General features: G+C 40.9%; 1 protein-coding gene and 3 long non-coding RNA genes across 4 annotated transcripts; 2 read left to right on the forward strand and 2 right to left on the reverse strand.

The window, feature by feature from the left end:
- The first annotated feature begins 6,968 nt into the window (after positions 1 to 6,968).
- On the forward strand, positions 6,969 to 19,915 carry LOC310900436. Its single transcript, XR_014585128.1, has 2 exons — positions 6,969 to 16,190; positions 16,504 to 19,915. It is a non-coding gene; the product is annotated as an uncharacterized lncRNA (long non-coding RNA).
- Positions 19,916 to 20,994: 1,079 nt separating this feature from the next.
- On the reverse strand, positions 20,995 to 42,949 carry LOC310900434. The gene is made up of 5 exons (XR_014585126.1): positions 42,846 to 42,949; positions 25,870 to 25,904; positions 23,638 to 25,781; positions 22,357 to 22,553; positions 20,995 to 21,609 (listed from the first exon to the last, which is right to left on the reverse strand). It is a non-coding gene; the product is annotated as an uncharacterized lncRNA (long non-coding RNA).
- On the forward strand, positions 32,219 to 53,299 carry LOC310900437. Its single transcript, XR_014585129.1, has 2 exons — positions 32,219 to 33,460; positions 43,554 to 53,299. It is a non-coding gene; the product is annotated as an uncharacterized lncRNA (long non-coding RNA).
- On the reverse strand, positions 50,058 to 84,706 carry EHF (ETS homologous factor). Its single transcript, XM_083838443.1, has 9 exons — positions 84,553 to 84,706; positions 65,672 to 65,771; positions 62,756 to 63,001; positions 62,371 to 62,430; positions 60,031 to 60,099; positions 59,872 to 59,940; positions 56,786 to 56,845; positions 54,479 to 54,674; positions 50,058 to 53,643 (listed from the first exon to the last, which is right to left on the reverse strand). Exons 2-9 carry the CDS (start codon positions 65,766 to 65,768, stop codon positions 53,544 to 53,546), a joined length of 897 nt encoding a protein of 298 aa, XP_083694569.1. The 5' UTR covers positions 65,769 to 65,771; positions 84,553 to 84,706; the 3' UTR covers positions 50,058 to 53,543.
- Positions 84,707 to 103,968: the final 19,262 nt, after the last annotated feature.

A 103,968-nucleotide genomic window follows, 5' to 3' on the forward strand; every position in this document is an offset into this window, starting at 1 on the left:
TCTTCAAACTTTCCCACATCTGCTAGATTTTGCTAGAGCTCAATCAGGAAAAAAAAAAAAGGCAAAAAAACTAGTGACTGGCTAGCGTGCAATACTAAGAATGGACTGAATGTGTTTGACTAGATGAAATTTAATGGAAAAAAATCACAGAAATGAAATCGCCCGAATAGCATTTGCAAACACCCACTCTCTGTACTTACGTTTGTGTATTGTTTTGTTTTGTTTTAGTCTAAGATACTGCGCTATTGTACTAGCAAGATTCTTCCATCTACAACAGATAAAATTACAGAGTTTAATCTCCAGAAACTAGCTCAACAAGAAATTATTTAAATAGTCGAGCATAAATTCTCGCTCCTAAATGAGCCTCAGATTAGCTCCAATTTCTCTAATGGTAATTTCTGATAATTACAAACAGAATACACTGGATATAGAAGAAAGAATGGGTCTTATATTTAAAGCAAAGAGCTGGAAGTCTAGATTCTGTGGCTGATTCAAGTGTTACCTTAAGGTCATGCCTTGAACAGTTCACTTTGATGGGAGTTTCAAAAGAGCTTGAATGAATCAGATACTACCCGAAATCCCACTGGAGATTTAGGTGTGAAATTTCATCAGGCTCCCCTGGAACTCCCAGGATTTCACTGTCTGTATTTAAGATCAGGGGATAAAAAAGAAAAGGGGGTGGGGGGCACCTCAAGTTCTGGTTGCTAACTTATCACTCGTGTATTCCACATAGATGGCAAATAACTAGCAGGTATTATTTAAAAAAAAAAAAAAAAAAAAAAAAGGAAGCCTTCTTGCACTAGAAACAATTACTTTAAGGAAAAGATAAAAGATTACCTCAGATAACTTCATATCACAAAGATTTACAAAATCAAGGTCAGAACCAAGCTTTCCTGCTTACTCAGATGTGTACATTAATGCTATCATAAGTAACATAAATCAATTTTTGTGATTTTAATTCCACCCCTCCCAAAGGATATTAGCCATCTGTCTTTCCAGATTAGACATCAGCTTCTCACCCTTAAATTCCTGTTCTCCAGAGAAAGCAGGTTACCCCCCCCAGTCCCTGCTTCGGTACAGTTTCTGAAAACAACACTGCTGTGCTACGCTTAAGCACATGTATATGCATGAACGATGATGGCAAACTACCTGGGCTCAGCTGGTTGCTGTGCATTTAATGATTGCATTTCTTTTGTCTTTATGCTTTGTCTCATTTCCGTGTCTTATTCAGTTTTAATCCTGCTTTTCTGTTAGATTTTTCCCCCTCACCTGTTTTTCCGTACTCTCTTTGAATGTAAACTCCATACCATTTGCATTCTGGTTGAACTTTCAAACCCAGGAACATTTTTGTGTTAGGCAGCGAACAACTCAGCTCTTCCCTGATTCATCTGCTACATCCCTGACATATCCGAGCATGTCCTGTTATTTGCATGTTTGCAAAATGTTGGTACTGAAGGGGTTAAAGTGCCTTTTGTACCTCAGACACACTAGGATTTTGCAAGCAAATGTCTGTTGGTTGCGAGAGCATATGAGCAAGTATGAGACTAATTTCCTGTTAAGGAGTCGCTACATTAAAAGGATATTTGCATAATCATAGACTAAGATAATGTAGGGAAAACCCCAGAGATCATTCTGATGCCAGGATTAAGCCAAGCCCAACATGTAATTTATTTGAATGCATGAAAGCTGCTTCTTATCGTTCGCTTCTATCTCAAGTCCCCAAGCACTTTAGTTGGCAGCAGCAGGCTCTCACTCCTCCTGGCTAATTCATTATCCTCAACAACTTTTAAAAGGGTTATTTTAAGTTTAACTTAACAGTCCCTGCAACTTAATTCATACAATAAGAAATTATTCTTTTTATGACTGGTGTCACGTTCAAAATCAAGCTACCACATCTCCTTCGGTCATCACTTTATGTAATGCCCTGGCCTTCAGGTTATGATAACTTCTGAAATATCGCATGCACCACAAAAATAAAGGTCTCAGAATACATCTACAAAAAACATAGCCAAAAACAATGAGATTTCATAACGCAGGTATTTTTTTTCAACTTGTATATAAATAAAGGAGTGTCCACGTAGGAGTTTAACAGAAGGCCCTCAAGAGAAATCAGCAATTAAAAAACAAGGCACTTAAATGTTTCTGAACAGATTAATACTTAGTGCTGGTTGTCTCTGACTCACATTTTGAATACAGTTCCACGCTTTAATTTTTTATTTGAAGAATCCCAAGTAAGGAATTTGTCACGCTTGCCAGCTGATACTTCCTTCATGTAATCAGGCTTAGAGGCTTGTGGCTGGGGTGCTGTAGAAAGGCCTGAAAGATTTTATTTATTTTTTAACCGAAGTCAGATGGGGAAGTTATCTGAATCCTAAAGTCCAGATGCCAGAAAAAAAGTTGGGGGGGGGGGGGGGGGAGTGGTGTGGAAGAAAAGAAAGGCTACTGTCATGTTTGTCTCCTATGGTTAAAATTAAAGGGGATACAAAGAAATGTGCAGGAGCAGGAAGAGGGCAGCTGCTCTCTCTGAAAAGCATCAGAGGGAGGAGAAATACTTCCACAGAATTTCGGTGGCAGCCTAGTGTATCAAGCCTCGAGCCACAGCATAAGAGGGGAATAATCTTTCAAACAAAGTGAGGGGAAGACAAACATTATGATAACAAATGATTTAGTTAATTGTAATAAAGGCAAGAAGAGAAGATAATTAAGACCTTAAACACCTAACTAAGAAAGCATCTAGTAGCAATGGCAGCAACATTAGCAGACAAGCACCATTAAACAGGAGGATCACCGCTGTCTATTGCAACTGAAGCAGTAATGCAATGCTTTCTTTGTAGTAGGAGGTAGTACCTTGTTTTACTACGCTTTTAACTATGATTAAAATAGCCGGATCCCTGTAGCCTGGATGTAGTCCATTATTATTAACGAAAGAGTCATACCTTGCACGTTAAGATGTATTTGAAGTTTCTTGTGCTCAGTAAGGAGGACTGCTATATATTAAAGAAAACCTGGACATTTCAAGTTGTTAATAAACACATTTTCCTCACAGATTTTGGAAGTGCTAAAACCAAAACTATCACGTACTGAAGATAATAAACTAAGCCTAATTAGACCAGACCAAAACAATAGTCAATCAAGTAATCATAACAGATAACTGTGTGATACCTGAAACTCACATTGCACAAAATGAGTTTCCAAATAAAAAGAAATGACAATGCATTACAACCTGTTCCCATAGGGAGACAACGGATAGAAAAGAGTCATTTCATCTGTATTTAAGTTTGATGTTTCTCCGTAACATACGGTTTGTGTTTAACTCTAACTTGACAAAGTTTCCCAGGCTGCGACACACAGATCAAAATTGGGGCATTATGTCATTCAACACAGCATTACGCAAGTCTTGAGTTTTCCTTACTCATGTTTTTGTGTGCGTAGAAATCTATGCAAAAATCTATACGTAGAAATTTATCAGAACACTTAATCTCAGGGGAGGGGGGCAGGGGTGTTAAGAGGGGGGGGAAGTCCCCAAACTACCTTGCTTGCTTACTTTATTATTAGCGATAGGCCATTCCCAGTTTCACTTCCAGAAATCCTCCAGAGCTCTGTAAATCTCTGTTCTTATCTGCGTTACCTATCTTTACAATTCTGTTTTTTTCTTCGTGTAATACTCAGAACTGATCCTAACACCACAGGGAATAGTTTTGCAAAGATTTCTCGAAGGAAGAGGTGTCCATGAATGAGAACTGTGTTAGGATGAAAGAAGGAATTCAAAATATTCACGTGCAGTAACGGGATTTCACCAAGAGCATGAGGAATGAGCACAAGATTCCTGAACAGAGCAATACGCAGAAGATGAACAGGAAGGAGAAAACTAAAACAGGGGATTGGTGTTAGTATTCTAGGAATTGAAGGTAATAAGCCAGGGACTGTAACAAAATCATAGTATCATTCAGATTGGAAAAGACCTCTACAATCATCTAGTCCAACTTTAATCTAGCACGCGTTGAAGTAATCTTACACATGAAAAAAAAAAGGAAAAAACATGTTAGAGAAAATTGGCCATAAAGCACTCAGGAGAAGTTTCATGAAGCTGACAGATCTAAACAGCTAAATAGCCAGACTTAGCCTTGCACCATGGATGTCAGCTAGGTCAAAAGAAGATTTCCCATTACAGGATTAAGTTTATCACACAATGAGCTGTAAGACACAAATGCATATTTTATGTGTTTGGAAGCCAATAGAGAGATCAAGACCTTTATGGTTCATGCCACAAACATTAGCTTTGCTACACTTGTAATTACCCTCTCATTTAAAAAAAAAAAATCAAGATGTTTTTCCCTTTGCACATTTTGTTAAAACCCTTAAGTTACTATTTTGAATTACAGTTGACTGAAATAGATTTATTTTTCTTCCTTATAAATGTCACATGGAGATTTTTTTTTTTTTTTTTAAAGAGAATTTTTCATCCTCCCAGAAGTATCAGTCTAGTGGAAATGACAGAGCTCAGATTCTGAAAACATGAGAAGAAACTTATTTTCACAGAAATAACAAAAGAAAGGCAGCTGAAGTATAGCAGGGGTTTTTGAAATGTTGTTAGCCCGGAGAGGTTAGAGTCAGGATAACTTCACGAGTCGTATTTTCACACTTTGTCAGCTGTGCACTGAAATTTTGAATTCCAAATTTAAAGTACTTTTCAAAACTACTAATCTCTATGGAGGAAACTCACACTGTCTTCTATACTTTTAATATAGAGTACGATGACTAAAATGCCATAAGGCTAAGATTATGCCAGAAATAGTTTCCCAGGGACAGTGTATAATGAAAGTAGCTGATTTTTTTTTTTTTTTTTTATAAAACTTTTGCATTTACTTTACAAAATATGAAAACTTTAACATTGCTGTTAGGGGCTGAGCAAGAGAAAGTCATTTTGGAGCGTCCCTCAGAATCTGTAGATGTCCTTGTGACTTAGCTTCCATAACTTCAACAGTCTCTTGGGGGTATCTAAAATATCCGCTTTGGTCATTTCAATTTCAGGAGAGTACAACAGCCATATAAAAAAAAAAATCACACTATCTTCCCGAAACTGCGATTTCCATGCTTAAATTCTTAGAGGATAACGATGCAATTTCCCTCTGTTGGGTAAAGTCATTTCCTGCCCAGAGAAGTAGTATCAGGTCTTTGACTCATCTCTGATAAACTTAAGCTCTGTGTAGGCTTTACTTCCTTATACATCTTTCAAGCACATATACCCCCTCCAATATAATAATAGGTAGTTTTTTGATGCTTGTAATGGACTTCCTTGTAAAGACTTCTACATTCAAAGGTATAATAAGATTAAAGTTTTTTTTTTAAAATACAAGCTCTGTGTGTGAAGTAGAATAAACAGGTAATAGCAAACAAGAATAAGAGCAGGTCTTTAATCTTGATCCATGTCTGAGTGTTAGGTGACAAAACACAGCAGAGAATGGCCTCTTAGTTGAGAAATCTCAGCCTAGAATCCATTTCTGAAGATAGAATGCTAAGCCTTGCCTTTGAAAACTAACCATCTCTGGCTACATTTTATTTCTGAGCATAAGGAAGGAGCCCCAGTTCTTTCATATCGTACCCAGACAGTAAACAGTCTCACTGAGGACAATGAAACCCAGCAGCTTTTTGGAATGAAGAGGTCCAGCTAAGTTTCTCCCATCTCCATGAAGAGAGCTAGAATTTGAGTTATTCTAAATTTGTAAGGAGTATTCTCATTTCTTCCTATTGAAGGTGCTCTGAACTACTAACTGGCTCAGCAAGAGACAGCAACAGGCACTGGTTAATTCTCAGGCAGCTGAGAGATTACTTATGTGAAGAAGGGGAATCTTCGATTCTAATCTGCACTCCTCAGCAGAAGAAAGAATAGAAGTGAAGTATAAGATATTTTGAATTCATGTTATTTATGTAAAAGTGAGATATAAAATGTTACTTTTCTATGTCACTACCTTGTGAGAAATTTTATTCAGAGCCTGATCCAGGTGTGCTCATACCCTACAAAGATACATCAAGACTCTGATTTCTGTAAGGGATCAGATTGGATGTAGGTGCTTGGTTGCCCACAGCTTTATATTAAACATTATTCTAGGAGAACTTTATTAGATAACAATGGGAAAAAAAATATTACCTTGGGATTAAATGGTTCTAATAGAAATACTTAAGATGCTTGAAAATAGCCCCTAGAGGTTTGGATAAGCACTTTAGAACAAATCTAAGGAAATGAGTAATTATAGCTTCCAGGCTTCCCTTTTCCAAAAAAAAAAAGCCTTTTTTGCTTTCCGTGATTCTTACAGTCTTCTTTTGGTCCTGAAATAGATGACAGATGCTTTTACCAATCATTCGCCTTGGCAAATTTTTCATTTTTCAAATTAGTAACCTTTAATAAACACACCCCTGTAATTTGCATTGATAATCCTTTTCCCTAGAAGAGTGGGTGTTGCTGCAGGAACATGTCCAAAGGTTGCTCTCCAACCACTTACTATTGAAAAAAGCACCACGCCAGTAGCTATTATGACTCAATAATAGATTGAAATCTCTTGTTATGCTTTAATATGGGATAACAACTCCCTTAGAATTTCCATTAATAACGAAGCACCTCAACGAAATACAGACAGAACAACAGCTACTGCGAACTTCTAGTAGGTAATATTTCGGCAAGATCTCTATTACGTTAGCACTCAAGACGCTGCATCGCAGACTTCCAGACACAGTATCCTGGTATTCACCCAGGAAAAATGATAACAGGCGCAATTCAAATGCTGACATGCGTAGAAATGACTAAGTGTGATCTTGAGACAATAGAGCAACACAGATATGTTGTGACTGTGAATAGGGTAGTGTTACTGCCTTAAACTCTACATTATTCTGAGTAGAAAGGGGTTAAGCTGAACCAGGGAAAAAAAAAAAAGCAAAAAGCTCATATGAGAGTATCATGTCGGAGCAAGGGAGTCAGTTGTATCCATGCAATAGTGCCACAGTAACAGGTGGAGCCTCTGGTCCAAAGAAGTGACTTAGCATTGATGAGTTTTTATCTTGGAATAGGATTATCCACTTCAGGATGAGAATAACAATCTCTTATCCATGCCCTACTTTATTTTGATGTTGATCCTGATATAGATGAGGTGTCACATCCACCTTCTAGATGACAGAGACTTAAGCCAGGACCTAGTTCTTTCTGTCCACATTTGAACATGGATGCTAAAATCTGCTGGGAGAAGAATTTGATTTTATTGATTCAAAACTAGTTGGAAAAAAAAAAAGAAAGGGACCAAAACCAGTTCTTGCTTTAGTTTTAAGAAGGCTAGAGTTTATTTTTCACTTTTCTCAACTCATTCCTATGTTAAAACCTTAGAGTCTAATTTTTAGATGCATTATTAATTTCCACTACTATTAACACAAGCTGATTCTACCCTGCTCAAAGAAATATAAGTTTAAGTTTGGAGATTTAGAGGTTGTAATAAGTCAAAGTGACAGGACAGTGGTCCTTTTGCTTTGTGAATGAGACAGATCTAAGCTTATGTTTCACCATGTAATTCAAATAACCTTCCCTCATCCAAATAATTTACCACAGAGAAGGAGAACAAAAACAAAGATTATTTGATCTTCATTTATACATGTCAATCAAGTACCTCTTTTCTTCCTTCTCCTCCCCCAGTTGTGCATCTTTCCCCATTGCCCTGCAGCAGAACGTGGGTGGAATTCAATGAAGGCACTTATTCTATTCCCCACCACCACTTATTTTTGAAGAAACTATGATAACCGTTGTCAGTAATGTTTATGGAGGTAGTAGGAGTAACCTTTTCTTGCCATGTTAGCTTGGGATTTTATGTGCAAGCATTTTTCCAAAGTGTCGTTTTGTTTGCACACCAGTCAATTACATGATTACTGGAAAATAGCAAGCACTGAAAGTGTTATCTCAAGTTAAACAAGCAAGTTACTGCCACTGCTGATAGAGTCCATGGAGTAGTTACCAGCAAATAATTTTCTTTTATTTTTCTACAGTAACTATGCAATTAACTTGTATGCCCAGTGTTATTTCAAGATGGGTGTACTGTTCAACTTACCTGAGTTATGCAATACAGGTATTCTGAAGTTGATGAAACATCCTGTAACCCGAGATCATTGCCACCTATTTGGGTGGAAAGATATCCATTCTGCAAAGTGGCCAATGGGTAGCAACCCTAGGGAATAAACTGTTCTCTCTGGAACAGTACAAAAGAAAAGAGAAAGAGAGCACACAGAGAGATAATGTGTGAAAGAAAAAAAAAAGGAAAAAAGATGACCAACAGCCTTACATCAGTGGGACTCGTGAGAAATGGTCTTAAGCCTGGAAGCATCTAGCTTGCTTATGTGAATTAGGTCAAGACACCGACTGGTCAGAGCCCTGTTTTCCTTATCTGTGGAAGGAGGATAAAATTCCTTTCTGCCGTGCTCTGTAGATTGTGACTAACATAGTAGGACCTCATGTTCAATCGAGGCAGCTTAAGTACAGTTAATAAATAAATATAATACTAGAGAAAAGGAGGAAAACTATACAGGAGAGAATGAAAGGAAAAGAATGAAAAAGGAAGAGGCAAACCTATTGAAGACAACAAACATGACAAAGACTCAAAGATATTAAGAGGACACAAAGGTATCCATAGAAAATAAAACATTAAAAAGAAATATGGGACAAAAAACTTCGAACAAAAGTATCAAAAGGGCAGAAAAACAGCTGAGATTAGAAAAACATTTACTTTCTAAATATGGCTGATAACAGAAAAAACAGTGGCTGTGTCATAAAACAATGAGTGCCCTGTGGCAGGCCAGCACTGTACTATCCATTTCTCCATGCTGGAAGAACAAGTTTCTTCCCTCTCTAACTGCTTGCATTGCTCTTGTGGTACTGTCAAATGTCCTGGGCCCTCTGGAGTTGATGAGAGCTCTACAGGGCAGAGCCCCAAAGAACAGAGTAGGTGTCTGTGAGCCCAAAATACTTGCACAGAAGTGCTACTAATAAAGAAAGTTGCCTTGAGGGCTAGTAAGTTTAGCACTAATTAAAGTGGCTGATTAGCAGCTTTGAAAAATGTGGTTCCCCTTTTCTACAGGACAGGAACACAGAAGACTTTGACGGTTAGTTTCTGTATATGTTGTGCAGCTAGCAGGTCATTCCTCATCCCCTGGGGTGAAGGTAATTCCTTTTCTTCCTTCTCCCTCTCTATGAAAACTACCAAACTTTCCAGTGTAATGGAGTTTAGGTTTTTGTTGGTCTTCTCTCTTTCACCTGTATTGGCCCAGATTCTGTGAGTAGACATCAGCCAGCAGCAATTGAAGTGAGTGGCTTGAATTGGGAGCTTCATGCTATTCTAAAAAAAAAAAAAAAGGCAAAAAAAAAAGCCAGAATAAGCACAGGGAGATAGTACCAGACGGTTAGTCAACAGTTCTTGAGGTAGGGAATGGCAGGGATTTCTAGCTCAAAATCTGAGCGCTAGAGAAGAGAAGGAAGAGAAGAGCGAGCTCAGGGAGAGAGGGCAGCAGCTGGGAGGAGTAGCCTGCTGGAAAGAAGTGCTGGAAGAAATCTGGCTGGGAATTAGCTACAATTTTGACACTGAGTTCTCTCAGTCTCAACTGGATAATGCAGTGTTTAATAGGAATTTGGTGGCGATACTAGCAAGTCAGGTCCAGAAATTTTTGATTTTTTTCCCTCCAATAAAGAGAACAATTTTGCAGAAGAATAAACAAAGCCCTTGAGAATTAGCTATCGCTCCAACTTTCTCAGAATACTGCATTGTTTTGTAAAAAATAAAATAAATCAAAGCTTTCCAAAGTGACTTCTAGTTTTATTTGCCCGCGTCTCATTCTACAAGTCCAGTGCCTCTTAATTCACACAAATTCCTTGGTGCAGCAACTATACACATGAAGCACGTACAAAAGCAACATGTATGGGGTGGCTAAAAAACAGTGATCCAGTGAAATACTGACTGTAACAGCTTTCTTGAAGGCACAAAGCCAGCTTCAGTAAGCCAAGTAAAAAAAGGTTGAGAACAGATAATTTTGTTTCAGGAGGATGGCTCAGCATCCTGGAAGCAAAGAGTGGCCCCTGACTTTATTTTAAAAGGTCCTACAAGAAGATAGAGCAGTCAGACCAACTACTTCAGAAGTACTCATCTATGGAGTGGGGAAGGATGAGGATCTAGAGGGGGGTCTGGAAGGTTTTCTTAAGTCACTGCAGCTCTGTGCCAACACATTTATATCTTCCTCCTTCATATCAGACTTACAGTGAAGTTCCCTCCCCCTTCAGGGAAGAAAAGTGACTGTCAAACATTAATGAACTGTCCTCAATTTGTGCAAACAACCAGTAGAAAGTCATATGAAGTGGGACATACATGTACAGCATGCACAGGTTTTTCATACAGAGCAAATACATAAACAAATTATTCCTTACTTGACCTAGGGAAACACCACGCCTACTCCGCACACAATTATATCTTTTATGTTCTGCATGAAAGAATATACTGCAAATGAATCTTAGTACAAAGTTTAAATAAAGAATTACCAAGTAATAATTAAACCAGCCTGTCATTTATTATGATTAGACACTAAGGTAAGGTCTGTTTCTTTTAATGCTTCCCGAAGAATGTACTCATTTTAGAACAGGTATGACCAGTCACACAGAGGTCTCAAAAGACACAGTGTTCTCCTCCTAGCTTAGTGATGCACAGTGTATTCATTTTTATTGCTGGTTTTGACCCAGTTATTGATATCACAGCCAAGATGACATGCTAAGAGCATTGTCACATTGAGATTATGACCCAGAACTTTCTCCTGTGACCTCTCCTATCAGGTTTAACTAATGATCTCTTCACTTCTGTTATGACACTCTGTCACTGCAGGACAAAATAGGTTACTGTGGTTCAAACATGAACTCCAGGTTACATATTCCTAAGCTACATATTAATGGGAAGCTTTTTGGCACGGATGGCCATCCACAGGTTAATAACAAACAAGAAATCAGACCTAAATCTGGGAAAGTGAATCTGCTGATATACCAAGAAGCATCTTACAATGGAAATATTTTTTGTTCTTTCTAGTCTGGATGGTGTTTTGGGAGCAAGTGGTGTAGGCTTACACATGCACAGTTCCGCAAATCTATTGGCACTGCTCTGTATTAGATTGGGATTCATCTAGTGATGAAGTTGTGCTGCAGCAGCCCAGTGGCTTGTCCACTGCTTAGTTTTTCTAGTGTGCCGAAAATCACCTACTCCTGAAGTCTTAATTTCAGATTTTTGGGTTACAGATGATGCCAATCCTACAAAGTTATTATTTACTATTTATACTACAGTTGCACCTAGAAACCCCAAATGAAAGGATCTAATTTAATTTGGTGTTTTGCAAACAATAATACGAGTTCCTGCATCTGAGATCTAACAGTGGTCTTATCGGTGAGGATAAAAGCTGTGGATGGAACAGATAAACCAGAGGTAGGAGTGGATTGGAAAGACTGAATAACTGTAAAACAAACAGACTTCACTACAGCTCACTACTTGCCTAACGATGGGAGTGGTTCACAGCATCACAGAAGAAAAAGGTTTGAGGAGGGATTTAGAGAGGGATAAGGCATCAGCTTTATGGCTTTTGGCAAGGACTGGTTTCCGCTGCTAGGTACTGCGGCAGAGAAAAGATTTAAGACTTCTGTGTCTCACTGAAAGAAGCACAGCTGCTTAAGAAGTTTCACTAGGTGACCACCCCTCACTTTAATACATTAATTGCTATAACATATGGTGAAAGATAGTTTTGCTAATTGACTTGAGCCCATTTAACATCTGTGAACTGGAAAACAGTTTCAAATTTTCATCTCCTGTGAGTACATATAATTATATCCTCTCTTTGTTGTTTATCCTGAAGTTGATCATGCTCCAGTATGGTTACGCTCTCTGGACTTCAGCTGTATGTTGAAATGAAAATTGCACAATAGCCATCATCACAGAGACTTAAAGGGAAAATTGTGAGATTTGTTATAATCTCATATGGCTTTACAGGATATTTTAAACCAGCAAATACAAAAATAAAAGTGAAATAAAGTATGACAGCATTTCACACACACAAAAAAAAAAATCTAATCTGTTCCATCGTGGGTTCCACAAGATTGTTACTTTCCCTCTTAATTTTATACTTTTGGGAGAGACAAATGACATCTGTATTAACAACAGTTATTTGGAAGCAGATAATACTGCATTAATTGTATTGAGTTTTATTTATGTTGGGCTGAAATAAACACCTAGGTTTAAATCTCCTAAGAATAAAATTAAGCCCTCCTGAAGCTGACAGGTATGCCATTGTCAGCTGCAAGTTCTCCCCCCACACCACCCTACTCCCAGGGACCACTGGCTGTCTAGGGTCCCTGAATGCTATTTCGGGCTTGAGTGCTCATCCCTTAGCCCTGCAGCCCTGGCAGGAGCCTCCCTTTCCCATCAGTCAGGCACTTTCACTCACCTAGTCGCCTTTAACTGTGTGTTTGAATCAAGACCAGATTTGTTGCTCAGGTTGCCTTTCCTGATGTAGCATACTAAGTGATAAAGCGTGCTGCAAGTCGAGCTTTCCGGTAGCTGAACCAAAAAGTTCATAGGCACTCCCCCACCCCTTTATTTGTATCTAACCTCTTTCTTTTACACTTTGCCATGCACCTCCTAATGCTTAGCTTCTGATGCCAATGTGCAACATATTTTTCAATTGATTAATGACTAATCTATACAGTATGCACCCATGCTAGCTCCAGTCATTGTCCGCACCGTGTTCATGTCATAAGTATTTGAAGGTTATATTTGGCCATTTCCTTGCTTCATGTCCTTATTAAAAGGCACAAATGCAGACCTTTGATGGACTATAAATAGCCTGCCAATTCACCTCCTCCCTAGCAGCTCAGTCGCCCTCTCAAGCACCCCATTATTTTGGTTGCACAGTTCCAATAATTAAGTCTCATATTTTTTCTAGGCCTCAATTACATTGCTTTCACTGACACCTATAAAAGCTTATTTCAGGAAACAGGAAAATTAACCACAATCTTTATTTATTTACATCCACATAAAATAAAACCTAGCTAGAGTTGTTAAAGCACCTGGCACAGGTTTAGAAACATAATTACAATATTACAGAATCAGTCAAAACACCAGCTGCTCTTTCTTTCCTGTATCTCTTCCATCAGCTACATATCATTCACTAGTTACTGAAAAGATTCAGTAAAGATTAAAACTCATCCCAAACCCTATCTATTACGCAATCGTATCTTTACCTTGCTGTTATAGCTAAGCATCTCTTGTACAATCTTTGGAAAGAAGCTATGGGGAATAAGTAAACAAATAACTTCTAAAAAGAATTATTAATGTAGTCTTCTATCATGAAGCCCAGATTACTGCACCCATGGCACAGTTCGGCCATTTCTATTGCTCAGAAACTACTTTCATGTAATTTTAAGAAGTGCATTGAACAAAAGCCTACCCCTCCCACTGAGCTGAAAAACAAAGCAATTAATCATCCAAATAAGATCTAAAATAATTCCTACCATATAAAATTTTCTGATAGGTAGCAAAGAATATTTTTAAAGGTCAATAGAGATGGGGAATGTAGAATTAAATACTGATTAATCAGGATAAGATTGGTAGTTGATACAAGAACAGGTTAACCACCTAGTGCTGTAAATAATTACTGGTCTTACATTTAAGATCCTTGAGTATAGCAAGAGAAGCATATCTTCAAATTATTAGGCATATATATGTGTGTGTGTGTGTGTACATGGCTGAAAAAGGATATAACCATGTCCTTGCAGGCAGCCTGTCAGGCACTGGCTGCTGCCCACGTGGTAGTTGTGGGAATATTTCAGTGGGTAGTCTTGCAGTTTCACCAAGGACACCTTCAGGCCAGCCAGGATATTCCTGTTGATCCAATCTGGATTTGCATCAGATTGCATTCTGGCTGTTATAAATTCAGAAATTTGGAAGGGCCACAACAAGATTTTTGTTGTCAGTTAAATAGACCAGGAGTTTTCCATGAGCATGTAATCTGTATGTTCACTTTGGATGCTCTGCAGAAGGTGTGAGCCTGGAGGACAGCTTCCATATTAACTTTACCAGTAGAGCAGGACTGAAAATAGGAATTGTGTTTTTCAGATATAAGTTTTGTCATGACACACAAACGCAACCCAGAAACTTTAATAAGCAGGTGCTACTGTAAACTTAAATTAGATGTTAAATATAATGATTGCGATATTTAAAAGACAGGCTTTATGAAATGTTGGGTTCATCCAATTATACATACCCTTATTTCTTTTATTAGTAATATATTCTGCACTGAGATTAGTTAGTACTTATCTGCAATGTACTTTGCAAACTGGCTAATCATTCCCTGCATCAGATAAGAGGCTGCAACATTTTGACCCCATTTGATAGTGGAAAAACACATGCAAACATTTCTTGGTCATGCTGGTAAACCTACGATGCCTTGATACAATAATGGATTGGAGCGTAAGAAAGGTTCTCCAGGCCCACACCTGGTCTGTATGCTCCCAGTCCTGTCAAAGGACTGAAAGCTTTGATTAATCACTTGACTGACTGCTTGACTTCCCCTCTAAACACAAAGTTCAGCTACATCTCCACAAAAAGACCCTCCTCCACATTTTTTTTTTTTAAACCAGCTTAAAACCGATAAACATCTGACAACAAGCAGTTCATCACATAGCATGAGAAGCTTTGGTATATCAAAGGGCAAGAGATCATAGAAGAAGCATTTGTCTAAAATGTAGCCAGATTTTCCAAAGAGCTCAAGGATAATTTTTTTCAAATGCTCGGCATCCACCTCTATAGGCAAATTTTCAGAAGCGCTCAAAGCCATGCATGCTAAAAGTCTCTAAGAATGTTGCTTGTTGTTTTGGTTCTTAAACAGAAGCCAAGCTTTTTGAAAAGCCTGTCCCCTTTGAAATATTTCTGCTAAAGGATATTACAGTATACCTCAGTTATTATTTTGGGTTCCACATGTATCTGTACATCTCCACAAAATAACCATAGTGTAAAACCAACTTTTTGTTAAATGAAAAGCAAATTCAGTCACTTTGGAACATAAGTCTTTCATTTGGTTATTTGTTGAAATGGCTTCATAGGCAGCCTTTCTATGAAATACTTCATCCTTGTTATTTGGAAGCATTATATCATAAGGACTTGTCAAGTCATTTTTCCATTACATCTATCTATAAAGTAGGCACTATCTTTTCTTACTTTTTCATACAAATATTTTTCACTAACCTAATGCCTATTCTCCTCCTCATAAATACTGTGACTTTCACAAAACAGAATTACACCTGACATTATGTTCTAATGTATTGTTCTGTAGGGTTTTTGTTTGCAGTACTACAACTACATTTTACTAAATCCTTACTTCTGAATAAAACACTGGAGAACGGCCCCAGAAAATGGTGCTAGTGTAGTTATCAATAAGAAAATTCAAGAAACCATCTGGAAGAAAAACAGAGTGCAATTTAATAACAGGGTCAAGTGGAAGATCTTACACTTGTACAGACATGATCAACTGTATAAAAGTAGAATGAGGAATGACTGCCCAGAAAACAGTTTTGGATACACTGAGGGATATATCTGAGCATAAGCTGCACTTGAGTAAACAACATCATGCGGCCACAACAAAGAGAAAGAGGCTGGCATCACCCTTGGATGTGTAAAGCAGAGCACAGCCTGACAAATGCATGAAGTATTTGTTTTCAGCATCAGCAAGGTTTTACCTGGAATGCTAAGCACAGGACCAGGAACCCCACTTTACAAGTATGATATCCAGAAGCAACAGAGATCAAGAAAAAAGGGCAGGGGTCTTTAAAAGACTGAAGGAGCTAGAACTTTTTAGCCTAACAAAAAGGAGCCTGTTTGCTACACTTGCTGTTGCAAGAAGGCAAGGTATTATCTCTATCGGTGACACCTGCAGCTGGGATGACTGCAATCCCAAGGTAACAACCAAACCTGCCAGAACTGTGAGATGTATTGATCTGTCACAGGGAGGGGCACCAGTACGTGCCTGAAATATCCAGTGCCAACTGAGATGAGCAAGAAAGTCTGTGCTAGTGAACTGGAGAAACCTTGGTGCCCATTCAGCAATAGGAGAATAGAAAAAACAGAGGAGCACCGAGGAGGAATGAGGTATGGGGGCACAACAACCAAGTTACCTGCATCTGAAAGTCAGTCTCCTACAGAGGTGTCACTGATATTATCCAATTCATGTATCATGACCAGAAAGAAGAGACACCATGTCCTGTAGAAGATCCTGCTTTTCATATGGATAACACAGACTGCACAATGTGACTCCTAATGGTCACAATGTTAGATATTTCATCAAATAAACTTTTCAATATTTGGTGAGATGCCTTTCATAATATGATTGAATTCTAAAGTGTTTTAACATGAGCATATTTTAAACATCTTCTTAAAATGTCACTCAAAAATGTTCTTTCAGGTTCATCATTTAATACTACAGAAACAAAATAACTCTGGACAGGAAAGCAAAACCCAGAGAGGGGAGAGAACTTGACGATGTTCTTCTGACCAACGCTGGAAAAACCTGTGCTGCCTTTCGAAGCTCACGAGACATCCTGCTGAGACTTCGTGCTGCCCCCTTTTGCTACTGCTGTGTCTGCTTAAAAACATACTTCAGGTGTAAAATGCATCCCAGCAGACTACCAAGTCTAAGATCAGGACCTGACTGGATATAAAGGGGGAAAAAAAAACGTGGAAATGTAGTAGTGGACTAGGTCACCAAGAAAAGCTGTGGAACATGTGTCCTTGAGGGTGCTGAAGGGACAGGACCAAGACGTGAGCAATGTGGTCTGCATTCAGGGTTTATGCGGCTCTGCAATGGAGGTCAGGTCAGAGAGCTCCTCAGGTCCCTTCCCACCTCTGTGACTGTGCCGATCCTGGGAATTCACCCTTCAAGGCAGCTAGCCTCGCAGGTGACTTCTCCTCTAACCAGAAGAGGAATGCATTACCCAGAGAACACTTCATGAGCCAGTGGGTACCAGGAGCATGCGTTTCGTGGAGCATACATCACCAGGGGCATGCGTTTCGTGGGCACGCACATGTCTGCAGGTCAGTGTGTCCATGCAGGGACATACGCCTGCGCACAGGGCAACAGCTGGATGCTATGTTCAAGCTTGGAGGCTCTCCAAGGCCCAAATACCCATCGTTTAGATGGACTTCGATGGAAGATTAAAAGAAATACTTGTGTGTTGCTTGGCTCAGAACACCCAGGAAGGAGAGGAACTATTCAGAATCGCCCGCGGGAGTTTACAACTGGGAGCAATGGGGTAAAGTCAGGTAAAGAAAAACAGTTTGAACATCAGTAAAATTTCCTAACTGTGAATGTTATTAGACTGGAATAATCTCCCCTTAGGGAAGCAATAAAGACGACATCATTTGCATCTTTGCAAACTAGACCAGACAAAGCACTGGGAAATATACTGTGGGGAATAATCCTGTAAAAAGATTGCACTAATTTTTCCCATCTATTCTTTCTTCATAGGATTGCTTCATACACACAGCGTGCCATACTCCTTTTCCTGTTACTTTATTCCCTTTCCTGTGGGCTGAATAATAATAATAAAAACTGGGGCAAATAACACCTTTCTAACTGAAACATAACATTAAGACAATTTGCCTTTTCACTTAAAAAAAGATGTATTTTTCCCTTAAAACCTAACCAGTGGTAGATACAAGATCATATTCTCTAGGATAATGACACACTTCAGTACAATACGCAATTAGGTTTGCCTTAAATTAATTATTGTTTGACATGCTGCTCATACAAATACTCTGTGTAACAGGAGGAAGTGAGCCTGACCTTAATTATTGCCTGTAAATAATCCCCGAGTTGTAACTAAGTAGTGCCTTTTAAAATGTAATTATTATAATACCAGAGTTACAGAGCTCATTGATTTATAATTGCTTAATTGTTTATACCCATTAAACCACAGCTGTGATAGGTTCATCATGCATACTTGCACTTCTCTGAAAACTGATGAAGTATGGCCAGGAACTTGGACCAACGTTATCTCCCACAGCTCAACAGCTAAATAATCATTCCAGTCCAGTCAAGGTCAGAAGCGTTCATCAGATGGCTGATAAGCTGTGGGAAATGAGCTGGTCATTTCAGTACAGATCCTTCAGAACAGCGAGGTGGGAGGGAGTGGGGACACAGATTTAGGTACCTCTGGGACCCTAAGCTCCCACCAGCTTTCTAATTCAGAGCAGAACTTCCGCCTCCCTGTAAGTCTCAGTTTACACCTTTAGGCTCATAACATATACTAGTACACTGTTGGAAATACTAGTAGCTCTGCTAGTGATAAACATGATAGCCATGCAATTATGAAGTTTTCCTCTCCTTAAAATAAAGGGGTATGCAGTTGTTTGTGAACTTACATGCAAGGGAGAGACTCTGATTTTTGCCTGTCATGCCTTGCAGCTTCCCACATGTGAAGAGCCTTTCACGAAGAGAATTCAAGCCGCACACGGTCCTCATCTTCAAACTGTTCAATTCTTTCTCTGCCACCGTCTGGTAATCACCATCTAGACTACTGCATTATATTACTTTTACTACTCCATTGTGAGTGGGGAAAAAAAAAGAAAGCTAGCATTTAGGAGTAGTCAGCATGACACTTTCATCGAAACTGTAGTACATCCCACCTGTCCGAATGGAGAAGCCAATGTCTTCCTCTGAGAAACTGGAATCTTGCACTTTGTTGTAAAGATCCTAATTTATATTTCTCATAAAAAAGTGGTATTTAGAAATAATGTGTGGATTTTATACCATTAAAAATTTGGCTAAATATAAATATTTATATTTCTGCTATAATTTTCTTCAGTATGTCCAAAATAAAGTGGGAATGAAGATATTTGTGCAAGCTGCACACATAGTTTAAGGTTAAAGCAATTAACCCTTTAAGGATATGAAGACCCCATTCCAATCTCAGGTTTTCCTAGTGTGTTCAGCATGAAGAAAACAACATCACCGTTTGTCTCAATTTCTGCACTCCTAAAAAGGGAGTATTAGTCATGTAGGTTCACCAGTCAGGTTATATCTAAATTCCCCATGGTAAATGAGACTAAAGAAATGCAAACTATTCTAGTGTTGTACAATCCAGATAGAGCGATAATGCCCTGCTTGTTATTACCAGCATTCCACAGCAATTAGGGAATCGCAGCAGAATCCTAAATCTATGGGAAGAAAATCAGATTGCCTCGAAGTGTGGTCCTGTCCCGTCATGTGACTGAAAGTGTAGGATTAAAGGCATCTCTATCTCAGCACTTCTTGTGCACTATCTTTTTGGTTTATAATTGAAAGTGTTGGTTTTTGTTGTGCCCCCCACCCCAAACAGTCAGTTATGCAAATACAGTGCAGGTCCTGCCCTTCTGCGTACCCTCACCAGTCATCAAGGCTTTGCAGCCAAATTCTGCTCCCACTCCTACCTGCACAGACCTATTCCTACCAAATAGACAATGTGTGAAGGACGACTGCTTTAGACGTAGGAGCCATCCGTTCCTGATTCCCTTGGAAAGGCGGCGGTGGTGGTGGATTAGCTCCTCTTAGCTACTGTTAGTTTGTTGTTTTTTTTTTCCCCTCAGATATAGCATGAAAAAAATCATTCAATCACACAAACGTCATTTATCTCCCTTAGCTGCAACGCCTATTGAAGAAAATAACGTTTACGTTGCTGACAGTTTGTTATTTTCCTCATCTGTGAACAGCTGACATTTCTTATCTCACGCTTACAATATATAAACTCTGCAGCACAGGCACCATCAGATCATTCCGTATTTCTCCGTCATTACAGTCAGTGCAAGAACAGTAGGAAAGACGACAGCTTTTTTTTTTTTTTAAAAAAAATTCAGAAGTGTTTTGTACTGTTTCAGAGACTAGTTGGTACATGAGATATATCCTGACAATGTAAAGCATTATATAAATACCATGGACAGATGGATTCTTCCTAGCTCTCAAAATTTTGAGTATTATTTTATTACTGTGCCTTGGCTGAGTGCAGCAGCCAGCTAAAACAATCAAAGGAACTTTAACCAATAAGAGTAATTGCAGATCCAAATACAGTGTTAGAGGTTAACACTTTAAAACAAGGCAACACAAAGCTGCCTTGTGTAGGAAGCAGAAGAAAAGAGTAAGCAAGTCAAAATACTCATAATATAGAGAAGATAGGAAAAGATGCAGTTGTGAACTATCTGTAATTAAATACTAGCTATAACATAAAGAAATTTACTTCCCTGACTTTCAAAGAGCAAAAGGAAGGAACAAGTAAAATAAAAGCCTCTTATTAGAAGAAGTTGGCCTGATTCTGTGCTGGTAACTCATGGACAGAACTTCTGACAAGCCTGACAGCAAGAACAGCAGGGTTTAAAGGTTTGTTTGACAGGATCGGGGGAGTTTACAGTATTTTTGCTGGGCATTTTAGAACAACTCCTAACCGAGGTCTGTGGAGAGACAGTAAATTGGCTCTCAGTTGATCACTGAACTGCAGTGAACAGCATTTTTGGTTAAAATTTAACTGAGGCAGCATAGGGTAACCTTTAAGTAAATTGAAGAGCTGAGTTTGCTCTACCAAATGACATTCAGGAATAAAAAAATAAAAGGAAAACCAGGGATCTTTGAAGCCCTGTGACTGGAGTACACAAACTGAAACACTTTGAAGACATTTTCATAGATTACTACTTCACACTAAAAATAGGAAACCAGAGCAAACAAGCAAAACAATAAATACTAATCAATACCAAGTAAACTGGAAAAAAAAAAAAAAACAAACCACCAACCAACAGATGAAGCGCCCAGAAAGAAAATTTTCCAGCTCCATTGTAAAGTTTTGTACTGGGATAAGTTACATAAATAACACCTCCCCAACAATTCCAAATTTAAATTATTCATTCATTAAAGAATACCCCCTGACCTTCCTGGAAGCAAAAGGGACATGAGAGTGAGGCATTCCCCAATTCTGTTATCAAGCCCTGAGCCCACCCCACCTCAAGCACACACTTGGGTGTAGTGCACCTGTGCAACCTGTAATAAGTCTTTGTGGAAAAACCACAAACACACCAAAACAGCCCTCTGCAGATGGGGATGCACAACCTTAGGGAGCACTGCTCCCCAGGGGGGAGTCAGGCAGAGCGATTGCTGAGGGAAGGTCCAGGAGCACAGACAGAAGGGCACTAAGACAATTTGACACTCTTCTAAGCATCTCCTGAAGAGACCTACTCACCCTAATTCAGAGGCTTGCTTTCCCCTCCTCCAGTACTACATAAACTCAGTCCATTTATCAGAAACTGTATATAAAAATATCAGAAACTGTATATAAAAACCCGTGCACAAAAGTGTACTGAATGCATAAGACTAACTGATAATCAACAGTCTTACTGGTGACACTGAGCACCAAACAGACAGGGACATCTGCCTGTATTTCACTCCTCACTTCATCCTCCTGGAGGGGAGGTGCTGCAGGCAGGATTCCTTGTTCGTAGGGACTTCGTAGTGCAGGATCTGGCACATTTTGAACCCTCTTCTAATTGAGATCTGTAAGAAGTAAGGTACAGATTGGTGTTGCTCCTAATTAAGTACATCTGTTTCCACCCAGAGCATTTTTCTGTCAGCTCGAAGGAACACCCAGGACTGGCAAAAACAGACACCTCGAATTAGCACAGAGGTCATATGTGCTGACATGCATAATATAAGCAGATTGTCCCACTTTCCCACCCACTGAATTCTTGTTGCTAATCTAATTGATACCTTCTGATTATTTCAGATGGTCACTTGCAAGTTACAGCAAAGATAAAATGCTGGGGTATCTTGTGACACTTACCCAGTTTGTCTGCCCTACTTCCAACACAGTTTTCTCTGCTCTGTTTGTCTCTCCCTCCTTACCATTTACCCCAAGCAAACATGCTGCCTCCTCTTCCCATGTTTCGGGAGGAAGGTGCAGTATTGAAAAGTCCAGTTGAACCTGGAAGCTTTCTTTTCCCTACATCATTTCCTTTATTGCCTCTCTTCTCCTCACTGTCCCTTCCCACTTCTCCCATCCCCATGATTACCTGCTTCTCCCCTCTCCCGTGGGTTCTTTCACTCAGCCTCAGTCTCACCCACCGGCACAGCGCGGAGCTGAGGGCTGCAGCGAGGGCCAAGGTCCTGCTGCACTGGCTGCAGCCACAGAGCAGGAGGACAGCCCTTACCTAGTGACTCCGTGCACTAATTAAGCATTTGAGGACACCAGGAGTGAACCAAACAAGGAGGATAAGAATTCAGTATAAGGTAAAACGTGTATACCTGCTATTATCTTTATCCATTTTCATGCATTCTACAGAGAAGGAAGAGGCACTGAAGATGTAGGTGGAGGCTCCTTTGCATCGCACAGAGGGGGATGTTCTCCCCCCTCATTCTTCTACTCCTTCGCCTCCGGCTGAGGTCAAAAACCATGATGAAAATACCAGGGAAAGTAATAGAATTTTTGGACTTGAGGTAATCTGGAAATTATTATTTATCATTGTTTTTGACATGTTTTCAATAAGAATGGAACAAAAAAAAAAATTAAGAAATGGTCCTAGTCCCAAAGAGCTCCGTTCCCAAAAGAAGGGATACCGAACAAGACCCAAATGTAATCCAAGAACAACAGTTAATGGGCATGTGCACGTAGTAGGTCTCACAGCAGAGGCTTTCAGAAAGACTTAATCACAAAGTATCCCCAAATTACAAAGACTTCTCAAAAAGTTGAGCATTACCTACTAAGACAGTGCAAGGAATAAATCTAGTTACTATATTTTTTAACCTGAGTTATGGATACTCCCATAACAAGGGGACAGGCACGATATGACTAAGCATGTTTGCATGAAAATATAGAACTTCTATTTAAATAAGGAAAGATTTTTATTTTTTTTAATAAGAGGACTAGTATATGTATTTTCTTTTGTACAAACCATTCTCTAGCAGAACAGAATTCTTTAACAAAAAAGAGTCTAAGGTAAAACCAAAACTTTACCAAGCCCAATGTTTCAATAAGCTCTTGTTATGCAGGAACAATTTAATATGCTGCTGGCAATAAATACAGTAACTGTATTCAGTCAGAAAAAAAAAAAAAAAAAGGAAAGACCAAGGACTTGAATTCTTCATCACGGTAGGTCTTGCACAGATGAAAAGCATTCCCTCGGTAGCTGCACTGTCCTATTTCCTCTTTGTGAAGTCACTAGAGGGCATCATCACCTGCTCAATCCTGCCTGCAGACCAGGTCAGAGCACTCGTACCCTTCTCTCCAGAGGCTCACCAGGAACAGGATGGCTGCACCTACGCTGCCTGCAGGATTGCCCTCTGCACAGCTCTGAAAACCCAACTTTCCAGTTGTTCACAGAGCCATGGCACAGGGGCACCCACAGGGCACCACGAAAATGGCCTGCCTGAGATCTCAGCAGAGAGAAAACCTCATGAGCACTTGGCTCTCAGCACCCCTCAGCATGCAGCCAGGGGAGCCTGGAGGACTTGCTCCCCAGTTGGGGCTACCCAAGCCTTCTACCACATACACAGTAAAGCAACATTCACCATTTCACATCGCTGTACCTTCGCATCATGTGCCAGCACTCAAATCCTCACAGAGATGATCTGTCCCACCTGTAGTCCTGCAGCACCACCAGGACACCCACTCTGCATCCTTACCAGGCTGCTCAGGTTGCCACAAGAGCGCAGAGACATCTCCCAGGAATGTGTCTCCATCCCAGCACAGGGGGGACCCAAGGGGCCAGGTTCCTCAGCTTGGTTGTACATGCAGCCACAGTTGGCACCAAAGCTTGTGCCGGCAAAAGCTGCGAGCACAGAGCTCTTGGTGGCCCAAGCAGCCAACCTGCTTTCCCCCACCACACTAGCTCAGCCCCAGAGCTGGGGCGCTCAGCTGGCCTAAATCAGCTCAGCAATCAGCCCTGGTGGCTCCCTGGCCAGTCAGGGCACTCGCTGCCAGCAGGCCCCTCCACCCCCTGCCTCCTGCACTGTCATGTCCACCTGCAGCAATGATGCCTCTCTCCAGCCCACCCCAACGGGCACTTCCAGATGAAGAAATTTTAGCAGGGTCCAAGGCTTCTCGCAGTTCCTCTGCAGAAACCAAAAGCATTACACATGGAAAAGAAAGTCTAGCAGAAGTGGTTTTATTTACATAAAGGCATTCCCCAAGTAACGCTGCCTCCACAGCCTCCTGTAGTCCAGGCCTTCCCGTGTCCTCCTTCCCTCCCTGGACCCATGCTGCAATGGCGATGTGCTGGAGAAAACGGCACACCACCCCCATGTCATTTTTATTTTTGAGCCAGGAACTGGTGAGGCCAGGCTGCAAGCATCGTCAGAACCAGTGTTAGGACAGAGTAGGTTGCCACCAAGTGGGAATGGTCACACAGGAGACAGGAGGGCACGGCAATCCTCTCCTCACCACTCCCAGCCACATTTTATCCACTTTTCAGCTTTTCCTATTCCCTCCGCCTTACAGTAATCATTTTCAAGGAAAATCTAAGAGAAGGCTGCTGCTGGCTTTGTACAGCACAGACTTGGGCTGGAAAATGCCTTCTGGCCATGTGGCTGAGGGAGAGGCAGACTTGAGAGCAGCTACAAGCCACAGAGATTGTCTCTTCATCTGCTCCACAACCACCCCTGCACAGCAGCTCTATCTCGACTATCTCTTACAAATGGCACTGCTAAAACAAAGATGTCCATCATCTCCCTAATACTCTCACTTCTCCGTGAGGTTATCTGTAAAAGTGCTCACATAGCGACTTTTCCAAATTGCTCTGGCAACCTAAGGAAAGATGAAATGCTGAATAGACCATGAGAAGGTGATTAGCTTTGTTAGACCAAGGCCAGGAATCATCTCCCACAGGTTCATCAGAAATGTGTCTACTGTGCAACATTCGTGTAACGAGCCAGGTCCCATTTTTCACTAGTGTTCTTACAGTGAGCATGCCAGTGGAAAGATCTGAGTGTTGCAGGAACTACAAACACGGGGGAGAAGGTCCAGCCACTGTTTTCACACAGCTATTTTACACCTGTTCTTTCTTTGCCCTTCTCCCTTGCTTCTTGTGTTTCCTAAAACATGCCAGGTAGGTCATCTCCATGACGTGGTATTCACCACCTGTCCACTGGACTCCTAAACAGCACTGATATTTGGACAGCTTCGCTGGAGGTAAAATATGTACATTCAAGCTGAGGATCAGGGAGCTTTTGAACCCTTGAGTCTGATTACAGACACTACTACACACATACAAATTCACACCAGGGTGAAGCCCAGGTTCGTGCTGCCCCCCACATATCACCACCATGTCCCAGCCCACCAAAAAGAAACCTGGGAGTGGTATGGGCATGGTGGGGCAACAGGACCCATGTGCCCTCATCTGTGCCCAGGCACGGTACAGGGAGCACTTGCTCTTTGCCTAAATGTAGCATACGAGAGTCTCCACTAATGCCTCACCATCTACGTCTTCCAAATTAATTTCTTCACTGTGTGGGGAGCTCTTGAGAAAGGTCTTTGTGCATCAGAGGACTTGGAAGGAAGCACTCATTTTGTCAGGGAGTGACAGAGTTCAGAGAGATTGGGGACGAGTGACAGAATGGTTCATTGCATGCAAAATACACCTGTATATCACAAGGGTCTTTCCAGAGGAGCTTTGGATCATCTCCAAAGCCTGGAGCGCCATGAAAAACACTTGAAGTTCCAGTGTTGGAAACACCTGTAATACAAGGAACAGGTCTACAGGTCATAAAGAGTTTGGGGCATTTTGATTCTTACCTGGGATTTTCCCTTCAAAGGGTGGGTACCTGGAGCTGCTCTGCCCAGTTTGATTCTTGAGTGCCTGTGAAGGGAGTGCACATTTTGTTTTGGAGGGAATAAATAAGCAGTAGGTGTATATCACCCCTGCCCTGCACTATTAGCATTGGTGTACCCATTATAGTGTGCCAGATAGCAGCTTCATCAGCTTGTTAGGAAAAGAGTGTATGTTGGAAGAACCCCAGGAACTGGAAGAGGGGAACTGGAGGGCACTTTGATATTGATTGCTAAAAAGGTGGAAGGACAATGGTATAAAAGGTAGGTAAGTAGGTAGGGAGGGAAGAGGATGAAGGGGAAAACGTTGGAACTGGATCCCAATTAAAGAGGTAATATGTTCAGATCTAGGGCACAAATGACCTTGTTAGCTGCATCGTCTGCAGCCTGGAAAAGACGAAACATTTGCGTTCGAAAAATCAAAGAAGCAGACTCAAGTGGGATCATAAGTTTTGACTATTTTAGGTCCTGGAAACTCTAAGCATGGTTAGAAAATGAGGGAAACCTCTGAAAATTTGAAACTCCAAGCATGGTTAGAAAATGAGGGAAACCTCTGAAAATTTCACAGAACTTTCTATGATGAAAAATGTTGATGTTTTCACCTGACACCGAGAAAAATTCACGTTACAGCAAAAGCTTGACTTATCTTGTCTGTACTGAGTGATGACGGTCTCTCTGCACTGGAAAGAGTAGCTCTTATCTTTCTGTGTACATACAGCGGGAGGATACTTGGTGATTATTATTCACTAAAGCTCCCATACTAGGCAAAGCTGCAGTCTGAGTCACTTTAACAGAAACCCACCCATTCCCAGGCCTACAGCAATTACTCACAAGCCAGCATTTAGATATGCAAATAACAACATATTGTAATCAGCAGCTTGTCCAATAATATGCCCTTTGTTTCATCAAAAAGGCGTATCAGTTCTGTACAGTTGGCAGTGAACATGCAAAGAGGAATTTGAAAAAGCAAGAACATCCAGAACAGCAGCCCCTGCCAGTCCGATTGCAGGCACCACTGATGTCAGACGATGCATCAGAAGCTTAGGGTGCTAATGACTTGTTGATGCGTTTGACATTATGCAGCTATTCCTTAGCAGATATTTTCACGGTGGGTATTGTTTTTATAGATGTTGCCATTTTACTCATGAGCTGGAAGTTTCAAGGGAAATTTTTGAAAAGAGGATGAAAGCTTGAGGGGACAGGGACAATGGGAGAGAGAAAGCTTGTCCGAACTTTCACATACACCTTGTTCAAAACACAGAAACATGAAATATCTTGTCCTTAGTAATAAGCCTGTTACACTATCGGGAATATAGGGCATCTGACTTCATCTGCTCAGCCGCAGTCATTTGCTTATATTCATGTATACATATATACATATAATCAGCTGTAGTCCTTGAACAGAAGTTAAAACATGCAAAAAAAATGGAGAGAACTTGAGGTAATAGATCTAACTAAATTATCATCTTGAAATAATCCAGCTAGTTTATCTTCTTTGTTTTTTTGTCTGTCTTTCTTTTGGAGATTTGCAAGACAATTTTTAGAGCCTAATTAACTTTTTGCATGAAGATGCACTCCTTTCATTTTGGAGAATTAATCACATTTAATCTGCAGACACCTAGCCATTATAGCAAATTTGTCTGTCCACTATGACAGATAGATTATGAGAGAATAAATGGAAAGTGACATTCACATTAGCCAGAGTGTGTTTTTGGCAGCCATCAACTGGCTTTTCGAGTTACTATGACTTTAACACATCATCGCTTTTTCATTACAACAACCTGATTGAGTAGGTTAGGTCACCAAGTGGCTTCTCCAAGCATTTATTATGACAGTAATGTTGTTTATGTTATCAAAACCCTTCTGAGTGAATTATTTTCTTAAACATAGGGTATCCTGCTGTTAACTAGAGACTAGCTGTACAGAGGAGTTTGGGATTCAAAGCTCTTCGGGCGTGCAGGATTGCAGATCCAATTGCAAACAGGGGAGAAGAAGCTTCCTGATAATGAATTTTGGGCTGCATATCCACAGCAGCTTGTGCCAGTAGTGAAGGTGCTGGAAAAGATGGCTTTCTTACACGGGGCTTTGTATAAACCAAAATGTGTGTACCTATATGAGAAGGCAAAAATACCAATGCAGTGAACTATGTCTAAGAAAAAGCAGGAAAAAAAGAATGAGTTCATTCGTTCTAGATAAAATGATTAGAGTATGGAAAATATTTTCTTAACTATGCCAAAGAAAGAGAGATACAGTAGTTGTACTTTGCACTTCACCAGATGTGTGATCAGTACTTTCTAAAATACGTGCAAAAAGCAGGGCTGCTTAGGAGAGCATGAATTCTAGGGTGATTTATATCAGCTAAATAAAGGTAATTAAAGATATAAAGGACTGAAGCAGTAAAAACAGGACCGAGCTATTTAACCGAGTGTGACAGCTTTGCATGACTGATTATTCATGAACTACTCCTAGGTAGTTAAGAAACATAAAATGTGATTCATAACCTCTAGAAAGAAAACAAGCTACTTATTAAGAAACCTAATTTTATGATGCTCCTAAATCTAGTGTAAATATTTGAATTCCTTTCTAAAAACTTTCCGAAAAACATGATTAAATACATCCATTCACATAATGCACAGGTATCTACATACATCTATTTCACAACTGGTAATTAAAAAAATAGGCACTTCTGTATGCAGTATAAATGCATTATATGCATACTCCAAAAGCATTAAACAATTAGTTAACTTTTCTACCAGATTGTTACCATGCATTTTTATGGAGATCAGCACTATCATCTAAGGAATGCTAAATTAACAGGCCTTTAAAAAAGAGAAATGATCCACAAAATTTTCCTCTGATCAGACTGAAAGCTCCTCTTCGCAGGTAAGTAATTGAGTAGTACACTAAATGGTGACTGCAGAGTATATTAACAACTCTTCATTAACTCTTCACATGCAGTAAATTGCACCTCATTTACTCCATCGGTTAGCTACTGACTGCAGTGCAAGTGTATGCATGCAGGGGGTTAATGTGAGAGCCACTACAGCACAGGGAATTACTAGGTCATTGCCTAGCACCTAGGAAATCCCTAATTGCAACTCACCGTTCAGTAATGAACCAAATACATATAATTCTGCAAAACAATCTGCTAATGAAAAAAAAAGCACAAAGTAATTCTTGTTTATTCATGTAGGTATCACAGCGGGAAGAGAGATAAGTGCTCATTTCCATAAGAGTTTTTTTTTTTTTCTTTTCTTTGTAAAATCTTTCCCTTTATTAAATTTCCCCTGCCTGGACTGTTACTAAGTGTGAGTATTTCTCATTTTTTTGCATTGATGAGGTAAAATGCATTAACATATATAATTATAAAAAGTCATGTAATTATGAGCATGCTCTGTTATGAGCCAACTTTAAAGTAAACATAAAACAAACACCAAGGAATTACTAGCAAAGGTAATTACCATAAAATAATGTTGCTGGACTATTGAACGCTGTAATTGGATATTGCTACAATTGCCAGTGCATTTGTAGTTGAGCTACTCATGTATTATGTGTAAGTAATTTTCCTGGAATGTCTGTCTGAATCAGACACTGAATGTCACAGACCAGCATAAACGCAGGTATTCTAGTTTTTCTTTCAGGATTAATTCATAGCACAAGATCTGCAGGATCTGTTTTGGAATTCTTGCATCATAGTAAGTTTTTCTCTCATTCTATGTTACTTACGTTTTATTGAAGAAGAAAAAGATATTTTAATGTGTGTAAGCACAAAACAAAAACAACAAGCTTTAACCCCCTTCAGACTGACTTCTAAAATTATCCTTTTTTTTTTTTCAGTATTTCACAATTAAGTTATATTTCTGACATTGCTAGATTTGTTTAGTTTTGCTTGCAAATACAAAGCTGCCTGGAACAAATCAAAGCTTATATTTAAAAATCCTTTATGTAATATGAATATAGAAGCTACTTCTTAAAATGCAGTGTATCTTTGGATGGTCACTGCTGTGTTTGTCCGAGCTGTCATTTTGCTTTTCTTTGCCACTGATTAACAGCTGCAGTTAAAGGAAAAGGACAGATTTAGCAAGTAACCTGCAACAGGATGTTCAGCTTCCTCTCCTTTCACTGTTTTTTTTCTCTTACTACAGTCTATGGACAAATAGGTACTGAAGTCATAATAAAGGCATATGTTTACATTTTCCTCCTGGAATTCCATAGAATTTAACAGTTACCCTTTCTATAAAAACTTCAAAAATTTAGGAATCTCTCTATAGCAATACCATTCTTCTGAATTCAGTAGGATGGGTTACAACACACTACAAAAAAAAAAAAAAAAAAAAAGCCAAACCTAGATCCAGAAAAACATACGTAGTTATGCAAAAGGTATAATAATGATATGCTCATAGCATTTAGATATGGAAGATAGCCATGGAGGTTTTCTAAGCTACCTTTCTATTATTGAAGGTCTGAAATGGCTAGAGACTAATATAAGCAAATGCCAGAGCTGGTAACCCTGTGTGGTATCTGTTACTCGGACAACTGAACTTCCCATTTACTGAGCACCTGTTCTGAATTATTTTCTAAACCCGCTTTGTTTCAAGAAGCCTTTGTAATAGCAGAACAATTAGCCTCAGTGTTTTCATACTGCAACATTGTCAGCCCAAGAGAGGAAGATACACAATGCAAATGATGACCTGAGGACTCGAGAATTTAATAAGCAAAAACACCACATGCAAACTCTGGTGGGTAGAGATTCCTCTAATATGCATGAGTGTTGGTTTTAGACTGAGATGGAGTGATCTCGCTGAAATAAATCGTTGCGTAATGGCGGAGCATCCCTCCCTTACCCGTCGGACTCGGATGGCCCAGCTCTGGGCTGGCCTGTGCCGTGTCCGCCTGCCGCTCTGACCCTGCAGCTATGCTACGGACATGCAGAAACACCCTGGAAGAAAGCCAGCGCTCCAGGTTTTAGCCAGAGTCAAGGCACGCGGGCTGTATGACACAAGCATTTGTGCTGCATGATAAAAGGTGTCTGTGGCATCTAATAAACTCATTGTCTGGTTCATGCAGGTATTCATTGTTGTTGTTATGGCTAGTGGTAGTACCAACTGCCACTCTCAGTAGAGCCCAGGCTCTCTGAAAAATAAGTATGTAACAATTAAAAGGCAAACTCTGTCTGAAAGAGTTTACACAGGAAATATTATTTCGAATGTGATTTAGCTGCAGCTGAGGGGTCATGAACTGCTGCCACGTTCGAAGGCACGATAATACGAACCAAAAGCAAAGCAGCCATTCATGCGGGTTTATCAGCCTGTATGTACCTTGGGGAGTGTCAGGAGCTGATCCTCTGCCTTTCTGCTGCCCCCATCGCAGGGCAACAACCCCCAGCAGACAGGTGTGGCTGCCGGCTGTGCAGCTAATCTCTTGGATCAGCCCGGTGCGAATGGGTAGAGCCCATGAATCAGAGTCCAAAGGGTGGGTGTGCGAGCACGATCTCCCTGCTACCCAGAGAAGCGGAGGCGTCGCTCCTGCAAGCAGGACTATTTCACCCGCCTGGGCAGAGCACAGGGGCCTCCTTGGCCAGGAAATGTGAGGAGCAGCTTAAATTTGGCGCCGCCAGGGCGGGAAGGAGATTTGCACATTGCAGCAGCTTCAGCCCCAGCCGCACGCAGGCTGCTGTGGGGAGCGGCCGGTCCCAAAACGCATCCAGGAACCACCGGGGAGCACAGTAAAAAGCGTGCTGAGAAGTCTGTGGGAGCGTCATGGCACAACCAACCGAGTGAGGAGAGTTTCTTCACTCTGCTTCATTAAACTTTTCAGATATAGCCATTGAGGCCATCAAACATGCATTTAGTTGGCATCAGAGGTTCCCAGAGTGACTTGAGACCAAGAGTCTGCTCTGTGCAGAGCTGGCCACGTCCACCTGTGGCCATGACTCCCTTCACTGCAACCACAAATTACAGGAGGTTGGTCTGGTGAGAGGAACCTTTGTGCTGCTTTGGGATGCCCCAAATTCTTGAGACCTTGCTGAAAATATCCACTGAGAGAGAGACAGTCGTTTATAATTTTTTTTTGTCATTCTCTCCTCTAGCCCCAGTTAGATGTGTTGTCTGAAGGGCTTCTATCTGATTTTTGTTTGTTTGTTTGTTTTGTCGGTAGTGTCTTGCTTCAGCTTGAAATTCAAACTGGAAAAAAAATGCTTCTAGAAACAGATGAATGTGTAATTCTTAACTGAGTAAAGAAAGAGGGTCTTTTCCCCCATAAATAACTTGCCAAAATCCATTTTGCAGCAAAATTATCCTTCCTTCAATCCTGCCTTCCCTTCTTTCATCAAACTCACGCTGAAATAACACTCTTAATCCCCAAGAAGCATCAATATTTTTGCTGCAGAACATTGCACAACTTGTGGTATGGACTAATGCCATGCATTAGCCGTGAAGCAAGGTTTGACGTAGCTAGAGAACATCAAGTACAATACCACATTTTATCAAAACCAAACAGCAGAACAATGCACACAAGGCTCTCGCAAATACACCAGACCCATCAGATTTCCACTTGATAAAGTCAGTACAGAGAAGAAATATAGGGTACACTCTGTCTTCATTAACGCAGGAGTAGGCCCGGCAGCTCTACTCTTCCTCTACACTGTGCCCTTAAGCCAGCAGACCTCGGGACGAACCTTTTGGGCTGAAATAAACCACAATGAGTCGTGCTTTTTTCACATGTCCCAGAAGGGATCTGGCCAGCTTCTCCCCAGAGTGTTTCCCAGATGTGCGTTAACCTCAGCAGGCCTCCTCTGAGACCTGCAGCAGAGGCCAGGCCCCGTCCTCGGCCCTGCCCCTGGCTCTCAGGAAGCACCACAGGGACAGTTCCCTCAGGGACACAAGATATGACCAGAGGGGCCAGTGTGTCTGCCAGCGAGCCAGGCAGCACCGTGCAGACGTACGCACGCGAGCCCAACCACCCAGCACAGCACCGCTCAGAGCAGTGAGCCACCTAACGATGTCAGAGGCAAGCCCTGCTAATTAGGGGGCCGCAGCAACCCTAGCTGGCTGGTGTGACGCCACCTAGGATGAGTTTGCCAGCCATGCATCAGAGGGACGGGGCTGGTTTTGGGGCCAGGCTGTCTCTGAGGGGTTTGGGCTGTGCTGCCCGGGCCCTGTCAGCGCAGCTGGTGCTCTGGGGCAGGCCTGCAGGGAGGAGGGATGGAGAGAAACGGCCAAATATCGCAGGTTACATGATCGGCACCTTCAACAGAAAACAACCCAAGCTCAGCTGCTGTGCTAGGCAGGTCCTGGTTGGAAAAGCTAAGAAGAGAGCAAAGCTCCAAAGTGGAGATGAATGAGGAAGCACACACTGCTGCAACTCATGCTATGACTTGTTTACAGTAGAGCCAAGGTTTTGCTTAGTTCAGTAAGTATCCTAGTTTAGACACCAGTCCAAACCTCCTTTAATGAGACACTTGGAAATCTTGCAAAAAGAGCCTTCCCGTGCTCCTGACGTTGGGAAGTTTGCAAGTTACACTGCAGGAGAGATTTTCCCTACCTTGTTTTCTCTTTCAGTCGCAACCGAAGCCAGATAACACAAAAGGTGAGTGAAAATATTTTTAAAAGGAAGAGTTTCTAAACCTTTCTTGCATTTGTTGTGGGCAAAGACCCAGTCTCTCTGAACTGGTTTGTTCAAGGCATTAAAAAAAAATGATTTATATTCTCCAGGCTGTTTTAAAAGGCAGGTAATGGACATTCTGTTATTTCATAGAAGAATAAATGCACTAAGACCAGAGGTTGGTCTGATTTATGGTTGAGCTGTCAGGTATATGTTATGGCTTGAATTTACATTAAACCATTGTGACTTACAGTAAATTAAATAGAGACCATAAATGGAAAATGTTTAAAAGGCCATTACATAACTGAATAAATGGGCTGAACATGTTGTCTGCATGCCTCTCCCACACCCTGATTAGCGGAGGATGATGGCTTCATCTGAGATTGAATCTGAGCTGTTGCCGCTATACATATTGCCAGGCTACAGCAAATATTACAAATCACATGTAATTATTTTTAAAGAACAGTGAGGGAAAACAAATACAATCAGATATACTGGCTCCTTTTGCAACTTCACCATCTCCTCATTGAGTTTGCTCTAGCATCACACATGTAACGTAAAGAGACAGGAAAATGAGAAATATAAAGAAAATGATATATTTACATACAGAAAGTAGAGGGCTAAGGGGATGGATGAAGTTTTACCACCCAGGTGACTGGGTCAGCACCCACGCTTCAAGATAAGCACAGGCTAAGGCACCAACAGAGCAGCTGACGTTGTGCAGCTCGTTCAGAGGGAAACACACTTCATTGCACAGCAAGCTCACAGGATTGCAATATGAGGGGTCAGGAAGGCACGGCTGCCGGTTATGCCTCCTGCACAGAGCAGTGACCCTCCACTCTTAACAGCATGTGCAGTTGCAGCCTGTAAACGAAGGGAAACAAAGTCACCTCAGAAAAAAACTCCAGCTATTTTTGGCTGCCCCATTCAAATGTAACCATAGCTCTGCATTGCCAAACAAGCTCCAGGAAACAGGGACGTGCTTCTCTCACCTACAGTAATTCTGCAGCAAATGCCACGGTACTGAAAAGTCCCCAGCCTCCACTTGCTGGCCACTCGGGTTTTTGTTCAGATGTGTCCAAAAGGCCGGGGAGATACGTTTACTACTCCTGAGCAGCTCCCCAGTGTGCTGCACTCTCTCTGCCAAATCCTTCCTCCTGACACTTAAAAATAGCGATTTGGTGACATCTTCTTATTATTTCTTATTTCTCTCAAATGCTTGATGACCTGCATTTATTATAAAAATCTTCCACTGCTAGTCTTAAACAGCTCCTAAAATTCACTCATCTGCCAGGTTTTCTGTTTAGACTGTGTTCATCCATACAATGAACAGAAACAAAACAGATCAACAGAAATGAGCCATGGGAGTGCCCTATCCCTACCCAGCACTTTGACACTCCCCAAATCACCCAGGACAGCCTCTGTTCTCCCATGCAATCATGTTACTGGTAACGGGCAGCCCAAAAGCTCAGAAAACAGAAAAAAAAAAAATTGTTTCGGTCATTGGGCAGAGCAGGGGAAATCCATAGAAGTTCCCCTCCTAGGTTCAGCCAGGAGATCTGAGCTGCAAGGGAGGAAAAATACCACATGAGGAGGAGGTTGTCCAGCTCAGAGGAACTGCTGAGCATCATGGCCATCCCGGAGCATGTCCCTGCTTTGCCACAGACTCTGCACGGCCTGGCGCAAACCACGGTCTGGGCTGGCCAGCTCTGCTCTCTGTAATATACAAGCAATTGATGTTCTCCACTGCTCAAGACTTGATGGGTGGTCAATGCTAGGATGGTTGTGAGACGCTCACACCCCAAAATTAGGGCTCCTTTTGTGGGGTTTTGCTTTAAGTTCAACTATCAAAGCGTGCCGCCTGACATTTCTGTGCACCACTTCTTGTCAGCTACTGGGAAGGGTTTAACATTTCTGCATCACTTGTGATGACTGATTCGTCATGTGTTGCTACAATTTAGTTTTACGACAGCAAGGTAAATTGTTTATCAGTCCATAAGTCAATAAATATTAATTTAAAGCACTTCATATGAATGCAAATAACTGTTTGTGAAGATTTCTCCTATAATCAACTTGAAATGCTTCCTAATTATTTTTACTGACATCTTTATTTCAGCAACAATTCAACTGAAATCCATGTTGAAAAGTTACGTTACCCAACATCTTAGATATCAGGTGACTTTTCTGTGAGTGAAAGTGAAAACCCTAGTATGGAAAGGTTTCCAGTTTCTGTGCCACAGTAAATTTGCAAAACTCTCAAAACCCGGCTGAACAATTTGGTATGACAAGAACCAATCCTATTAGTTCATGGTTAACAAATTGCCCAAGCCCTCTTTCCAGAGATTCAAGATCAAAATGTGTTTTTCTTACAAATTGAAAAACTTGGGTGTGTTGGATAGCTGAGCTGTGAGTAATTGGGATACAGAGCCTTTCATCTGGAGCAGTCAACTCCGATTCACATCCCTTGTTGGGAGTGACTGCAGCTTCTTGCTGGATGGTGCCACTGCAACACCATCAACCCTGGTGCACAAAGGCGGTGCCTAACAGGACCGCCTTCCCCCAACCTCCTCCTCTGTCCTGCAGCGGACAAGAGGTGAGCCAGGAGCTGACTCCAAGAAGATGATGAAATATTTAAACATCTGCAGAAAAATCATATGCAAAATTTTTAGTAGTTTCTAGAAATAGAATATTTCTTGCTGAAATATGTCTGCTTCTGGGCTGGAGCGGTGCAAGATGTGGGCTATTCACAGGCTATACCTTTTTTCCTCGAATGTCAGCTAACAAGCAACAGATTCTTAAAGCTGTGAGGATCACAAGTACAAGCAGATAATTCAACCACCCTTCCTACTTTGCTGAAATCAATAGTCTATTTGTGAAGCGAAACAGCAGCACTATGAGAAATTATATTTCACTAGTGCTTTTCTTTCTTACATCTTTTTAATACTCTTCATTTATCTTGCAGTATGTCTGTATGACTTTTGGCAAGAACAGTCATATGCGAATGTGTTTTTTTTTTCCCTGCTCTGTTTCATTCATTAGTAATATCTAACTCTGAGGCTTGTACATTTAAATCCACATCCATAGCATAGCTTGTGGTCAAGATGCCAACTGTTCTTCCACATACATTTAATTTCCCTGGATGAAATGCTGATTCAAGTGGACTTAATAAAGAAGTAAATCATTTAAGCATGGAAATGAAGGTGTTGCATGTGAGAGATCTTTTCTAGTCATCTCATTACTGCATACTAATGGTTGAGTTTAATCTCTACATCTTTTGTTTGGTCTGATTAGGCATATCCCAGTTCCTATTAGGCATCAGGAAGACAGCAAGTTATCCTTAGAAGATAGCAGCATGAGGCTCAGTCCTTGCTTCCTGACACACCCAACTCCCACATCATTTCATGTGCCTGAGGACGACAGTACCAGGTGCCAAGTCATTCTAGATGGCCAGGAACCTTTTTTTTCTGTGATTTGGCAAGATCAATAAGGCATTTCCATCTGATTAACTCAGTTAACGCTCTTTTGCACTGAAATCCTCCAGACACCAAGATAGAGAGAAGTTTGTCCTGAGTAGTAGGACAAACTCATTAGTATGAAGTTAATTAGTTGCTAGCATTTTCTATAGGTACTACAAACTAATCTGGTCTGATAGCAGAGCCAGCATATGCCTTGCATAGGTTTTTGACTCCTCCTGGAGCACTGTGCAGAGTACCCATTGTGAGTTTGCCTGCTGACTCGCCCAACGCAGGAATCACATATCCTGTACGTCCCAAACACAAAGCTTTCATTGACTACAGATGATCCTCAGATGACTAGTCTTGGTAGGCTGCAGCCAGCCTTTTGTTACTACCTTCATAAATACCAAGCATTAGTCATCTTAGAAGACTGATGCTATTGTATTTTTTGTGTATCAGCTGTATTCTGGATGGACGTATCACTGTTTATTTTGTTGGTTTATTTAACAAAAAAACATTCTCCATCCTGGTCCTTCCCTCAGCTCTTTAACTACTCATCGAGAACTTAACTGCAAAATAACTTCAGAATTAAAGTGTCACAAAACAGATGGTATACACATTGAATGTGAAAGGGAAAAGTGGCACAAACGCTAACTTCCTTTATTTTAACACTGTTTCTTCCCCATACCCACTTTCTGATGGGACTCCTTCGTCTTCCACTGGTCAACAAGAATGGGATTGGCTAAAAATTTTAATTTTCCTTGAAAAAAAAGGCAACTGGGCAGGCTGGTTAACTGGATTGATGGGTTTTCCTGTCAAACCAGAAATGTCTATGTTACATCGCATTTTTCAGGCTTTGTTGTATCTTTTTTTTTTTTTTTCCACCATTCAGTTACCACAGTCCAAATTTTGCACAGTTTTGCAGGTTTCCATTAAAAAATATTTACAATAAAACTAAATAAATGAAACCTTATTTTTGTTAGCACTTTAAGAAGAAACAAAAGCACTTCACACAGAGTGACAGTACCTCCTCTAGACAATTTTGTGCTTCATGACAGGCTCTAGATGATTTTGTGCTTCATGACAGGCAAAGGGAAAAACAATCCCAGCACAGGACAGCCAACAGCATATGGCAAATGCATTCACATTCAGGATCTCTCTGTTTCTACTACTTTGAGGAAGTTGCTTCAGCTCAAGTCTACATGCAGGTAGATAAGCATTTCAAAAACACCGAAGAGATCTGGACTTTATTTTCTGTGTTTAAACAGTGTATAAAAAGAGGATAACCGTACTTCCGTTTCTGACACCAGTACTGTGAGGACAGGATAGCAAGGTGCTTTAGGATACTACACCAGTATGAGCTGTATGTTATAGGCACACAAGAAAATTTTCGCCTTATCTCTTTGTAGATAGAAAGGCAGTTATTTGCAGCACATGATCCTGTCAGAGTAGAAGGATAGACCAATCTAGGTTAACACTCCCTACAATCTAATGACATTAACAACCTCTCATTTCCTTTTAAAACTTGAACTTGCTGTATCACTTACCTGCAGGGAAACAGTAAACAATTACCTACCAGGCTAGATAGGTGAGGATCAGACAAAACTCAGGGTAGGTCAGTATGATCTGCTCCCCTCTCTGTCGTCTGCACCCAGTTTGAATTTTGCATATATTCTAATTTAAACTGAATGTCTATATGATACTCTTCTGTTCTCTGAACGTCTAAACATTTCTTACAGAATGTAGACTCAAGTGACCGAGTATAACAGTGAAATCCTAGCACAAGGTGGCTTTAGGAGTTGTCAGCGCATGCAGCTAGCGGTGGCCAAAAGGTTTTGAAAAATAAATATTTTTTCCATTGAGACATCAATCATTTCATCAAAGCCTGTATGACTCATGAAGACATACTGCAGAGTCATAGAAAGTTAAGCTGGCAGTGGTCTAAGATCATGTCAGTCCATCCCTCACCCAAAGAAAAGGTCGGCTGTGCTTACATAATTCCAGAGATCTTGATCTAACCTGTTCTTGTGTCTGCTGACGGGACTCCTATTTGTACCTTTATGAATCTCTTGCTTGCATCCAACCCGAGTTTCCTTTGCAATTGTTAGGTATATTTCTTGTTTTGTCGCACTGGAAATGGGGGAAGGTTTACCTCCTTCCTGGCAGCTTTTTACATATTCTAAGACAGGAACCATCTTTCTTCTTATTCTTGTCCTCTCCCTGTATGTTAACCCTGATTTTCTAATCTTTCCTCGTAAAGCATGTCTCCTGGATCTCTAGCGCTTCTTGCTACTCTACCAGGATCCTGATGTAGTAGTGTCTGAAGCTGGACACAATATTCTAGCTAAAACTAGATTCACTGCAGGTGAGCAGGCTGGAAGGGCACTGTTATTTCACAGATGTCAAGCCTACTTATGTGTTCTTGTACATATTTTTCGCAGCAGCATAGCACTGCCAACTAATGTTTAACTTGGGATCCACTGCAACATTATGTTCCTTTTTTTCTGTGGAGCAGACATCCAGTAAGCCATTTATCATCTCATATTTGAGCAACTGTGTATTGCTATTGTGCCACTGATCTTGTTTGTGTCTGTCAAAAACACCTTTTACTTATTTCAGATCACTTCTCTAATGCGTCATCATCATTTTGAATTTTCATGCTGTCTTTCAAAGGGCTTGCTGCATCTTCCAGCTGGCATGACCTACAAACTCAGTAAATTGACTCTTTTTTTTTTTTTCCATGAGCAAAGTCATTAATAAAAATATCGACTAGAACCTGGCCCATGACAGATCACAGTGGAGCCACATTAAATGCAACTCAGTTTGACAGTGAATCACTAATAACCACTCTTGCAGTACAATTTGGCAACCCGTTTGAACACAGTTTGGAGTAATTTCATCAAGACCATGTTTCCATACCTTAATGATGAAAATATCTTATGAAGCAGTAATAAGTCAGAAGCCTAGCACACTAAACCCAGCACATTCTCTCTCCTATTAAGGAAATGTTAACCTGTTGTGCTATCACAGAATAACATTGGTTGGGGCTGAGCTTGGAAATCCATTATGACTTTTGTAGGCATTTTTCAAATACATTATTAGTACCACTAGAAGCTGAAGCTATACTCCCTGACCTGTATTTGTCTTAGTCATCTTCTGCTCACCATCCCCTTTTAAAGTATTGTTTTTGCATTTAAAATTTCCAGTTTGCTAGATCGCTGCTTGGAACTTCTTTGCTAACAATTCAGAGTGCCTCAGCCACTTTACTAATGAGTTTTGAATGGATTTCAAAAACTCCAGTTGATCTGAACCATCTTTCTTTTACCTTTCCAGTCTAAAGTCTCACTTCTTTTTGCTAGTGTTAATTTCTGTGGCCATGCTGATCAGAAGTACAACCACATTTCCAGTGGGAGGGCTATAAAAGTTCAAAATGCTCTTTCTAGATGGATGGAACAGTGAAAAAAGGATAAAGAAAACAAATCTTTTCCAAACTGAAAAACAACATTATTTATAACCCAATGCATTCTGCAAAAACTTAAAAAAAATTTTAAACAGTAAAAACCTTTAAAGTTATAAATCATGGTTGTTTTTATTTACTTATACTGTCTTCTGAAAAATAATAGAAAATATTGTGATTCGTTTAAGAAGATTAGTATTTCTTCTCTGTTTCCCCTGGGACATACCTGAGGGGAAAACTTACTAGCAGCAATTTTCTTCTTTCACTACGTGTATTGAGATTTTAAACCTGTGTTATATGTCTGTATATATGTCTTTCACCTACTGAATATCTTGGCTATGATTTCTATGCGGTGAAGTAAAACTGACAGGCCCAAAATGGAATTAAAGGTTTACGAGCAAACAACTCCAGAGACCTCTGCCTGCAACCTGAGCTATCTCATCTGTGGATTATACAGGTCCTCTTTAGCAAGCTATTGCTTTCTCCAAGTTAGAGCAGAACAGTAAATAAAATAAAGCTATAAAATAAAACAAAAACATTGATCTACTATATTTTCAGAGCATTGCAGAAATAATCTTTTCAAACACACCACACTCCAGAAATAGTAATTTAGTGAGACTAGGTGTTGCAGCTAAATCCTTCGCATATCTCACATCTCACACATATTTACGTGTCACAAGTCAGCTTTCTGCATGCAATGCTCCAGCTGCAATCACTTGAGGCATTGAGAAAGATTTATGTCTGGAATACAGCACTGGTAAACAGGAGAGTGTCTGTCTGAAATAGCTGAGACCATTCACTGCAGGATCTCTCCAAGTGATCAAAATCAGTTCAGCACATTTTATGCCCCCATGCACATAAAAAGTCTCATAATAAATAACCACATAGCACTCCACATAGGTATGAACATACTACCCTCTTTATCAGAAGCCTGACCTATTTAGGAAAAACACATCTACAAATACACTGAAGGAAAAAACTATGAAGACTCCAGCTCCAGCATCTTAAGACAGCAGCTGAAGAAAAAAACACATTACTGACGGTACTGATGAGAAAAGGAGAGGACACATGATGGAGTGATTAACAAGTTTGGACTCCCATCGTTAAGATAATTGTCTTTTTCTGGGAAACCACTTGGGTATGATCACATGGGTACATTTTCATATACAGGTAATGATCCAGGTTGTATTATGATTTATGCTTAACTGCACTTGGTAGAGACAAAACAACCTATTCAACAACACTTTAAAAAGTACAACTTACATTTGCTCAGTGCTGTCCCTTTCCATCGCAAGGCACCTGCACTGCACCTGCCTGTTTCTCACCATAGCACGGCAGGCACAGAAGGACGAATGTTGTTTACTGCATTACCTCAGCCTCCTAAAGGAGCACTTTTTTTCTGTTAACTGTCAGCCACAGATCTTTTACAACCCTGAGCTCTTTATGCGAGGCTAGATTGAAAGGATACTTGCAGCCATTTTCCTTAAAAAATCCCTCAGAATTGCCCATTAAGGGTCATATTTTCTTTCCTGATTTTCCCTGGAAGTTAAGTAATGCCTTTTACTCCTCTCAGAGGGGTTCCCATTTCCCCTTTCCATTGCTGGAGAAGCACTGCTGTAGCTCCTCTCGGCAAGGAATGTGTAGAAGAGAGACCTGACCTGGGCATCATACCTCAACCCAAACACCTTGGAGCTCCTCAGCATCAGGTGGGAGATGCTCTCTTCTGCCTCACTCTTTTGGGCAGGCATGTAAACCCAGGGGATAATCTAGCCCAAAGAAATTAATTATCGGTAACCAAGTCATTGCAGTGTTGTGGTGATCCGCTCTGCTTGTGGTTTCTTTGTGTGTTGTGTTTTGTTTTGTTTTCTCTTCCCCAACCAATCCCTTTGAATAGGCTGGGGAATGAAGGTGTGGGAACTGACTGAGGAACAGAGCTGTGTGGGTTGATCACACAGTATTATTATTTTTTAAAGTAGCATATCAGGTGAAGAGCCAAATCATAAAATTTTAAGATGGAAAAAAAACATAATAGGTCCCACCTATTCTATCCCTCTGCCAGTACCAGATTGTTATCTGCAGTTTATTTTCCAGCTTGACTTTTCATGGGATAGGTGATTGCTCACTGCCTCTGAAAATCAGGCCCTACTGGTGTTCAGAGATGGGGCCTCAACCACTTCCCTTAGGAGACATGAGGTAATTGTTCTCAGATATTAGTATGCAAATGCTGCATCCAGAGTTCAAAAGGCCTAGACGCATCACGCTGCAGTTTCAGTCATTACAGTTATAATGGTTGCTAATTCTGATCGCACACTGCGAGTGAGTACGGTGCAGCCCTGCAGCCTGAGCACCTCCAGCCCCACAGCCAGCGCTCAGCAGGGACTCGCTGCACGGCCAGGCAGTTACTCCCAAAATCCACCTTTCCAGTTCCTCCTTTTCTTAAGGACATTCCCCCACTTACCACCCATCTCTTCATCCTGTGGTATACAACCCCGCTCCATACTGTGTCTCAGAAGCTCTGGTCCCCTTTGGTCCCCGCTCCCCGCATGGCGCAGGCCGTGCCTGCCCTTCCCCACAGCGAGGAGGGCCCTGTGACTCATGCGGCCTCCTGAGGTAACGCTGGCTGGTGGGAGGTTTCTTTCCCAAACTAACACCCTGCGTTCGCAACTCCTCAACAAACTAGTCCTCGCAGCTTAGCCGAGGAGGTTTGCAATCATCCTGGATCCCCCTGGTTTGTGTCAGGCAGTAGGGCAGTTCCCCAGGTTTGCACCCCGATCTTGTCACACCTGCACTTTGCCAGGCACCGAAAAGCACTCTTAGAGCCGTAGAAACGCTATGGTGGAAGCACAGTACATCACTTCATTACCATGAAGAATTTAGGGGAAGGTGTCAGTATGTTTATCAAAGCATAATACACCTGCTAGGTGCCCCTGCATGGCTCAGACACGTGTCCTCTGTCCTCGCCACAAAGCAGGCAATCGCTTCAGGTCTCACAACTGGCTCACGCCGATCTAACCTGAAGCAGCTCTTGAAGGGACAGGAGGTCACCTCCCTCTCCTGCTCCTCTAATCACAGATTCCAACTTTCTCTCTTAAGTTGGAGCTAACAAACCTGCAGCCTCAGGGTGCAGGGATCCAAAAAAAAAATATCTTATCCTTCTCTATTTCAGACTAATTTTTGGATCCATCAGCAAGTGGGGCCAGCCCAGTGCAGCAGCAGCAGGCACAGAACAGCAAAGCAAGGGAGTCAAAGCCACCCTTTCAGCAGCAGTCACAGGTCAGTTTATACAGACTATGAGTAAATTAACCTGCAATCAAGCTCAAGGTATTTCACATGGAAGCTAGCCTGGGACATATGCTTCTGATAAGGCCCCACTTCCAGCTTTGTCTTTCTCCAAGCTGAGGGAAGGCCTGCTCTCCCCTTTCTAGGGCAGGGGGATCTGCTTAAAGCTTCACCTTTGCCTTCAGATCCCTGTAACTTATAACCTTGATGTCCGACTGAAATATCAGCTTGTAATATTTCTCCCACAGTGTTGTTGGTTGTTACAGTGTGGCTTTTTCTTGACACGTAAAGAGGCTTTAAAAATGCTGATGGCCCTTGGGCGTAGCTGCATGGAGTTATTATCTTGTGAAACCATTTATTAAAGGTGACAGCAAAGCTTAATAGCTGGCTTTGTTCTTAACTTGACTATAAACAAATGGGTTATCCGTATGTAGTGAATTAAATTCTTTCTGCACACCAGAAGAAAGGGGTTTAAGCTTCAGCACAAAACTTTTTGTTGTATGTGTATTGATAAATTACATCTGATGGAAACATAGATAAAAGCAGATCTCATTACCACTGCTCAAGGAGACCAAGCTTCATGGCAACAGAACATGATTGGGATGAGATGGTGCCTGCTTGGATCCCAGGACACCCACAGTGGGTCTTTGTATTCTGCCCCCTTAAATTTGATAGCACCAGGTTGTTCCTCGCCTGTGTGAGTGCACAGTCCAGCGTGAGTTACTTTCCTTCAGTGAAGCCATGAGCTCAAGTTTCAGGGAGCCAAAGGGTGTTTCTTAGCCTCAAAATTTGTTGCAGTCTTCCAGTCCTTCGAATTTTCAGCACTGTCAACCCCGATCTCAGTTTTTATAGCAAAATTAAAGGACAGCTCCATCTGCCATGCTGCCAGTCTTCCACAGCTGCTGATGGTGGCAGACGTGACAGGGTCTGACGTGACAGGGTGGCTTGCCCCCTTGGCTTGGCCAGCCTGAGCAGAGCTCTTTGCAGGGCCTTTTGCAGGGCCATCGGGAAGCCCCAAGATGGGAAAGGGGCTGGGAATATGCAAATATGCCTTTTATTATCCCCTTCTCCTCAAATCTACAGGAAGAGCAAAGAGTATCCATTAACTGTGCATGGTTGCGTGACAGCTGCTGAGCATGCCATGTGTCCCCATGCAGAGTGGCCTTCTCCACCAGATGCCTCCTGGCATGCCAGTGATTTCAGCCTGAACATACCAAAACGTTTCACTGGTGCTCTGTAAAATACTGAAAAATATTGGTTTGGCATGAATAACTGGTGAATCATCAGCATTTGTAATTGTTTAGGGCTATGGAAGTAGTCTTAGCTTATTTGTATTCTGGTTTCACATGAGAACATTGATATGAAACAGCAGTAATTGAATCTGATAAGCACCAGTGAGCCTTTCCCGAGGAGAGGAGCTACGATTTAGAGAGAGATACAAGAGTACAGATAGAACTCTAGAAGAATGCATGGAGACTTGCATGTTGCCTCACATCGCTACTCATAGATTTTATAAGCTCCCAAAATGAGTGATCATCAGCTAAGGCAAAGCTAATTACCTCAAACATTATGATTGTATCTGCCGTAAGAAGGATAAAATTCAAGGCGTTTCCCCTCCCCCCCTTTTTAATTAATTGTCTGTCTATTTAAGCTTTCTTTGAAAATATAGGGCTCTTAGAGAGCATAAGAGTGCAGTCTGCAAGTCTCCAGCGACAAATGCTGCTTCTCCTCCTGTCAGTGTTCAGATACTGGGTTGGTGGGGTGTCTGTATCGAGGAGAAGTACCACAGTCCACAGGAGATAGGACAGCAACAGACCTCTTGTGTTGTCCTCCCAGCTGTGCTGACTCAGAGTAAGAGAGCCCCTGGAAGGAGATTTGGTTTTCACATTTGAATTTCCACGACTTGGCAAATTCAGAGCTTATAACTGTGTGAGCTGAAGCCAAAGGGCTAGTTTATTCTTACCCTATGAAAGCCATCTCAGAAGATTGGCGGCCTGACAGCTTCCAGGGAAAGAGCAGTTCTCGTGAGTACGGCTGGTGATTTTGTAACCGCCCCACCTGGGAAAAAAGGCTGGGAGAAGGGAGCAGAGGTAGGAGCTGACAAACAGTGAGAGAAACTGGCAAGGCTTGAAGGAGAGGGTTCAGTCTACTCCCCCAGAGCTCTTCATGCTCTCCACGAAGGGCTGTGTCTCAGCATCCTCAAGGCACCATCACCTCCGGATGTTCTGCAGTACAATTCATCTCCTGACCTTTCTGCAGTACTCACCGTCATGGCATTCAGGGTGCTTACATCTGCCCAGCACATTGGAGAAATGCCGGATCCGCAGCCCAGGAGGTGAGGGTGCAGAGCAGCACCATGCCCCTCTGCCCAGTGAATCCTACGGTCTCCAGAGGCTGCGACCTGGATAAATGCGGCACTTCTCACCTGTATGGAGCTTTCTTCCAGCCTGCCTTAGAGAGCTGTGAAGCACAATAGTCTCCTTGCCACACAATGCTGAAGGTCACGTTATTGTCCAAGGTTTTCAAGATGCAGAAGGGAACTTTGAAAAGCGGCATGTGATGTGTTGTGGTCGGGCCCGAGCGCCCTCAGTTCCACAAATGAGGCTTGTAGAGGCTCTTTGGGCTTTAACGCTCTCTTCACCACTCCAAAGACAGGCAGAAAGAGGGAGACTCCTCTGCAAAATGCACAAGATGTGTCACTGATACTGAAATCACTGCTTGAAAAGGCATTCACTCCTCTCTGAATTGCCCACAGCCTGAAATGAGGAAAGCCTAGCGCGTATCATTCACTTATGCAGAAACCTGGGATCAGTCAAGAAGCATCTGTCAATGGAAATAGTGACTTTCATAATGAATGATAGTTGCAATAAATAGTCCACCTGTTAATCTCATTTTGCTATCAATTAATTTAAACAATAAATCACTTAAACTAATTCACTGGAAGAAGAAACTATCTCAACATCTAGAGAGGCATAAAACTGCAGACTCAGATACAAACAAAAAAACAAGTACAAGACATACATAAAATCTGTAATACCAGATGACAAATATTTATGAAGCCTTCCTAATTCCCTGGAGCCAAGTAGTGTTGCCTATGCAGAAACCTTGTTTGTAAAGGCAAAGGGCAAAAGCATATTTTGCGTTGCTCTTCAGCAGGCCTGGCAGGCCAAATTTAGGAAGAGAAACTGCATTTCTGGCCCATCCTGTCTCCCCAACCCTAGGCAAGATGTGAGAGGAAAAAAGAATTGCAATGCTGAAATTTTGGAGGTTTGCATTCAGATTTTCTCACTTTTAATTTAGAATTCAAGGGAACACTTGGAACATCAAATACTCTGCATCAAATAGGTATTAAGCAGCATGCGCTGGGGATGACAGTGAAAAGAGATGGCCTGTGGTAAAAAGGATGGTAATCAAGGTAGCAGCAATGATCCATCAGGATGTAAAATTTGTGGGACGGATCCTTAATTAGTTTAATTAGAATGAAAATATATACTTGTTTATGTCAGATCTGCTGTGAAATTATGAACTATAATACTTTAAACAAAATACAGTCGTGACTGCCAGCATACTGACTTTTACCCGGAAAGTTTCATTAATCAGGTTCTCCTAGAAAAACCTCAGACCAGAACAAACTTTCCGGTGAGGGACAGCTGAATGCAGAGCTACTGGTGCAGATGCAGCATGCAATTTTCATGCAGTCTTGAGTTCTGTGATTAAAGCTTCTCACAACTCTGATGTATTTTTATCTTTGGATCTTCCAAAAACGGGTGAATCATTGGAGAAGTGCAAATGTTTCACTAGCTTTCACCGAAACTGTAACAATTTCTTCATCTACTTCATAGCATATAGAAAATACGAAATAATTTTTAAAGGATGACTCCATTCATTAAATCAGATTCAATTCTGAGGTAATGACTATTATGTAAAAGACAGAAACAAAATGTTAAAAGGAAAGGTATTACTTAACCTTTTCTTAAAAATGAAAAATAGAATTACCAAAAAAAAAAATCTCTCCTGATTTGTGTTGTTTGTTTTCCTGGCATGTTGGAAATCTGTTTTTCAGTAACAAACTTTGCCAATCATAGCTTTTGAACATTAAAAATGCTCTTGCATGATATATCTTGTTGTTAGGTTATTCCTGTGGAAAAAAATACAGGGGTACATCAAAATGAAAACACCTGAGAATGTTCAAAATTTCTCACAGAAATAATCAGCTCTTTTCAAATAAATTTATCTTTCAAGATAACAGTCTCAAGAAAAAAAATATTGCCCAGTATAGTAACTGATAGGGGCAGATTCATCAGAGCTTCCCTGGAAAAAATAAAGGTTTTTAAACTTAAGAATAATCTTATTTTTCCTTTTAAATTTATTGACATTTCATATTTACACTAAAATTTATCCCGAATCTCACACAAAGTACCCTTTTCCCAGGAACAGTAAGTATGCTGAATAACGAGCCAAATAGCTGAGGAAGAAGAAGCTATAATTTGCCTATTTGTTTTGCAATATGTGGTGCAGTACTACTTATCACCCCTCTCCCTCCTCATTCCCTGTGTTAAGACTGAATCTTATCATTGGAAATTCAAAAGGAGGTGAGAGCAAAAGAGAATATTATGCCATTTTGAAGACAGAGGAGGAAAATTCTTCAGCAGAAACCATGTTTTCAGTTATTTCGCTTTGATAATTAAACATTTTTTTTAGCTTTACAAGGTTATGTAGGCATATTGTTCTAATTTCTTGTTCTCCTTACAGTTACAGACTTGTAAACACCAATTTGTATTTAATTTTTGGAACCGAACTCTGATTGGAAGACTACAGACTGACTTCAGTCAGTCATCATCATTTTTTCTGCCTTTGTATTTCCACGCAGAAGAGTTTGGTGCAGTAAGACATGGCTATCCACTCAGCCTCTTTCTCCTACTTTTTTTTTTTTTTTTTGTCTTTCTGGCATTTTCTCGAACATCTTCACATGTTGAAACAGTGTCAGGTGACTGAAGGAGCTAAATATCTGGGGAAAGGCAGCAAGAGTGCTTGTTGGAGGAAATTCCTGGCTGGCACAAAGCTGAGCAGAGCTATGCTCTTCCACAGCTGCTCAGGACTTGGACCGCCTTGCGCAAAGCTCTGTCAGCAGGGGAGCAAACACTGCAAACCCAGATAGATAATCCATCTCTAAAATTATTATAATTATCACACTGACACTGCTTGGAAGCCATTAGTATTGGTAACTTTTAATTGCACATCTGTCTGCCGTATCAGATTTCACTTACCTGAACCAATTCTCACTCACCCTTAATGCAGACATGCACGCAAATTTATATCGGGTTTAGATGTAGCTTGGAAGAAAGTCTGTTTCCAGTGCTCCTTTTACTTACTCTCAATTTACATAGGACTTGCAAATTGAATTTTGCCTTGAATGTTTAGTTCATATGGCCTTAGAGTGTGGCTGAAAGCTGCAGTTTTGCTTGATTTTAAGTCACAAGCAAAGAAGAGGGTCTTTTTGTTGTTTGTTTTTAAATAGGCATTTATTTGCATGTTTCCAGACAATATTTTCATTTGTCTTTGGCTCAAATATTGGCCTCAGCTTGCTTGAAACAAAAGGCCCAACCATTTACTGGAAAACCAGCTGTGTGCTTATTTAAAATTCAGTCTGAACTTGCTTGATATCTGGTTCCAATTCCTTTTGAAAGCTGGCTCAGGACTCTTGTGTTCTCAAACTACGACAACCCTTTCGGGGAACTGGCCTGGTTCTGCATGCTAAACACAGGGGTTATGCCTGCGTTTAAAAATGAGACATTTTCGCTGATACAGCCACAGTCTGCCACAGGGTGCAAATGCTATATGGGCCCACCGACTTTCTCTCAAGTATAAGGTTGTCCACTTCTTTCTCAAACTGCAGACCAAATCAGAAGAGAGATGTTCTTTTTGTTCGCTGAGTGTTTTTGTAGCCACCCCTTTGGTGAAAAATAGCACAAAGGAAAAGATTTTGTCATTTTAGCTGCTTTGATTCAGTGAAGGAAATGCTCAGTGTGAGTAATGCCAACCTTAATCAGCCTAGCCCTTGTGCACGCTTCAAAATACCTTGAAGTTAAATCAGTGCTGAAGTAAGAGCTTTGTGAAGTTCAGCGACCGAACAAGAAAGGCAGTCTAGCTCTGCCGACATCACCAAGTGTTCCAGTGAGCCCCGTGAGATGCGAAACAGGTTTGGAAATCCAGTGGCTCCACAACAGAAGGGCTATGTAGCAGATAAAGTAAACTTAAGCTATTGGATTTTGTGGTAGTTACATCATTTCTTTCTCAAATACTAAAATATTCTCCAATATCAAAACAATTCAATGTAGTCACAATTGCAATCTCAAGATGTAAAAAAGCAAAGATAAACATTCACCAGAAAAATTGTTGAGTTGTTTATTTGAATTTATATCATATCCACAAAAATAGAAACAGTCTTTAGAACCATTCTGTGATACATAGTCTCCAAGCTGAGATTTACAATGCCAATAGTGAAACATCTAATGCATTGTTTTTTTTTTCCACACATGTACATTGAGGATGCTGTGAGAAGCAAGCAGGAATTACGCAATTTGCTGCAGAAAGAAAGACGAAAATGTAACTAAACATTTTGTTGTCTGTGTAGTTCACCAGCCTACATACAGTTTCTCAGGATGTTTTTAGAGTAAGTTGCTCTAACTTTGTGCAGAAAATATAGTTTGAGGGTGCTCATGCCAACACCTCTGACACTGTGATTTGCATGTAACTATATAAATATAATATACTTTCCTATCTAGAGCTTTATACATATGAAAAATTATGGTACAATAAAAATCTATACACATGGTGCTACCAGTTCAGCAGCTGCTAACTTAAAGGATACATCTAAAAATATGATTGCTCAGCTTCTGAAATACAAAATAAAAGAGCAATCAGAAATGCTTTTTGTTTAAATAGTAATTTACATAAACATTCATCTCTTCATTTTCTCCATTTGCTTAGACCTGGTAAAAAGATTCCCTTTGGTTGTTTTCATCTGTCCTTGGCAAGAACTGTAGGTTTAAACAGTCCTTTGTGTTTGTCTTAGGTGATGGTTAATATATTTGTGAAACAGAGTAAATGTTGGCTGGTTTCTATTCCAACTTTTTGTGCAATTGTAATGCTGAATGACAAGTGCCTAGTCTGAAAAGTTCTGCAGAATGGGAATATAAACTTGCACGATTTCCATGTGCTGAAAGATATGACAGTGAAAGACTGGCACTTATAGTGCACCCCAGCGTAAATCGTTCTCTGGATTTATACAGTGGTCTTTTAAACGAAGCATTATATTTTCAAAGCCTTTACAAGCAGGTTTAGCTGCTGCTCAGTAACAAAGGGGTGACATGTCTATGTCACAAGTTCATTTTATTTCCCAGGAATTTTGTTGAAAGTTCTGGTAGAAAGCAGTTTTATAAAGGTATTATAATCAGCTGCTGTAAGATGTGCATTAACCTAAGTACAACAGTATTGCTACCGCCAACAACTACTTCTGTTTGCTTCCAGAGCAAGAAAGGGTAACATCTGGGTGCCACTGGATTTGTGATGGTGCCACTGATTTCAGGTTTTTCACCCAAGGTGTGGATTGGAGTGTGTGGGGGTGAAGTGCATGGAGCAAAGGGCTGCAAATAACTGCCGGGTGGGGGGAAGGAATGGTCTTTGGAGCAAAGTGAAGGTGCTCTCTTCATCTGGTGGCCTGGTTCTTGTTATATGAACTACAAAAAGATAGTAAATGGAGTGGAATGTAGCCAATCAGGCTGAAAAAAAGGAAATTAGTGAGTTGCGCTAAAGCAAGCAAAGCTAGCACAGTCGGTCAAAAAAAAAAAAAAAGAGAGAGAGAGAGATACACTGAGAGAAAAAAAAATTTTGCTTTGAAGTACAGAGGCTTATTACTTGATTTGTAAATAAGACAAACCTCTCTCCACCCAGGTTATGAAAAGTAAAAATTGTCATGTACTGGTAATTGATGGTGACAGCTTTGGCATACACAGTGTAGGAGGTGGTGTTATTGTTTGACATGCCCTACATGTGTAGATAACAAGTTAGGCTCTCGTGTTTGCCTACAAATTGTTGCTAAGCACATTTGATGCCCTTTATATTGATACTTCTCTTGTCTCTTGGTTTCATCTCTATTTGCTTTTAAGACAAACAAAAAATGGAATAGCCTACAACCTCCAGCTGCACCTTGCTACATTTCAAGCTAATTTGGATTCAAATCCAGGGGATGCCCGAGGAAATGGATATTGGATGGATTTAATATTCTTCTTTTTTTTTTTTTTTTTTTTTTTTTCCTGGACTTCTCAGGCCCCATAAATGACATTGCTTTCCAAATTCCTCATCCCTGAAAGAGAATTGGAATCAATCTTGGTTTGACCTCTGTTAACATCACCAAGAAAATCCTGTTTCTCAACTCCCACATCTCACGTACTCAGTGACCTGGTGAAGTGCTGCCTCCTCTAGTTTTTATTTCCCTGTGTTCTGCCTGTGCTTGGTGCCAGCAGGAAGCATTTGTGTCTTGGAGAAAGAAAAAGCTGCCAATGAATGTTGAGTCTCCGCATAGCACTGCTAGAGACGAGCCCAAAATACTGACCCAGATCTGAAAGTCTCGGTGTCTTTACGTTGGTAGGTTTTTCTGCAACTAAGAATTCCAAGCAAATCACACAAATACAAATGCAAAGAGTTAGACGTGAGAAAAGCAAAGAAAACTCATATTTTACATGCAATGGAGCTTTGCATTTTTCAAATGTTTTTTGAAAATAAGTATCCAAGTGAGACTTGACCTGCCAGGAGGACCATATGACTTGAAGGAACTGGGGAGACTTCTCCCTCTTGTTCTGCTTGTTATGTTAGCATATGTTCTGCTTGACCACCTCCTCGCCACTTTATGTGGCATGGATTTGATTGATTTAATTAGGAATATAAGGGGCTGGGGGGTGGGGGGGGTGGGGGGAGGAGGGGGGGAGTATTATTATTTCAGCTGAGAAACTGGTGCCTTTTGGTAACTTTGCCCAGTCAGAAAACAATCATCTTCGTTTAATGGCTTTTGGTCCCTGAGATTGACTCTCTTCCTGCAGTCCACCTCAAAGATGTCAGTTAAAAACAAATAGCCCTTGTCCTGGAAGGAGCTGAATGCCCTTAGGAGGTTAGGGAGGATACTCAGTACCAGGCAAGGTCAGGTCCTAAACTTCTGCCTACAAAAGAAGGTCCCAGTGGTGGAGGTAGTATGGGTTCTTCAAATAGATGCTCAACAGCCACCTTGCAGAGCCACTGCCCTCTGTGGCTGGGATAAGCTAGCTGAAAGGGAACCCACCGTCTGACTTAACAAAAGCAACTGGAAGCCAGCAAAGTATTAAAACACTCAGAAATCAGAGGAGGGAAGGAACAAGTGATAATGGCCAATGAAAGCTATAAACCAGCTGATTATGGAACAAGACTACTTGGCTCAGAGATGCTTTACTGTTTCCTCCACTTACAGTTGCCTTCCAAAGTGGATTTTCATACTCCCTAAATGCCCTAGTATTTTGCTCCTTCCCTTTCTTTGCATGACTCACAGCATTGTCATAAATCACATTATGCCTGTATGATGAAAAAAAAAAAAAAAAAGAAAAACTTCACAAGAAGGGAAAAATAATCATAATTCTATAATGTTATCTTATATCACAGAAAACTGTGTACATTTTTTCCCCATACAGGACATACTTCAAATAAAATAATTTTAACACCAATAATGATAATGTTCCTTCTTCCCGACAGAAGTAGAATTGTTTTTTCACCCCCGTTTGGTACATAAATATAAGAAAATAGTCTTTGAATATTTACATCCAGGTGTTTTAAATGTTATTTCTTGACGTATTTAATTCTCATTTTCTCTCCAGCCGCGGGCATTCTTTCCAAATTTATATACTAATCTGCGACCATCCACACGCTCCAGGATTTCTCTTTTATAATAATATCTGTTAAAAGAAAAACATAAAAAAGATTTAAGTCTAAATTCCTTTACAGTCCCAGAAGACCACTGTCAAATTGGGAATTCCAAAGCTATCTGAAGTCTTTATTTTCTTTTGATATAAATTACACCTAAGATTATTCTATCTGAAAGTCAGGGAAGAAAAAATCATTGTGCCTTCTTTTTATTATTTTTACTTTACATTAATTATCTTATTAATTTAAATTTCACCTTTTTTCAAGTTCTAAAGTATTGCCTTATTTATTACATACTCTCATGAGATTTTTTTTTAAATCTAAATAAACCAGCATCTGAAAGAATCTTAGCTTCCATTTTAAAATACATTTTGAATATCCATAGATTATGAGAAATTCTGAAAACGTTAAAGCAAAAGACAAAGAAAATCCTAACAGAGGATTTATAAACTGATTTTAAGATGATGGGTGGGGGGATGCCTAAGTTTTAAACTGCTGGAGAAAAAAAAAAAAAAAAAAGCTCTGCAATTTAAGTGTTCCCAGTTCAGTCACACATGAACTTCAGCTTGCTATAGCCATGTTTCCTTCCTACGGTCAACTACTTTTATTAGTTGTTTATGTGGACAGAAACAGAATACACATGTATGTATAAAATATACTGTAAATATTATATATCTATTCTAGTATACAGAAACAGGAGGAAAAAGAAAAGACAAAGAAGAATGTAATGTTACAAACTCAAAATTAGTGGGAGAGACCTGGTTGTTGCAAAAACAAATTACAATTCATTTTAAAAAGCCAAACAGCTTCTCCCTTCAGGTAGTTTCTTTACGTGCCCCAACTTTCTATGGCATCTTCTCAGCTCACCTCATAGCCCGGCTGAGTTTCTCATAAGTCATGCTGCTGTTGTTTTTCTTCTTCCCCCAGAGCTGAGCCACAGCTTCGGATTTTAAAAACCTGAAGACGCCTTCTGACCGGTCTTCCCACTTGATTAATCCTGGGTTTTTCTCAGGATTGAGAAGAATATCTCGAATAAATTCCCAGAGATGAGTTCCTCGAGGGTCTGAAAGAGGAAGGGGACAGGAGGAAGGACTTTAAGGAGCTCTCCAGGCTATGGTCTTCCTTATGCCATTTTATCACAGCATGTCATCTACAGACAATGACCACGCGGTGGGGATGGGCCATAGCTCCTGGAGCACAGGATCACCACCTCGGAGATATATAGGTAGTAACGCTGACAGCCTTTATACCGAGGCTGGAGGTGAGCGTCAGCTTTTTGTGGTCTGAGCCCCATGGCAGGCAGGCAGATGGGAGCCCCAGCAACCAGGGGAAGCAGAGTCCAAACCACCCGCTGCTTCCTCCTGCCTTTGGCACTGCTTCTGCCCTGAAGAGAACATGTTTAAGTCATCCCCTCATCTTGCTTGCCCATTTTCCTGATATTCTTCTACAGCATGGCATGCAACCTGCTATTGTCGTGCAGTACATGAAACAACCAGGATAACTGTAAAGTGGGCACCGAAGCTCCAGGCATTTAAAACAGACAGGGAGAAGGCAAAGGAAATGAAATGCTGTTCCACATCAACAAGTATTTGGTGTCAAGTATCTTAGATAGGCTTCAAGTAGTAAGAAAGTTTACAGTGGTTAGAGGGATAGTGACAAAACCGGCTAGCCAAAATTGTATAGGAAAACGGCATAATAAAGTTTGACTACGATAGCAGAGAAGACAAAAAGAGATCTCCAAATTCAATACGTAGGCCTCCCAGGTTAAGCACAAATCCACCCCACAGTATTGTAGAGATGGCACTAGAAAGCCCACATCAAAAGGAAGAATTAAATAAATCCAACAAGTGAGACATCGTAGTTTACGAATGAGGAATAACACAGTGACAACATGGGCCAGAAAAATAGCAGTCCTTTGGTCTGCCTTCAAACCTATGCAAAGGTTTAGACCAAATTCAGAAGGAGACAACCTCGTCAAAGATGTGACAGTAAACAGAAACTGGTTTACAGGCTAACATGGGTAGAGTTCAGTCAACTAATCCAGTGTTTTTCTTTGGAACGATAATTGTTTTGTAGAACCAACAAAATGTGGTGGATCTAGTCTATCTGGACATCAGCAATATGCCTGATAGATTGTGATACGAAGCACCACTGAAGAAACTGGAAATGTAGGGGATTAGCCCAGCATGGCAAGGTGACCTTCTCTGCATGCCAAGGCTGTCAAGGGGTTCTTCTCGGGGCTGTCTTTGGACCAGTCCTATCTAATCCTTTCATTAGCAACCGTGATAAACAAACACACACACAAAACAAAGAGTCTGCGTGCAGATAAAAAGTTCAGGTGTTCTGAATGGGCAAAGTCACAGAGCAGGGTAAGAAGAGGAGTCATGAAGAGACATAATCTGGAGACTGTATTGAAACAGAATGAAACTGAATACTGCAAAGCACAGCAGAGGACCAACATTAACATGTTCTATTATAAATATGGAATAACAAAAGGATGCAAGAGACATACACAAGATATTTTCAGCATAAAAATACCAATAAAGTGCATTAACAGAACTGTGTCCAGAAATCACAACTATGTTAATCTGTCTTCAGATTGAGGTTGAATCAAAACTAGCAGTAAAAGAGGATGAGGCGAATGGGAAGACTGCCATACCAGAAGAGCAGGTGGCAGGACTTGTGGGAGGGGGCAGGTGTTTGCTCATGATGCCGTGCATGAGAAACTCTGGGAGGAGATGCTGAACAGGGTCTCTGGCACTGCTGCGCCTGGCAGGCATGGGCTTGGGCACAGCCATGCCTGTGCACAGATCTTCCCAATTTAATTCTGCATCTCCTTCATAATTTTTTTTACTCCATTTCACCAGCCTAGCTCAACACAGTGTAGAGGAAAATGAACTCTGGTTGTTTCCCCGTAAGCCCTCACTGATAAAAATGTTTTGAAGACGGCAACACTACTGTGTTAAAAATAATGTAAGCAAACAGCACCAGCAACAGTCAGATCCTTGGAGGATTCAATCACAGTAACCATCTAAGCAGTTCTGCTTTCAAAATGAACTCAGAATGCTTCCTTTTCCCTCCCAAAGGGGATTTACTCTTAATGTGTTTCTTTTCCCTTCAATCAAACAACATTTATGACTGTGGACATTATAACCATTATAACCATGTACTTACTGTGCTTCTTGGTGTGGGACTTTGGGGTATGATCTTGTGTTTTTTTCACATCTGAAGAATCTGCAGAGAAGGAAAATGAAGCCTATTTGTAAATTTGATTAAAGGTTTTCCATTGACTAGCAGGTTGAAAGAAATAAAACCACAAAAAAGAATGAATATCTCTTTTAAAGATAATCACTTTTCAGAAGGCAATCTAAGGGAGGAGGAAGGGGGGAGTGTTGTTTTCTGTACTGTATGGTAATCAGCACACTTCACAAAGAGACCATTGATGAATAAAGAATGAATGCAGAGGTAAACATTTGGCTTTTGAAACCTAAATTAGATTAACAAATACCTCACCCCATGCTATGTGTGAGAGAGAGAAAAATAAGAGGATCACGTCTATAAAAGGAATCCTGAATTGTCCCATTATGTCTTAGTCTTTGCAGAAGCATGTATCTTTGGGGGCTTATTTGTTTCTGACGAGATGATCTAATGCGAAATGTATGCTCCGGTACCGATGCGCAGAACACCCACCTGACTAAAGCATAATGACCTGGCAAAGCGCGGGTGTTTGGGGGGGTAAGGGGGGGAGCGGGTCTGCGCTGGTAGGAGGTTTTGGCAGCTGGACGTGCATATATTGTTCCGTGGCTCCGAGCCACAGAAACAAGCCATTTCTCATCGATGGTACTTTATCACCTGCAGCCAGCCAGAGGAGGAATCAGATTTCTGGCACAAGCGTTTCTTCAGAAACAAAGAAAAAAAAAAGTTCCGCCTGTTCTTCGCTGTCACCCGCCTGGCACCCCGCACGTTCAACCCTCCCGCCCTCGATCCGGCACAGCCTGACTGCCGTCGCCGCTCGTGAAGAGCTTTCACCTGATCCTGTGGGATCATCCCGAGAGGGAGCCCCTCCTGTGTTTGCTTTTCGGTGTGCTTCATGCCCGAATTCCATAAAGCAAAGCTTAAGGTCCCACGCATGTTTTCCCAGCTTCTATGAATGCACGATTATCATACTTTTCATGGAAACTGGGCATTTGCATGTGCAAATGACTCACAGGAAATATTCATTTGCATAGAAACTTGTCGGATTTGCACAAGCAACTGCAATAACTGCATGTGAAAAGGTAGATGCAAAGCTATTCACACACTCGCTTTATTCATACATAACTGGATACATGAACTGAGCAGGTCAGAGAGGATAAGTCTAACCTCCGCTGTTCTGAGCCTGACATAATCACAGTCCTTGACCCCCTCGCAGCAAATGCGCTCTGAGTCATTTTGCCTTCCCACTCTCAAAGAGCAGGAACCAGCCTGAGCCTCACTCAGCTTGGGGGGAAAAGTAAAATGAGGCTTATTTCACTGCCTTTCCTCAGATTACGATTCCCCCGATGTTATTAAAAGCCTGTGGGAACTCCCGGTGAGGACAGCAGGACCAGGCTCTTTATTTGCCCTCTTATTTAAATACTTCTCATTTTAAGATCCCACAATTCGCTCGTGAATGTTTGTTATGCTCTGTTTAGCTGGAGATTTATTCTTGGAAATTCAGCTGCCTTCTGCCTTGCTGGTGATTTATTCTGGATTTCAGCTGTGTAAATAGCCTCCCGCTCTGCCTCCGCTCTTACATGGAGACCGGTTTCAAACATGCCATGTTAGGAGGCCGGGGCCTGACAGATGAAAAGAGTTACGATGCAGTTTCAACAAAGCTGTCTTGCAAAACTTGTGACAAAAGGTTGCAGGGTATTTGCATATGATTCAGGAATGAGCCATTTCTTTACGGGATATACAAATTTAGTTTTTACAGGAGGCTGTGCCCTTGGCGTGCCACCCTAGCTCTAGGCTCAAGCAGTCAGCGGGTAAACACACTGCGCCAGGAGCTTGACAGGTCCCCAGTCCCGCCAGAGAGCTCCGAAGTCCTGGCAGCCATCTTATGAGTGGGTGGAGGCGATGGAGAAAACAAACAGAGTGGGGTTTTGGGGGGTTTTGATTTTTTTTTTTCTTTTTTCTTTTTAAGGCTTAGTGGTTCTCTTTTTCAGGTTAGGTTTTCTCTCTTCGTTTTTAATTATTGCCAAGTGCATTAGTTTAAACCGTATGTCCCCATGGCAGGCGTGGCTGTGCTGGGAGGCCAGGACACAGTGAACACACGGGCACAGGGGGTGCCCCTGCTGCCCGCATGCAGCCCACAGTGCCTTGCAGAGGCAGCACCTGCGAGGCTGCATCATCAGCTGCACGCTCTCCCTCCTCACCGTCCCGTGACTTCCACTACTTTATCCCCCAGGTCTATTCACTCAAATGCCTCCTAAGAGGGACCTGCCTTTCCTTGCCCCATTCTCACTCCCCCACGATCTCCACTTCCCTCTTTTCCTACCGCCTCGCTCACTCGCCTCCAACCCCACAGCCTGCCCCAGGACATCGGCTGCAGAGTGCCCCGACGCATGTGCCCTGCCTGCGCTTTCACCGGGCACTACATCAAATGGGTTTGCTCTTTCCCCTGCCCTTTAGCAGGCAGATTGTATCTCCGCTGTGGCCTCGTGGGAGCACTGTGGAGGGATGAAAACAGCACACGGTGCCTGCCTGGGGACAGCCATGAAGCCGCTCTCAGCAGAAACAGGTTGAGCTGGGAGCTATTGGGAAGCCCTTCTGCTGGTGCGGGTGGGTAGACGGCTCTGTGCCTGCTCTGCTGTGCCCACGGGCTGCCCCTCAACCTGGCCCCGAACCTGGTCACCTACTCGACACGCATCCCCAGCTCCCGGGGTGGAATATGACTCTTATTTGCCCATATTCAGCTTCCCCACAGAAAAGCATGACTGAGCTGGAACATCTTGTCTCTCTGATACTAACATCTTCCCCTCTGACTCAGTCACTTTAAAAGATATATGGAGGTTGCAGATTGTTTGATCTTCTTTGTCTTGACAGAGGGAAGAGAGAAGCACTTCTTTAAAGCAACTATTGTAATAACGATAGCTAAAAGAGTTGTCAGAATCAGTACTGCTTGGTATAAAATGACTGGAGGCTCAGATTCAGTCCTGCAACAGAAGACCACGGAGACTATTATACGTCGGTAGCTCTGGGACAAGCGACAAACAACGATATAATTACAAGTTCCTTACCAGGAGGCTGGTGGCTAGGTGTCGTCATGGAGATCTGAGCACGACAGAACGTTTTGCTGTCCAATAGCTCTGGGAATTAAAAAGAAGACATTTAAAGTAATATCCTCTGACAACAATAAGTTGCCTCAGAAATGCATGAAGTACTGTGGTGTTAGTTACCTACTGTGCTACCATAGCCACTGTCATACAGGTAATTCTCTTCTTTCCAGGACACCATTAACGATGGATCTGAAGGTAAAGGACAACAAGGAAAATCACATCTCTAAAAGAACATCTTTTAGCGTGGGGGTAAATTTGAGCACTGACAGACAGAAGGGTGAGAAATGTGGAAAAAAAAAAAAAAAGAATAGCGAAGGGAACTGAGAAGTGAAGGGGCTAAGCGGGAAATTGTTTCCTTTCACTCAAATTGTGGATAGGGTTTTGCATACTCAGGCAAATATACTTACACAAAGTGCTGACTTTTAAAAATAATGCAGCAGGCTTTTCCTTTTCCTGGCTAAGATATCATTTATGCCTGCACTTGAAGGAATTTTCCTATGCCAGATCAACTATAATTCTACCCAATCCAGTCCTGAAGTCTCAGCCCCTGGTGATTATGACAGTGCTTTGGTGCCATGGAAATGAAAGTGCTCTCAAATATCTTGTAGAACAGGAGAATGCTTGTAATGACTATTTATTTCTATAATTGTAGAACTCGAAAGTCCCCTCTGAGACAGAGCTTCGTGTGTAAGCACATAGTCAGAAACATCAAAGCGTAACCCTAGATGTAGGGCCATTTTATTTCAGGCATGTCAAGTCCCTATCCTTAACCTAAAAGCCACCTTTATGATTAAAGAGGAATACTTTTTATTGACGTTCTGGTCCAGATGGATCAATATAAACAGAATAGAAGTATTGTCTTTATAACCTGTACAGTGAGCAGGAAATTACTATTTTTACAGTGCATTTTTGAGGTTATAAGCTTTAAAAAATTCTTTTTCTTTTAAATCCAGGTTCAGAAAGGATGAGATGTAAGGTTCAAATCTGGGGTTTACTTCTTCTTTTCATGTTCATATACATGAAATTAAAAAAAAAAAAAAAGAGTTATAGCTAAATCATCATGGTTGGCTGAGTTACCACTTATGACATAGGAATTTAGCAGGCATGCTAAGTAATAGCTGCATGTTTGGGCACCCAGAGCTTGTGTTCCTACAATAGCACACACCCTTTGCTTGTTTGGACACCTGATCTGCCCAATGTTGCCTCTGAAAACAGGCCTTAGCCAGCCGGAACATGGGCAAACAGCTTGTCTTCAAGTTTCAGCCTTTTTTAGTACCCAAGTGGCAGGCTTCCCCTCTAAACTGCCAGCCCTGTCCACACCAGTCCACACTGCCCCACCACCAGGCACAGCAAAGGGCACAATGAGTCAGTCCTGGGCTTTGACCTTTCCAGGATGTGCAGCAGAGGTACTTTGCTCAGCCCTGTGTATCTCTAGTGGGAAGGGAGACTAACATTATACCAGGATCTCATAAATCAGGACTTAAAGGATTACTGTATTTTTCTTACATGGCAAGCATCAAGACTGCTGCATGCACACCACCCGTACCACATGGGCATAGGCAGGGAGTGGGCTGCAGATTGCAGTGCTTACTCGCTACAAGGAGAAGGTGAAGTGTCCCTGGCTGGAGAGGCTGGGCTCCTGTGGATTAGCTAAATGTATTGGCTGGCAGCATTTGCTGGAGTCCTCACGCGCTACAAATCTGTATTTGTTCCCCCAGGAGGTATTAAAACTTGTCTCATGAACACATCCACACACAATGAGGCTGGGACCAGTGGGATAGGGAGTGTTCAGATATGGACAGCGGTGTTCTGGGAAAGGAACTGGCAAAATAATTGTGCCCAAAGAGCACTGTGCCAAGCTGAAGTTCTTTTCTTGGTGAAGCAAAGTCCTGGCAGGAAACAGATCTAGCTATGAACACACCGGAGAAGAGACTGCCGCATGAAAAATGCAGACTTGGTCAAACTAAAATACTACCTGAATTTCCGTGTCATTGAAACTTGAAGAAATTGAAATGTAACATTTTTTTACTCAGAACTGTTTGGTTTGGAAATTTCCTCATGTTTCAAAGCATTAACATCACTTCATAACAAATATTTTTTCTCTTTAAAAAAACAAACAAACATGACAATACTGTGATAAGAATTGTTTTGAAATCTGCTGAATGAAGCAAATAATGAAGTTATCTATACAGCTGTGTTTGCTAACTACTGCAAACTGTACTAACTCTGAACATTAGTATAGACTGCTGATATTGTAGAAGTCTCCTAGAAAAGTGGCCACATGCAAAGATATGCTGATACTATTGAAGCTTCAAAAAGTGGACATTGACTGATATTTGTGTTACTTCTTTTATTCTGCATGAAACACTTTCCACTGCAATTAAACCCGTTTTGATTTCAGTGGAATGGACAAGTTCCCCTTTTTGCCACCAGTAGACAAGTTACCCAACAGCTACTCACCTGTTTGTTCTGTCTTGACAATGACATTATGCGATTGGTACATGTCACTTCCACACTGACCTGCAAGAAGGCATATAGCAGATATGGGAGCAGTATGAGAATGAGCACGGAAGAATCAAAGATACAGCTCCAAGCACAAACTGCTTCAGTTGAGCCAGAGGGCTAATTTTGGTGTGGGGTACATACCCTTTCCCCTGGTCCTTCTGCCTTAAGTCACGTATAAGTGATATAGCAATATAGTCAATTAGGTATAAGCAGTATAGCAAACACAGCAAATGAGTTTTGCCAGGTAGGTTTCAGGGTAACATAAGAGGCTTCTGAAGATCCCAGAATTCAGACAACTGTACGTGCATCTCTGTCCCCGTGTAGCCTAATGTCTATTTACCATTCCATTTTAGGTGCTGAAGGTTGCTGTAGAGCAGCTGCCCTGCTGTCCCAGCTGCCTGAGTGAATTCCTGCAGACTCATGCTGCACAGATGTTCCCCGTTGATATCAAACTCTTGGAAGGGTATGCAGTTGGCATCCAGTTGGTTGGTATCAAGGAGATGCTGCAACCACTCCCAGACCTGAAACTTGGTCCAGTACTGCGGGTGTATTTCGTGCCACTGGGTTCCATAGAAACTGCTGGACACTGGAAAAGGAAATGGGCATTAAACATCTGTGTTAGCATCATGGGATTATGCTGAAGACAGGAAAGGTCTATAGCTAAATTTCATGCCCTGGAAGTCCATAGATCTAGATTCTTTTTTCAGTCCTTAACGCTAGCTCAGTAGCTATTGCTGGAGGTTTTTTTTTTTTTGTCTTAGTTTTCCAATTAAAAATGGGAGTTATTACTTCATATCTCTCTTGAGAAGTTGAGTGAGTAGGAATGAATTTAGCAATGTTGGCTAAATACACCAGTATTTATTTCTTCAGTGGATGATACCTTGCAGAAGTACTGTCACAAATGTGTGTTGATCTGGGTGTAGGAAAAGTGTTTTAGTGCATCAAAAATGATGGAAAAAACTTCTAAAATCCACATAATGTACAGTGGAAATTTTGTTTCTATAAGGACTGAATACGAACTGTGTGTTTCAGCCAAAGAACAGTAAAATAACAAGGCACTCTTATATTGTTCCAAAGTACAAATCTATCAGTATGGCATGCAGCTTCATGGCAGAGCCGGACTTCTAACAAATGCATGTTATCTTTGTAGTCGGGTAAGATGATTTCTGAATATAATTGTAAAACTCATTTTTAATTAAGGGAACAGCCTAATTTTCTTTTTAGGATGTCTGAGTCTTTTCTTGGCCTATCTTTCAAACTGCTCAGTTGTATGTCACTGCATGACAATAATTTATGTGTTCAAATGAAAGAGAAAGTATGTAGGGACAGGATAATTATATAAGATAAGATAAGATGTAAGATATACAAAGGCAGGACTGCCTTGATCCGGCCTCACAGAAGGGCTGGCAAAAGGAGTTCAGTGCAATTTATTCCTTGGGAAAGGAGGACAGTAGAGTATGCCAGGCAGAGACAGCAGCATGATAAAATGCTCACAAGAGCAAGAAGGTGCATTTAAGGATGAGGGAATTACAGATTGCAGAGGTGGTTGAATTACGGGAAAAAGAAAGACTTCCGTGGCCTAGCTCTGCGGTAGCCCCACTCCAGGACATCTTCTCTCTGCGGCACTGATCTGTTTCATCACAGTCTCCTCCAAGAAGATGATTACCCACACAGCTCTGAGACATACGGACAACAGATGGTATTGCTAGAAGACCACAAGCAACAGAACTGGCACATTTTAGGAAATCACCTCAGGGAGACCTCGGGTCTCTTCGGTTGAGATACAGTGCCTAGTGCTAGCTCATGTGTGAACATAAAAACCCTCAGAGTTGCTTAGGTTCTGATATTGGCCAACAAGGTCTGTGTCAGTAGCTTAGAGAGAGTTTGCAAGACTGTTGCTCATTCTGATATTGAAGGATGTGGGAAATGAGTGCAGAAATGATTAAGACTCTGGTATGTCGGAAAATAAAGGTTTGATGGAGCCAACAAATATTTCCTGAAAAGGAGGTTGATATTTATTTCCATCACTTTCAGAGGCCTCTAGACTCCTAATGTAAGTGGAGGGTCTTTAATGAGAGGAAGAAGTAGCTTGGTAAAAGGACATGAGGGGATGAATAACTGTACAGGCCGGCGTGTTCAGTTTCCCGTGACTCTAAAACACATGTCAATTCTGAGAATTCACTGGGGTCTGGGATTCACTGCACACTGAGATCCCTGAACATGAAACCCACCATCACCTTCACGAAATCCTGTGCAAACTAAAACTCAGGACTTTTTCTGTGAATCTGTTACAGGCAGGCTGGTATATTTAATAAGCGTACACTTACGTATTCCTGGGTATTTAGAAATTACACATTTAAAAAAAACAAAAACACAAGTGTTTCACTGAATAGGAACTTTCATTGTAAGTTTTGTAGTAGCTTCCTGTGGTTCAGAAGGACAACTGCAGTATGTGTTTGCTTGGATTTTAAGGTTTACCTATCAATTGAAAAACACTATTTTGAATGATGAAAAGAATTTAAAAATTATGTCCAACACTGTATATTGATCTATATGTCTATGTCTATATTTTTATACTGAGAGAGAATATATATCTGTGCAGCTATATTAAAAAAATAGTAAAATAAATTTCACCCTGAGTCACACCTTGTAAGTTAATTTAGGTGCAAAAGTCATCACTAGCTGTTAGGCATTAGAAGGCATATATGGGATTAAAGAGATGGTTCTGTGCATAACAAAGAAGTTCTCAGATCACAAGCTATCTAGTGCCCTAATGCCAGTCTAATCAGATAGCTATCTAGTAATTTGAGCTGAAAAAGTAAATACTGTAAGTGAGCAAAAAGACTACTCCCCTGCAAAGCCGGAGGGATGATTAGTACTGAAGAGTAATGTTGGTTCAGAGAGGGCATGAGGGGTAAATATAAGAGAGAAAGAAATCTGGACTGAGGAGAGAGAACTTTTGGCACTTTCATCACCTCTACATTCATCTTTAAAAAAAGGAGCAGTAATGAAATGAACCATTAACTGATCATGTTCAGAAACTTAAGCGTTGCAGGTTCAGCTTTTACAAATAAAGTAACAAATATAAATTTTCCTACCAGAAGTGAAACTCCAGTAAATTAGTATCACTGAAAAATAATACTTGTGCATATTTAAAGGTATAGCAGTCCCTTCCACCCCAACCATCCCCCTGCCCACCCCCCCCCCCCCCCAAAAAAAAAAAAAGCATAGCTCAGAGTTGTTGAATTCCTCCTACCATTGCATGTGGAATATCCGTCTGTCCAGGAAGGCTGCTGGTGGAGTAGGTTGCTGCTGGAATTGATACTCATTCTGCCAGCTCCTTCCAAAATCATGATCTGTAAGTGAATCGAACAGCTTGCTTAGTGAGCAGTGTCTAGTCCAAAAGGTAAATGGCAAAAAAAAAAAAAAATCCACTGAAGGTGAAGTGAGCAGGCCAATTCTATTTGTAGAAGATACAATTGAAATCAAGAACATGTTGCCACAACCCCTTTTCAGCTGCCACAAAATCTCCTTATGATAAACATTACCATGTTTGATTTGCATATGCAAGAAGCAAGTTTCTACAGCTGCCCATCCATAAATGAATAATCCGTAATCAGAAATGAAGCCGAATGAAAAGGCAAGGCTCCTGACAGAGCAATACAGGAAAATTGCCAAGCTTTGAGAAGTGAAATACAAAGTTGTTTGACTTTTTTTTTTTCATTTAAAGAGAAATTTGGTTTAAATATGGTTTTCTTTTTTTCTTTTTCTTTTTTTTTTAGGAGAAAGAAAAGAAACTCCTTCACACAGAGGGACCAGTATGTCAATCCTACAAGGAGGTAACATTACAGGGAATATCTTCTTGTCCGACCCAGTTTCTTATCTGATCCATGTCAGCAGTGCCCCTAACCCATTTTCAATGACAGATGTCACAGATCACGCATTTCAAACCACCAAAAAATTGGACCGTCAAAGATCTTGTAAAGGAGAAAAACTTGACACAAACTTTCCTCTCTACTTATGTTGGCTTTAGTAACATGAGTAAAACTGTCCTTAATTTTGGTTGGACATTTTTGTGCAAAACTACTTATATGGTATTTTAGAAAAATGTCACATTTATCACACATTGAAGTGTTTCAGTGAATGTATACAAAATTCCCAAATTGCAGGTATTCTTGATATTTCTTATTACCTTTCAGTGGTTTAAAGTTGCCAAGTTTAAAAATATACATTATAACCATACAGTACAGACATTTTTCAAGAGTTTAGGAAACTAATTTGTTAAATATTATAAAGGTTTCGGATCATTACTCTTATATAAGTACACAGAAAACAAACCATTGTTCAAAAATCTTCTAAATCGAAAGCGACAGTCTGTAAAAATGAAACTTTAGACCTTAAGAGAGCATTTGAATGCAGCTGGACTTAACTTTGGAATTAAAAAGAGTTTAAAATAAAAAATGGACTTGTGAAAGTTAAAGACAGTGGTCTTGGCCTTTTACCCATCAAGGCTAATTTGATCAAGGCTAATTAGAAAACTCCTATTGAGAGCACAGTCAGAACCCCACAAGTTCATACCAACAACATTTTTGGTAGAAGAAAACAAGTCATTAGGAACAGTTACAGCCTTGGTTTTAAAGAACTGCCTGAAAAAGGTATGGGTTGGCATATTCCTCCATCATCCTCAATACATTATGCAGTTCTTAAAAGTGACAAATGCACATTTTAAGGAGAGTCTCTCTTTTTCTCCTCCCCCCACCCCTCCATATATATATAAATTTAGAAAGGGGGAGAGAGAGGTTGTTGAGAATTACTTAAAAATCCAAAGCCTTAGGAATTACGCTACAGGGAATGGTCCTTTATGGTATAACCTAGTTCAGTGCCTTTTTTGTAGCTATACAGAATGGCAAAATCAAGCCGTGATGTTTTAACATTTACTTTTCACTCCAGCAAATCTGGAATTCAGTATCCACCTGTTGGAGAATTTCATTTCTCATAGCAGATACGTGGGGGTACAAAATGTCAGCAATGAAGTGATACCTATAGTCACTCTATGGCCAAATAAATGACGATGGCAATATCAGTCAATAAGTTTATGCGAGTTAGAAGAGAAGATATTTTTTTAGCCCCATGTTAAAGCTAAGTAACTTGATATTTTGAGGGGAAAAGTGCTAGGAAGCATTTCAGTTTCTTACACTGATTATATGTTGAGCATAAAACAAGAATGTAGTTTATCTCATACACTTGATATAGAAAAGCTTTTAAACTATAATGTGCGTTTGACAGTCAATATACACCTCTGAGCAGGTATAGACAGAGTGATATTTCAAATTATTTCTTTCATTAACTTGTTTTTTTTTTTAATTATTTAAGATGTAATGATGTTCATTAGATTCTGAGTGACTGAAATATTAACGTTAAAAAAAACTCTATTACAGTATCAGATAGAGGTGAGGTAGAACAGCAGGTATTCCGGGAAAACTATAAAACTTGAGGGTCAGCAAAACTCTCTTAGGAACGTAATTTGGTAAATTCTCTTGTTTGAAAAGAAAACTACAGTTGGTACTTATCATTGAATTTCAACCTACTGATCTAAAGTCACATTTTCAGAAGAGAACACAGATTTACAGGTACTGTGTTATGTCATTTTGTCCTGTTTCCGCAATTTATGGAATTCTACATAATTTTCATGCCTGATACTTGTGCAAATAAAAACGTGTCTTGGAAAATGTATGCTTATGAACAGAAATAATTTCCATGATCAAGCTCCTATGTATCTTTGTTTTGAAAATTCAGTTCAGGTAAACTCTTGTATTATTTTCTTCCTAATCAGCTGAATTTCCAAATCACAAGATCGTATGACACTTCAGCTCAGCGACTAAATCTATGGACAGTTTAATATACCAAAAATTGAGTCTTGCACAGTTTCTCCCCTTCATCAATAACCAGAACCAATGCGCTTTAGAGAGCTGAGTAGAAGTGCTCTGAAAGCTTTTTCCCTGGATTCTGATTTCAGTTATGTTCCCTTAAAATCTTATTCCCCGCATTACAGTGCAGCAGGCAATTTCTCTTCACAGTATTCCTAAACAACACTAATAGTATTTTCAGACAATATGTGTAGAATTTGCTTTACAAATTCATCAATCAATACAACCCCTTTTTGAAAGCTATACAAGTTATTTCAACCAGAATAATTTAATTATCTTCCCACATTACCTGTGGGAAAAATTATTCATGAGAGAAAGAATTCATGATATGACAGTAATCACTGGGACAGGGTTCGATTCAGCTTTAACCCAAACTTTCCCAAAGTTATTGGTATTATTCAAGGTATCGGTTTATTTTTTGTGATTTGAAAATTGTCGGGTCACCTCCTGTACCTTAATGCAAGAGTGTTGCTTGTTTGGACATCACTTCTAGCACTTTGTTCAGGATGAGTATAATGCCCCACTCATGTAACTTCCATGGTTTTGCTTGGAAGTGTGCGCATCAAGCTCAAAAATGTTTTCCCTATGAAAATCAAATAGTGATTTTCTTCATTTCATCCTGTACGTGCCTTTCTTTGATACAAGTTCATGACAGATTTATGCTTATAGCAGTGTCTCATTCCATACTTGGAAAGATTTTGAGTCAGGATATTGGAAGGGGTGTGCTCTTCATTACTTTAGGGCCAAATCCTCAAATCTCCCTTGTGTACAGACAAACCTGGTTAAAGGGTGTGAAGCCTCAAGGGGAAGGACACATAATATGTTCAGTTTTCTTTTAATCATATGCCATGTATCAAAGTGAACGGTGGAACTAATGAAGCCTGGTTTCCTATGAATGTGTATCTTGTGGTTGGATTCTCTAGTGTCTAGTAAGATGTGAGCACTGATTGAAGTTTTTCCCACGGTTGGGGCATTCATAATATCCCGTTCTCTCAAAGGAGTGAGCTCAAGCTTCACTCCTTCTTTCAGACGGAGTATTAATAGATTTTCCTCCTCTACTTGGCAGTCTGTTTTCATTAATCCTGTAAGAACTTCATATCTTTGAGACTTCTACCCCATATCAAATTTAATTAAAATTGGCGATGGGACTCAAAGATTGTTACAGGCCAAATGCAAAAGCCAACACGCAGACAGAATAACCACAAAAGCCTCATTTCCTCAGGAAACCATGCTAAAAAAGGATTCTAGCTGAGATGAGATATTGGAAAACAACATATAGATCTGAGGATCTCTCTCTCTACTGACTAAGACGGTACATTAAAAATGAAAGCACATATGAAATACTGTGTGCATATACACAAATACATATTTATATACACATATTTACACACACACATCCTTGTGTGTATCTGCACACACATTTCCATTCTTTCTTACTGAAGAGGTGCCACCTTTGGCACCTCTTATGTCTTAAAACACTACCAGGAACACCGCACAGTTATGAGAGGAAGCAAATAACACTTTACTCAATCAGCGAGGTTAAATATAGCTGTGTGCTGGTGTTCAGCAACATTCTTTCCAGAGAGAGTCCTACTAGAGGGCATGAGTACATCCAGAAAAAAAAAAAAAAAAAAAAAAAAAAAGATCTTTCGCCTACATTCAATATATCAGATGGTATTCAAAGCCCAAACCCTGAAGGCCTCTCTTAGTTAAAGCTCTCGCTGAAGTCAGGAGGAGCTTTGACCGAGCCACAACCCAGTGACTTGGCAGTAACAGGAGCTCACTTGCTCTGTTCTTCTCGTCTGTCTTGACCGCCTGACCACTCTGAGTAAACGGCGGTAACGGAAAGAGCAAGCAGCCATGGCCTGGCAATGGAGCAAATCCAGAAAAGCATATTTACAAGTCCTTGAACCTTGAACACTGCATAGTGCACTCTATGCAAATTATTTTATTGCACTACAGGTGTGCTCTGAAGGTAAATTACTCTGATCCCCTTTTCCACATTCACCCCCAATGAATCTTAACATCCAGATAATGAATTTCTCCTTTCTTTGAACCCAAATCTTTCAGGAACAGCGTGTATTCAATGACAGCAAAATGCTGAACACAGCCTGAAAGGAGAATGAGCAGTGCAGAGAAAATGAGTGAATCCTAAAGTACTACGACCAGAGTGATTGCTATGGCATTGATTTGTACAGTTGCTTACATTACAAGGCTGAACTGAACTAAGGGTCTCATTAATTACAAATATGAGGGGGTGTGGAGCCCATGGGGGAAGGAGGCATACAGCTTTTTGGTTTGTAAAGCTACGTACTCTATGCAAAAGACAAGGGGAAAAAAAAATGTCTAAGGCAAAACTGACTGAAACTATTAAGCTATGACTCCACCCGTAAGCTATGCAAAGTCTAAGAGTGACTTCTAGCTGAGACAAGCTCAGTGCAGCTCCTCCTGGCGTGTCCAAAAGGGTGGATCTCTCTTGGCGCATTTACCTATGGAATCCTTCCCCATTTTTTCCCCTTTTACCATCATGGCTGAACTTCAAATGTAGATTTCACCTGGGCCTATTTGCTTTGAAGTGTGTTATGTACACAGTGAAGACACAATCCCTGCTTTTCAGGGCTTGGAGTTTATGGAACAAGTATCTACAGAGTATGTTAAATATTTTAGATCATTACTGCACCTTGGATTACAGTCAAGCACTTAAACAGCAATCTAAAATAAATGATACCGGGTAATAACTGCAGCTGCAGAGGAACAGAATCTGGATTTTAATCGTTTTCTTGAAAACTCAAAAGGCGACAGTGGGCTGAGTTTTCAAGACATCGGAAACAAAGGAGACGCGCAATAAAGCAGGTGGACCTGCTTTACACATTCAGTTACTTCAGAAACACAACTGCATTGTACTTGTAATGTATAAGATCAATTAGCTGCTTTGCATGCCAACCACCTATTTTACATCTCCAGTAGCAGCAAGGGCAGGCACAAACTGAATACATGAATGTTGACAGCCTGTTTGCATGTTACCGTGAGCTTTGGGTCTCCTGTTTTTTTCTCTCCTTTACTGTGCACTACTACCAGGGTACCTGTGTTTAGTTCTGAGATGCTGTGCATATAAATACAGTTAGGGCTGACCCTAAGATTGCCCTGTGGCCTCTGTCTGTTTGCAAAGGTCTCACGATTCATCCTCGGTGTCTATGCCAGGCTCCCAGATAAGATACATCTCTGCCAGAGCTCACTTGCAGATGACCTTTTCTGCAGCTTTTTAGGATCTCTCCAGACCACACAAATCCACACACAACCATCACATGCTTCCTTGTTTCCATCCCTTTGTTTTAGCACACAAAAAGCAGACAGAATCCTCAAAAGAAACAACTCATCTGCAGGCTGATTCCCAGCAGGGATCCACTTCACAACAAAAAGCTCAGCTGAGGACCACTTTGCTATGACCTGCAAGGTGCCCTTCAGATGACAGCCTATACAGCTTGGCCAAGCTGAGGATATCTCAAGACTCACCACTTATGTCAATGCAAACATACCCCATGAAAAATTGTTTCCAAACTACTTGAAAGCTTTGATGAAAACTCCAGTGAAGAAATATTATGATCACGCTCAGTTATTTGTTGTATAACATACTCAATGTTTGATGCATTTCATTTTCAGTCCATCATAGGCACCCTTAGGCCACAGTAACAAAATGTGTTTACTGAATCACATTGTGAGTGTAAAGTTCAAGGAATCATTTTTATAAGAAAATTTTCTAAATAATCTCCAGAACTCTTTGTATTCCAGATTCTGGTTTGGGGCTTTGGGGCCAAGTTTTTTTCCTTCCTACACCCCTCTGAACTATGCATTCCTACGCTTCTGTATTTCTGGTGTGTACAGCTGTGGTTTATATGCATAAAACCACCTTTGCATGTGCAAAATTGGCTCTTGGTGAGCTTTCAGAGAATATATTGAGACCTTGATCATTTGCTGTTGTGGGCTTTTGGAAAGGAAGAGTTGGGTTTATTCTTTTGTTTTCTTTGAACCTGGTATATTAAATGTATACATAAAGGTAAACTGAAAGACCAGAAAAAGGAAGATGAATAGAAAAGAAGCTTTTAGCATTTACCTATGTTACAGATAGAATCACGATAAACCAAATCAAATAAAGCTTGGTTGGAATCTTTTATTACTAAAGATCTGATTTTCATGATGCACTACAAGGCAACTTTTGTATGAGATATGTGGTGGTTGTTTTAACATGTTCATATGGATGCTTCAAAATCTTGCATATATATTTTAACTAAAGAGAAGCTTGAGTAGAAAAGCTAGGATCTAGATCTCTATCTGAGCTACCCCTCCGCTCCAGGGTTTGGGTTTGGTTCTTATCTCTCTTTTACGATGTAATTTAAAGACAAAACCATAGTTCAGTTTCCTTTTTGAGCGAGAACAAAGTTCACTTTATGAATGCAAAAACAAAAATTTCCTTGATTATATGCAAAGTCTCACAGGTTATTTTTTCTCTGTCCCCTTTTTTTTTCATAATCCACAATCTTAATATGAACTGGCTTCAATTTTCAAGGTACTAGTTAGTATAATGAAAATAAAAGAGAGGATTTCAACACAGGTTTTGTTTGTTTGTTTGTTTTTCTAAATCAGAAGCAAACAGAAGGCCAACTGCAAGCAGAGTCCTCAAGGCACAGATGTGCCTTACACTGCTAACTGCCAAAGGTTGGCACTTTTGCAAATTTTACCCACAGTTATGTTACCTTAGCAGAGGAAAACAGTGAACCGGAACCTGCCTCTTAACAAGGATCCTGTGTTTGGGATCCATGCTTCCTTTTCACATCACAGGCTAGATGTGCCTCTTTGTGCCATACCACTAGTTTTTGAATAAGAAAGAAAATAGCATCATTTATTTTGCTGTCAAAAAGCTCATTCTCTTCTTGCAGAAGATCTGTGCACAGATCTGTACATTATTAGTGGAATTGCGAGTCACACAGCTAAATCAAAAGCAAGACAAGAAAAGGTTTTATTTCTTGTAATAAATGCTTATGTCATTTTTGCACAGACATATTCTTAGAACACTTGAAACAGGTAGATATGTTTGCAAACAACTGCCAAAAAAAAGCAGTCTTTTTTCTCTTTTTTTTTTTTCTTTGGAGTTGGTGCTGCAAAACATGGTTTTGACGGGCATATGGCACTCCCTTTATTACTGTCTGCATCACTGCAGCAAGTCCATGATAATTTGGGTCAGCCATTTTCTCCTGAGTATTTAGAAGTCATTTGCAATAGATTCATCAGTCTTGCCTCAGGGATACAGAGTCTTGGAAAACACAATAATGGGAAAAACTGCCTTTGCTCTTTATTCTTCTTTCAGCACTTAATACCACACCTCATGGAACAACTCCACACCTCCTTTCATGTCCTTCCTATCTCTCTGGTACATCCTTCCTCGAACCAGGAGCCAGCTCATCTCCCTAATCTCCTTTTACTAAACACCTTTCTTTTGCTTACAATACACTAAATACACAAATGGCCAAAAAGCACTCTAGATGCCCCTGTAGCTTGACAAACTACCTGTCTATAATTAGGCAAGAACCTCATCAGCTAACAAAATACTACCATCGTGTTCTAACACCTTCTCCTTTTCCCTTGGCTCTGGCTCCCCAACCACTTCCCTCTACCTTCCACGACAGCTTCTCTTTGCTTTGCCTTAAAGACAAAGTCTGTACTGGGAGACCTGCTTTCTATACTACTAACGTAGCCCATGTGACTCTTTGGTTATTAGTGAATAATGACAATAATTGTGTTTGTATTCATGTTTGGCTCTCATTAGATGCTGAAATGTTTACAACGTAACAGCTACTCAGACACACAGAGTCTGACATACGCTGCTGCAGCAGCCAGGATTTCATGGAGAAGTATATTTTAACCTCTATCACAACCAGCACTTCTCTTTTGTTAAGGGAGTAGTCTGGTTTTCTGCAGTAACAACTACTAATTTGTCTATTTCTGAAATAAAAAGATCCTTTTTTACTCTCCCTCTCTTTTTTTTTTTTTTTTTAACTTGGTTTCATACGTTGCATTTTTATAAAGAGCAACTGCTCAGAAACTGCAAGTTTCTTCTTTGGGGATGGTTTCTACGTGAGAACTGCACAGAACAAGGAACATGGGTTGGACACCACAAAAGGGAAGGTGCCCTGGGGGTCACTGTGAGCAGCCTCTGGTGTCTAGGAAGGAGGGGTAAGGCAGAGATTTGCCTGGTGGGGAGAGCAGCCCCACAGACACGGGCGCAGGTGAGCTCTCAGCATGAGGACTGAGCCTTCGCGTCCCTTTCCTGCCAGCACTCTGGTCAGGACGCTCAGCCAACCCAGCCAAGAGACTGCTGCACATCGGTGTGGTGCCTGTCTTGTTTCTAGGACATTACAGCCATGAACGTCTCCTCAGTTAGTCCAGAAGCTGACTCAGGGTAAAGACAGACATTTGGTTTTTTGTCTCCTGTACCGCAAACTACTAGCAGGAGAGATATCCAGCTGGAGTATTTGGAAAACTTCCTGTTCTTGAGAAGAATAGAGATGAAATCTTGAATATAAATTTCATTCCTTTAAGATCTTCATACTTAAAATCTGCTTCTTTCTCATGATTAACATGCAAATTTTCCCAGTGGGGCTATTATTCTTTTACATGAATTGATTAATTCAATTAATGAACTAATAGTATTTCTTCATTAATTACATGAGGAGACAGCACAAATTAGCTAGGATGCGGGATATGGAAGTTGAGAGTTAAGTGTTTTATCCTAAACTAGGTCCAAGCACAGCTTGCTGGGGGTCTAAGCCAGTCAACAGTAGTGTTTATACCTTATTGTGACCCACCTAACTGCGAACTGATCGCACTCTTTTGCTGGCATGAGAGCTGAAGTTTGTTTCAAGGAGGAGACATAGCAGGGGCAGTACAGGGCTCGTGATGGGAAGGATTATTAGTTGCAGAAGTTAGGGAGGGTTTATGTGGCTGACTATTACCTCCTTTGGCTGGGTCAGGCGTGTTCCCTAGTGCCAAGCTGGGGAATACCGATCCCAGCAGCGTGACGGTATCTCCAGCCAGGATGCCAGCTCCTCTTGCACTCCCCTCCAGACTATGAAGTATCCCAGAGTGGGCAGGTGTTTGTGAAGGAATGTGTTGCCAAACAGGCAGCTATCGCTGAAATAGTTCAATGGAGCTCACTGACCCTGTTCCTGAAACCTGCTGTCAGGCAGACCATTACTTTGACTGCCATTCAGTCTTGCGTGTTTGTATGTGTTTAGTAAGTGCATTAATTTGCAGCCCAGCTGTGCCCATGTGGTTTCTTCATACTGTGTTTGTTGCGTAAAGAATAAGAGAGTGCAAGACCACTGCCCTGGCATCCCACTCCACAGGCTGCACAGAGCTGCCTGCTTCGCCCCTGGGTGTAGCCATGGGCTCACTCGCCCCACACAGCCAGGACTTCGAGGAAGCCCTGTGCCTCCTGTGCCTCCCGGAGCCACGTGGCACTGGGACAGTGGCTGACACACTCATTTATGCTCCATGCCTTCATTAAAAGCAGCCAGAAAATGGGGGGAGTGAAGTTTTCGTGCTCTGCAGCCACTTTCTACAGGTAAAGCAAGGAGAAACAGTGGGAAACAACATCTCCCTGCTTTTGTAAAAGCCAAGAGCAGCTTTCCCCCCTCTCCTGCCTGTGGTTAGAGGAGCAACACTTTCATGGCGCCTCTCCTCCTCAGCTGGCACGGTGAGCTGCCCATCCCGTTTCCATTGATTTCTCCAGTGGTTGCATTAAACAATACAATGGAGTATTTATGTGTCAGTGTTGGGAGCAGGTTGTTAAGTAAAACCCACCGTAAATAGAGCCGTTAATTCAGTTGCTGGCATGGCTCTCTGTTATCTTCTCAATACCTCCCAGAGGGTATTAGCCTTACCCTTTCGTTTGAGTTGGCAGCAGAGTTATTTTTTTGCACCTGCTGCTCTACTCCGATAACAACACAGGTCAGCTTTGATTTGTTGGAATATAAACAAAAGAGCAAAGCCAGGCATCTGCCTCAACAGCCTGGGCCGGTTTGACGATAGAGCTTTTCCCATTGGGTTTTGTACAAATGTACTCTTTCAATTCTTACGTGAACTCTCTCCTGCTTCATAAATAGTACTTTGCTACAGAACAGCCCGGTGTCAGGAGGACAGCTCAACACCGTACTTTTCCATCAACTGAAATCTCAACAGGGCAAAGTAACACGCTCTTCTAAAGGTGAAGTCAGAAGAGGTGTCGCACATAAAGAAAAATAAGCTGAGACACAGAGGTTTGAAAATCAGCAGGAAAAAGCAGAAAATTAAGTGTAGATTTTACAAGCAAATTAAGCAGTAGATGACCCTTCTTGAGAGAGGAAGAAAACCTGAAGCATTGTGAGGGTTTGCTTTCCCATGTTCACCTACACACACTCCACCCCTTAACCTGCTCTTTACCAATAAATAAATAAATAAATTCTACAAGAAGTAGGTCCTCGGCTGGAAAATGGGCCAGTTTTAAGGTCTTCTGAAAATCAAGCCTACAGGGCTCATGTACTGTAAAAGCATTTATGTTGATAGGAGAAATACTGATAACCATTGAGCAGAAAAGAAAAAGAGTCCCCAGACAGTGAAAGCGATAAATAGCACAAAGCACAGAAATGAAGGAAGGAACTAACATTACCTCTTCATGACAAACAGGAAAATTGAGACACAGAGCTGAAATGATTTGTTTAAGACACACGGTAAGTCAGTGGACAAGTCAGTCCAACTCATATCTCCAGCTCAAGCTCCATTGTTATCCATTGCATCACGTCTCCAGCAAAAATTTCAACATGCAGATGAGTTAGGATGATCATGGGGTATTTTGAGGGCAAAGAGAAGGTACTAAATAAGCGAAACAATTTTCTGTAAAACAGAGACCTGTTCAGACCGAAGCAAGGCTCTTCTATGCATCATGGCTATTATGTGCCTAGTAGAGATTTGAATGTTAACTTAGCCAAACAATTAAATCTACACTTGAAGCATTAAATCAAAAAGCTGCCCTTGACCTATGTATGATCCCGAAAAAGAGCTAGAAATTCCTAAGCAGAGCTGGCTGAAATTCAAAATTTCTGTTCTATGGAACTGTGGCTACTTCAATGCTTTTTTTTTTTCTTTTTTTTTTTTTTTTCTTTTTATCACAGTGAAAGAAAGGAACTTTAAAAAGCAAGTTCCCTGGCAACAGAGAGGGAGGATCCCCATCCCTATGAGCTGACATGTAAAAACCTATATTCGAGTTGTCCACGTAACAAAAGTGCAACTCAGCCTGTTATGCAAAACTGTTTGTAGAAGGTAGAAAATGGCAAACACTAAACTGCAATAGTACTGCAGGCAGGCAGTATTGTCACCAGGGAGCAGCTGCGCTGGAAGCAGTTGCCTTGCCTAACATGGCTGCTGCCCACGTGGGCAACAGGGAACCCTCCATGGGTCTTCGTCATGGAAGTCCTGAAACACAGCCTCTGTGGACCGGATCTGATGGTCTCAAACACTTGCTGGGATGTCAAGTTTGTGATCCTATTCCTCCCCTTTCACCAATTGCTGGTATTCCTTCTCTTCCTCCTTATTTCTTTTATTTATTTTATTTTCGTTTAATTTACTTTCTTTTATTCTCTCTCTTTTGTTTTTGCCTTCTGTTTAATCAGACCAGCTGACTGGCCAAGGAAGCTTCTTTTGAATACCATCACGAGCCTGTAACCAGTAAGACAAACAAAAACACCATCTCCAATTATCTATCTGTGGCACAAGAGTGCCAGGTCTTACTGCAACTATGGGGTTTGTGTGCAGGTCTCTAGGACAGAGGCCGGAGGAGTAGGAAACAGGGGAAAAAGCTCTATTCCCTCTGTTCTTTTTGCTCCCCTCTGCAGGTATGTATCTCATTTAGTCCCCAAGGTAACTGGAACGGGTTCTGCCAACAAAACCAATAAAAATATTTCCGGACTATTTCAAACAGCTATTTTCTTCAAAAGGAGATTTATTACCATCTGATTTATTCCAACTGCAATGTTTTTCCAGAAAGGGGGATTTAGTAGAGATCTTTCAAAAAAAATGTTTTTAGGGGATTTTTTTCTTCCTTTCTTCATATCTTCAATGATTAAATCTTCATAAGATTTTTAATATCGAAGATGTGTTATATCATAAGGCAGGCTGATACCTTGGTCTAAATTCCCCCAAACCTCCTTAACTTTTCATGTGTATAGTACCATTGACTATGTTGACACCCTTGAATCTCTGCATCCCTCCAATACATTGATGCTGAATGTAGCAGAACCTGCCTGCTGCTAGAGCTGCAGACCTGCTGCTCTGGGGCTTGGGGAAGGGCAGCCCTGGGCACAGCAGCTCTCAGGCCATGCACATGCTCCTGCAAGAAAGCCGACTATGGCACAGGGCAAAAACAGCAGGCGTGGAAGTCGCAGACAACCCGCGCTTGGGCTCTAGGCATGAGGAGCCCCTCGCTTGCTGCAGGACAACACAGGTTGACCATTTATACCTGCTGACAAAATACACCGTAACACAACTAGCTGTGTATTTTCAAGGATTAAATGAAGTTCTTCAGATTATCACACAAAGTTGGTGGAATATGGGGTAAACATTTGAATTCCTATTTTAAAAAGTAAAGCAAGAAAGCCCACACAGGAGATAAGGGATGTGCATGTGCACGTACTTTGTTCAGCGTGGTTGTGTGACTGCATGCGTATCGGGAGTGGCTACAGACAGACTGAGAAAGATTTACTGGATTGACTATAATTTGACTATCTTCCAAAAACATTTAATCATTTGAGATTTTAAAGGAGGAAGAGAAGTTTCTACCTGTTCTCACAAAGTATAACAGATCCATCAAAAAAAGTCTTAGGGAGGGTAAAGATAACTACAAGTCACTAAATGAAGGAAAAACCTGTATCTATTTCACTTTGTACATCCTGCTTTTGATAAGTCTCTAAGGATATCTCACTTGTCTAATCACCTATTAATTCAGTCTTCTAAAACCTTTTTCATCTTTCTCTATCAGGGCAGCTGCCTGGGAACATTACAAATGATGTCTGAGTTGTGTGGCAGATCCCACTGCAAAAGAGATGAGAACAGCACCCTTCAATGTGTCAGAATTTGACTCCCTGATAAAGCCCCTTCATAGCCATGCCAATCTATGAGACAATTGCTTAACCAAGCATACTTTGAAAGTGCATCATCAAGATGCAAGCTTCTACGCTGTTGTGTAATAATAATTATATGCTTCAGTAAAAATCATTAAGAAAGTTTGGGGGTAATCATTACATTGTGCATTTAGTCTCATTCCTGACCATTGCATCTTGGGCAGTTTTACACAGGATCGTTAATTATATAGCAATATGAATTAGTTACCTGCTCACTGCCAGATGAAAGAAAACCCAGAGCAGTTTTAAAAAGCAGAAACATTTTTTTGATGATGGCATCAGTAATTTGGACGATAGAGTGTATTTTAACACATAGGAACTCAATCCTTATGGATCTGTAGGGGCTCAGGAAACTTTTCTGTCTACATCTGATAGTGAGCAGAGTAAATATTCAAGACATTATGTCTGTATCCTTCCTCCCTAATAGGAGAAATATTTTATTCTTTGTATTCACAGATTGTGTAAGTAGAATGGCTTTCTTTTCACTACTGCAGAGCAATCCTCTTTTAATGTCCTATCTTCTTGGTCTATAACCAGCAAATACCCAGCCCCAGCTAGCTGTTTGTTCTACTAGTTCTCATACTCTTTCCTGTGGAGCACATTTCACAAAATCAGCAAAAGTATAGGTAATGATAACCATGTGCAATGTCAGCTTTTCGAAAGGGAGCCTTTGAGGGATCTTCCTCATAGAGAGACATGCAAAATGCCAAATGCAAGTTGGTTGCTCCACTGGCTACATGACTCCATGTTTACTCATTCTCACCCATCTATAGGCCAATGACCAACAAATGTCCCAAGCATTTTAGGCATTCAGCAACAGATTTGGTTCAGGCTGCATCTCTAGTAAAGCTCAAACGAGCTTTTATACTAAGAAAGACTGGTAATTTCCATAGATAGCAAGTTAATCCTTATTTTTCCATATGCCAGCTGTGTGAACAAACCTTTCTTAATTTACCCTTTCTATTATCAGTGTTACTTATAAATTTCACCCTTACCAAGTTTGTAATGTACTTTTTCACAAAGATTTAGCGAAAAAAGTCCCTGGTTCATCGGGGGCAAAATACATGCAAGCTGCAGAGTGAGCTGAAGGCAGGGAAAGGAAGAAAGAGCAACAGACATTTGTAGTTAGAGATCTTGCAGCATCCTCAAGGCTGGCTGAGCAGCTGAAGCCAGTGGGCTTTGCTGAAGATTGTGTTGGACTTCCTTGGTGCCCACAAGGCACTTCATACCATTAGGAAGAAAACTCCCTGACTTTATGCTTGAAAGTTTAGCAATAGCTAAGCTGTGAGACTGGAAAGAGACTTGACTTCTCTAAACATCGCCAACTATGCAAGCTACAGAAATTGTTAGCATTTCTGTTCATTTCCTCATGTACAGCAAAGCCTTTATATTCGATTCTACCACATCCTAACATCATGTGTCATTAGCAATGACAACAGACAATTACGTTTGTGACCCTTTTCTTTTTATGTGCTGCTTGCCGCAGGAACGCCTGCCTAGTCCTTGACAAGAAGGACCTACTTCGCAACCGTAGGAAGGCTGATGAGAAAGAGAGCACTGCAAGACCATAGAAAATCCTTTAAAGGGTGGTCACACTACCATCAGAACAAGAAGGGGTCATTCATCTATCTGTTTCTTAGTCTTGGCACACTGACCAATTTTTAAGCCAGACAGGTCTGTCCCACTGTCTGGGTACCACAGGCTGTTGCTCCAGTTCTCAGAAATAGCATTCATTGTACTGGAGACAGGTCGGGCACTGGTGTGGGAACTGAAGCACGCCAACGGCAATAGAAAGCATGTAACCGTGGACTCCGCAAAACAAATCTGGGTAATGCTGCAGTCAGTGGAAAGTTTGCATGGGAGAAGACTGAATGATTTGGTCGTGAGACTAAGCTAGACACATTTATAAAGAGCGTGGAAGGGGTGAACAAAGAAGGGTAGATAAGGGACGATTCTGGAAAGGTGTCATGTCTTGTGGACAGTTCTCTCAGCTCACAGAGGCAATAAAATCTTTAATCCTCTTCTGTAAGAATTGACCATAAATACTCACTTCTTCAGCAGGTGTACAAATTAATCCACCCAGGATTTTTTTGTGCAATTTACAGTGGGAGAGGCAGCAGGCTAACACAACAGTCCTGTCTGGACACAGACACACTTATGGAAATCCTTCATTTTCCTCCCTAATCTCTCTTCATCTGTGTCTCCAGATGATTTTTCCTTTTTAGTTTGATCTCTCTCCATCACAATTTGTTACCTTGCACCTCCCAGACAGAACAAGTACTGATGTTAACAATAAAATTCACTAGGAATGAAAAAAAAAAAAAAAAAAGGAAGTTCAGTGGGAGCCAAATGATTTAATTTTGTCTTTGTCCAGCTCTCCAATAGCCTGTTTTCACCACTGCCAAAAACTCACAATACCCTGAGAATATCTGAAGTAATACGAAATTACTGTGGCAATACCACACCATATTCTCTCGGGTGACAAGAGAATAATAATTTTCCACGTTAAACAGACCACGTTCTATTACCTGATCTCACCATGACTGGGATAATAAGAATTGCTGTCACCCTATAAACTGCTGTGAAGGGTTACCTAATTTCTGCTGGGGCAAACAAGCACAAGTCTGCTCTGATACAGTATTCTTTATGACTATGACTTGGGAAGAATATACTGTTTTATTGGTCTCAAGGGCTTTACAAATACCAATAGGACTAGCAAAAAAATGAAAAAAATAAAATGAAAAAAAAGCAAGTGAACAACATTAGCACTATTAATGATAACATTGCCTCTGCATGTAGGACCAATGCATGGAGGTGAGAAGGGGGTCTAGAGGATGATGACTCTTTGAAAGCCTCAAACATGCTTTATAAACTCCTGACCCAGAAATCCAGTATGAGGTAGGCATCACCTCTGGGAAGAGGTATCACTTTTGGGGGCAGAAACACATATTGACTCACATTCCCTTTCTGGTTGGCTTTGCTGTTCCTACAGCCTGCGTCCTCTCCTGACACCCGGACTTCACACTGGATGTTGAAAAATTAGTGGGAACCATTGAAGGGATTAAAGGATGGAAAAGCTTGCTTACAGTGAAACTGGCGCAGGTTTTTCCATGAGATGGAAAAGCCTATGGGGCTCTGACTACCATATTTATCAAAAAACAAGGCTAAGGGAGAAGCTGTTCACAGCTACACACAGCTACCAACACAAGGAACAGAAATTTGCCACTCAGGGAAACTTCACACTAGCCATCAAAAGATAACAAAGTCAGGTGGCTGAATGCTAAACCTAGACCACGTCAGACTGAAAATGAGACGAAATATTTTTAGAGGAATGATATCTAAGCAGTTAATTAAAACATTCTGGTGAATTTCCCATCATTGGACTTCTGGACTTTTTTTTCAAGACTGGAAGTTTTCTAGAAGATAAGCTCTACTTCAAGCCACCTAATTAAACTTGAAAATTCTGGGAAGTCCTATGTTGTTATCACCACAATCACTTCTGGTTTTAAAACCTGTAAGGGCCAGGAATTAAACTGTCATTAATTGTGATATTTGTTGGTGAAACAGCTTAATCCTGCTGTTTTTCTAGTTTTAATTGCAACTGTTTTCTTTGGTTTCCACATCTGCATTAAATATAAACCCTCTCTGTTTTCCAGCTCTGGTACTTTCTGCAGTGCAAAATAAATGACAGCAAAGTGCTTAAATTGCTACCCACAAATTTGCTATCAAAACAGAACTTAAAGGAGTGCATTTTTTTATTACCCCACTCAAGTTTTCACAAATTACAGGAAATACTGGTATAAGAGGGTATGTTTAACACAGTTCCATGTGATACAGGTACAAATAAAATCATTAAGTGAAACTTTTACTTCAGTGTTCATTTCTGTCATTATTAAGTGATTTCATTTCAAAAAGAATACGAAAAATGATAGTTGGATATACCTTAGAAGCAAAGGTGACATATTACACGTTTAGATGAAGTAATCTAAAATCTCGTTACCGATAAAATTCAATAACTCTAACTATATACATACAAGAGTATCTGCCTAAAATCTCTCATGCAGTGAAATACAAATGTTTATCACTAAGCCCATCACATATGTTTTACACAATCAGTGTAGATTTTGAGCAACTTTTTGTTTATATGCACATCTACCATTAAACAGAATTTAAAAAGTCTCTTTCTTGCTGTGTCTATACCTCAAGGGGCCAATTCTGGTTCTATTCATATAAAATTACCATTGGAAGAGAAACAAATTAAACAAGCAAAGACACTGCAGGCCTCTGCTCACACTGTATTTACCTACTCAACGCTTGAGCCGGCTTCTCTGGGGTGCTTACACTTAGAAGGGACTAAGAGCAACAGAACCCCACTTGCCACTGGAACTGCCACAAAATTGACTTGAGGCCAAAAATGGGTCAAATTATAAATTTCCTTTCAGATTTTTCGCTATCAGTACAATCACCATCACCATCCTCATCACTAAAAGCAACAGAAACAACATCCTTGTAAAGTGTCTCCCTGTTCCGTGCCACCAGCACTCTCAGGGGTACTGAGAAGGTCCACTCCACTCTCTCACCCCTCACCTTACTGATTAGATGACCTCTCTGAGGACAAAGACAGCAGATTTAGGACCCAGAATATTGTCAGCTACATCAGAGACTTTGAGTAATTCTGGTGAAGCCACTGGCTCAATTTGAGGTCATTGACATTCTGGGTGAGTAAAGGCAGCAGGTCTGGCCCCAATCAAACATAAACACAACAGGCTTCTTTAAACATAAGTAAAATGCAAGTCAAAATAGGAAAACCGAAGTCTTTATTGTAACGTTAAAAACCCTTTTGATCAAATTAGTTTAGCTGCTGTTCCAAAGTGGGAAGGGAGGGGCTCAGTAGGGTGGGCATGAGTCCAGTAGACACTTCTCTCTTTTCTTTTTTTTTTTTTTTTTATGGGTGTTAATTTAAAGGAAGTATATTAAAAAAAATAATAACCCAAACACCTTACCTCATTTAGCTGCAGATTCTGGAGTGGAAATCCTTAACTGAGGCAATGGGAAGACTTTCTAAAGAACAGTAGGTTGGGTAAACACAGGTACTAGGTTATCTCTCCTAAAGACTCCCAGGAGTGAAGATAAATGGATGTGATATTAATTTTAAAACATTTTGCTGAACACTCAGGCAGCCAATAGGGGAATTCCTTAGGTCACTTCCTGTTCATTTGATTGGGTCTGCAACGACAACAACGAAGACGAGGTTGGGAACATTTGCATAAGGCCAGCTCAGTCCTCAGTATTCAAAGAGAACAGGTCTAACCGGGTTACACGTGTGGCTCCAGAACAAAAGAGAAACCTGGTAATGGATGAGGGATTGATTTCTTTGTAGTTGTTTTTTTAAGACCATCCTTTTTTTTTTTTTTTTAATGGAGGTTATTTCAGGTAGATAGGGAGATTATAATTAGAATGAGGAGAAGTGAAGAGCAGGAATGTCCTAAATTAAAATTAGTCTGAAAATAACATGAGAAGATGCATGGTAGGTAATAGCCCTGTGCTTCCAGAGAGGTGGACTGGATGAGCCAATATCATGGGCTTGATTCTTTCTTTTTATACCTCGAGAGTCCTGTGAAATGAATGAGTTTGCACAAGCGGGAGTCTCTAGGTCTTCCAGCTTCTCTGGGTATCTGAGAGAATGTAAAAGAAAATGAGGAAAAAATCTTCAGTGTAGGTGTACATAGGGATGAGTACAAAAAACAGATACAGGAAGATTAACAAGGTAGAAAATCAGCAGATAAGTGTTTCTCTGCTTTTAAACTTCCTAATTCTGATGGTTCAGACCAGTGGGGGAGAGCTAAAACCTTTCTTAAGGCATCTACTCCACAGCACATGGAAGTCAGGCAAAATATTTGCTTGCTCTTCCCAGCCACAGGCTGGGTGTTGGATTAGAGGCCTTTCACTATCCAGTCATCAGTTCAACTCTTGTGTTGGGTGAAGAGCACGGAAACGCTGTTTCCTCATGTAATATCTGTGCTTTATGGACAGTTCCGAGAATTGTGAGCCCAAATCTGTCCTTGACTATGCGCAAGTTACTTCGCCAGATTGCAACCAGGAACCTGAGCAGGAAATGAGGTGACTAAATAAAAATATGAACTGTCATCTATCGTCAGGTAGTAACGTAGGAAACTTCCAGGGTTTCATTAATTTGTATGTATAAAGCACAAGAATTGCTGAGCGTTTTTATTCTGTGATTTTTCAGAGGTCTATGTGAAATTAATTTTCCAGTCTCTGTTCACTTTTGGTTCCAGGGCTCACCATAAATCTCCTTCCCAACAGATGTACTCTCAGTGCTCCGTTTACCAAGCACAGGGAATGAATCGTCCTTCAACATCTAGAGATACTATTAATCATTAATCAGGATCCATTGTCAGTTTAGAGGAAACATTACACATGTTATTTATGCTGAACCTGATTTCAAGATAAATTGTGGATCTCAGGCCCAAGGAATGTCACCTTTGTTCTATCATCCGCACTAACACCAACGATACTAAAACACAAGTTGTTTTTGTTCACACAGATCAGGTGTGCATGAGTACGCGTGGTTTGAGAAAATCCCATTGTTTTTTCAGCCAGGATATAGTCAAGTTCCATAGCTGCTCACCTTGACTCTTACTTATCAAAGTTGTCCTTGTGGAAGAAAGAGGCTGTAAATTTCCATCTTGGAGAGCAGTATCACACCGAGGGCTAAGGATGTCATTGAAAAGAGCTACACAACTGTTCAGAGTTTTCACAAGTAGGTCAACTATCTGCAAGATTTCTCTACACATTCATGTCACTGAGTCTGAGTATTTGCATACCAGTTCATCACTTGGGTGAGTATTTAGACTAAAGCTTTCATCATCAAAATAATGTCTTATCATCATATCAGCATGAATGATCAATCCAGAGCAGGAGAACAGGAAAAAGCTAAGAAGTGAGCAAAGAATGAGAAAGCAATAAAGAGCTCTTCCCTTCCCTGGAAGGACATCTTTAACAAGGAATCCACCTCTAACATCACTTCACTGAGCTAAATGTGGGAGATGAAAGAGTCACACAAATACATCTCATCCGTATGCTGCAGAAGCACCACAGAAAGCTATGACCCCAGGACCTCAGCATTGCTAGGGACATCAGACTTTTCCTACTGCTAAGAAGGACACCAGCAAAAGTGGCAGAAATTTGGTTCAAATATGGTACTTAGACTGGTGTGTCACTTTCTGTTTGTGTGGCTGCAAGCCTTTTCTGTCTCAGCTCCCAAGGGCAGAGACAGCTCTGGTTGCTAAGGCCCAGAATACTTCCAGACAGACAAAAAAGCACATTGTACCAACAGGTCTGGGCAAGGTGAGGCTAACTTGGCCGGCATACCAGCATGCATTATTTAGTAGTGTGCTATTTTCAAAGGCAGGGTGCCACACAGGGTGGTGGCTCCTTAAATTTACTGCCCTGCCTGGCCAGCTATGCTGCCCCCATGCTCCCGATTATGCTTATTGACACTTACATGTGGTTCAGCACAGAGAGGATTACGGGTGGCTTTTGGAGACAGGCAGACCTTTCCCTCTGTGTATCCTTCTGCAGCACTACAGCCACAAAATTAGCATGATTTTGGTCCCCACACAATTCTAGGTGGCAGAGGAAACATGAAAATCTCTGTAATTAGGAGCTAGGAGGCCACGTTCACAGTATGGTAGAAGTGTCAGTGCAGATTCCCAGAATTAATTTAATTATAACCACCAAGGATTGAGGAAATTATCTAAATCTGTTCAGATTCTTAAATTGGCGTCTGTTCCTGCAGTGTCTGACACCTGATGAAAGCAGAGAACAAATGTATGATAATTTCTACTTTTCCATTAATATTAATCTCTGCTTCATTTGTTAAATTCCAGTAGAGTATCAAAAGGAGAATGTAAGAAGCTGATATTGTAGGTTAGACATGCCAAGCAATCAGAGAATTCAGTGCATGATGTTCCTGTTTTCATTCTGTTGTAGCAAAATCAGAAGTGATTCATAAAGTTATCTGTAAAATAATATACTTCCTGTAAAAACATCATTAGAGGAGCTACAAGAAGCAGGACAGATGTTATTTTCCAACAGTGTTAGATGTTATAGGCAAGCACCACCTGTTGCTAAGGTTGCCCATTACTTAGGCTTGCAAGACCTTGTAATTTTTTTCTTCACAGTTTTCCAAATCCTAGCTTAACTGTTTGGATAAATTGAAAATTTCAGTCATGAGTCATTTGCTTTGCAATGAAATTTTGGATAATTCTCATTCTTAATAATGTATATTTTTCCAAGAAATTTAAAAAAAAAAAAAAAAGAGAGAGAGAGAGAGAGAGAGAGAGAGAACGATACTTTGTATCCATAGTAAAAACTTTCTGCTTTTTCTTTGGAACATTTATGTTTGAACCAATGACTGATCAACTGGCCATTGAGTTAAGGATGTTCTATTTACCACTACCAATAAAATACATCTAAATTCAGACAGTTTAAATCTCGTTGGCAAATAGCAGTCCACATAATAGACTCCACAATGTGGAGCTGCATTTCCTGCAGCTTTCTTGTGCATTGAGCATTCTCCATTTCCAAGGTTCACAGGGCTTTGCCAGCAGCTAACAAGGGCTATTCCAGTCTACGTTCACCCTTCTGAAAAGACACATTTTCTGTGAGTCCCACATTAGGCCCAGCAGCTACTCTCAGTTCTGGGGAGCTAAAGGTTTCGGTCCTGGGCTTAGCCACAGGACACCCAATGCTGAGACACCTGCCTGCACTTCATGTTTAAAAAAAAACAAATAATAGAAACCATACACAAGAAACAGAATTAGAAGAACATTATTAACATTGTGAGAAGTTAAGCAGCACTGTACTTAAGACAGACAAAATGGTATTCCTTCGAAGTGAAGCTAACCAATATTATGTATTCAGGGAGTGGCCCTGAGCTGTATTTGTTGCACATGAATCAAACTTGCTCTGAAAACTTGTATTCATTTCCTCATGAGTTTTCTTACAGTGTTCATCCTCATGGTATTTGAGGTATTATAGTAATACATTTATTTATAATGTAAATAAACATTTAATACATGTACATTAGTGTATTGCATTATATTAATGCATTAGCACTAATATTACAGTATTAGCACCAAAACATTTATCTTTATGCTGCCCTAGCAAAGTGAGAAGGTAATAACTTACTATCCCTATTTTAATAGGGAATCCTAAAAAGATCAAGGTAAAGGTGTTTAATAATTCACAGTATCCATTCTGAGATGCCTAAGAACCATGTATTTATATCACTTAGTATTCTACAGCTATGTAAAGTACTGAAAGCACACTCCCATTCACTTCCATTTCAGATCTTAGCACTCAGCATTTGCAAATCACATTCCCTTTCTCCAAGAAGACAGACTTTTTTTTTTTTTCCATGAACAAACAGTGACTTCAGTCTAGAAAACAGCTCAAGCATTTTGTCTGGATTTTTCCAAACATATTCAACCTAAAGCAAAACTCATTACAGCTCTGGTGGTTACCATTTGAATAAATTATAAGTTAAGGCAGTAACAATGAGGAGCTAGGCAATGGCCACAACAGAGTATCAGCTTTCCGTACGATTCTGTGAAGGTTCAGTTTCTAAACCTACACAGCTATGTATGCTAATATTTCTTCAGCTTCCTCACAATCCCCGAGCCATCAGACAGACCCCAACATGCTGCAAACCCAAACTGATGAACTGGAAGTAACTGAGTAACAAAGCTGTTTGGCTTTGGATGTCCTCCTGATGAGAAGTCCTGCAAATCCAAGCATGCCTCAAAAGGGGTACTGGACATCCTGATGAAAACAGGGGTAAAAATGAGGCCCCTCAAGTTCCTCCCCCAGCAAAACCAGCTGCCAGCCAAAAGGACCACATAAGCACCACTTTCCCTGCTCTTGAGGCAGAGCCCCTGTCTTGACACTTCAGGGCAGCTTGAGGCGTGGACATTTTCTCAGAAACTCCACAGTGGTTCCTGTTATTTTGCCAGTCCAAAGCTAAAGAAGAGGCAAAACTGAGTGCGTATCTGTTATTAGAAGGACTTGCAGGAAAAATATGCAAGAATCTTTGCAAGGATCACTGCAATTCTGTCCATGGTCTGAGAGAAAGATTCTGGGATAAAAAACATAGAACCTGAACTAAGCATCAGAATGGGGATGGTATAGAAACTAAAAAAAAAAAAATAAATAGATAAATAACATGTTAAGCTTTCCTTGGAAAAGATAAGGGTAACAAAGGGCTAAAATGAACCAGCAGGGCAAATAGAATGGCTTACACAAACACTGAAGGAAAAATGCAAATCCTAGAGAGAATATAGTCTCATTATTAATTGTGTGTTTGTTTCAGCCTCCTCAGTGTGCAGGTCAAACCAACTCAATGTAACAGCGCAGTGGCATCCAGCCACTCCTTTGTGCAAGAGCTTCTATTGTTGCTCACACTGGTGGGAGTAAACTGGTATGAGAAATGGGGAGAGAGACATTAAAATTAATAAATGTCTGTGGCAAATAAAGATGTAAAGAACTGAGGAGACCATTAAATCCAGTGCAGCATCTGTTTTGTTTCGCAACTCATTTGAAAGAACAAAGGGAACATTTTGTAAGGAGTCACCTGGACCAATTGATAAGAAACCATTTATAAGACTTAAAAGCCATGTTTTCTGCCCATGTGAACCAATGCAATTCCATGGACCTCTGTAAGATTTTGACAATATGTATCCAACAGCATTTGTGAATATAGTCCTGTGCATTGCCTGTTCAGGAGTCAATAATCATGTCTTCTCTGTTTATTCATATAAACAGTTTCATTTTTTCAGTGGTGTTTCCTCTTATAGGAAATTATGGACATAGGTAATCATTTATTTATAACAGATGGTTACATGCATCAAAGGGGATGAAGAACTATTGAATAAGTGTTTTATCATTAAAATTTCTGAGCCCAAATAGGAATTATTGTGAGGCTATACCAACTGTGGAATGCTTTGTCAGAGAAAAAGCTTCATAACTTTATGCAATAGCAGGTGTTAAGAAACAACAGGCAGGGCAAAATGGCCTAATGGGTCTTTTCTATCTGTTGTGGTTTCAATCCCTTAGCAAACACCTGGATGCTGCTGGGAACAAAACAAATCAAAACCTTTGATTTTAAGAACATAAAACTATCTTTCGCTGAATGCAAGCACACAGTAATGCACAAAGGAGCACAAATACGGCAAGATAAACTTTTAGTAGGGCTAAAATACTTTTCCTGTTACATTCACAACCCAGACATAGCAAAACCACAGGGGCCAGGAGTGGCACAGCCATTCCTACGTGTTGTGCCTCACTTTCCCAAAGTGTGGTGAATATAGAAGGATGTTTGTGCTAGGACAATTTGTAAATAGAAGTCACAGCGTAGTCTTGCTAGAGCCACTGATTTAAGAGACATTGGAACCGGAGCACAATCAGAGAGCTCAGAAGAGCTCTTAAACCGTGTGGACACCTTGTCTCAGCTACAGAGAAGAAAAAGTGGCTATAAGCACTGTAGAATGGCTGGACAAATGTTCAAGTTCATTCCTGCACATAGATGACTATTTGACGTAGTCAAACGTAGTATTTGACGTAGGCATTTTATATACAACATATAATGTCACACCTCTTAGGAAACCTACACATACTAAGTCCCAGCTGCAGAATTCTATTTCAAATCCTATTTCTTTTCAGTTGAAACTTTTTCTAATTTAAGAGTGTTAGTTTTCATAAGAAGCTCACTGGGGGCTTTGCAAACCTATGAGGAATCTACATGGTTTGAGTATGAGGAGAGAATTTAATTTGAGCTGATCTCCAGCAGAGAGATACATGGAGCATGTATGGTTTCTTTGTGCTCTGGGAAAGCAGAAGATTAAAAAGTAAGGACAACAGGCTGCCAAAAAAAAAAAAAAGTTATATGTCATAAGGACAGATTGAGGAGCCTATAAAATAACGAAAAGTGATAGCAGCAGTTATGTGAAAATTTAAATTGTTCACACTGTAATCAGCTACTTTTCAAGGCAGTCACCCTTGTAAGCCACATGGGGTGACAAAATGAAACAGTGATGAGGAGTCAAGGACATCCCTAGACACAAACACCCATGTGCAGATTTAAAGCCCAAGCAGTTCAAGGACAGGGCAGCACAACAAAGATCCTAACCTGTGGGGTGGGGGGGAAGTTTGGGGTGCAGGGTGTCTGACTGTGAGATTATGGATTTGATTAGTTACAAGGAATTTATAGCACCAGTGCTGCTCCCTTGGATTGCTCAACTAGGAATACGCCCAGCAGAGACCCAGTGCAGCATGAATATGTGGGTGACCAAGTTCTTCAACGCAAGCTTCTCCCTCTTTTTGACATTGAAGAGTAATAATATTCTGGATGAGTGCATTTTCATGCATGTCTGCATGCATGTGGTTGAGCATTACATGACTGAATGACTGAGGAGGGGACAAAGTAAGAATCTTATTATGCATATGTCTGTCTTGGTGCTTAAATGTGAGCTGAGTGCATTCAGATGGGTACATTCATGTATTTGGGAAGGGCTAGTAAAAAGGCCTCCAAGATTTCAGCCTTTAGAGACAGGGAGTGTACGCATCTGCCGCAAGGCAAAGTTGGAATAGCTGAACAGAAGCGAATGAAGGGATCTAAGACCTGCATAGGTACAAAGGACATCAAAAACCAAAATCTTCATGGTTCAAGTTAGCCTTAGGAATCTTACTTGAACAGATCTTTTGGGGACATTTCAAAGCAGGCAGCTTACCTGTAAGATAGCACGATGTGTGAATAGTTCATAAACTATCCTCTAATCTTTGTGATGATGACAGGATTTCCTTCGCCAGCATCAGTCAGGGAATGAGGGTTAAGCCTTGGACACAGCTATAGCAGCCAAACCTTTCCAAACCAGTTTATCCTAACTCCTGTATCTACACAATGCTCAGTGCCCGTGAGATGCAAATATCAGGTTTATGATTAACTGTGTTAAAATTCCATGGAACTGCAAGTACTTTTATTTGTTTGTATAATGAAATTGAAACAGTGCACACTTTTCTTACTAAACTTCAGCTTTGCTAACAGATAAAAAGAAAGGTGAAACTTTCAGTAGATTTATGCGCCATATCCTTATATGCCCCCAAGAGGTTCCTTCACCTCCCGTAGCTAGATGCACCAGTATGCTACCTGAAAGGGAATATGCATGTTCAATATATGCACGACCAGGGGAAATACTATTCTATTTGACATGGAGGACAGTCTGAGCAGATATTTTACACCAACTTCAGATAAAATCAGCTGGTTCGCACTACAAAATTTGCCCATGTTAAACCACAGACCAGATACATTTGTTTTTTTTTTAAAGCAGGACATGCATAAGACTTGAGAGGCCTGAATTATTATTCTGGGTTCTGCCACAGCCTTTGAGCAATGTCTCTCTGGGTCTATCTAGTCTATGCTGCTAATGAGGTAACTCTTCAAGTGATGGAGGTCTATGAAGAAAAACACATTCCTGTCTGTGGGACATTCCAAGGTAGAGTGATATTCACTTCATCGCCTAGCAATGAAGACTGCAGAGGTGAGTGGAATCCCATACATGAAGGTCTTGCAAATACCAGAATAAAGTACTAATAGTAATTACACCGATTAAGCTTGAGATGCCCAAAAATTTAGCCTTTGTCCTCAGAGTTATGCTGTATTAGTCTTTGAGATGGGCTGTCCATGTGTGAAAGCTGTATTATTCAGACACATTTTACTCTGCAAAGATCTCACTTTTCTAATCCTAGTATTTGGCAGGTTATGACATATGGCATGAACCCAGCTGAAAGTACAAATACATTCTTTTTGCCAGGGGAAGGGGCCAATTTTATTCAGGTATGTAGCTGCTTGATCCACAAGCACTGAAGAGCTGCATTTGCCTTTTACCAACCAGGCTGTTAAATCCTGGAAAGTGACCATGTGAACTGTATCCCAGGTACTGCAGTGAGGCGCGTTGGCATGAAGCTGGTACTTCATCATCCCTGTGCAGGGTTACTATGTTACTTTGCATTACTCAGAATTAATTACTTGAATTATTTAAAAGAAAAACCTTCTCCCAGGTTTCTCCCATGCCCTTTCTGAAATGGCTTTTAGCAGCTGGCATGGTGCATCTGTGGGAGGAAAGAATGAGAAAAATTGGAGTGACTTTAGTAGGACTCATTCTCATTCTGTGGCTTGCAAACTAGACTCAGTGACCCACAGCAACACAGCCCTGAATTTCAAAGGAGTGAGTCTCTCCCCATGCTGCTCCCTGTTCTTCTAGTAAGCCAGCGAAAGCCTTGGAGCTGGAATTGTGATCTTTAGGAAACTCCATCACTGGTCTCATGCCCTGTGGCCAATTCTTCTACTTACATGTAGTTTCAACAGGAGAACTCTACAAGCTTATTTTGTGTGAAAACAACTCTATTTAAGTGTGAGGACATATTGGCAGGTAGTGATGCCTGCTGGAATCACCCTAGTAGTGGGAGTTTGAAGGGATGCAAGACACAGACTCCTGACGGCTCTTGAACAGGAGACGTTTATTGCCCTTTTTCACTACTACATATACTTTCCCCGTAGCCCCACGTGCTGTCCACGCACCCGAATCTGTCATACAATTGGTTAGAGACCCTCAGACACGCGCCTCAAGCCAGCCAGGAACTGGCCACTGCCCAAAGCTCATCTTTAACACTATAGCCAATTTATTTTATCTCGACCTTGCTCAAGTTTTTGGTTCTACCGCTGTTTTCCTCATTATCTCTAATTCAGGGACATGTGAAACAGTGCAAAGCCACCTGCAAATTCCTTTCCCACAGGAGATGATCCCCCAAAAGAGTGAAGTGAGCCTACTGGTGATTTAGCAGCCAGGTGGCCTCACCATGCACCCACCCACATACACACATTGCAGAAATGCCTCTCAGAAGGATACCTGAAAGAAGTACCTATGGAGCAGCCACATCCAGAAGAACAGACCAAGTCTTTATGGGGATTTCTGTATTAGGAGATTGCACTTTTGCAACTAAAATGAACTGTCTGTTCTGTCATTACAGCCAATGACATATTTAGCTATTGGCCTTGATGATCTATTCAAAATGGCGACTGACAACATGCTCACCTCTGAGCACTCTTGGGTATGGTCAGAAAGCACACAACAAGCATGTTCTTGGATCACAATGCAGCTAGCAAAGGAAATTTTGTTAATATGCCTAGGACTTGCAAAAGAAGAAGAGAGACAAGAGAGGAGAGAGAAGAAAGAGGGAGAAAGAAGGAAAAAGAATGTATTTTCAACTTATGGACTGTATAGGAAGTGGAACAGTCACTTTCTATATTTCTTTTCTTTCACAATACATTTGGGTGTATTTATTTCATAGGATAATTCTGGTTGGAAAGGACCTCAGGAGGTCTCTAGTCCAAGCTCCTGCTGAATACATTGTCAGCTAAGAGATCAGACGAGGCTGATACAGGCTTTAGGACTATGTTTAGCCATCTAAATGAGTTCCTTAATCAAGCAGGTGTATTTCATGTATTGAAACCACTACTAAAAGTACCATTGTAACTAGTCTAGTATCTAGATGAGTTATAAGTGCCCCTTATGGTGGCATTTGTATCGTTTCCTTTGCAAGACTACCAAGTGGTTTATCAAAATCTGTCAAGAAGCTTATCCTAGCCATTTCACTTTTGACCTGCTCATGTTCATCCATATGCTCCAGTTATAACCCACTGTCACATTCCTCTTGCCATGCCACTTGGAGCTACTTTCATCTCCTCAACTATACGTCACATCCCTATTCTCATCTCCAATAATGTTAGGTGCAAAGGCACTGAGGCTCCTTGAAACAAACTGTACATAGGGGTGCAAGTTAGAAGAAATCATCTACCTGTTCATGGGCAGTTGTGTATAGATAGGTAAAAAATAACAGAAGCAAATTCCCCCTGACAACAACAGTTAATGATGTGAGTCAATCATTGCTAAATATCACCTTCAGCATTTTTCTCCATATAATATAGTTCCGTAGAACCAGCTCCATTCCCAGCACCAGCACTCATCCCTGGAAGTAAAATGGCTGTCAAGGCAAGTAAGCCATAACATTTTTGTACATGGAAATGTACAAAATGTTTCATCGCTCCCTGAAAGACACAGGGAAAAAGAAACACTACTAGAACTTTCAGGCATGTCAGCAGTCTTACCATTCCAAGCATTCATCATCTTAACACCATAACATGATTATAATGTGAGTTTCTAACAACTGTGAGTTTCTAGGACTATTTCAGAACATAACTGATCAATAAGTGTTTTGTTTACAAAAATAAGAAACACGGGACATATGTCTTAGTGTCCTAGCATAAAATACTTGGTCTGCAAGTTCTAAGTCGGGAACTTAATTTTCTTATTTGCTGACACTGAATTAATTGTTATTAAGAAAATCATGAGAAAGATGGAGAGAAAGGAAGGGAAAGGCCTGCAGTCATCTATTAGGCCCCATTTAATATCTATTAACCTTTCTTTGAGATACAAGGTGAAAACCACAATCTGTGTAAAACAAAGGACACTTTAACAACACCATTCAGATCAGATTTCATTCATTTAGAAATACAAATGAATATAAACATATGAATATCACATATATATTATTTTGACTGGAGTCTGAACAGAAGTGGCCATTTGCAACATTTGGAAGTGAATCAAAACTACAGAAGTTCTTTTGTAGAGATCCTAGAGCTGATAGGAAGACTTCAGTTGATATGAAGTTCTGTAAGAGGAAATTATTTGCTGTGCACTTCTGACATTGTACACTCTAACACCTAGGCTAACAGATCTGAGAATTCAACTTCATTGCTATTTCAAATGCCCTCTTAACCCAGAACCATATTCACAGTCACGGGTTTCATGTCTTGATGTACTGGAAGCCGAGGAAGAAGTCAGAAGAGTACAGTAGTACTCTCATGAAACTCAGTTCAGCCTTGTGGTGCATTTTCCTGTTTAAAATCAGCTCCTCCTAACTAATATCCAATGGTGTCACTGCAAATAGCTACATCACCTAGCATTTTCAAATTGTTTCAACTGAAAATTTTATAGACAGATGTGTCCCTTGGACAGAGCTGTGCAAATAACAAATCTCGTAAAAGAAAGGACAATAAATCATGACTCTGGTGACTCACTGCCTGTATAGAGGATGGAAAATGAAAGGGTAAGTCCTTGAATAAGAACTGCCTGAGATCTGAGTGAGACCAGTTACTGAGATAATTAGCCGATGGATGTGAGATGAAAGCCAAAGTCTTTTCATTTATACATTAATGAACCAGAAGATCAAAGACCTTGGCTAGGCCTATAACCACGACTGCAACATTGGCTTGCTATGCAATAATGAACTCATTATTAGCTGCTTTCATAAATTACCTGTGGTAGACTATTTTATTTTTAATACTGTACATAAAGCACAAAAACAACTACAATGTTATTTTAGAATATTTTAATTGCTAAGCATGCACTTTTGTGTAATGAGAGCATTCATCCCTTCAGCTGATTCCTACTGCCAGCTCTGTTCTTCCCTTGGAAATTTCCTGACAGGTGACAGACCTATTTTGTGGAAGAAAGGGGAACGTAGTGACCAAAATACCAATGTGAACTTAAAGTAAGAAGCATCAGTTAAGAGAAATCTGAAAATCTACCTCAGAGGGAGGAAAAACAGATCAATGTGCTAGGATTTCACAAGACCAAGAAAAGTAAATATTCTAATACTTAACTTCATGCTATCATTTTGTGCCAGTATATTTCTGCCATTTATCGCATCAGGGAAAGATATGCCTGGACCCACGATTGCAGAGTTGATGTTTAGCTTGAATGATTGTGTATTTAAGGCTATGGGGTTTATCTTGGGAAATCTGGAGTGTATTTCTCTTTCCGCCATAGATTTTCTGCAAGACTATGGGCAGGTTATATGATACCTGTGTTTCAGGTCCAGACCTGTGAAATAGTATCATTTCATACAGATGCTGGGAGAATAAGTCTATGAATGTTTGCAATCTGTATTTGAGAAAAGCTTATAAATACACATCTGATTGAAACTTTCAGATAAAATCCCAGTAGTTCATGAAGGAAGTTGTGAATCAACAGTAAGACATGATATGGAGAACAGCTTTGTCACAAATGGGCAAGTTATTATGTGGGCATGTTAGTATATGCCCTCTTTTAAAGGGCATAGAAAAGAAAGGTATTTTATCTGTCGGCAAAATTTCTGATGCAAAGAAGATACCATCAAATTTATTTATGACCTGCTCAGAAGATCTGACACTCTGGTGAGAAGTGTAAGCCCAGAAGATTGAGCCATCTGTTGCTACAGCAACACAAAGCAATTATTCACTGCTCTGGGACATAGGGTAAACCTGACATTGATTTTTTTTCCTCCCCTCTAAATTTTTTACTTAATGATTTACCTTCAAGAAGGTGACCCAATGATTCACCACTCAGGTGAGAATAAGGGTGGATGAAGCCCCCGCATCGAACAGTTTGTTCAAATTTTTTTTTACTTGGACATTATCCACAAGCTAACATTTTTCCCAGTGCTTCATTATTTTGAACTGGTCTGCAAACTTTGTCAACCCCCACATTTCTCACCAACTATTCACCAAAGCTTTTGTTTCCAGCATGGCTATTCATAATGTCTTATTCATTCTGTGACCTCAGTAACATGTTATGGTTGTTTTTCTCCCTAACTGGATGACTTGAGAACCCACAAAGATCTCTCAAGATGGCTGCAGGAACACTTCCACTGAAAGTACTTGTGCGTGTCAGAGCATGTCATTGCAGAGGTGCAGCTGGATGGATGTTTATGGCTGTCCTTATTTCACAAACACTATAGTAAACAAAATGTCAGGCCAAACGCAAAGACCAGCAAGTACAGTCCCGGGGTGTTATTAAAGCATACATTCTCAGAGCTCTTTGAATCGCTCTTCCAGGTTCCCTTGAGAAAGGCACGGAGAGAAACTCATCATTGCTTCACTAATATTCAGGACCGGTATGATACAGTTTTGTTGGCTCTTATGCCCTAGAGAGAAAAAGGGATGTGGCTGAAAGACCTTCAACTGGATACATTACCCCAGGAAATGCCCACAGCCTCTGAAAAGGGTGCATCAGCCACAGCAGTCTCAGGGTGCCAAGGGGCAGTGTCATTGCCAGTGCTGGCGTGGCAAAGTGCCTGAGACTCCTAACTCCACCCTTGAAAATCTTTCCTCAGGACTTTAGTGGTGGACGAAACCTTGGCCTAGGCATTGAGTCCTTTTTGGTAATTAAATAGTGTTTACCATAGTGTCTATGGTTTTAAAAGAAGCACCCTCTAATACCCAGTACCCAAACCTAAATGCAGAGGACAAAGTCAGAAAGTGTGTGCTGTCATCCTCAAGAACAGCAGGTAGTGCTAGCCCGGTGATCAATACTGGTCTGATCAGCACCTCACCAGCAGCAGTGCCCATCTAAGCCACGTAGCTGGAGGCTATCTGGAAGCTCCATTCTTGTTTTGTTGCTTTGGCTCTGATAAACTCTGAGTCACAGCAGTCCCTTGGTAACCTTTGGGAGGCAGAGTCCGCTCCTTGCTTTGAGGGTCCTGCTTCACCTCCCCTGAGCGATAGCTTTTGGAGTTGAGATAGAACTAAGACATTAGAACAACCTACCACTCCCTTCATCAGGGCAAGACTATCTTTGTTATATTAAAGGAGTTTATGAATCAGCAAAAGCAGTTTCTCTCAGTAACTTTTGGCCCGTTAATCACTTGTGCTATTGCTAAAACTCAGAAGTCCAAATGGGCTGCACCAGACCAAACAACAGAGCTACCCTTCCTTCCCCTCTGCCCCTGGTATAGAGAGGAAGCAGGATCTCCAGACCCCTCCTAAAACTCAATGTTACCTTTGCTTTTTACTGCCCATGCCTGAGATCAGAAACAAGAAATACATTCCTTTCGTCTAAAAAGAAAGTACCACAGTACCTTGCTATCATTTGGTGTGCCAGCATATCTGTGTCCACTTGTAATTAAGATGTCTAAGGAAGGGCAGCACAGTTTCAAACTGTTGGCCTCTTGACAAGATAAAAAGCACTCTTTGCTGGATTAATTCTCCTGCACTACTACTTTATTAGCTATTTGCATTTCTGCATCATGAGCAAGCATTTCCCACAGCCCTGCTGTCCCATCCCCATCAGAATTCTGTTTCCAAATCAGTTTTCACACTCTAGGGTAGTGGAGTTGGGTCACCTCCCAAACATCGTTCCCAGCCAAGCAGCTCTGAATGGGAAAAAGGAATCCATTCAGCTGCAAGTACTCAGAAGTCTTTCCTCTTGGCTAGGGGATCAGATGAGAGCTTAAATTCTTGCAATAATTTTCTTTCATCTCTAAATGCATCCTACCTTCAAGGTAGCTGGAGAGTGAAGGTAAGTCCACCTTTACAGTTTGGTTCCAAAACAAAGGCAAATTTTATGTAGGAAAAGACCAAACGGAAAGTGTCTTTTCAGTCTATACTAACAAGCAGATTTTGAGCCACTGGTATGGTCATCATTTAACCTTGAAGTATTTGACACAAACATGCAATGGCTCTACCACTGTAGTTACAACTATGGGAGGATTTTTTTCTCTCTCTCTTTTTGCTTAACAGTGTATCCGTACAAGAAGATTATAGTATCTAGGCGTTTGAATAATAGTATCTCAAAACAGATAAACTGACACATCTCTAAAGCATTAGGGGATATTAAGAAGGACAGCTCTCAAGATGCATGCAGCCAGTCACCATTCATGCACATGGACAATCTGTGGAAGAGCTATTTATGGCACAATGGCTTGTCAGTGAAGAAAATAAACAGCAAAACCCATTGCAACTGAAATTTCTACAATGACTCAAAAATAATAAACAGGCTGCAAAAACTATATTATCTTAAAAACTGAAGATTGAAATCAACATTATTTGATTTTTTTTTTCACTAACAGGTTGAAAGAAAAGGAAGTAGAATGGAATTTTAGTTCATCCTTCCGGCAAAAGTCCTAACTGTTTTTCAGATGGTGCTTGATCTATAGATGAAAGGAACTATGTGAATTAGCAGCACTTGACAGGAGAAGAAAGGACTTAGTTACGTGTATTTGGATTGATACAGTTGTTTGGTCTCACCATGCTTTTCTTTAAGCATTTTTTTCCCTTCTGAAGTTTAGCATTGTTACAGAACCCCAAAATAGCACTCTAAGGTCACAAGCTAAAGCCCAGGCATACCTGTTCAACATTGCCACTGACTCACAGTGTGCCTTGGGCAAGTGTCTGTCTAATTTCATGAGGAGGTGAACAGGAGAGTAATAATTCTCAATCTTATAAAATACTTTAAGAACTTCCTACAAAAAAAATAATAATATTAATAATAAAAAAACTCTGCAGTTATAATTTCTGACATGCCTCCCTCCCAGCCTAGTAACATCAGCAGAGCAAGGCACATAAACGCTATAGAAAAGTAATTCCCCCTGCCCACCATCTATTTAAATGAAATGTTTGAACGTACACCCACCCCTTCCTGACACTGGGTTAATCATTGAGCCACTTAGCAGGTGCATCTCCTTAACGTCTCCAATAACACATTATTAGAGCTGGAGACTGATATCAGTTAAACATATGGAGAGGGAGAAAGAAAAAAAGGAAAAACCTTACAGCAAACTACATGCTTTACTATTTCATGAGTTTTCTTAAAATGCGCTCCACAGAAAAGGAAGAAGTGAGGGCTATGGAGAGCTGCGGGCAGGCTGAGGGTGCTTGCAGTGGAAGATCAGGGCTGCAGCTGGCTCTGCAGCCCCCATCAAGCAGCCAGGGGCTCTGGCACACTTGAGGGTTGTCAGGTTCAAGTGATCAGTCAGGTTCCTCGTGGATCAGTTGCTTTACTGTTTTGTGCAGTGTCACTTCATACATCTAAAGTGAGAGACCATGTCATGGGACACTGTTAACTTTGTATAGTTTTTATAGCCTTTTATAGAGATAGTGAAGCCTTTACAACTTCCTTTGCTGGCCGCCTTCCTGGCATTAGGTAAAATGGAAGCCACGAGAGCTCTCTGGCGAGCTGCTCAGGGTGAGCCACGGTGCCTTGGCTCTGGCCAACGTAAGGTCGGAGTTTGCCCTCAGCAGGTGGTGGGGCGGGCAATGGGGACAGCCCGGTGTCAAGGCGAGGGCAGCGAGTGCTCTGGAAATCGCGGGATGCAGACGCTGTAATATCAGCTTTGTTTCCTGTTTGACTCAGCCTTTGTTTTTAATTTGGCATGTCATCCACTTGTTTACAGTGATACAGACCTGGTCTGGAGAAACCAATAAGCGATTTCCAAAGAGCTAACGCATTCCATCACGGGTCACAATCCCATGCCTGATTAAATACATCGTGCCCTCTAACAGTCGTGCTGGTGTGTGGAAACACACCTGGTTTCTTGGTTCGTTTGTCTCAGGCAGTGCCGTAAAGGTGAATACATATGGCAGTAACAAAGGATTGGGATGGACTGACGCAATGTGATTGGACTTGGTTGCAATATCACAGTTTTGCAATTAAGCATAAGGTTTTGAAGAAATTCCAGACTCCAAACATCCTGTAAGGCAGTCATACACAACTGCAGCATGCACAACTGGCCAAAGGCAGTCACCCGGTGTAATGCATACAGGGTGACAACAGTGTGGGCAGAAACGGAACAAGAGATGCAGAGGGGCTAATATGGCTAGGTATTGAATGACGGATTGAACAAAAACCACCTCAGGACAAGGGAAAGAGCACCATCTTGTGGAGAACAAGACAAAAGTCTTACAAGTCTTACAAGACACAAGTCTTACGAGGAGCGGCTGAGGGAGCTGGGCTTGTTCAGCCTGGAGAAGAGGAGGCTCAGGGGAGACCTCATCGCTCTCTACAGTTACCTGAAAGGAGGCTGTAGAGAGGTGGGGGTTGGTCTATTCTCCCACGTGCCTGGTGACAGGACGAGGGGGAATGGGCTAAAGTTGCGACAGGGGAGTTTTAGGTTGGATGTTAGGAAGTACTTCTTTACCGAAAGGGTTATTAAGCATTGGAACGGGCTGCCCAGGGAGGTGGTGGAGTCACCATCCCTGGAGGTCTTTAAAAGACGTTTAGATGTAGAGCTTAGGGATATGGTTTAGTGGAGTACTTAGTGTTAGGTCGGAGGTTGGACTCGATGATCTTGAGGTCTCTTCCAACCTAGAGAAATCTGTGAATCTGTGAATCTGTGAAAATTGAAAGGAATGGTTCTGGTCTTCATTGTCACCTTCCTGCAAACAATGAAGGAGCTACTGTAACCTCTAACTTACTTTGCAAATCTCTGGGAACTCCTAACTTACTCTTCACAGAAGATCGGATCTGTCTTGCTTGGTGTATGTAATCTGTGCAACTCATCACATAAGAATCATACAGATAAAAATGAGTCTGTGAAACTCGGAGTTTAAGGACGGCTTTGATTTAAGTTCCCAAGCAGAATCAGATTCAGCTATGACAAAAACATTGGCTTTAAACAACATTAGGGTTTCACTTTAAGTCCAAAAATGCAAACTGTTTGGACTCTACCTGTTGCGATTCTGTACCAGCCCATACACATTCATTGTTTGCTCTCAGAAATACATCTCTGAGTCTCTGTCTTCATATGGGTTTTAGCATTCCTCCTTTCCCCGGTCAGAGAAGGTGCCTGTCTTCATTTGTTAAGGCAACCAATTTCTTGAAAAGGGGGAAGTCAGAAAGAGAGTCTTTATAAGCAGTAAGACCAAGAAATCCTGGTTGCCTATGGATCTGGGTTTCTGTCATACTTCTCAAAACCAGTGTGGGCTGTGCCTCTGAGATTCCCACAGCAGGGAATATAGATCTGTCTCAAGTGTATTCTCTCCTACCTAGTAGCTGTTGCAGCCCTTCCTGTGGGTCGTCTTTTACTGAGGGCACTGAAGGGTCTCCCACCTTTCCTCACCTGACTACTTCTATACAACCTGCGATGTTCCTGGCATGACTACTCTTCAGTCAAATTTAGTTAAAACTGGCTAATAGCTTAAACAGGCATGAGGAGACATGGAAAGATGTACATGCATTTGCACATACACTGGCTTTCTTAGGAAACAAGGCTGAAAAGAAATGCCTAATGTGCATTAGCTCATCTCATTGTTTTGCAATGAGTGGATCTCAGTCCTGTGTTTGCAGAGTACTTCTGCAACAGCAACATAACAACAGAAAAATACCAAGCCTCTAAACCTATTTGCTACACAACTAATTCAATAGAATTAAGAATAATTAAGTGCAACATTCAGCAGAATGAATGTGATGAGCTACAGTTCAGGTCAAGAGTCAATTCCAGTAACTCTGTGATTTGGAATTAAAAAA

The sequence above is a fragment of the Anser anser genome (genome assembly GCF_964211835.1).
Source record: "Anser anser genome assembly, chromosome: 5".
NCBI classification, from domain to species: Eukaryota; Metazoa; Chordata; class Aves; order Anseriformes; family Anatidae; genus Anser; species Anser anser.

What these genes read in the sequence shown, in the direction of transcription:
- EHF (XM_083838443.1), bottom strand. Translation starts at nt 65,768, where the DNA reads ATGATTTTGGAAGGAGCTGGCAGAATGAGTATCAATTCCAGCAGCAAC. An exon ending in TCAGCACCTAAAATGGAATG is followed by an intron (nt 62,431 to 62,755) that starts GTAAATAGACAT and finishes GCCTTCTTGCAG; the next exon opens with GTCAGTGTGGAAGTGACATG. An exon ending in AAACTCAGCCGGGCTATGAG is followed by an intron (nt 53,644 to 54,478) that starts GTGAGCTGAGAA and finishes TTCTTTTAACAG; the next exon opens with ATATTATTATAAAAGAGAAA.